The sequence below is a fragment of the Alnus glutinosa genome, chromosome 3 (assembly GCF_958979055.1).
Source record: "Alnus glutinosa chromosome 3, dhAlnGlut1.1, whole genome shotgun sequence".
NCBI classification, from domain to species: domain Eukaryota; kingdom Viridiplantae; phylum Streptophyta; class Magnoliopsida; order Fagales; family Betulaceae; genus Alnus; species Alnus glutinosa.
The window spans coordinates 31,463,115-31,601,803 of NC_084888.1; the positions used below are offsets into that span (position 1 = coordinate 31,463,115).

The following is a 138,689-nucleotide window of genomic DNA, read 5'->3' on the forward strand; positions in this document are numbered from 1 at the left end:
GGAACTTGCCCAAAAGGCTCATTCATAAAATAAGTATTCGGATCTGCCTCTCGGAATCGGTTCAAGATCCCCTCAAATTCTTTGTCCGAATTTGATACAATTCGGGCAGGTTGTTGTGAGTAAGCATTTATGAGATTCACCTGACCGGATAAGCAGTTGGGCAGCCCAACTTTTATTTGGTCAGGTGGGTCTCATAAATGCTCACTCACAACTATCTGCCCGAATTCTATCAAATTCGGACAAAAAATTTGAGGGGATCTTAATTCCTCGGAATCGGATTGGCTTTGTATGGGAAAATTGGATCATATTTAATAGCACGAGTCGGGTTTGACTCGTATAAAATATGAATATAAGGCTATATATAGGTTAATTTTAATTCGATGAATTAAATTAAATGAGTCAAACATATCTTAATTATAATTTGTTAATTTTGTATCGAGTCTGAATTGTGTCGAAATATAGGTATAAGATTATAAAAGTCAATTTTAATTCAATTTATTTAATTAAATAGGTCAGACCTTTTAACTCTAATTTACTAATGCTAATTTCGTACGGGGTTCATGAGTTGTATCAAAAAGTCTCAACCTTAATTTTCATTTGCTCGATATGTTATGATGTATAATTCTCTACGTCTAAGTTATTATTTTAAAATTAAATATTTATGATTTTGTGAAGTAAGTATGATGGAGTTGTGTCACTTTATTTAAATGTAGTGTCACACCGTTTAAAATTTTAAATAATGTAGTAACGTATATACCATGATATTTGTGAAATCTAATATAAATTATGAAATTAATCTTCTCTATTTTGCTTAAAATGAAAAGTATCCAAAACCCATATTTTGTTAATTATACTAATTTTTAATATTTATCACATTTTAGTACATTTTAAAAATGTTGCATGCTAAATATGATAAAATCTCAATCAATTTTTTTTATTTTATTTTTTATAAAACCAATAGAGTAATGTTATATACCATATTTGTATTTTACAACTATTCTATAATGATGTTGCAGTCACAATCAATTCTTAGGTTTTTTTTTTTTTTAACAATAACTGATGTAATAATTGATTGAGACTGCCACGTCAGTATTGTAAAATAGTTGCGAGATAAAAATATTGTTTATCATTACTCTAACAATTATTAAGATTTATATATATAGTAAATCATGTTAAAAAAAAAAAGAAAAAAAAAAAAGAGTACCTTGAGGTTATGTTGGAATTTCTTTCGTTATGAGCAAAAACTTATTTACCATAGCCTCATAGGTAGTGGCTTACTTGCTTAATTCACATAGTTTTTCTACGTATTTTTATATTCAGTTATTACATTCATTTTATATTAATTGACATGATATGATTTAAGCGACTATCGGCTAAAACTTCTATTTTTTTAACGACTAACATATAAAATTATTTCAAAATTACTTCAAACACACACGTCTAATATAAAATGAAAATGATAAATAGATATGAATAATAGAGAAATCAATAATATTGGGGCCAACCATCCATTTTGTCTGCAACCTCAAGATTTATTGGAGCTACGTACTGAAATCATGCCACGTGGTTGTTAAAAATACACGTGTAAATTGTGTTTTCAATTCACGTTGCACTAATTAAACAAACAAACAAACAGTTTTGATGCTAGAGGATCCTTATCCTTTTTACATGTTCTATAGTGTCCAAAAGTTGACTGTGCTATGATTTTGGTTTTTTCTTATTTAATTCTTTAATTGTATACCTAAATTTGTACATTTTTTTTCTTCCAATTAAATTTCAAGTTCAATCTTTTTAGTTAGATTACTTCACGCAGGTTGTTTTGTTCTTAAAAAGAAAGGAAACATAATTGCAACATGCCAACATGATTGACTTATAGACTGAATATGGCAATTAGACTAGAATCATTCTTTGTTCATCATAAGCATATGTTTGAAATATGAATAAATCAAGTATAATCAATTTCAACTTTTGGTCCTACCATTAATAATTATAAGCTAGTGATGTTAACATGCAGCCATCTTCTTCATGATTTGCTTTTTACTGCAAGAGCTAGGATTGGTCTATCTATTCGAGGCAAGCTTTCTCCGAAGATTACTGGCTCCCTTTCAGTATCTTATCCTCATAAAGCATGTCTTTTTCTTGATTAAGAGCAGGGTTTTTTATTTTTATTTTAAAAAAAAAAAACACTCATGTTATTCCAAATTTCAATGTGTGTTCGTTTGAGTGTTTAATTTTTGAAATTTGAATTGAATTTTTATTTGGTTTGCTAATTTCGAGGTAAATAAAAGGTGTTTGGAGGATTAGTAGAATTTAAATTCTATTTAAAATTGTGTTTGGATGAAAGTTGTATGAGATTGTTTTTCATGGATAACCATGGTAGAAAATGATTGAAGGTATGAAAAGTTGTGTATAATGATTGGTGTTATGAAAATTAGTGTGAAATAAAGATTGAAATAATAATTATTTAATATAAATAAATATGAAAAATTATTATTTAATTATTAATTTATGTAATATCATTGATAACTTGTACCAAGTTTAGAAAAAGCAACCTATTTTTTTCATGCGTCAAACGTACATGGATCTCTGCCTTGGAGTTCGGTTTGTTTTTGAAATCATAGAGGAAATTAGGTATTTTTTAGGTTGAATGCAAGTTCGTATTCAAATTCCCGAATTTGAAAGAAAGAAAGAAAAAAACACCCGGATAGAATTGTTTTTTGGTTTAGCATCCAAACAGACTAAAAGATAATTTTGAAATCCTAAATTACATAAATCATAATCTCATGCTGCCTTTAGTTTATTTGTGTATATATATTTATATACATATTTATATACATACACATAATATAAGATCATTAATATATATATATATATTTTTTTGTTTGAGGGAAAGTTGAACTTTCATTCATACAGACAATATTACAACATTCATCCAATACAACATTCATCCACCCTAAAGGTGTATATTCACTGAGTCAAAGTCTCAAACAAATACAGATAGTTGCTACAAAGAAAATCCGGCCAACATAATGATGCTTCTGCGTTGACATAAACCTTTACTTGAGCAAGGAGCCGATTACACATACTGAGCAAAAGCCAATAACTAGATTAAGATCGTTAATATATGAATTGACGATTAGATTATTTAATATTTGAGTGCATTTATCTAATTATTTAATTAATAAATAGTATGAATTTACAATATATATATATATATATATATATATATATATATATGAATAGCTTATGAACAAGTTCGAACTCCTTTAAAAAAATAAATCAACAAAATGTAAATATATTATAATTTTCAATAATAAACTTAAACTCAGCTGGGGCTAAAAATAAAAATTAAAAATTAAACAAATCAAACTTAAATATTCATATTCAATACTCAATTCAATTACAATAATATAATTGGAATCCTTGTTGTTAGGCGGCTCCAGGAGGTTGCTCGCCTTGTGTGTTATTCACATACGAACTGGATTATGCTCACAAAATATCATAAGATTCTCTTTTCCGGATAACATGGAAGATGATAAACTGGGTACGAGTCTAACCCAAAATACCGACGCTATATTTGGTGCGTCTTTGTTCACCTAACAGCCAACATCGAAATTATCTATTGAGAATTCAACACGTGGATATGGAGCCTTTTTTCAACGTGCTCACTACTACCTTATCCATTTGTATATGGAGCTATTTAAAATTGTGTATTCTTAAATTATGTAAATTTATGATATTGATGTTATTATTAAAATTGATGTGACAGTGATTTTTTTAATTATAAAATTTATTTTTATTGATCTAACAATTAAAAAATTACGTCACATCAATTTTGATTGATGCAACTTGTTGTGTGTATATTATCTCTTATTTTTGCTTGAACTCATTATTTTACTCAAAAGGCTCCCCGTGTGAACGGAAATTTTAATTTTTTTAATGTTTAAAATATTTATAATTAAAGTAACTAATAGATAACAAATCAAAATTATATTATACTAATGTTAATTAGTTAAATAATAAGTTGATAGAATGATTTATTTTAAATTAGAAAACTTAAAAGACTAATTTAAAAAATATTAGTTAATTTTATTTTTTAGAAAAAACCACTCTTAATAATAATAATAATAAAGCTTAGAAATGTTATATAAAATATCTGTATTTCATCCATCAAAATTAATATAGCGTGAATTACGTTACATCAATCATGGTGATGAGCATATACTTATCGTAGATAGCATTTCTTATTTTCGCGTGGATGGGAATTTTTTTACTTTTTTTAATTTATGATATATTTTATAAGCCAAACTAACGAATAGCTAACACATAAGAGTTATATTTATATTAATTGATTTGTTCAAGTGATGATATTTTGTTGATTCATTATATAATAAATTGATAGAATGATTTATTTAAAATTTAATTAATGAAATTGAAATCATTAGTTAAATTTGTTTTTAATTTCTAAAAAAAATTTATTCATTCATTTATAAAATAATAATAATAATAATTAATAAGGCAGGAAGAGTCAGCACCCACTTGGAATCCAAATCAATCAATATTCGAATCTCCGGAATCTTTTCCAACAACTACTTTTAATTACTTGCAGATTAAAAAACATTATATAATACTCTTGAGAAATTTCCACGAAATGGGCCTCAAGTGGAACCGCGCATCAACAAGCCGGGTCAATGAGGTCACCGTCCAATCTGAACATGACGCCAGGCATATGTACGTAATAGAATAACGTAAGATCCCGACAAGGAATATAAAGTAATTTATTCATGGCATTATATATTTTATAATCGGAAGCCGATCAAGATCTACGCAAAATTACGTACATTTTAGACACTTAATTAGTTAATTATCACTTTTATTGCAACATTTCCACCAAAACTTCAATTGAACGATTAAATTATTAATTATTGGAAAGATCCTTGCAACATGTTCAAAGGCGGAACTAAGATTTTTTTTTTTGAGTGAAGTCCGAATTTACGTAAATAAATAAATACATAAATATAAAAATAATATAGTAGAAAGTTAAATCATTTAACCATTTAAGAACATTTCGATGCATTTCCTGTCTCAGGCGGGGAGGGAGATCCTGATCAAAGCTGTGGTTCAGGCAATCCCGATGTACAGCATGAACATTTTCCAATTACCAAAGAAATTGTGCACCAATCTTAACTCCATCATGAGCCGGTTCTGGTGGGGTAGATCAGAGGGGGCAAAAGGCTTGGCCTGGATGAGCTGGAGTCGGTTGGGGGCTGCTAAGGAGAAAGGGGGGATGGGTTTTAGAGATCTGGAGATCTTTAATCGGGCTTTGCTTGCCAAGCAAGGATGGAGACTGTTCAAATTCCCCGAGATGTTGGTTGCTAGAGTGATGAAAGCTAAATACTACCCGAAGGGGGACTTTCTCTCGGCACATTTAGGGAGTCGGCCTTCCTTCGCGTGGAGAAGCATTTTCCAAGCAAAAAGGGTTGTGGAAGATGGGTTACTGTGGAGGATTGGAGATGGGGAAACTGTGAGGATTTGGCAGGATAAGTGGCTCTCGTTCCCCTTAACCTCTCAAATTCCTTCCTCTCAATATAATCTGGATGCTAATTCTAAGGTAAGCAACCTCATTGATAGGACCTCTGGTTGGTGGAATATTCAGCTTCTTCAAGCCATTTTCAGGGAGGATGACATTGCACGGATCTGTCGTATCAGCCCGAGCCCGGACCTAGCCCCTGATACTCCGATCTGGCAGGGGACTGCAAATGGCCAGTTCTCGGTTAAAAGTGCCTATCTATTGGAGCAGCTTCGGAAAAATCAATCCAGGGGAGAGAGCTCGGGTGCTGGCAAGGAGGATAAGTTCTGGCAAAACCTGTGGAGAGTGGATGCTCCGGGGGTGATCACAAATTTTATGTGGAGAGTGGGTAATAACCTCCTCCCAACAAAACTGAACCTTTTCAACAAGAAGGTAATTCCTGCTCCGAATTGCCCCATCTGTTCTCAAGAGCCGGAAGATGCTATTCACATTTTATGGAAGTGCAAATCAGCTATGGCAGTTTGGCAAGAATGTGGTAAGAAAATTCAGAAGATGACTGTTGAGCAAGAGGATGGTAAGGGGCTAATCCAATTTTTGATGGGGAAACTTGAGGGGGAGGAGCTGCTGTTGGCTATGGTGGTGCTCCGGTTGATTTGGTTGAGAAGGAACGCCTTCGTGTTTGAGAAGATGTTCTCACCCCCGGATAGGATTGTCCTTGATGCCCAAAGAATTGTGAGGGAGTTCTCCTCTGCTGTCTCCTCAGCAAACAGCTTCGGCTTAGGGGATTGGATGGCGAATTAATGGGGTGGGGAGCTGGGTGCACCCCACGTGCACCTGGAGGGGAATAGATTTGCTTGGCCTGTTGCCACATTCTGGGTTAGCTGGTGTCTGGGTGGGGGTTTGTCCTCCCCTGTTTCGGATTGTTCATTCAAAATGTTCCCATGTTCTTGATTGATGATTAATGAAGTTCTTCTTTTATCAAAAAAAAAAAAAAAAGAACATTTCCAACCGTATACCTAAACTTTGTATATTAGCTATGTTTAGCTAATATTAGCTAATATAATGAGTTTTTACTCTCCAATAGATTAGGTACAAACTAGGTAAAATGAAAAAATTTGCTACAGTAAATAATAACATATTGAGTAATGTTAAAAATAAGATTTATGTCCTCTCAAAATTAACGTGACTTTTAAAATTATTATTAGATGTGTAATATATCATTATTGGATAATATATATATATTTTTTTTTGATTCAAAGATCCCTTCCAATATAATATATAAGAGACTAAATGGTTTAATGTTCAAGATTACAAAAACTCCCTAATAAACTAAGTCAAAGGCACAGGGAGTAGAGTTTCCTCCACCTAGGCAAACTCAGACTCCAACCATAACAGATCACAGCTGCTATTAAATTACCTAGACAACAAAAGATGCATTTACATTACATAAACCTATGTTTGATTTATGAGAGGGCACACATTTGAGCTATAAAATAGCTTTTATAGACCAAATTTGATCTAAAAAAATAGGGCAGGCTACAAGGGACAACAATTGAAAAAAAGAAAGAAAGTACTATTTCTCCGGCCGACATGAGCACGTTCTCTTGGTTTGAATCCCCATGAGAGACACCATTGCCTTCCCACCTAAACCAGTGGGAGGATGTGAAACAAAATCACAAACTTCCATAGTCGTGTGCAAGATTTGCGAGATAGAAACTAACACACAAGAACTCCTTGCACGATGGTTGCACAAAGGTGAGATCTGGAATTGTCAAGCTGGCCTCGATAGTCGTGTGCAATATTTTCGGGACTGGAACTGCCTCCTCAGTCCTCTCCAAACGCCGAAAACTGTCGCACAGGAACTCCTTGCACGAAGGTGAGATCCGGGTTTGTCGGGATGCTGGCCTGAAACCATCGGACCCCATCATAGTGCCAATCTGATAGTTAAACATAAAGCCCAGCCCTCTAACATCTGTAAGTAGCGGTTGATCTGCCTACCGTCATCGCTATAAGCCACCGTGTGCAACCAAACGTAGAGGGGCCATCAGCATCATCTCTGTAGACACCAAATAGACTACCAGCAAACTTCTCCACTACCTAGCCGTAGAGGGTCCATCAGCCGCTAGCCACCTCCCAAGGGCAAGCCCTAGGATCTCACCACACTGGGACAAGACTATCTTCACCCATGACCATGAAACATTCGTCACAGATTTGGTTTCCTTCCCTGGAGAAACACCACAACAAAAACATAAAACTACATCTCCATCTCCATCCTAGAAAAGGACGAGACAAAACTACATTCTCCTAAAAGGGGACAACGTCGCCCTAAGAGAAAAAACACCCTACCAATTTCTAAAAATGCAAACACAAACACAAAACACCATGGGAGGAGGGAAGCCTCAAAAAACAATGCTTTTTTTCTTTGTTCTCTCTCTCACAAAATAACTGCTACATAACCCTTTGGCTTAACATACCTCTATTTCCTTTCATTTTTTGGGTATCATTATTGGATTTTGATTCAATGGCAATTTTAAAAGCCAAATAAATTTTAAAATGCAATAGTGAAGCCAAATAAATAATGGAAAAGGGTATTTATTCCAAAAATGCAATAGTGAAGCAACAAACTTTATGGTGCTGCTGGTGGAGATGGGGAATAAACTAAGTAAGGCCAATGTGGAATTAATGGTGGTTACTGCACGTCGTATTTGGTTTCGGAGAAATACTTTGGTCTTTGAAGGTGTGTTCATAGATCCAAATGAAGTCTATGCTGAGGCCGAGGTGTAGCTTGAGGAATTTTAGATATGTAATATGCAGGAAATGCTTCCTTCGACTGGGGGATATGACCCACGTCCGGCTAGGTAGCAGAAATGGTCCCCTCCTCCAACAGATTTGTTTAAGATTAACTAGGGCACAACTCTTAACATCAACGAGGGGTGCATTAGCATGGGAATTGTTGCAAGGAACTGTATGGGAGAAGTCCTGAGAGCTAAAAGTGTGATGAGACCAATAATGGTTGACCTGAAGATAGCGAAAGCAATGGAGGCACTGTGGGCCATTTTGTTTTGCAAGGAGGTCGGTTTCTTCAATGTCATTATAGAAGAGGATGCAGCACAGGTGGTAAATGAGATAAACTCTCCTCCTTCATATCTCTCTAATACTGGGCATTTCATTGAAAGTATTGTTAAGGAAATAAATAGGATTCGTAGTGTTAAATTTGGTCATGTTCATAGAGAACTAAATGGTGCAGCACACGTCTTAACTAAGGTGGCGATAGAGCAGAAGATGAACATGGAATGGTTATAAGAGAGTCCTGCATGTATTTGTAGTATTATTTGTCACGCCCCCGTTTTGGGATATAAGGGAAACGTGAGTTTGAGTACTAAAATCATATAAATGGAAGCGTGCATTTATAACATATAAATTTAAAACTCCTATTTTATTAAACCTTTCTATTAATAATTCTTTACAAAGTCATGACCTCCAAAAGGAACAAAACATACTATACAATACTAGGGTTTGGCCAGTTCATCACGAACTATCGCTCTCCGCAAGGTCTACGCCCTTACAAGAAAAAGACTTCGTCTTACAGTTGTCATCTGGAAATGGGTGGAGGAAAAAGGGGTGAGTTCGACAACTCAGTAAGGAAAATACAACACTAGGGGAATAAAACATGTGATAAACCTTTATGCCATAATCTTTAGTCATGCATAATGACAGATTTATTCTACTCACTAATAAGAATTATTTTCACATATGATGAATTGCATAATGTAAATTGATTTATAACCTAAACCAATAGTATGTTGATTTTAATTTATTTTAGACGAATTAAGTGTTTTTGAGTATATTATAATTTACGATAATGTTTAAAAGTATGAATATGATATGTGATTTTAGATTGTGTATAAGTTCAAGATTCAAGTTATGAATAGTTGTCTGAGATGTGATATGCTAGGCTGTTTATGTTTTATAAGAAAATACATATTAAAGCATGATTCATAAAGTGAAATGTATTGTTTTAGGACAGGTGGCATGGCATATGAACAATTAATAGAATTTGAAGAATATGAATAATGGTATAAAAATGACAGTTTATAAATGAGAATGATAGTTTATTATGATCCATTATATTCTTTTTATCAGTTTTCTCTTTAATCCTTTCTCTGTGGTTTAACCCTTTATAGACTCTAAACCGCTGTTACCCGTGAGCGGAGCACGTTGGCTTTTGTCACACAGACCTATGGACTCAGCCTGTCGTCACAGGGGAGAGCCGGTTCCGAGTTGGGGATCTTCCCTAGGTGAAGGCCAACATCGGCTGGTAGCACACACCAACACATGGTATGCTTGCCATGCTACCCTATGGGTACCAATCCTAGCTGTAATAGTGCCTCAGGGTTAAACAGTTACTGCACATGAACGATTTTCTGTAATACTGTAGGCTCTGCTTTATCTGTATACTTTATTTCAAAACTGTAAGAGCCGTTTTCATAACTATAGTCATGTGCAGAATTTAACTTTAGAATCTCTTTTCTTTCAAAACTGTATTCTTGAATAGAATCATATACTTTGGAATTCTCTGTAATCATATCTTTCAAATGCTCTCTTTTTCATCATTGTAGGTATGCATAATTCATAACTTTGAAATACCTTTGATCATATATGCATAAATCAAAACTTTAAAATGCTCTTAATCATAACTGTAATTTATGCACAAATTCTTGAATAATAACATATGAGTAATAAAAGCTTGTCATTAAAAATCACATACGTAAATGCTTTGTAAAATCCCCAACACTTTTTCAAAAGATTTATAATAAAATCTTGTTGGGGGTTTTTCGGTGTTGTATCCCCTTACCTGGACTTTCCATTAGCGTCAAGGTCGAGCTTCTACCTAAATAAAACACGAGGATAAAATTTAGCTGAGCGTTCTGAAATTCAGTTTCTAAGACTTTTAATTAGATTATCCTATATGTATATTCTATAAACGAAATCTCTATCCAATTAACATAATTCATAATTATAAATTAGCATCACTACTTAATAAACCAAATCCTTAACTCTTAGAAATTTCAACAAAAATTACAGCCTAAACCCAAAGCCAAAGAATCAACTAAAACTATTTTACCCACCAACTCACCAAATTCCTCAAACAACATCAAATCCATAATATACCCAATCCAAAACCCTCACTCCTAAATTATTTCAGAATCCTTTTAAACACTAAAAAAAAAAAAAAATAATCCTTAACTACAATAATTAATAACAAATCTCCAAAACACTCATCAACAAAGGATAGTATTTCAACTAAGATCAACAAACAGGAACCACAATACCCATACAATCAGTTTATAAATAGAATCCAGAAATCACCAAACATAACACTCACGACTTATCTTACTTCCAGAACACCCCAACAGACCATTCAAATATTCTAACTAACAAATACAATCTTTCCAACGATCAACCCTCAATCTTAACAATAATCATAATCCAGAAAATCATTAAACTCTCAGTAAATCAACAACTATGAATCAAATCATAAAAATTATTTACCTTGATAATTTCCAGTACTAATATTCAAATATAAGTTAATACCCAAAATCTTCCAAAATTTTCAACCAAAAACAAGAATACCCATCACCAAAACTTCAACCAAATCAGCTAAAATTCATCAACAACCCAACCATAATCATTACACCCACTGTCAACTACCCAAATCAAGAACCAATCAGCCAAAAATTCCAAAATACCCAATTAGCCAAAGCACACCAAATCAGTAGAAATCTAAATCTAATTCAAAGTATTTTAGGACTAAATTAGTAATAATCACAATAAACATATATTTATAAATTTCTTCCTAAAATCTCACGGTTTACTGGAAATCTTACCGAAAATTACTACCCAACTGCCGGAAAGATCAACCCACGGTCGACCCACCGGAAAACCATAGAAAACAACCGAAAAGCGCACCTCCAAAAACTGCTGGATCCCCTCTGCCTCGCCGGAAACCAGCCTTCAAGTCACCGGGTCTCAGATCAACGAGTCACTGAGTCACGGGTTCACTGGTATCGCCACCGGAACCGCCAGAAATCGCCACTGGAAGCCACCGGATCTCTCTCTCGGGTTCGATATGGGTTGCGCACACACACACACACAGGTCACGGATTCTGGGTTATGGGTCACGGCCTTGATGGGTTCGGGGTTATGGGTTAGGCCGGAAAACACCTGAGCCCACCGGAAATCGGCTTGTCTCGCCGGAAATCGCCTCCTCCAACGACCCATAGAAAACCCACCGGAAACCGCACCTTCACTTCGCCGGAAATCAGTTCTGCCTCGCCGAAAATCGCGCTCCAGACCACCCACCGGCGTCATCCGTTCTGCCTGCGTTGTCCGTCGACGGATCGGGACCCACGGCTTGGGTCACCGGTCGGTGCTTCTCCCGACTCTCACTCTCGATCTCTCTCTCTCTAATCTCTCAATCTCTCTCGGTCTCTCATCTCTGCTTCTCTCTCTCTCTACAACTCTCTCTGTCGGCATCTCTCTCTGTCTCACCGTGTCTCGGGTGGAAGGAAAGAAAGAAGAAATGAAGAAGGAAGAAGAGAGAAAGAAAAAGTAACGAAGAAGGAAGATGCAGAAAATAAAGAAGAGAGAAAAAAATTTTAATAAACAAGACAACTTGCACGACAAGTTGTGAATTTTTTTTTTTTTTTTTCTACTTATTGAATAAGTTAACTTAACTTACTCCATAAGCTTCTTTTTCTTTTTTCTTTTTTTTTTTTTTTAAAAAAAAAAAAAAAAAAAAAAAAAAACCAATTAAAAAATCTGGGGTATTACATTATTGATAGGGAAAAGTTTTGTCCCTAGATTCCACGCTAGTTGGGATCACTTGTTTTGATGTCTGTTTTTTTTATCTATAATATGATGAGAATTTTCGTTCAAAAAAAAAAAAAAAAGCCAAATAAATTTTGAGATGATTCAAAGATGAGATAGGTATTCTTTTTAGCATTACTCAAACCTCTCGATATTTATTGAAACACACTAGATGAATAAAATAATAATTTTCAACAGTCAATTTTTGGTTGTTCATTGTTTCTACATCGCTGGAGAAAACAAGAGACGGTGTTGGATCCACTCAACACCAAATAGGTATTCACAGTGGATTAAGATTCTCTATAATTAATTGTTTGAATTTAAGAGAATTCGGTTAGGTTATTGTAAGAGACCACTTTTGGAATTCACCTGACCGAATAAGTAGTTGGGCATCCTAATTTTTATTTGATGAGGTGAATTTTATAATTGGTTTATCATAATCACATGTCCGAATTATCTCAAATTCGGATAGAAGATCGTAATCCACCGTCCACTGACCACCGTTGCTAGCATATGGATCTTGTGCCAACACCATGTCGTCTTCAAGGGCATTGGCGCCAATATCTGTGTCCTCGCCGATCTCCTATACTCCACCGCCGCAGGAGATCGGTGTTGTCCCGTCGTACTGGGCCTTGGTTGGGCCCCCTGGGCAATTCCTTCACATATGAGATATTTGGAGCGAACTTCTTCGTACACATCTCGATCTCTCTGTAACTCTTTATACTCCACCATTCTCTTCCACACCTCAATCTCCGCCTAAATATGTGTCATCCTCAGCAAATTATACTTCCTCTTCTCTATTTTGGGTGCGTTTAAGATTGCGATTTCATAGATAAAAAGTGCGATTTTAAACTAAATCGCAGAAAATGAACCGTTTGAGAATTGCGTTTTTAAAAAATTGCAATTTGAAAACGTTGAAAACTGCATTTTCAAATCACAGACAATGTAGTGCTTTTTTGAAAACGCAGAATTTTAAAAAGCTAACCTGTGATTTTAAAGGCCAAACTGCGATTTTGTTAAATGCTTAACTGCGTTTTTGAAAATCACTTTTTCAAATTGCACATTTTAAAATCGCTATTTTTAAATTGCACTTTTAAAAATCGCAAACCCAAATGACCCCTTCCTTGAATTCCAATTTCACTTCTTGGCTGCTCCTTTTGAATAGACCCTTAAAGAACAATGAGGCAATTCGGGGTGGGTCTTAAATGAAGATTCTTGGGCACGATTCTAATGGCGTAACTTGGTGGATTTCGTTTATGGATGTGTAGGAATTCATGGAATTCTCAAGGTTTTTTGACGAAGGGGAAAGCTACCTTCCTGACATTTTGCAACATCCCATCATTTGAGTCACTCCTTAAATTGACGCTGCATTGAGGAAGGAGTTGAGGTTATGAAAAAAGCACTTTGATAACGGTGTTTGATAAAAGTGTTGGAAAAATATAATAAAAAAAAAACAGAAATAATATTTAAAAGGAAATAGAGAAAAAAATTAGAAAATTTGTTTAAGTGTGTATAAATAATAATAATAAAATAATTAAAGTAGAAAATTACACTTTTTGGGTAGGTATTTACATTATGATGTTGGAGAGGCTTTTATTGAAGAAGTTGAGGATGCTATTGAAAAACGCCATCAAGTTGGACAAACATGTTGTCACCAACAAAGAAACCAGCAGCACCTTGTTGCTGCTATTTTAGGTTTCTTTTCTTTTTCGTTTCTTTGTAGAGTTTAAATTTTAAGGTTAAATACGTTTTTGCTCCCTATGATAAAGGCAGGTGGTGAGGTTGGCGTTGCCAAAGATGGGCGGCAGTTGTCATTGGTGGGGGGATGGTCGGAAGCAAGAGGGGAAGGGGGAGCCATTTTGCCCAAAGGGGTTGGCTCCTTCTGATTTAATTATTTAATTATTTAATTATTTATTTTTTAATGCATAGGATATGTGTCAACACCTCTAAGATGTTGACGTGAACTTCCGTCAATTTTTAGACGGAAGTTTAAATTGAGGTATCATCTCCGTCTTTAGTAATAAACAAGTTACCATCTACAATACGAAATGAACCACAAAAAAATAAAAATAGAGGTAATGGCAACAGAGGAGAGAGAAAGACGACGTCAGGGAGAGAAACAATGGAGAGAGTCGCCAACGGCCGTGAGAGAAGATAGGGGTGGTTGTGCCACCACACCCACCAAATTATGGCAGTCACACGGCCACCCGACAAGAACCGCATACCTACACAACCAATCCCAACCAATTTGAGGTGACTGGACAGACACCTTAACCATATAAGATGGAATGCTGACTTGACAGCTTTCTATTGGATAGTGCGAACAACTGGATTTATACTTGGTTTTTATTGACTTTAAACTCTTCTATTTATTATTTTCTCTTTTTACCTCTTTAATAGAAGAAACCCATCTCACTGACACTGGCATCGACACCAACACCGCATGAGATAATGATCATTGTGACCAGCTGACTCTACAAGAATTACGAACGTAGGTTCTTAATTTGGGCCCCGTTTAATAACCCCCCTCCCCTCCCTTTATGGGAGAATTTTTTTGTTGAGTGAAACTAAAAAGTGATTGATGTGATATAAAGTAGAAAGAATTTATATGGAAAAGTAGAAAAATTTTGTATTGTAGTGAGTTTTATTATTTAAATAATAATAAAAAATTGTTGATGTGATATAAAAAATAAAAAAATGTTAAAAATGTTTTGAAATAAATGTTTTTTGGGAGAAGTAGAAATAAGGAGAGAGGGAGGGGAGACGGTTATTAAACGGGAAGAGATGATTTTAGAGGGATAGCTTGAGCAAACACGCATAGGGTGAAAAAGTGCCTGCCCCTCAATTTTCTAATCCTGACATTTCCATTACATGGGCTCCTATAACATTACAGACTGGTTCACAAAAGTCATTATCATTTTTGTTGAAATTTTTAATAAAATGTAAAATATAAAATAAGAGAAGCAAAAGCAAAAAGAGAGAGACAAAAATTTGAGGTGGTTCGATTCATCTTTAGAGGCATACCTCTACTACTAGGAAGACATCGATAAAATTACATCTTTATTGAATAACTTGAATATAATAAACGAGGTGAGTTTGAAAAGGATATTAGACACACAACTATGATAAATATATAATAAAATAAAAAAATAAATAAATAAAATGAAAAAAAAAAAAAATTGGAGGAGCCAATTTTTTTTTTTAAAAAATGAATAAAAATTAATTTAATTTAATTTTTTTAGATTTTTTTTTTTAATGGAGAACCTTTGGCTTGGGGCATGCTAAGGAGTAGCTCCGGCCTTGAGACCAATTATATATAAATATATATATACACACTAATGAATTGTTTTTTTTTTTGTTTTTTCTCAAATTGAGTTTGTTAAGAAAAATATTAGTTTATCCAAGTCCATCAAAATAACTTGGGCCCAACCGGTTCATCCGGCCCGACTACTTGACCCGGGCAACTGACCCAGGTACCTAGATACCCCTACGCCTGCATGCATCTCGGGATTACCCGAAATTTAAGGGACATGACGCACGATACAAAACTAGATCGTGCGCCCGAAACTTCACCAATGACATGTCACCCATAAAGGATCGTGCGCTCGAGATAGGCGGTCGTGGAACCCGAAATATCCGTGCCCCTGAAGCCACGTTTTCTTCAACTACTGATCCCCGCATATACAAGGAACTATCTTAATTGCTCCTCAATCTCTATAAATACCAGAGTCTCTTCAGATGTTGAGGTACACTCTTGATCTCATTAACATTACTCTCAAACAATACACTTATTTAAGCATTGGAGCAGGATTGTCGGCATCCATCGACGCAGCTTTTACTTGCAGGTTTCCAAGAAGGAGCTATCGGCGAATTATCGATCGACATGTCACCTACTGGAATACTGTATCAAAAGAGTCAACTCATTTTGAGTTGGTTCAGTGATTTGCCATCCTTTTTTTTGGGTGACTGAGTGATTAAGTGAGTTGACTCGCTAAATTCAACCAGGCAATTTGGAATTTGATTAGGCCACTAGCGAGAAGCAGGTGACAGTTGGCAGTGGCAGAAGTGTTGGCGATAGCACTATTGACGCCTTGACAGTGATAGTGGTCAGTGATGACAGCAAGTCAGCAATAGCTGCTAGTGATGGGGCCAATGGTGGACGGTAGCAACAAAGGAGAGGCGGCGATGATAGTGCCTATAGACGATGGGTGGTCGGGCCAACAAAGCGCCAATGGACTGGCCGACTGGGCCACTAATGTAGGTTAAAAAATTGCTTCTCTTGGCTGGCACAATGTAGATTAGGGCTAGCTTGTGAAACTCGTATTAGTGTTTTTATACCAAAATAAGAGCCAGATGCATCAATTTATAATAAAATGTAAATAGAAGGGGAGAAGCGGAAGCAATGAGGGAGACAAAAATTTAGGGTTATTCGGCTGTTGAAAATAAGTACGCTAGTAATTAACGAGGGTCACATCTAAAAGAGTTTTGGGCCGTTGAAAATAAAAAAGAATTTTTAAACATTTTATCAACACAGGCGCTTAATTTTTAATTCTGATTTGTACTTGCAATTTCTTGATAATAATATTAATAAATCGGCAAGTTTAATGGGTTTGTTTGGGGATGAACTTGCCATGAGACGATAACGTGCTGCAACTATTATTATTTTTTTTCACATTTTTTAATAATAATTAACATTAAAATATTTTTATTTTTTTCACTTTTTATATCATATTAATAATTTTTTATTATTATTTAAACAAAAAAATTATTATAATACAAATTTATTTTACTTTATCTCACATTATTACTTTTTATTAATTTTAAAATTTTAAAAAAAAAAAAAAAAAAAACATTCGTCAAACAAAAGTCGGATGTTTCCTTTCTTGTCTTTGTGATTACGTACGTTCCATGGAGCAGCGAAATCCCCAGAAAAATGTAACGTAACACATAGAAAGCATACACGTGTCTATTCAAAAAAAGAAAGAAAAAGAAAGCATACACGTGGACAGGAGATGCCACGCTACGTACGTGCCGGTGTTCCACGTGTTCAACACCTAACACTAGGTCTGCATGCGACCGCTGCCCCATACTCGTATTAATTTACGGAAATATTCTCGATTCCCGATCTGTAGTAAAACCTTAGTGACGGCAAAACCGGAAATAGCCGTCATCGGAGAAAGTATTCATACTCTCTCTCTCGTTGCTCACATCGAGGCCAAGAGCAAAGAGCTAGCGCACTAACTGTGGAAGATGATAAGGCAAGGCCCGACTCTAACATGCACGGCGGTTGTCGCAGCCGTAGCCTGCGCACTAACCCTCTCTGTAGCTCTCCATGACACCGACACGGACACCCCACAAAACCCAAACATATTCCAAGTCACGGACAGAACATTCTTGGACAATGATTTGCTGGGCACCGAGAGGAAGTTCAAGGTTTTCATGGAGGAGTACGAGAAGAGGTATGCTACGAGAGAGGAGTACCTGCACCGCCTTGGGATATTCGCCAGGAACATGGTGAGAGCCGCCCAGCACCAAGCGCTCGACCCCACGGCAGTCCACGGGGTCACGCCGTTCTCCGACCTCTCCGAGGAGGAGTTCGAGCGGCTGTACACCGGCGTGAGAGGTGGGCCTCGCATGGGTGTTGCGGTTAAGGAAAGTGGACCATTGCTGAAGGAGGAGGAGGTTTCTGGCTTGCCCGAGAGCTTTGACTGGCGAGAGAAAGGAGCCGTTACTGAGGTTAAGATGCAGGTGAAACTTGTTAAACCATTGATTATCTCACCAAAAAAATTAAAGCTAATTGTAGAATTTAACAATCTAATTAGTATCTTACATATATAATAAATTTAATTATTTAATAAAAATTATTATACCAATCAATTACACATTTACTAGTTATTTATTTATTTATTTTATGTTTTTAATTATGTTATACACATATATACAAATAATTTAAATATAACCGGAGTTTGATTGTATATCCCGTATATATTTCGATTAAGAACAATTAAGATTAATAAAACAAAAGAAACAAAAATTAACTATGTATTTCTAGAATTGTTTGTAGGTCTTCATTAATTTCAGTTAGTATATAGAGACTTATTGAGAGTTCAAATTATACTATGATTTTGAAATAGACATTATTTGCCAAAAAAAAGAGAGAAAGAAATAGAAATAGACATTCATGATACCACTAAAGATTAAAGGTTTAATTTGAAATTAAGGTTTTATACGTTTACCTTAAATCTTTTTTATTTCATCTTCATTTGGTTAGAAATTTTAATAATTAAAACTTTTATTTTCTTTCTTTTGCTAATTTATCCTTTCGAAACAAAAACATTAATAAAAAATCCAAACATAAAACATGAAAATGTAAAAACAATTTTTACTTTTATATCGCATCAAAATACATAAAAATAAATAAAAATAAATAAATAAAATTAATAAACATACTCAAATGCAACATCCATACTCAAATGCTTTCGAGTTCTCATAATTTCATAAACATTCTAGTCCAACATCAGCCCGTCGTTGGTGGTGTGGGGATCGATATTGGGCTGACCCAAGATTCAAATTCGGAGTGGCTTCTTATGTTTGATCCTATTAAGACCAACAAAATTAATTAAGGTGGTAGAAAGGAAGCAGGGCAGGCAATAATTTATGCTTGTTTTTGTTGATACAGGGTGTATGTGGATCATGCTGGGCTTTCAGCACTACAGGAGCTGTTGAAGGAGCCAATTTCAAAGCCACCGGGAAGCTTCTCAATCTCAGTGAACAACAGCTTGTTGATTGCGACCACGTGGTCAGCTGCTTTTCCTACAAGTTTCTTATAAACTGATCGATCACACGAATATCACTATATTAATGATCATTTTTTAATCTCTCTTTTTCTCTGTTAGTGCGATGCGACGGAGAAGACGGCGTGTGACAATGGATGCCACGGAGGCCTCATGACAAATGCATACAAATATTTGATGGAGGCAGGAGGATTAGAGGAGGAGAGTTCATACCCCTATACAGGGAAACAGGGTGAATGCATGTTTAAGTCGGAGAAAGTAGCCGTTAGAGTCGTCAATTTTACAAACATTCCTATTGATGAGAATCAAATTGCAGCATATTTAGTCAACCACGGTCCTCTTGCAGGTAATCTTCCATGTATTGGTTGATATTACTTTTTTTTTTTTTTTTTTGACCTTTTCCACGTTGTAGCACAAAATCACATAAACTATATGTTAAATTTAACTAATATGGTAAAATTATACTCTTAACAAGTGAAGTTTAACCTATTAAATATTTGACTGAAATACGAAGTAAACTATAAAGTTAGAGTTCAAACTTATGACATCTGAAATAACTCAAAACCTCTCGCGTTCTTATTTTTTTTTTTTTTTTTTTGCGTCTGCTTTTCATCTTATATTTTACATATATCTTTACACCATGGTAGTTTTGGCAATCCCAAAAAAAATTTGAATTTTTTATAAAAACATTATTTTTCATACTATGGCCCCTAATAGGGGCGGAGCCGGCCAGCATTTGGAAGTGGGGGGCCAAATTGGGAAGAAAAGAAATTTGGGGGGCAAAATTAAAAAAACAAAAAACAAAATAAAATTTGGGGGTAAAATTTAATTTATTATTATTATTTTTGGGAAACCTGGGAGCTTGGGGGGCCAGCCCCAAGCCCCTTGGTGGCTCCGCCCTTGTTCTCATCATTGACTTTTTCACCCCAAATAGGTAAATGATTTAGCTTTTTACGGTTGTACGTGTCTATAGCAAATTAGAGAACTTTTATATTAAGAAGAAAAATTATTTTCAAAGATGATTTTATAGATATGTAACTTTTGTATACCGTTATAGTTTATGTTTTAAGTTTAAGACCTGTCGGCTTGATGTTTGAAATTCAGTTGGGTTGAATGCGGTGTTCATGCAAACGTACATCGGTGGTGTGTCATGCCCGCTTATTTGTGGGAAGAGATGGGTGAATCACGGTGTGTTGCTTGTGGGGTATGGTGCGAAGGGGTTCTCCATTCTTAGGTTTGGGTTCAAGCCGTATTGGATCATCAAGAATTCATGGGGCAAGAAATGGGGCGAAAATGGCTATTACCACCTTTGCCGGGGCGGCGGCATGTGCGGAATGAACACAATGGTCTCTGCAGTAGTCACTCAAGTCTCCTAAACACAAGTTTTTTATTTATGAAGTTTAATTAAACAAATACTGTGTAATGTCGAATTATACAGTTTTTGAATTCTGCTTGTTTGGTATAAATGCTGCAAACAATTACATTTATCGAACAAATAAATTTATGTATGCCTTTTTTGTATTGAACGGGGAAACTGACCCTTTTAATGGTGCGTTTGGGATTGCGATTTCGTAAATAATAAGTGCGACTTTAAATCAAATCGCAGAATATAAATTATTTGGAAATTGCATTTTTAAAAATTACGATTTGAAAACGCAGAAAATTTACTTTTTTAAATCACAGGTAAGATGATGCTTTTTTGAAAACGTAAAATTTTAAAGGTTAATTTGCGATTTTAAAGGTTAAATTACGATTTTGCCAATTGCTTAATTGCGTTATTAGAAATTACTTTTCAAAATTGTAATTTTAAATCGCACTTTTTAAAATCACAAATTCAAACGACCATAAATAGGGATTGTCCTCAAAACATTTTATATGAATGGAGCGTCTCCTCCAACCAAACATTTTCTGCCCCTAGACCTCTTTTTATTGGGGTCAATTTTTATATCTAATGGAAGATTAAAGCAGTTTTGTTCAAAAAAAAAAAAAAAAAAAAAACTTAAATGGAATGAATTTTGTTTAGGTGTTAAAAAAAAAAAGTGCATTTTTTTTTTATTAAAAAAGAGAATAAAATTAAATTTGAACAGTTAAAAAAAAATTACACGGACATTTGAAAATTTATATGAATGGAGCGTGTCCCAATTCCATACCACTATACCAGCCCATGGTTTAGTGTAAAGGGTCATTTTAGATTTGAATTTGTCGGTCGTAGCTTCGAAGGTTGGAAAAAACAAAAGAAGAAGAAATTGAAGTTGCAAAAGACTTCCGACCTGCCGGATTCGAACCAGCGACCTAAGGATATCGACAGGACAAACCCACTACAGTCCTCCGCTCTACCAACTGAGCTAAGGTCGGTTTGTTCATTTTGGCGGATATATTATATTTATTTGTTTACACATAGACCAAACCTACCATCTTTGGCCCACTTCATTTATTTATTTATAAATTGAATTGTCAATTTGTCGTAATTAACCGTTACATCTAATTTATTTACATCTTTCTTTGTTTTCCAACAAGCACCTACTGTTATGTCTCGTAGCTCGCTCTTGAATTTGAAAAAAAAAAAAAAGGATTTAGCTTCTTATTCTTTACTAGTGATTGTTAACTTTTATGAATTAATGGTAGGAATTTACACAATTTTTGAGTCTTTTGTCAAACTATAAGTTTGAAAATAATTTATAGATCTCTTCTTTGTTCATTGAACACGTTTAAGGATGCGTTTGAGATTGCAATTTCATAGACAATAAATGCGATTTTAAACCAAATTGTAAAAAATAAATCGTTTGTGAACTGCTTTTTTAAAAATTGCGATTTGAAAACGTAGAAAATCTGTTTTTTCAAATCGCAGGTAAGATGTTGCTTTTTTGAAAACGGAGAATTTTAAAAGCTAATTTACGATTTTAAAGGTTAAATTGCGATTTTACCAAACGCTTAACTGCGTCTTTAAATATTAATTTTTTCAAATTGCACTTTTTAAAACTACAAACCCAAACAGGCCTTAAATAAAAAGGTTACAAGACTTAAACTATAACTAGTACTCCTATTCACTATTCAGCTGGGAATTACTCTGCATGACTTAAGTGTTATACTAAAACAAGGACTCGTAAGTAAAAGATTCACATTTTGCTACTACATGATAAGAAATAAAACTACTACTATTATAATACTAAATCCTAATGTAATTAGACATCTACTACCTACTACTAGTAATTATCATAACACCTACCAAGCTTGAAATTCCTGTTGTGCAAATTCTCATGGTACATGTAGATTGATATGTATGAATAATCCAAAAATTTGAAAAAGATAAGAGATTTGTGAGAGGGGCTTGCTATTTAATATTCTTTTATTTTTTATTTTTGAAAATCAGTCATTAAATCCGTAAGACTTATATATGCATATTCAATAGTTGATTTTAAAATAGGGAGAATAAGAGAAGGATGAGAATATAAAATAAGTTTTGCCTTATATTAACTAAATAGACACAATCAGGGGCGGAGTCAACATCTAAAACTTGGAGGGCTAAATTGAAGAGAAAAAAAAATTAGGGGGGGGGGAGGAAATTAAAAAAAATAATAAAAAATTAGGGGTAAATTTTTAAATTTAATTTTTTTTTTTTGGGAAAGCCAATATAAAGGTTTTAGAGCGTATGGTGAAAATGCTCCAAGAGATAGAATTGTAACGTTCATTTGCTCTAAATAGCTTAAGATGAAACTCCACCTACTTATTAGGCAGGCAACCACTATCGCTTTGGTATTCTCTTTTTATTTTTTATTTTTTCTCTCTCATTTTTTTATTGTCTTTTCTCTTTTGATGGTTTAAGAAAATAATTAAAAAAAACTGAAAAAAAAATATTTAAAAAAAAATAAAGAAATGAATAAAAACTTTGTTTAAAGTTGTATTAAAACAATAATAAATAAAGTAAAAAATTATACTTTTTAGTTAAGTTAAAATGCATGGAGATATCTTAACTCTTAAGACTGTCTGAATTTATATAAATCCAGTCCTCATTCTACATATGCCACTGACTGAAAAAGTATCACAAAAAGTAGAGATAAAATTGGCAATTAGTCGGTCCTACAAATATCACATGCGCAAACGATGAACATCCATTACAACTATAAAAGGTTTCCCATCAATGGAGAATCTATAAAATGACCAACGTACCCACTAAGATCTCTTTCGATTTACGTATATCCTCGTGGTAGGTGGAGGGTAGTCATGTCATTCAGTTCATATGGCACCTAAGGGTCTATGGCCTATTTATCCAAAAAAACACATCCACATCGAGGACAAAGTGGTTCAGAACACTTAGCAAAACATTAAGCAAAGACAAGAGAATACCGCGAACAAAACAAGAAACTTACAAAGAGAAAAGAGAAAATGTCGTTCTAAACCTTATGTTACTTGTTGCCGGTTACCACCCAAAACCATTCATCAGAAATTTGTTGTATTCTCTCTCTGTCTCTGTCTCTGCATAAATACCTGCAACATAAATTCTCCTGTAATATGTGCACGACAAGGTGTAACAAGCTCACCAGGGAGCTTGACATGTGGTTGATGTTGACTGACACGTGTTGGGGTACGTGGATGCTAGGGAAGGAAACTAGTATAGCTCATCAAAGCTTCAAGGCTATATGGAATAAACGTTGCCGTTTATAGTTGTTTGTAAACGATGTCGTTTAGTTTGAATTTCTGTTAAGTGTTCAAATAATTTCATTCACGCAGGTCTCTAGGGAATTTTTATATAAGGGACGAGAGACGTGAGGAATGGGCATTCAGGTTGATTGTAAATCGAATTTGGATCTGGAGGCTGGCTGGCTCCTCGAATTGCCAATTGTTCTTCGTGAACCCTAATTGATCAATTTCAGTTCTTCTTCATTTCTCCATTCTTTCTCTCAATTCTTTCTTCTCATTCTTTCAATTTTGTCCTAATCAGTAACAGACCTTGGACTGTTACAAGTGGTATCAGAGCCAGGTTCCATTGTCTTAATTTCGATTCTGCTTCATTGTTCTACTTCATTGGCGATGACGCAAACTTGATCAACTTTGGCGGAAGTTCGAGAACTACAGGAAGGAATGCAGACGATGCATGTGGTGATTTCAGAAATACAAGCGGATATGCGTCAGAATCAGTCGGATGTGCAATCTAGCATCCAACCTCAGGAGGAAATTCGCCGGATGCAGGAGGAAATGTTCGGAATGCTCAAAAGGCAGGAAGAATAATTTCGGCAATTCAACTCGCACTTGAAGTTCAAGGAGCAGGAGCACATGGAAGCTGCTCAAGGACAAGGAGAAACTAGTAGGAACGGCGATCCGATTGTTTAGACATCAACTACTAGAGGAGATGCGTTCCAAACAAGGCCTCTACGCCTTGAGTTTCCTCGGTTCAACGGAGAGGATCCGGAAGGTTGGTGTTACTGAACCTCACAGTTTTTTTATTATTACAGTATGCCTGATTAACAGAGATTTACAATCTCTAGCTTCAATATGGAGGGAAAAGCCTTAGTATGGTTCCAGGAATTGCGTAATAGCAATAACCTGATCACTTGGAATGAGTTCCTTAAGGCTATTCACACTAGGTTCGGTAGGAGTCTTTATGATGATCCAATGGAGTCTCTAGTGTCATTAAAGCAAATTGGCACTGTGGAAGAGTATAAATCTCAATTTGAATTGTTGGCTAATAGAGTTGTCGGATTGTTGGAGAATTTGAAATTGAGTTGCTTCATTGGAGGTTTAAGTGAGGAAATTAGACTACCGGTTATGATGTTTAACCCTAAGTCTATGACAAAGGCCGATTCCTTAGCTAAAATTCATGAGGAATTAATGTCTAATGCCAAAAAATCTTCTAGGAGTTCTTGGAGTAGCACTCAGCTTCGGAGTTCCAACTTGATTACTAACTCTTATAAAACTAGAGTGAGTCTGCCATGGCAATCTAAGATGTTCCAGAATAATCCTATATTTGGACAAGCTAAGGGAGGAGATAACAGTAGGGCATTAGTGCCGGTGCAGAAAATCTCTTCAGCACAAATGAAAGAAATGAGGAAGAAGGGATTGTGCTATTCCTGTGATGCTAAGTGGAATAGGGGACATGTATGTGAAGGTAGACCGAAGTTGTTTTTGATAGAGGAAGTAGAAACTGAGGAGTTAGAGGAGCTTGATGCAGCTACTTTAAAGGAGGTTGTAGAAGATGAACCTGAAATTTCCTTAAACGCCATTACTGGCACTCCTACACCTAAGACCATGAGAATTGTGGGATGGGTAAAAGGACAACAAGTGATTGTGTTGATAGATTCTGGTAGTACGCATAAATTTCTTGATGAGAATTTTGCTGCTGTTTTGGGAGTTAAACCGAAAGGACAAGAGGCTATTAAAGTGAAGATAGCCAATGGACAGGAAGTTCATAGTCCTGGAAAGTGTGGGGAATTAGCTTTGAAAATGCAAGGAACCGAGTTTTTGGTGGAATTGTACATCTTGCCATTGGTAGGGTGTGATGTTGTCTTGGGTATTAACTGGCTCAGAATGTTGGGCCCAATTTTATGGGACTTTGCAACCTTGTCTATGGAGTTTGAGTGTGCTAATCACAAGTGATGAGTGCCAAAAAGTGTATATTTGGATCCCTTAATTTACATTAGTTAAACCTTTAGCTTTATTACTTTCTGATGTTTTGTTTAGTTTTGGTGATTTTACGTTTTTGCAGGACATAAAGAGAAAAATGGTTATTTTCAAGTGAAAATGCATAAAAGCTGGAGATTTGGAATTGCTGTGAAGTCGATCGATCGAAATTTTCCCGATGTCGATCAATCGATTATAAAATCGATCGATCGAATTTATGCGGAGCTGGAATTTCAGAAACCCTAGCTAACTCTATAAATACCATTCTTTTCGTATTTTTAAGGAGAGAGCCGCGGAGGAGGCCGCTTAGGAGTGCCTAGGGGCCGATTTCACTGTATCTTAGGGTTTTTGGGTTGATTTTGACCTAGAACTTCAATCTTTTGTAAGTTTATTCGTTTTTAATGCATTCTTGTAGTTTATTTATGCTTTCTTTGTTCATGTCTAGCTAATACTTTCATCTAGGGTTGATGATGAAACCTCACCAGTGAATAGAAACTGAGTTTCATGCTATTTGAGTTTATGAGCTTGATTTCTCATTGTTCTATTTCGGTTTTTGAGATTATTTTTGGATATCTCTTGTGATTTCCTGATACAAGTGATGATTTGATATAGTTTCATTAAATTGATGGCTTGGGTTTTCATGTATGTTGGATATTCATTGTGTTTCATTCTATGGATACATTTGATGATTTAGTTGAAACTAGATATCTTTTGTGATTTGTGGAAGAATGGATTAATTGAATGATTTAAACTATTTTTGAAGCAAAAGTAGAACATACCTAAGATTTGCATTTGAAAACCTCAAAATATCTGTGATGCGCATGAGATTAGGTTGTTGTGATTTGGTGAGTGTGGATTCCAAAACCCTAGACCCCTTTTATTTTCATTAATTTTGTTTATGTTTTATTTTATCAAAAACCCCTAAATTTAGAATTAGGTTAAAATAGGATTAGTTTGAATATAAATTAATTTTCGCAACTCAATTCCCTGTGGGATCGACCTCGCACTTGCATAACACTATATTGCAAAACGATTCGTGCACTTGCGAGTATATTAAAATTTGCACAACAACAAGTGTGTGTTAAGGGGGTTACAGCAGGGTAAACCTTGGAGTTTGGAGGGTGCTGAGACTTTCAAAATTTCCAAACAAAATGGAAAAGGAGTTTTCCTTCAACTGCTGGGAAATGATGTTGAGCTAACTGCCAATAAACAACAAACTGGAAGACCTGAAGACTTAGCTAGCTTGGAAGAACTTTTGTGCAGCTATGCTGATGTTTTTCGGGAGCCTACTGATTTACCTCCACACAGGACACATGACCACTCAATCCATTACAACAAGGGGTGCAGCCAGTATCCGTGAGGCCCTACAGATATCCCTTTTATCAAAAGGGAGAGATTGAAAAGATTGTGAAAGAGTTGTTGGCTTCCAGGGTGATCAGACCGAGCACCAGTCCATTTTTTGCACCAATTTTGTTGGTCTGCAAGGCAGATGGGACTTGGAGAGTGTGCATGGATTACCGCTCACTCAATAAAGTCACCATAAAAGATAAGTTCCCTATTCCGGTTGTGGAAGAATTACTAGATGAGTTGTGGGGTTCTAAAATTTTTTCTAAGCTGGATTTGAGATTCGGCCATCACCAGATTAGAGTGATTGATAAGGATATCCCAAAAATAGCCTTCCAAACACATGAGGGTCATTATGAGTTTTTGGTTATGCCTTTTGGCTTAACCAATGCTCCATCAACATTTCAAATCTTAATGAATCATGTTTTCAAGCCTTATTTGAGGAAATTTATCCTTGTATTCTTTGATGATATCCTTTTTTATAGCCAGGATTTTAAGACACATTTATCACATTTGTCTCTTGCCCTAGATCTGTTTAGAGTTAACAAGCTTTTTGCTAAGTACTCTAAATGTAGATTTGCTTGTAATGAAGTTGATTACTTGGGCCACATTATATTTGAACATGGAGTTAGGGTAGACCAGGGTAAAATCCAGGCCATGATTGATTGGCCACTTCCTAAAACCATTAAGTCACTAAGGGGATTTTTAAGACTTACAGGTTATTATAGGAAGTTTATTAGACATTATGGGTCTATAGTAGCACCATTAACATCCATGCTCAGAAAAAACTCTTTTGTCTGGATAGAGGCTGCCGAAGAAGCTTATAAGGTGCTGAAGACAGCAATGACACAAGCTCCTGTCCTAGCTTTGCCGAATTTCACTCAATCTTTTGTCATTGAGTGTGATGCCAATGGTGTTGGGGTGGGTGCTGTGCTGATGCAAAATGGCAGACCTGTTGCTTTCCTTAGCAAGGCTTTGAAGGGCAGGGCTTTGCACATGTCCACATACGAAAATGAGCTCTTTGCATTGGTGACTGCAATCCAAAAATGGAGACCCTACTTACTTGGTCAATCTTTTATAGTGAAGACTGATCAGCAAAGCTTGAAATTCCTTCTTTAGCAGAAGGTTGGAACCCCCTTTCAGCAGAAATGGTTAACCAAACTGATGGGGTACAGCTTCCGAGTGGAGTATAAGAAAGGAACTGAGAATGGAGCAGTAGATGCTCTTTCTCGAAGAGAAGGCTGAGATAAAGATGGAACTGAGGATGTGGCAGTAAATGCCTTACCTCCACGAGAAGGATGGGACCAAGATGGGGATGCAAGTATCTCACTCTTGTCCATTCCTACTCCTACATGGTTGACAAAAGTAAGGGAGCATTATCAGACTGATGAAGAGATGCAGGACCTGCTGTCTAAGTGGAACAACAATCTTCTTGATAGCCAGAAATATGTCTTTAGAGATGGCTTGTTCTTTTATAAGAACCGATTGATGCTGGGAGGGAATCAGCACTTGAAGAATCAAGTATTCCATTATGTTCACTGTGATCCTATGGCCGGCCATTTTGGTTTTGAGAGGACTATGAGGCGTGCTAAGAGGGATTTTTACTGGAAATGAATGAAGGGGGATTTAAAACGATTCATTAGGGAATGCTCAGTTTGTCAACTGAACAAGAGTGATAATACTTCCTCTGTAGGCTTGCTTCAACCACTTCCTATACCTACTAGGATTTGGTCAAACATAAGTCTTGATTTTGTAGAAGGCTTACCGGCTTCTCAAGGATTTATAGTTGTCCTAGTGGTGGTGGATCGACTTTCTAAATATGGGCATTTTATTCCTCTCAAACATCCTTACACGGCAGTCACAGTAGCCAGAGCTTTTAGTGCTCATGTTTTCAAGCTGCATGATATGCCCACCTCCATAGTCTCGGATAGAGATCCCACCTTCACCAGTGCTTTCTGGAAGGAGTTGTTTCGGCTGCAGGGCACCTCATTATGCATGAGCACCAGTTATCATCCCCAATCGGATGGTCAAACTGAGATAGTGAATAAGTGCCTTGAAAGCTATCTTCGGTGCTTCACTCACGACCAGCCTAAGCAGTGGTCTTCATGGTTGCCATGGGCAGAGTATTGGTATAATACAACCTGGCATGCCTCCATCAATATGACTCCCTTTGAAGCTGTGTATGGGACTCTTCCTAGCAGGCTTTTATCCTATGTCCCTGGCACAACCACTGTAGATGCAGTAGATGTTCTGCTCAGGGACAGAACTCAACTCATCACTCTACTTCGCCACAAACATGAAACAGGCCCAACAACGCATGAAAAAATATGCGGATCTGCGAAGGAGTGAGAGGGAGTTTGAAGTTGGACAACAAGTTTATCTTAGGCTTCAACCTTATCGCCAGAATTCTGTGGTGACTAGGCGATCCCTTAAGCTGTCCCCACGGTTTTATGGCCCCTTCATTGTCCTAAGGAGGATTGGATCAGTGGCCTATGAGCTGGACTCAGGGGCGGATCTCTTTTAGGGCCAGCAGGGGCCACGACCCCTACTGGCTGCTAAAACAAAAAAAAAAAATTACTACTTATTTTTGTCTTGCAAACTTGCACTCTTGTAGTTGGCCCCACCAAAGTGCTATTTAGACTTTCGTTTACTAACTCTACTTTCCACCCAAGAGTCAAGATGAGTCTTAGATGTCAAAGCAACAATTAAAGCCCCAAGTCAGAGTCACGTTCAATTTTTTTTTTCTCCATTAGTCCATACAACCATCCGGTCCATCCCCATAGCCATACACCATACTTCTAGGCTCTAGCTTAGCATGACAGTCGACAAGACGATCGGTGGACAGCACCTAAACGGCTCAAGAAGACAAGAAATAAGAAAATAAGAAATGACATATAGACCTCATGAAAAAGAAAAAAAGAAAAGAACTTCTAAAAGAAAAAGAGACAAAGTCACATACTCACAAAGATGAAACATAAAAACTTCTAGTGTGGGTGCAGGGTGCTACTGCTTGTAGTGGAAAAGAAAGTCTCCGGCTGGGAGTGAAATTGTGGAAACTGGCATTTAGTGCATTACAGGGAAGGTTTTTTTTTTTTTTTTTTTTTTTTTGGTTTTGATGTTTGTAGGTGTTGAAGAGAAAAAAGGTTTTTCACCGTTTTTGGACACTGCTTCTCCACGGAGCTCAGTAGACAGTAGTGCTGGTTTTGTTTATGAGGTAATTTTAAATCTCTCTGTTCAAAAGCATATCATGGTTTAAAGTTGTGATGGTTCCACTCAATCAAATTTTTGTTGGTTGTGAAGATACTATATATGATATATTAGGTTAAGGTGTGGAAGACTAGAAGAAATGGTTTTTCAGATTTTTTTAGTTTTGGATTATAACATTTTTTTTTTTTTGTTGTTGCTAATTTGGCCCCCCCAAATTCTTAAGGCTGGGTCCGCCACTGGTTGGACCTTCCACCCTCATCAAGAATTCATCATGTATTTCATGTTTTCCAGTTGAAGCTTAAGCTGGGGTCTTCTCATTCGGCTGCACCAATTCTGCCGCCTGTTGATGAGCAAGGCATTATCCAACCAGAACCTGATGAGGTGCTGCTACGTCGCACCAAACCTAGGAACAACCGTGCTGTTACAGAGTTACTGATCCGCTGGGCAGGCCAATCATCGGATGAGCCACTTGGGAGGACTACTATGCCTTGAAGAATGCTTACCCCCACCTTGAGGGCAAGGTATTTTAAAGGAGGGGGTAATGTAACAAGCTCACTAGGGAGCTTGACATGTGGTTGATGCTGACTGACACGTGTTGGGGTACGTGGATGCTGGGGAAGGAGACTAGTACAGCTCATCAAAGCTTCAAGGCTATATGGAATAAACGTTGTCGTTTATAGTTGTTTGTAAACAATGTCGTTTAGTTTGAATTTCTGTTAAGTGTTCAAATAATTTCATTCATGAGGGTCTCTAGGGAACTTGTATATAAGGGGCGAGAGACGTGAGGAATGGGCATTCAAGTTGATTGTAAATCGAATTTGGATCTGGAGGCTGGCTGGCTCCTTGAATTGCCAATTGTTCTTCATGAACCCTAATTGATCAATTTCAGTTCTTCTTCATTTCTCCATTCTTTCTCTCAATTCTGTCCTAAATCCTAATGTAATTAGACATCTACTACCTACTAGTAATTATCATAACACCTACCAAGCTTGAAAATCCTGTTGTGCAAATTCTCATGGTACATGTAGATTGAGATGTATGAATAATCCAAAAATTTGAAAAAGAGAAGAGATTTTTGAGAGGGGCTTGCTATTTAATATTCTTTTATTTTTTATTTTTGAAAATCGTCATTAAATCCGTAAGACTTATATATGCATATTTAATAGTTGATTTTAAAATAGGGAGAATAAAAGACGGATGAGAATATAAAATAAATTTTGCCTTATATTAACTAAATAGACACAATCAGGGGCGGAGTCAACATCTACAACTTGGAGGGCTAAATTGAAGAAAAAAAATTTGAAGGGGGGGGGGGGGGAGCAAATTAAAAAAAATAAAAAATTAAGGGTAAATTTTTTATTAGAATTTTTTTTTTAGGAAAGCCAATATAAAGGTTTTAGAGCGTATGGTGAAAATGCTTCAAGAGATAGAATTGTAGCGTTCATTTGCTCTAAATAGCTTAAGAATGAAACTCCACCTACTTATTAGGCAGGCAACCACTATCGCTTTGGTATTTTCTTTTTATTTTTTATTTTTTCTCTCTCATTTTTTTATTGTCTTTTCTCTTTTGATGGTTTAAGAAAATAATTAAAAAAAACCTGAAAATAATATTTAAAAAAAAATAAAGAAATGAATAAAAACTTTGTTTAAAGTTGTACTAAAACAATAATAAATAAAGTAAAAAATTATACTTTTTAGTTAAGTTAAAATGCATGGAGATATCTTTAACTCTTAAGACTGTCTGAATTTATATAAATCCAATCCTAATTCTACATACGCCACTGACCGAAAACGCATCACAAAAAGTAGAGATAAAATTGGCAATTAGTCGGTCCTACAAATATCACGTGCGTAAACGATGACCATCCATTACAGCTATAAAAGGTTTCCCATCAATGGAGAATCCAGAAAATGACCAACGTACCCACTAAGATCTCTTTCGATTTACGTATATCCTCGTGGTAGGTGGAGGGTAGTCATGTGATTCAGTTCGTATGGCACCTAAGGGTCTATGGCCTATTTATCCAAAAAAACACATCCACGTCGAGGACAAAGTGGTTCAGAACACTGTGCAAAACATTAAGCAAAGAAAAGAGAACACCGCGAACAGAACAAGAAACTTACAAAGAGAAAAGAGAAAATGTCGTTCTAAACCTTCTGTTGCTTGTTGCCGGTTACCACCCAAAACCATTCATCAGAAATCTGTCGTATTCTCTCTCTGTCTCTGTCTCTGTATCAATATCTGCAACACAAATTCTCCCGTAATATGTGCACGACAAGGTATGGCCTAACTTTTTTGACAATTTCTTTTTTATTTTTGATTTGTTGCTTAACTAGTTGAAGAATTATGTGTAAATCTAACATGGGTTCGTTTCATATTTAACTATTATGGTCGAATGCATTGCGAAAGTTGGAAAGAAAAGCCATGGGTTTTGGCTCTTATTTGGAGTTTTTTTTTTTTTTTTTTTTGGAATTTTCCTTTGTTTTTGGTTGAATCTACGGTGTGTAATCGTGTATTTTTCCATTATTTTTTTTTTTTCCTTACAGAAGTTGTGGCCTTTCACTTAATTTATTTTTAGCAACGTCAATCAAATAAATATTATCTATAATTTGAGAATTTGAGATTCAAGATTACTGAATCAATTTGGTGAGCGGGTGAAGATATATGCTTGGATCTTGGAAGCTAAAAGATGAGTTCTTTGCTCATCTAATTCTTCAATTTATTTTGTAAACCGTGTTTGACATTATGAATGAGGAATTATATAGAATCTTTAGCTCAAAGATATATGGGTACTGTCTAACAGTCTCCTTTCGGGAGAGGGGGGAGGGATAATTTATTTGGTTTTCATATGATTTGGGTTTAAATTTGTTGAGTATTCAGGTCTATGTTGAACAAGAGATGATTGCCAAGCTCTTTTATTGGGCATAGATTGGGGGAGTAGTTAAAGGTTTAGCTTTGGAATAACTTGTGTATTGTGAAACAAAGAAATGAGTTCTTGCAGTTGAATGTGCTGACGGTTGATAGAAGATATAAAGCATTAAAGTTGATGCTCGCATTTTTGGAAGCTCAGATAATGGAGGAGATAGTATGCAAATTGAATCTTGAAACTGTTTGGAGTTGGCTTGTTGTAAGTTTAATAGTTTACTATTTAGGATATTCATCTGCCACAGAGTCATTTTCATAACCTATTTGGAATTAGATGAAAATCAGATTATAATTTACAGGAATACCTGATTCAATGGAAGTTATTATTGAAAGGAGAAACCAATTTCAAGTACAGTAAATGAAGAGGGAATCAGTGTGAGAGGGAAAACAAATGAAACTTTGCGAAAGAATATCTTTCAAAGAGGAGAGTGCCATCAACGCATCCCATGGCCAATGAAAGTGTAAAAAAAAAAAAGTTGTTGGCGTTGGCATTTTATTTATTCGGTTCTTTTTAAGGGTGTAGGGGGGTTGAAATTCTTGGGAGTTTGCCATTAAATTTCGCATTATGGGGAAATTCTAGATGGATGATTAATATGTGAAATTGAATCAGATATGTGTAGTATAAATGCGTTGTAAACTAATGCATATAGCTTTCATGGTAAGATGCTCCGTTTTGTTTTCTTTCATTCTTTCTTTCCTTTACAATGTCTATAGTACCGAAGAGCTAATTAATGCTGAGCAGTAGCTGTTTTGGTTACCTTGCTGTATTCCACATGACGATATCTGTTAATAGAACCTTAGGATGGCTTCTGAAAAGGAACTCTTGTTAACAACCATTGTGTCATTGCAGAAGGGAATGGTCGTTCAGTTCAGGGACAATGGAGGTCAATACTGGAAGTTTCTGTTGTAACGGGAAGCAACCTTTGGAGCATTCTTTGCCTTCTGATAAAGAAAAACAGCCCACAGAAAAAGATTTGAGCACTTCCGTTTTTGTCAATCATGGTAAGTCTCTTGATTTAGGTGATTTGTGCTGAATAATGGATTTGTAAGCACAGGGTAGTTTCGTATGTTTCTGTTTCTTTTTCTTTTCAACTCTTTTTCGTTATTGTTGTAATCCATGCTTCAAATGCTGTTCTCTGAAGAATATTTGGGCTGAATGTATTAATGCAGCTGCAATTGCTTGGCAAGAGAGCAGAAGAAAGTGGGTGGGGGATCAATCTCGGCGACCAAAAAGAAAGGGAAAGGATCCAATTATAAGGTATACACTTTTCCCAAAGCTTCTTAGATACAATGGGATCAGTTGTTCTTGGAAATCCTATAGTTTTTATACGATCTATGTGCTTGGAAACATATTACTTTTAAAGCAAATGGTCATTTAGATTATCAAGCAAATGCTGTAGTTACTAGTTAGGCATGAAAAGAAGCAGCATGGGAATCCTACTGAGACTTGACCCATGTCGGTAACTTAAGTGGCAGCACATGTGTTCTGGCTGCTGCATTTATTAGCAGATGTAGGTGCGAATGTGGTCTATGATTAGAAATTATATATTTTTGCAGCCCCATTCTAGATAGCTTGTATAATTCTGAACTAAAATCTGTGAACTTGCCAACTCAAAAGAACTTATTTGGTCTCACTTCTCAGAAGTACAGGTTTCAGCTTCATTATCAGACCTAGAGTCATAAAAAGAGGATACTGTTGTAGATTAGAAAGAGAAAAAGAAAAGATTGCTGACATACCTTCAAGAGAACATAAATGTGTACAGATATGTGTATGCGCACACACACACACGTCAATATATATTTGCAATTGGTTTGTTTCTGTATTATAATATTCTATGGCTGTCATGGGGTTTGTCCCATGTTCTTTTGTAGCTACTCACTGATGATTGAAAGATAACTACAAAATTTCTCATTGCAGCTGGTCCATTGCATATGAAGATCTGCTCTTGACTAATGAGCCTTTCTCTGAGCCAATTCCTTTACCTGTAAGCTTCTTAATACACACAATGCATGCAAGTCCTTTTGTACCAAACATTTGTTTACTTATAATAGTAGCATAGGGTGCTTACACAGGCACATGCGTTCACGTGTTTGTGTGTGTGAGAGAGAGTCTTGGATTTGAAGCTTGAGAGAGTTAGAAACTTAGAATAGTAGAACCGTTCATATAATTGTTATTCAACTTTTTCTACATAGCATCAAGATATTCGTATTTTTTGTCTTTAAAATGATTCTGTGTTGCTCCTCTCTCTCTCTCTCTGTGCGTGCGCGCCTGTCTCACACAGACACAGAAAGAGACACAAAGCTTGTATAGGATAACCAGTCCACTAGTTCACAATATCATATTATGATATTTATCACTTTTTTACTTTAGTTTGTGATGATGTCTCCATACTAGAGTATGCTTTTATTTGTTATGGAAAAAAAATGAAAGGTGCTTCTATGCGTTATGGATTTTTAATGCTACGGAAAACTGAAAAAAGTTGTTCTGCTTTCATGAAGCATCTAAACACACCCAAGCTAGTTGAATAAATTTTGGAACTAATAGATTATAGTTACAATTTGGGACAGGGTATGTCTCGAATGTTTTATAACTTCCACTTTTAATATTGTTCCTAAGATTTTGGAAGTGCTCATGTGGATCTGGTTGGTTGGTGGTTTGTGCAGGAGATGGTGGATTTCTTAGTTGATATTTGGCATGACGAAGGCCTTTTCGATTAGATAGCTAATGATAATCTTTCAGTGGTAGGATGGAGGCTGATGAGTGATGCTGGATAGTAAAGTTGAACCCTTGACAGCCTGTTACACAGTCTAATTTCTTGTAGCGGATTCTTCCATTTGTTGAATGATGAAAAGCCTTCAATGTACTCAAAATTAACAACAGTGATATAGTCAGATTATCATTATCACTCTTTTTTTCTTCTTTTTTTTTTGGATAATTAAGAGTTATAAGAGTTCACATTTTGTTGAACAGTATAGCTCTCATTTGATTTGTAGTAAGATATTGATGTATCTCATTCAGCTTTAACTTATGAATACCCTTGAAGGCAACTGTGATCGTATTTGTTGCTTCACTGGCATCTTCAGGAAAGAGTCACACTCTCCTTTTGTCTTTGTGGCCTTGTCGTCCTAATTTTGTTTAGATTCATAATTTGTTCCGAGTCATTTTCCTCTGAAAAAAGGAAAAAAAGAAAAAAGAAAAAAAGAAAGTGCTTTGGGATTCTCCTGTTATCTGTATCATAGGAACTGCTTATTTCATTGTCTTCTTATTCTTTGCTGCAATATTGTAATATTAGTATCGTCACTCCATATATAATTTCAACACTTCTTTTAAATGATGTAAAGCAGCTTCCTTTAAATTTTTCTTGGACGCCTCTTGCAAGGGAATTGAGATCTATTCGGGCCCTACCTGCTCAGGTAGTCTCCCAAACAGGTGGGGTCTGAGCTGTTTGAACAAATGGAGCCTGAGTTGCCTCTCACATGAGACTGTGCAATATGGCAATGTATTGCACTGGGATCCGTATCACTAGGAGTCTAAAGCCTTCAAGAAAGGCAACAGGCAACTACAGGCTTCTTAAAGATAGAAGTTAGCATGTTTCTATGGAGCATTTGGTACCATATATTTTAACTTCCAAAAGCATATGCGCTTGTAAAAGGTGGCTTTCCAATGCTCAACCAAATAGTACTGTGCTCCCTCTCCCTCACATCACATGCCTTTTAAGTAATGAAGTGCCATTTCTTTTCTGTGCAAAGTAATGAATGTCTTTTGACAACTCATAAAAACCATGGGAGCATATCCCCTTGATCTACTGTTTACTTTTAGAGTGACAAAATTCTGATTTAGGGTTGGACAATGCCTTGATTTAGCCTACTTATTTTAAGGAAAAGGTTAGTTTTTAAAAATTACGATTTGAAATTAGAATGCGTTTGAGATTGCGATTTCGTAAGTAATAAGTGCGATTTTAAACTAAATTGCAGAACGTAAATCATTTGGAAACTGCGTTTTTAAAAATTACGATTTGAAAAAGTATAAAATATGCCTTTTCAAATCGCAGGTAAGATGATGCTTTTTTGAAAACGCAGAATTTTAAAGGCTAATTTGCGATTTTAAAGGTTAAATTACGATTTTGCCAAACGCTTAACTGAGTTATTAAAAATCACTTTTTTTAATCGTACATTTTAAAATCGTTATTTTAAATCGCACCTTTTGAAAATCACACACCCAAACGAACCCTTAATCTTTGTATGAGGTTGAGCGTTGGAAAGAAGATCAAATTCCAAAGTATATTTCTTGATCAATATCAAAAGTTAATCTTTGTATTACAATTTTAATATCACATAAATGTTTTTTTTATTTGAATATATTGTCTAGATTGTCAAAATTTTATATCCAAAACCAATCTCAAATTATATCTAAGTGAACAAAACACAATTTTTTTGGAATGGGTTCTTTCAAAAATTAAATAAAATTGGTTGGACTATGAACTTTTAAGAAAACTTTTCATTGCAAAAACCTAATAACTATTTTTAGGAAAAAAGAGCATAAAAATCCGTGGTTGTCGTCGAGGCAACCTTCGCTTACGCAGACAAGTCAAACCGTAAACGACATCGTATTACCCAGCCCCCATGACTGAACGCTCTGTCATCTTTTCCACAAAAAAATAAAGACAGCTACTTTTCCTGGGAAACAAGCATGAAAATAATTAGATGCTTTAAGCCTAAGCAGAACATCATCTTCTGAAGTTCTTTTTCTTCTGAATTTTCTTCTTCCCCCCACACCACTCTTTTTTTTTTTTTTTTTTGTGGACTAGAAAGGCAGAGAAAATATGGACAAATTTAAGAGCATTTTGAAGCCCAAACCGAACCCACAAGAGCAATTGAGAGATTGGCAGCGACGGCTCCGCCAAGAATGTCGCAACATCGAGCGCCAAATCAGAGGCATGCTTTTTATTTTTTTTATTTTTTGTTATTGTGTTTTTGTTCTTTTGGGTGGGAGTTCATATAGGTGATGTAAATTGTGATTCTGTGTCATGGGTGCTCGAGGAACTTATAGATTTGGGATTGTCTGATCTGGCGTGTTTATTAATGAATTGTGGCTGAAACATATATATATATATTTTGTTATTTAATGGGTTTCGGGATCTGAGGTTTATATTGATGGGATCGTCTGATTTTGTATTTTGGTGATGAATTTTGTCTTAAAAATAAAATTATGGGTTTTTTAGATGTCCAGAGAGAGGAGAAGAACGTGCAAAAAGCAATTAGAGAGGCTGCCAAGAGAAATGACATGGGTTCAGCAAAGGTATTACCAATTTTCTTATTTTTGTTTCTTTTTTCTTTTTTCCTAATATGGTTAAATTATTCATGTATTGTTATTTTATTGGTTAACTTTTTCGATGTTATGGTTCCGTACCGTTTGTTTAAGATCATTCACAGAAGGAGGGATTTGTTATATTATTCATGGGTTCATATGTTTGATTTCCTTTCAAACATTAGCGATTTTGTGGCTTATTGGGTCGTTCCTTAGTTCATACAGTTCCTCGATCCATCTTCTTTAAACTATTTGTGGGTTACAACGGGTTATGCAATTGAAAAGAAATGCAGTAGGTAAGTGGCTAAGATTTTATCTTATTATTGCAAGTGTATTGTGTGGCCCAGGACACCTGTGCCTGGTTCAGAAAGCCACCAGATTTATGTCCTTTAGTTTTTATCTTCTGTAGTCATTTTTTTTGCCAACTTGATTTTGTAAATGAGTGACGTTTTGCTGTTATGGCCTTGATATATTAGTTTCAATCAGGAATTGTAGCCTCATTTCAAGATTAATGTCAAATAACATCTTCAGTGTCAATACCGATCTTATTGCAAGAGTAATTTAAAGGAGTGATAGGGCATCGAATAGGCGAAGCCCTCTTGCATGTTTGGCTAAGATTAAACCATCATATGGGCATCTGACTTGGAGTCTAGTTTTAGCCACTTTGGATACTTGGATCTGCTCATTACATTGAATGTCTACTACTGTTAGTTGTAATTAACCTGTCATCTCTTCCACATATTCTATGTTCCAATCCTTATATGAGTTAAATTTTAGGCACTTGCAAAGGAAATTGTGATGTCAAGAAAGACTGTGAATCGCCTTCATGAGAATAAGGCCCAACTGAACTCAATATCTATGCACCTTGGAGAAAGTGTTGGTATGATGCTTCACATATCTAAACATTCTTTATGATCTTCATGTAAACATGTGTATCATCTTGAGAAAAATAACATGTTAACTCGTCTTACCTATTAACTTAACAAACCTTGTTTTTGACTGTCAACTCAATGAAAATATTTCCATATTGGTCTCGTCTTTCTTTCGTTCTTTCTCTCTTCTCTTCTCTTTTCTCTTCTTTTTTGAGGACTTGGATTTAACGTAATGGTTCATGTGCTTTGCTCCAGATAATTGTAGGGCTTCAATGTTAAGTTTTCTAAACCAATAAAACTAATTCAAAATAAAATTTAAATTTCCTTTTTCACACTTTATTGACAAAGAAGATTTCAGAAAGCAAATTAGAAAGGAATATGGAAAGTAAGACTGTCGAGTTAAATGTACAAGTATAATTGTTTTGTGGTTGACAGGCCTATAAATTGGACATGGCAGGAAAGTCTGCCATTAAGTTTATTTGTATAATATCTGCAAACAAATTAGTTTTGCTACTGCTTTATGGTTAAAGTCATAATTAGCTTTTTTTTTTTTTTATATTGACTTGACTTCCAAGCTGATTTTTTTTTTTTTGATAAGACTTGACTTCCAAGCTGATAATAAGCAACTGCCTATTTCTGTGAAGGGAGATTCTCACTAATGATTTTTTCTCTAGTTATCCTATGAACTCAATTCATAAGGGAAATCAGTTATTCAACTCTTTTATCAACTTTCTATGGAAATTTGAATGGTCGTATAGATGTGATGTCAGCATTGAAAGCCTTGTCCTATGTGTACTGGTCTGTTGTGATTTTATTTACTCTGGGATTGTATAATGTTCTTATTTCACGGAGTTTTTATTTATTTTTTATTTATAAATTTTATTGCCATGAAAAATCTGAAATATTTTGTAGTGAAAGAGAATTTTTATGTTCCATTGAAATTGCAGCAATTGCCCGTACAGTTGGTCATTTGTCCAAGAGCGCAGAGGTCATGAAAATTGTCAATAATCTCATGAAAGCTCCAGAAATGGCATCCACAATGCAAGAATTCACCAAAGAGATGACCAAGGTAATATTGTTGCTTCACCTATGAGCAACTATTCTTTCATTCTCTTTATTGGTGAGAAAATGACTCGACTTTGTATCTTGTTATATTCTTTTGAAGTTCATTATTTCAGCATACCACTGTTTCTTTTTCGTTTTGTTTTCTCTGGGTGTGGTTTGGATGGCATGTTAGCATATCTTTGAATGCTCATAATCTTGTTGAGTGCTCAATGGGGCTTAACTAATATAGGGCTGTGCAAACCATTGATTTTCCGACTGCCAACCCGGTTCCGACCCGCTTGGGTTGGCTTCCGAGGGTAGGTGGAGGCGGCGTTGGAAACCCTTTCAGGTTTTAGACATTTCCATACCCGACCGGACTTTTATTTATTTTTTAAAAATATGCGTTTTGATGAAAGTCCAAAATGGAGTCGTTTTGAAGAAGCTATAAATTTGTTCGAAACCCTACCTGGCTGCGCATGCACTGTTTTGAGCCCTGTTCTCTCTCCCTCTCTGAGCTCTCTCGAATCTTCTTCTTTGACGATGACGAATCTGGACGAAGATGAAGAGACGATCTCTTTGTATTTGACAGACGAAGACGACAATGAAGAAGATGAGCAGATCTTCGTCGTCTTCGTCTATCGAAGACAGAGATCTTCTTTGTCTTCGTCGTCGTCTTTGACCCTGGCCTAACTCCTACTATTCGACCGCTTCCGACTGACTTTTCGGAGGTGGAGGCGGCTCGGAAATAAACTCCTACTATCCCACCCTTAAACTAATGTTGTTTGGAGTCACTTGTCTTGCATATATGGTTTCCTGTCATTTGGCTGAACTCATCTTCTGTTCTATCCATTAAACATATTGACCGAGAAACTTAAAATCATTTTTATTAGAAGTGCGTCAGTTATTATCCAGCAAGTTTTGATTGTTTTCATTTCTCATCGTTATCTATAAACTAGTAAGAGTGTATGAAGCATTGCTTTTCTATCACTTATTATTTGAAAAGAGGAGTCAAGACACCCCTTAAGTTGGGTCTCTGCTTTTAGAGCCATGTCTGATATTCAGTGGCAGCAAGGGACCCTTTGCATAGTAAGGTTTCAGAATATTCACTGCGTACCACTAGTTTAGGTGTTTTATAAGGAGTAATGTTATATACCACATTTTTATTCTCCAACTATTCCCTAATACTGATGTGGCAGTCCCAATCAACTATTGAATTTGATTTTATTTTTTTACAAGGAATAATTCAAGGGTTGGTTGGGACTGCTACATTAGTATTGTGAGATAGTTGTGGGATAAAAATGTGATTTCTAGCATTACTCTTTTCTAAATACTAGCTTTTGTTAAGGTTCTGTCCTTCTTGGTTCTCTTGATGTAACACTTATTTTTAATTCAGGCAGGGGTAATCGAAGAGTTCGTGAATGATGCTGTTGACACGGCATTGGATTCGGAAGATATAGAGGAAGAAACTGAAGAAGAAGTTGATAAGGTGCTGACTGAAATAGCTGGTGAGACGGCTGCACAGCTTCCGGAAGCTGTCAGGAAGGAAAGGATAAAGTTACCTGCCCAGAGAGCTAGCAGTTCACAACAAGTATGTAGAACTTTACTCCCTTAAAAACTCCTTTTTTATTATTTATTTATTTTAATTTTTTTAAAAATAAACCAAGGAGATAACCTCCGTTTTTGGAATTTTAAAGGAAGAAGCTCTTGCAGAGGGTGTAGACGATGAGGAAGAGCTGGAAGAGTTAAGAGCGCGGCTTGCTAAAGTGAGATCGTAGATTTTTACAGTGTTATTATTGCCTAATCACTCAGAATTAGAGAAAAAGTGAGTGTGTATAAAGTAGGGTTTAAGCCAATTGTTCTGTTTGAGATTGTAGGGCTTCAAACCCAGCATACCTCATTATGATTGAAGATAGTTCGTAGCAAAGTTACACATGTTCTCATGTGTAATATGTCATGCCCTCTTACTAACAACTTTTTTTCTAATATAAATCAATTAGTGAAGTCTATTGATGATTTTTCTTTATTCTATAGCTTCTTGCCATGTTAAATTCATATAAATAGCCTGCCTGTTTTGGGTCAAGCTTAAACTTGTAAGACTTGCCTTGCAAACATGTGTTTGTCGATGCTTCAAAGAAAGGCTATCAACTATATATTTTTTTTTTTGATAAGTAAAGAAAGGCTATCAACTATATAGGGTACGTTCTGCCAGTGCCTGAGTGTTGGATTGGTTTTCTCCTTTATTGTGCTTTTATCTTTCTTTTTCCGAATCCTTGCGGACAAGGGTATGTTTAGTAGGGGGGTTGTTTTGTGAGTTAAATCTTGTCTTGTGGTTGGAAAGTCCTGCTTTTTAATCCAATATTAATAATTAATTGCTATAAATAGTATAAAACACGAGTCTCGTTCATTCCCGAGCTCTCCTTGCAGCCTTGTACAATACACCATCACAAGTGTTAGGCTTGCTCCATTTCTTTCTCCTCAGCCTGGGGGAGAGGAAAGGCCTAATCTTGGCCTTTCTTTGTCCTAACCGGCCTCTTTTTCGCTCCACCATCCCTCTCTCAATGAGTGAGACCCATGCACATTCCTTGGACGACATATCTGAGCTTCTCAAACCCAGATCTGTATCTACCTCCACCTCTAACACGTTCTCCTCTCGCTATCTCTGGCCTCCCTTCAACCCATCCCACTCCTCTTTCCCAGTGCATGTGCCTCTCTACCGTTCTCCCAAATCATTGGAGTGCAAGTGCTTTGTTGTTATTTTCTGCTGTCTACAGTCTCCCCTATTACAAGTGTCTCTCATTTTGCTATGGAGACAAAATAAATCAATGTCCTATGAGCTTCATTTGTCGAACACCCCTCCTGTAGGACATTGGTAAGAAGCTCATTGTTAACGGCTCCAGATTTGTATTTTACAGTGCTTCATTTCCTTTTGCGGACTCCAAGTCCCGTTTTTGTTGCTGCAAATGTCATCTAAAGAAAGCTTTCTCGTGGTCTGCATAAGAAATTGCCTCTCAGGATGGCCTCTTTCTTGGCTTGCAGTCGAAGAAACATTGGACTGAGCCATTTTATGATCCATTTTTAGTTACTTGTTCTTTTCTTAAGCACTATATTTTATGTTTGGGGCACCCACCCCACTTGTATTTTGTTTCCTGTTTTAATAGAGTTAATCTTTGCTTAGAAAAAAAAAACACGTTGATATTGTCATCATTACCTTATATCAAACAATATTAGTCCACTTTGCTGACATGAATGCAGTTCTTCATTTAACATCTTACAAATTATTAAAGGTGCTCCATATAAATTTTTTTATTTTTTAAGTAAAAACAAAAAACGTAACCTATCGCATGTACTATAAGTCTCTTTTACAAACTGGATATAGTAATAATTCATACTGTACTTATCATGTCATCCACTAAAATAAAAATAGTAACGTGACAATTAACATAACATTTATTATGTTTATAATTTAACGTAACAGTTCATGTGACATTTATCATGTCAGTCACTAAAATATTGACTATCACGTGGCAATTCAGGTAATACTCATTTTTATAAAATATAGAACGTCACGTGAATTTATAAAAAAAAAAAATATAGTAAAAACAACAATGCCCCAATAATATTTCTAACAATTATGAGTTGATACGTGAAATTAAGAAAATATCGTGTTTTAAGAGCAATGGGTGATCAAAACCCGCATGACCCGCAAAATCCCGGTTTATTGGTTTTTCTTTTTTGCGGTTACGGGTCCGATACCCGTGAGGGGCGGGGCGCGGCCGCGCGGGTTTAGCATTCTTTATACATCGGATCCCAGCACTGCACCCTAACCGGACCGCTTCCAAAAAGGAACGCTCCTAGGACACAGCACAGCTGCATCAAGAGCAGCTGAACAAATCTGTAACACCAAAGCAGACCAGAAAACAACACATACAAGGCAAACTGCGTCAAACAACAGCAGCCATCCAGCAACAAACCAGAAATCAAAACACTACAAGCTAATTGTAACAAGCAGCAGAATTACAACCCACCGAGCCTATGGTTGTTGAGACTTTCTCTGATTACCCACCTCTTGGTCGTTTCGCCCTGCCGAAACCCTCGTATGTATTTTCGTTTCACTCTGTTTTGCTCTGTGTCTTCGTATTTATTATATGCTCTTTGAGTCTTTGTCTTCATATTTCGTGTTCGTTGGGTGGTTGCTCGAGTGGTTGAGAATGTTTAGGAAGGAAAGTGTATGGAAACTTGTATGGCATAAATCACGTGCATTCTTTTTTTGTTTTTTCCTTTTGGGGTGGGGGGTGTTTAGTGATTAATGGAGTCGAAATGGGGAAGTATGTGAATCCAATTGTCCTGCCATGGCTTCTATAATTTTGTTATACCCTCTTCTTTTCACAAAAAATGTGATCCTTGTTGAAACTAACTATAAATCACAGGATTTACTAATTTTATAGTGGAAATAATATACTTATTTTGTTCTTCTTCTGTATCATGTGTAATGTTGTTTGGTTTGGTTTGGCTGAACTGGAGTTGAATATGGATTGGATGTGTGTTGTGCTCTATGTTGTGTTAATATCCCAAGAACCGTTTGGTTGAGTTTGAGAAATTTGAACAATCTATATATTTACCAAGTCATTTTTACTATTAAATTGCATCCATAGACCTGAATAGCTGATGGTTCTCGAGCCTGCAATTTCACATTTCAATCTCATGTGAGAAAACAAAGATTGTATTGAAAAAGAAATTTGTGTAGAGTTGAATGAAGTTAAGAATAAAATATTTTAAATGTAGTAAAGAAAAATTTTAGAGAGTTTGATGTAGAGTGAATGGCTAAACTAGAAAAAAGTGATTTTTCTAGTCACATTTTAACTAACGAATAGCTAGTTCACTAGGAATGCTCTTAATTAGTGACATGCTTGTTGCTAGGCTTTTATTATGTGTGTGTGTGTGTGTGTATATATATTATGTACGTGATGAGTGCAGGTTTTCTAGTTTAACTGCATACCATCACTCATAATAGTTTAAGCTATGTTGCTTTTTATAGAAGGAAGTACTTAGGCCCTTTCACATGTTTTGTTACTCGAATTTATGTAACCAAGGAATGCTAGAAAATAGTCATTGGCTAGTTAATGACGAAAGATTTCAAAATTTAATGTATCTCTCGCTGATTGAGGAACCTATCACACGGCATCGAATATATCTTCTTTTTATAATGTTGAAATAATGTCCAAGAGGGGTGGGTAGTCAAGAGTTTAGGGACCAATTGTAGTCCTGGTACACAATATTTATAGGGCCCCCGTCGTCCAAAAGATGTGTCAAGAGACCAGCTTTAGTTGCATCCAAGCAATTGAGGATCCACTTGAGTATTTCTTTCTCATTTCCAAAATCAACATTTAACCTAAGCAAATAGCAATGCATGATGAGGAAAATTATATTCTAGGGAAAAGTCCACATACCCTTCAAACTATCACCCAATTGACAATATCCCCCCAAACTTTTAATTGGGAGAACGTTCCTCCCCAAACTACCAGAACATTATCAATGTCCCCCAAGGCCAGCAAAAAGATAAAAATGAGCTTACATTTTTTTCAATAAAACAAAAATACCCCTATAAATTCAAAAAATGAAAAAAAATAATTTTTTTTTTAAATGAAAAAATTTTGATTTCTTAAAAAAAAAAGATGAAAACTTTTAGTTTTTCATTTAATTTTTAAATTTGGCCACCCTTAGTTTTGATGTATTTCTTTTTTATTTATTTATTTGAATTTTGTATTTTTATTTTATTAAGGATATTTTTTGTTATTGGAACATTGATAATTTTTAATAATTTAAGTGAAAATATTATTCAAATTAAAAATTTAAGGAGTATATTATCAATTGAATGGTAATTTGAGGGTACGTGGACTATATTCTAATTCTCGTGATGAAAAGATGTCAGTTGTAGGGCCATGGATCCCGGTACGTTGGCTTTGCACCTGATGATCTCCACCTCCACGGCCACTGTCCCTCTACACAGCAAACAATCGACTACTAGACACGGCAAAGGTAATCTGATCGTGATGAATTTTTTACTTTTTTGAAGACAAGAATTTGTGGGTTGGCTAAGGCTCCCCTCCTGTGATTAAGTTTTTTACTCTCTGATGGTAGACAATTAGTTGCTGAAGTATCATCATAAGCATTAATCTTGCTGCTTCTTGAGAACTTTAGACGATACAGATTGTCTGACAGCTTTTAGAGCAATCTGCTAACTGTTTATAGAAGGTTCTAGATGGTTGTCATGCAAATCTTCTGTCCCTTTTTGTGTTGTAAGTGTACAGATTCTTTGTTCAATAAATATTCATTCATTTTTCCTAAAAGGAAAAAGCGGTAAAATCTAATATATTGTTCTATAAAGGAGATGAAATCTGTGTGTGCAAATGTTTAACAAGCCCAAAAAAAGAAGAAATAGGTTGAGTGTATTCTTGTAAACATAGACGGGGTTTTTGTGTGGAAAAGATGCACGTTTGCTATGCTCTATATTAGTCACTAATTCCAAGTTGGTAGCAAATTAAGATGGGTCTAATTCTTTTTTTGATAAGTAAGAAGACTTTATTAATGAAAGCGTAAGGCGCCTCTACGTATACAGGAAGTATACACAGGAACAACCAAAGCTAACCTGCAAAAACCCAACAGAACCAACAAAACCTAAACCCCCGAAAGCGAAGAAAAACCCCAAAACAAACTACAATAGAACCCAAGTAAGATACTAAACAACCCACCACCCACCAAAGCACACAAACCTACATCATGTGTGCCTTGCCTTTCCTACTCCTAGAGGGATCTTTCGCAACACCATAATTGATGGAACTATGCAAATTAAGTAGCTCCCTTTTTTCCTTTAGACTTTTGGCGCGCAATTATCTTCTCTCGCTGAAAATCTTGTTCCATGGCATCCCTAATTGCCAAGGCCTCCTCCCCAAAAGCCCCTTCCCAATGCCCAATCCAAGGGCAATCCCTCCCAATAATCATCTTCCTCCTCCCAAACTACAATTTCCCCGTTATGATCAAAACCGACAAGCCAATTCTAAAATAAACTGTTGCTTGAACCTTTTACATCAATATTCGAACTAAGATTTATGCCTTTAGGAGCTGGAGATTTGATTCTTCAGTCTATCAACATTTGTTGTGTTCAAAGTTACTGTATACTTCTATGGACAATTGGTTCATTTCCCGAAGCCCTGAAAAACACGAAAGAATAAAATGTATAACTTCAATAATGGTTCACCTTGTTTGTGTTAGAATTAGGACTGTAGATTATATCAATTTTTTGGAAGTAATTTATGGCGAAGTTGGAGTGTTGGGCAGTCAATTTGCTTGATGTACATTGCAAGGTGCCCAATATGAAGGGAACAGGACAGCAGGCTTTTTGTTCACATTGTTATAAAGTTTGAATACTTTTGAAGAACTACCAAAATCACACTTCTAATCTAGTCAAATAAATCAAACTTCACGGTTATTGATACGAGTTCCAAAGGCTCCACCAAGTTCTTTTTTTTTTTTTTACTGAATCTTTAGATCATAAATAAAATTTTTAATCCAAACTTATAATATGCTTTGGAATGGCGGTACATAATCTCTCATTTTTATGGAGGATTAATTGATGATAAAGAACTTGCATGCTGTGTTTATGAAATTATGGAGTATACTGTTGCAAAATAAAGCTGTTGATTTTATCATCTACGAGATATGTTTTTAAAATAGAAGTGGCATTGAAATATAATTAATTGAGTTGAATTTCATTGATTTCCATTTTATTCCAAACAGGTAAATTAAGCTTGCATACCTTTTAGACTGAATTCTGTCATGATTTGGTTGTAAGCAGGGTGTAAGAGAAAGTACATCATCACATTTGTGTTCCACATCAAACTTTGCAGACCTCCAAAACAATGATAAATGATCAAACATTCTCTTACTCCACGTCTCGATTATTTTTTGAATTTCTCAACTATTGGTCAATGGAATTACAGCATAAGAGAAGCTGTAAACCGTGGTTATGCCTACAAAGCCCTCACTCTCTTCCGCAAAATAAAGCAAAATGGCATCGAACCAAATAATCTGACATTCCCCCATGTAGCAAAAGCATGTGCCAAGATCTCCAATCTCAAATACTCCCAAATCATTCACACCCATGTCATGAAATCTCCATTTTGGTCTCATATCTTTGTGCAAACAGCAATAGTTGACATGTACGTCAAATGCAATCAGTTGGATGATGCACACAGGTTGTTTATGAGGATGCCCGTGAGAGACGTAGCTTCTTGGAATGCAATACTTCTTGGGTTTGCTCGGTCATGTTTTCTTGATAGAGTTTCATGTCTTTTGCATGAGATGAGGTTTGCAGGGATTCAGCCTGATTCAGTTACAGTTATGGGGCTCACTCAAGCGGTTTTGCATACTAAGAGTTTGAAATTGGTAAAATCGCTTCATTCACTTGGAATTCAAATTGGCATAGATGCTGATGTTTCTGTTGCTAACACCTGGATTGCTGCATATGCCAAATGTGGTGACTTGGGTTTGGCGGAGATGGTATTTAATGAGATCAACATAAGTGTGAGGACAGCTGTCTCATGGAATTCCATGATCGCAGGGTATGCAAATTTTAAAAATGTCTTTCATTCTGTTAATTGTTACAAATGCATGCTGCATGACGGATTTAGACCTGATTTAAGCACCATTGTTAGTATACTTTCATCATGTGTGCAATCAGAGGCACTATTTCAAGGTATGCTGATTCATTCTCATGGAATCCACTTGGGTTGTGATTTAGATATAGCTGTGGTCAATACCCTTGTGTCAATGTACTCCAAGTGTGAAGATGTGGATTCTGCAAGATTTTTGTTTGACAGCATGTCTGACAGAACTTGTGTTTCTTGGACTGCTATGATTAGTGGGTATGCTGAAAAAGGGGATATGAATGAAGCGTTGGCCTTGTTTAATGCCATGGAAGCAGCTGGTGATAAACCTGATTTGGTCACTGTGCTTTCTTTGATCTCAGGTTGTGGCCAAATAGGTGCACTCGAGCTTGGGAAATGGATTGATGACTATTCCATTTCAAATGGATTAAAAGATAATCTGATAGTTTGCAATGCATTCATTGACATGTATGCAAAATGTGGAAGTATAAATGATGCTCAAGAGCTATTTTATGCCATTCCTGAGAAAAGTGTTGTCTCTTGGACAACTATGATTGCAGGTTGTGCTTTAAATGGAGAATTTACAGAAGCTCTGTACCATTTCTCTCAGATGTTGGAGTTGGGGCAGAAGCCAAACCACATAACATTTCTTGCTGTTCTTCAAGCTTGTACTCACGGAGGTTTACTTGAGAAAGGATGGGAGTACTTTGCTATGATGACTAAAAAATATGATATAAGTCCTGGATTAGACCATTATTCCTGTATGGCAGCTCTTCTTGGACGCAGAGGAAGGCTAAAAGAAGCATTGGAGTTCGTTCAAAACATGCCTATCAAGCCTGATGCAGGCATATGGGGTGCATTGCTTAGTGCTTGCAAGGTTCACCGTAACATAGAGATTGGCGAATATGCTTCGTGCCAACTCTTTGAATTGGAGCCCCAGGTGGCAGTTTCATACGTAGAGATGGCTAACATGTATGCATCAGTAGGAAGGTGGGATGGGGTTGCAGCAATACGAACAACAATGAAGTCTTACAAAGTGAGAAAATTTCCTGGACAAAGCCTCATTCAAGTGAATGGGACAACTCATATATTTACAGTTGAGCATAGAGGTCATCCTGAAGGCAGGCTTATATATGAAATGTTGGATGCTTTAACTTTGCATTTGAAGAAAGGATACTTGCAACATGCAGATGGAGCTGAACATGATTTGTGATGAGGTCCCCATGGGAGTAGCGTTTTTCGCTTGGTTGGCCACCATAGAGAAGATCCTCACCATAGATAACCTAAGAAAGTGCAAGCGCCATGTCTTAGTCGTTGATTGGTGCTGTATGTGTAAGAGGAATGGGTAGTCTATGGATCATCTTCTACTCCATTGTGAGATTGTTATAGCCTTATAGAATGCTCTCTTCAGCCGCGTTGGTTAGCTTGGGTTATGCCAAGACAAGTGGTAGACCTTTTCACACTACATTATTCTCAAGTTGACTAGAATACTCTCTCTCTCTCTCTCTCTCTCTCTCTCTCTCCTTCCTGTATATTTCTTTCGAATATTGATTTATAAAAAAAATTATTAAAGTTTCTATAGTTCTTACCATGCTATTTCTAATTTGTTTTCCTTTGGGACTTGATTTTCTTATTCAATTTTTGTACGATTTCTCTTTCGTTTATATTGTTACTGTTAGTATTCTATCTAATTCCTGATGATCTCCCACTAAATCCTTATGGGATGTTTGGGTGTGCAATTTTTTTGAAAAATTGTGAATACCGATAGAATTTATTTTTGAAATTATGTTTGGATGGTTTGACTTCCTAAAACATTTTTTTGAAGAGTTGGATAAAATATAAGTAGAATTTGAAAAATTGCGAATACCAGTAGAATTTGTTTTTGAAAAAGTAAGCACCCAAACATCCCATTTATTCTTTTGACATTTTTCTTTTCAGTCAAGGCTTTTGAAAACATGTATTCCTCATTGTTTTCTTGCCCTTTCCCATTTACTCCTCTCATTTGTCTAACAATGAAATTTGCCCTTGTCCATTATTACGCAAATTACTTTTTTAACTCATGTCAATGAGCCTGCCTTACATCCTTATTAGTTGGTTTTTGAAATATTTACAACTAATGTTTATTAAGGTCTTTTTTAGCACTAGCACACATCCACACTTTCAACAAACTTTATGCCTATGTAGAAAATGATGTCGCAATTTACTTTTTTTTTTTTTTTGATAAGTATGATGTCGCAATTACTAAAGTCTGGTTGTGTTTTGTTGGGGAATTATCATTCCCCAGGCCCCAGTGGGCCCATGATATCGCAATTACTATAGTCTACTAGTTTTCTTTAGACCTTTTCCACTCTTTGTATTGTATAATTAAAATTGTTCTCATTAGTGTTTGTGATCACAGATTGTTGTTCCCTAAACTGGAATTGCTTTTGATCTGTTTTTCCCTCTCCTTTTTGAGTACTTGTTTATGTTTGTGGCTTGACATTTCTACGTTCTATGATGATTCCTCACTCTTCAGATATTTCGTTATTGTATTAGTGTAGAATTGTTCTAAACCGGATTATTTAGGCCTGTAATTATTTCGAAATAAATTCTGGTTATCACACATCAAATTATTATTATTATTTTAAATTTTTTGTGGTTTCTAAGCTTTCTAAATGGAATTCTGTAAGAGTGCTCTGTATTTTGATTACAAGTATTAATGTGCTTCTGTGAGTACTTTCTCCTTTGATGCAGTAAAAGTTGAGTTATGTACTACATTTGTTAGTTATTTATGGTACAATTTGAGAATTAATCTCTCTACTTGGTAATTCTTACATCTTGGCTGCAGTTATGGACTTCCAGGGATATTCGCATGCTTGAAGGTAAATCCTATTAACTGATGGAGCCTTGGGTTCTTTACTTTTGCTGATTCATTTTTTTAACATGTTCCTAGAAGTGTGAATAAAATTACTCATTTTAGTTTCTCTTTCTCTTCCCCATCAGCTTCCAGTTACAATCTCTGCTGATGTCTAAAATACACAAAGCATATTGTTGATTTTATATGGGAACTTGTACTCAGTATCACATGAAATCCATATCAGCATGTTGCTGAGAGGCAACATCAGATGGTGGGCATTTAGAATGTTTTTCCATTAACAATAGTTAAATAATCAGATGACTATAAACCATTTGACTTGAAACGACCTTTAATGAATTTATATGGCCTGCAATATGCAGAAAATATGATTATATCATTTACATATCATATAAAATATCTTCTACATGCCAAAGATGATCCTCTCTTGTCAAGTTGTAGTCTATATTTGAAACGCGGAACATCACATAGAATTAGACTACTTGGATAAGATATGCCCTTTCTATTGAATAATCCCTTTGAATTGAGTAGGTTCCAAATTTGTTGGCTTAAATCATCGTTGAGTTGACATTGTCCTTATGGCAAAGACAAAGTTACACACAGACCTGGTAGATTGGTAGGTCTTGAAAGCACAAACTCAATGTTGAAGCATGTCACAGTGTGCTTCAATTATCCAACTCATTTTTTCGTATTTTCTTAGCATGACTATTGCGTGAGGCCTCCGAATGGCGTGGCCTACTTAGCCACAATGAAGAATTCTGTAGGTTTCAACAGTGGAGCACGGCACCTGAGAAGTCTGGTAGACAAAGAAGGCATTTTTGGAGTGCATTTAGTTAAAGAGATAGCAGAGAGAGATATTTGGAAATTCTTTCTCAAGTGAACAGAGAATACAGAAGTGCAGAAAATTAGCCAGTAAACTCCATTACAAATCTTTAGATGATATTTGTTAACTTGCATGGCAAAATTAAATCACATGCATTCTTTTTTTGTTTTTTTTCCTTTTGGGGTGGGGGTGTTTAGTGATTAATGGAGTCGAAATGGGGAAGTATGTGAATCCAATTGTCCTGCCATGACTTCTATACTTTTGTTTTACCCTCTTCTTTTCACAAAAAAATGTGATCCTTGTTGAAACTAACTATAAATCACAGGATTTCCTAATTTTATAGTGGAAATAATATACTTATTTTGTTCTTCTTCTGTATCATGTGTAATGTTGTTTGGTTTGGCTAAACTGGAGTTGAATATGGATTGGATGTGTGTTGTGCTCTATGCTTTGTTAATATCCCAAGAACCGTTTGGTTGAGTTTGAGAAATTTGAACAATCTATATATTTACCAAGTCATTTTTACTATTAAATTGCATCCATAGACCTCATGATGATTCCTCACTCTCATTCTACCCTAATACAATAATGGAAAATATGAAGAGTGAAGAATCATCTTAGAACGTAGAATTGTCAAGCCACAAACATAAACAAGTACTCAAAAAGGAGAGGGAAAAACAGATAAAAAAGCAGCTCCAGTTTAGGGAACAACAATTTGTGATTACAAACACTAATGAGAACACTTTTAATTATGCAATATGAAAAATTGAATAGGTCTAATGAGAACTAATAGACTTTAGTAATTGCGATATCATGGGCCTATTTGGGCCTGGGAATGATAATTTTCCAACAAAACATCACCAGACTTTAGTAATTGCGATATTATTTTCTATATAGGCATAAAGTTTGTTGAAAGTTGGATGTGTGCTAGTGCTAAAAAAGAGCTTAATAAACATTAGTTGTAAATATTTCAAAAACCAACTAATAAGGATGTAAGGCAGTCTTAATTCATCGGAAAAAAGAAAAAAAGAAAAAAAAGAAAAAGGATGTAAGGCAGGCTCATTGACATGAGTTAAAAAAGTAATTTGCGTAATAATGGACAAGGGCAAATTTCATGGTTAAAGAAATGAGAGGAATAAATGGAAAAGGGCGAGAAAATTATGAGGAATATATATTTAATTTGTTTTTCTTTTTCCGCGACAACATTTGGGTGGTTCCGTTTGGTAACTCCTTCATCTCAAGTAGGAAGGAAATTTTTTTTTTTTTTAAGTGGTTGTGAAAAATGATTGATATTGATATGATATAAAGTAAAAAAAAAAATTGGGGAACTCTACAAGTAGAGTTATACTATTCACTTATCTATTTTTTTTTTTATTCTTCATCTCCACTTTTTTAGCTTTGCTTTTTTCCTTTTTTCTCTCCACCACTCCACGTTTTTCCTTTTTTTTCTTCCTTTATAGTGGAGATTTAAGAGAAAGTGTGTAAAGTAGTGGAGTTCTGAAGCGGGATTCACGTGGAAAAAAAATACTATAATGAAATAAATTAATTAAAAATAATAAAAAAATAATATAGAATTAAGAATAGATAATCGGATGTATAGTGCATTTAAAATTCATTAACTAAACTAGATAAAATAGATTTTAATTAGGGAAAATTATAGTTTAGCCCCCCAAATTACCATCCGTTTTGCGCTTAGCCCCACAAACTGTCAACACTCCGACTCCGGCCTACCAAACTACCAAAACCTTTGAAAAATGCCCCATTTGGCGAAATATCTCCATATTACCCCTGCCACGTGTCATTTTTCAATTAAAAAAAAATTAAAAAATTAAAAAACTAAATTTTTATTTTTATTTTTATTTTTTTAAAAAAAAAGAAAAAAAAAAAGAAAAAAAAATATGGGGTGGCTACCGAGCCACCCCAGAGGTGGCGCCGGCCACCTCTGGGGGTGGCTCGCAGGCCACCCCCGAGCCCTAGGGGTGGCTTACGGGCCACCCCGAAGTCCATTTGGGGTGGCCCGAAAGCCACCCCTAGGGCTCTAGGGGTGGCGCGCGGCCACCCCAAGGGGCCGAGATGGCCTGCGAGCCACCCCAGAGGTGGCGCCGGCCACCCCAGAGCCCTAGGGGTGACTTACGGGCCATTCCATAGTCCATTTGGGGTGGCCCGAAAGCCACCCCTAGGGCTCTAGGGGTGGCGCGCGGCCACCCCCAGAGGCGGCGCCACCTCTGGGGTGGCTCGCAGGCCACCCCCGAGCCCTAGGGGTGGCGCGTGGCCACCCCCAGCGGCCGGGGTGGTCTGCGAACCACCCTAGAGGTGGCGCCGGCCACCTCTGGGGGTGGCTCGGCAGCCACCCCATATTTTCTTTTCTTTTTTTAAATAAAAATAAAAATAAAAATTTAGTTTTTTTTGTTTTTAGTTTTTATTTTTTATTTTTTTTTTATTTTTTATTTTTTAATTGAAAAATGACACGTGGCAGGGGTAATATGGAGATATTTCGCCAAATGGGGCCTTTTTCAAAGGTTTTGGTAGTTTGGTAGGCCGGAGTCAGAGTGTTGGCAGTTTGTGAGGCTAAACGCAAAACAGGTGGTAATTTAGAGGGCTAAACTATAATTTTTCCTTTTAATTAACTATTCTAAATTGAAAAATACATAAACTATTGAGAATGCTTTTAGGGGATGTGAAACCCGATCCCTTTGAGCAACTATTCATCGGTGCCATACATTATTCTTAAACGTGGACCGCTCTGCACGTAATCCCACCCCGCTCCTTTTCAGTTCCCTAGGAATTAGGAAACCTTCTTTTCTTCTCGCCTGCAAGCCAACGCAACTCACCACGTCACCACCGTTACTAACCCCGGAAAAAAGAAAAGAAAAACGCCTCCGTCATCTCCGTTTATGTTCTGTGTAAACGCCAGCGGTCCCACAACTAACAGCCCCTGAATACTTGTGGACCGTTAGTTGCGCGACGTTTACTTTCTCTTTCTCTTTAAAATATCCTTCCCAGCCCACTTCTCTCTCTCAAAGCAACAATGGAAAGCTCGATCTCTCTCTGTGTTCTATTCGCTTTTCTCTTGCTCTGTACTCTCGCTTCCGCGAAATTAAACGACGATCTGCGACTCGCGCGCTCCAATCTGCCGTCGGTTCAGGCCGAGAAGCTGATCAGAGAGCTGAACTTGTTCCCCAAGAATGACCTCAACGTCATCGACGACCGATATTCCTCGCTCCCTCCGAAGAACAAGATCACCGAGAAGCGGCTGGTCTTTCCCAACTTCGTCGGGTCGGGGGCGTCCGTGGAGGACTTGGGCCACCACGCTGGCTACTACAACATTGAGCATTCTCACGCTGCTAGGTCAGCTCTCAAACCCTAGAAATTCCAATTCCCTCTTTTTCTTTTTGCGATCTTGGTTAAATTTGAGCGCTGGATTCTATTTTAATTGTCAATTTTTTTTCTTTTTCTTTTTCTTTCAGCGTAATAAAAACGCTGTTAGTTAATGAGATTTTTTTTTCTAATCGCAGCCCTATAATTTCTATTAATTCAAATTAGGCAGTGATTTATATGGATACTTAGCAAGTATTGCTTTGTAATTGGTTTTTTGTTCAGTGCAAGTGGATCGCCTTCTGAGTTATTAGGGAACTTGCAAATCGAGCATTCGAGCTTAGCTAACAGATTGTAGATTGGTTTGGTTTTAATTTCGGGAATAGCATGTTCATAGGGTGCTCGTTTGTTTCCAATTATAGGCATAAAATAAAATTGAAGTTTAAACTGGTAGGTGAGAATGGATGCACTGTGGATTTTTCCAAATGAATTGGCAGCAAAGTCGCACAGTAAGATGTGAAGATACTGTTTTTAAGGGGATCAATGTCTGAGTTGATCATCAACAATCAGTAGCTTTTGTATTTTATCTATTAGTAGGATCCTTGGTACCCAAACTTTGTTTGTGTGCGTGTTCGTTTCTTACTCCTTGGTTACTGTTCTTAGTACTCTACACGTTGTTTTGCAGGATGTTCTACTTTTTCTTTGAATCACGCAACAGCAAGAAAGACCCAATTGTTATCTGGTTGACGGGAGGGCCAGGGTGTAGTAGTGAATTGGCCATGTTCTACGAAAATGGTCCTTTCAAAATTGCAAATAACTTGTCCCTTGTTTGGAACGAGTATGGTTGGGACAAGGTATGTTTGTTTGTTCATTTCAACCTGTGGTTGAATTGTATCAGTTCAAGTTAATAGCAATTACTTTATATTGCATGACAATTTAGTTGGGTGTTTCTTCCTTCGTTTTTGACGTGTAGTCACTGTATATCTCCTGCGACAATCATTTATCTAATTACATGAGAACAAAACTTTTTGATGACTCTGCAGGTATCAAACCTTCTTTATGTTGACCAACCTACTGGGACTGGCTTTAGCTATACTTCTGATAGACGTGACATTCGCCACAATGAAGAGGGTGTTAGTAATGACCTTTATGACTTCTTGCAGGTGTGTCTGTCTATTCTAAATCAATATTGTTATGATAGATATTTAATTCAGTAAAGCTTTCCTCAATTGACTGATTTGTTGATTATAATTTTGTGAGGACAGGATTTATGAAATTAACTGGACTTTATGTCATTCCAAATTTTGTGGGAAAGAAAAAGATAACATGTTTCTTTTGATATGAGGGAGAAGGAAAACTGTGTTACTAAATGATTAAGACTTATAACTGTTTTGACTCAGTGGCCTCTTTCTATGATATCAGGCCTTCTTTGCAGAGCATCCTGAATTTGCAGATAATGACTTTTACATAACTGGAGAATCATACGCCGGGCATTACATCCCTGCTTTTGCAGCTCGAGTCCACCGAGGGAACAAAGCCAAAAATGGAATTCATATAAACCTAAAGGTATGCAGCTGAGCTGATATAACATAAAGTTATGGTGGTCATTTTAACTTTCTCTGAGCTGACATTAAATGGTTAACAGGGATTTGCCATTGGTAATGGACTTACTGATCCTGCAATCCAATATAAGGCGTACACTGATTATGCGCTGGACATGGGCATAATTTCAAAATCTGCACATGATCGCATTAACAAGGTGGTTCCAGTCTGTGAAACAGCAATCAAGCTTTGTGGTAAGTTTGCGTATGAGATTGGCCCCTAGTCCACTTTTCAAGGTTGCTGAATGCATTAAAGTTGTGCGTTGGGGCCATACTGTTGGTTGGTTATTGTCACTTCTGTGGCTAAACTTTTTCTTTTTTTTCCTCAGGCACCGATGGTACAATCTCTTGTGTGGCTTCATATTTTGTTTGCAATTCTATATTCAGTAGCATCATGGCCCTTGCTGGTGATACCAATGTAAGAACACATGTTCTATTCTTCAGTTAGCGCTAGTGAGGCATTGCTACTGCAATTTATCATTTCTTAATAGGACATGTTTTCTTCTTTTACTCTCTTTTGTCTTTGACAGTTGCGTTTTTAGCTCCCTTAGTGATTAGCTTTAATGATTTCCTTATACTTTTTTCTTCTCCTTCTTAGGCGTTTCTCTTGTATACTTCCTGTGTACTTGGGTTGCGCTTTACTCTTTTAATGATATCTCTTATAAAAAAAAAATGTTTTCTATACAAAAATCACGTGACAATGTCCATATATTGAAAAATAAAAAGAATGAACTTTTTTCAAACAGGAAAATTTCTAGAAGCTGTGAAAATTGATATTTAACGACGAGGACTGAAAAAATGGACAATCTGTGAAATATTCAAGTTTCCATTACTTTCTTGAATTACATAAATATGTATGAGCATTAATATTTTCACGTTGCAGTATTATGACATTAGAAAGAAGTGTGAGGGGAGCCTCTGTTATGACTTCTCAAACATGGAGAAATTCCTAAATCAGAAGCCTGTAAGGGATGCACTAGCAGTTGGGGACTTAGACTTTGTGTCGTGTAGCCCTACAGTGTATCAGGCCATGCTGGTGGACTGGATGAGGAATCTTGAAGTGGGTATTCCTACACTTCTTGAGGATGGAGTCAATTTGCTTGTGTATGCTGGAGAATATGATCTCATATGCAACTGGCTTGGTAAGCTTTTAGGCTCAATAGAAAACCAGCATTACAAATCTCTATTAGATTTACCTATGACATTTGAACCGTATGTAATTCAAACATGGGGTTATAATTTTGTTTTTGTAGGTAATTCAAGATGGGTTCATGCTATGGAATGGTCTGGTCAGCAAAAGTTTGTAGCATCCCCTGAAGTTCCTTTTGTAGTCAATGGTTCAGAAGCTGGAGTACTGAAAAGCCACGGGGCTCTCACTTTCCTCAAGGTATCCCCTCCTCTCTCTGTTTCTCTCATATTCATTCCCAACCACAGACATCTGCATTTCTACCTACCAATATGGCTAATGGTTGGTTGCCAGCCTGACATATTTGCATGATATATGTACAACAAACAGGTTCACGATGCGGGTCACATGGTTCCTATGGACCAGCCCAAGGCGTCATTAGAGATGCTGAGGAGGTGGACTCAGGGCAAACTTTCTGAAGCCCCATCCGATTCTGGACAATTGGTTGCTGAGATGTGATTGCCTCGTTCTTTCTGCCTATCTTATTATCTTAGTCTCAGTTGCAGAATTTGGCCTCAAAATCAAAGCAAACAACACTATATGGTTTCCTTTGTTTCTCACAATGCCTGTAAATATTTATGTACGCTTCCCTTTGAGAAAAAAAAAAAGAACTCTAGATATGTAATGTGGTATCTCTACGGTTTTTGAAGATTTCACACCAATAAACCAATGAAGATAACGATGCCAAATATTTTGTATAGATGATATGCTGCTCCTGTATATTCTTTCTGTTTGCAGTTTGTCTGTTGTTTGCGTCGTAATTTAACCTGCAAGAGATATCAACTCTCATTTTGGGATGTCTCAAGGGGAGTGGATATATTCATTACCAATTGCGGCTTGCTGTTCATTTATTTGCCTGTGGGAGGTACTACCAAGATGATCCCTCCCTTCCTCCCTCACTTTTTAATTCACTGGGTTGGAGGAAAATTCTTCCAACTTCATTTGAAGGAAAATCTTGTCCGTGAAATTAATAAGACAACATTTGAACCAGGTACATATATAGATGGTTAAGAAGCCCATGGATACAAGAATGAATAAAGTAATAAGAATGGTGTAGAAAGTATGGTGCTGAATTTTTAAAAACAAACTTGTACAGATTTTTGAACTTCAAATTGTGAGATTAATTTAATACTGAGAAAATTACAATGATAAGTCACAAGGATAAAAAGGAGATGAGAGAAATAGATACAAGGAAGGCTAAGTGACAAGGATACAAAAGAGATAAGAGAAATAGATACAAAGCTAGAAGGCTTTACGAAGGAAAGAAGGTAGTAAAATCCGCCTATCTAATACAAATGAAATGAGTCCTTAAATAAGCTTCAAAAGATAATAGTAAAATATTAAATTATACAATGAACGGTGCCAAATAGTGCCGACTTTTTTTATTAGTAATTTCGTGATCACTTTTGCTGCAAATCAAGCTCTTTGTATGATATTTTTTGCTTTTCTGAACAGTAATTCCGTGACTTCTTTTTTCAAAATAAGGGATAGTCTGATAGATGCTTTGTCTAATAGCGTGATACCTTTTACTTTTTAAACAGTAATTTCGTGACATTTTTTTCAAAAATAGGACTAGTAGAGTTAGTTGTTTTTTAGCCGTGAGTATATCCTTCGAAAGGATCTTTGGAATATATATATACCACTTAAAAACCATGAAGAGTTCAAGGGGTAGAATATGTAGGTTATTAGGGTGAGAGAGGTTTACTATTTAGTAATATTTAATTATATAAATTTGTTATATTTCTTCACAAAATCACAATCTTTCTTGTTAGACTTTGAGGGGATTGGAATTTGGAAGCATGCTCTATCCAAAATTATGACACACAAAGACGACAGTCGTCTACAACATATACCTGCACGACTTGTTTGTGAAGTTATCAACGACAGTCGACAGCCGTCTATCACAGGTTCGCATATACAACGGTGGTATAACTCAACTAACCTTATCAATGAAAAGTTCGTTGTAGTGCGGATGATAGAGAAGACTGCGGTCTCATGGCATTCGCGCTTGGGTTCTCTCCAAAACATTCTCTCTACTCTCGTGCGCTTTGGGTTCCTTCAGTTTCTGTAAACCCTTTTGTGACTTCACCTGTCTCAAAAGTTCCATCATCATCCTCAAACAACATCCATCAGCTGAAGCTCAAGCATCCCCAACGACCACGAGCATCTTCTTCTGAAGGTGGGCTGAACCCTTCTTAGTTTATTGCCTTTTTTTCCCTCTCAGTTTCATCGTAAGATGGCATTTTGGGTGATGGGTATGTGTTAAAGCTCTTAGTGATGTTCTATTTTACATTTCTTTGTTGTTCGCAAATTCAGTTTTAGTTGGAGATTTAATGGCTTGCTGTCGCTGTTATTTAGTGTTGCTGTTTCGAAACAATACGAGAATACTGAGAAATTTGTGGTTTTCTGTTTCTTTAATGAAAAATAAAAAAAAAAAAGCCACAGAAGTTTCTCCGAGATTAAAGAGCACTCTGTTGGAAGATAAAGAGTTTTGGTTTGGGGAGCAAAGGCTATGGTTGGATTTGTGAAATAATGTAGAAGGGCAGAGGGGAAGAAGCAGTATTTGAATGTTACTCTGCTTGTTTTTTGGGGAGCCATTTTCATTAAAGAATGGTTGTGATTTATTTACTTAAAGTTTCAATCTTATCTTATTGATGCTTCTATAACTGTTTTGTTTCTTGATAATTATCTTCATCTAACAGGAGTCCCTGGTGAGTTAATTGAAGATTCCAAATTTGTACCTTTGACTGCTGACGATCCCGTATATGGTCCACCTGTAAGTTCTGGTTAGTGGTTAGTTTCGTTCCAATTGTCAAAAGTAAATATATATATATATGTGTGTGTGTGTGTGTGTGTGTGTGTGTTTTGTACCTTTGACTGCTGATGATCCATATATATATATATGTGTGTGTGTGTGTGTGTACCTTTGACTGCTGATGATCCCGTATATGGTCCAGTTTCGTTCCAATTGTCAAAAGTTATATATATATATATATATATATATATATATATATATATATATATAGTGTGTATGTGTGTGTATGTTAAATTACCACTTATCCCAAAAGCTTAAGTGGACTTTCACATTATATCAAAGCAGAGGTCCTGAGTTTGAACCCCGTCTCTTTCATTTACCTCCCATTTCAATTAAATATTCCACGTGTTGGGCCTCACTTATTAAAATGGAGTTTGAGCCCACACGTGAGAGAGTGTTAAAGTACTGATTACTTTATAAGCCATGATGTCCCCTCCTCTCTCAAGGCGTCTTTTGAGAGTGAATTGGGCCCATGGACTTTAACAATATATATATATATATCATTCTATGTGAGATCAGAAACTGCACATGATCTTGCTATTTTCTACTTTTAGACACTTGAGATACATGTCCTTTTGCTATACTTATCAGCTCTAAGATACAAGTTTCTGAAATCAAAAGAATTCTGAAATATAGAATCTCCTTTTATATTGAGTTTTTTAGTCATAAATTTTCAGTTCTTCAAAGAAAGTTGTTATTACTTATGGATCTTGTATCCACGACCAGAACTTGTTGCTGGGAAAAATCATAAACATTGTCCTGAAAGCGAGATTAATGACTTATGTTTTGATGAAGTAGATGGGAACTTACCCAAAAAAGAAATTGATGGGATCATGTTCTAGATCGTACTAAAAGTAGATGATTCGAACTTCGGTTATTTATTTATTTATTTTTTGGTGGCAGGCTTTATTGTTATTGGGCTTTGAAGTGGAGGAGGCCGCAAAGGTAATTTTTAGTTTTTCATCTGTTAAAGTTGCTTGTCATCTCTTTTTTGCCCCCCTTTGGCCATCCAACTTGAGCTGTCATTTCTAACCCAACCAAATGCATGAGAATGCAACGCGAAGGTCATTCATTCTTCTGTTAAGGCCATTTCTGCTTGCCATATGTCAATAAGGATTGGCACATATATGATCTTCTCTTGATTCTCATTGTAGTTATAGTTGTTTCTTGAAGAGATCATTTAGCTTATGAGTCTCTGCACAAACTACAATGATTTTGGAGTCTTCTTTATGCAGATACAACAACTGTTGAAAGACTTGGGTGGTGAATTCCTGGAGGTAATATTTATATCATATCTTTGTGTTCATTTTCCTGGAAGTACTAAAACAAAGCCTGATGAAAGAACTTTGCCCGGTAGGGGTTACCCAAAATATTGTGAAATCATTTTTTTCTTTATGCTAAACTTTTCTGAGGGTATCCTGCTCTTGGCTTAACTGTGGAAGATATTGAGTACCATAACCCCATGCTAAAACATTACTTTTATAATTTTTTTTCTTTTTCTTTTTCCAATTTAGCTATTAGGGTTATTGTCATGCTTTTAGTTATTACGTTCTTTATTCTTTTGAGGGGAGGAAGTTAGCATGGATGAGCAAATTGTTTAAAGATTGGCTAATAAGAGGATCCTGATGTGCGGAGTTTTGGACAATGGATTATCTTTACTTTTTCTTTAGATATTGCTGTGTAGTGTCTCTTCAGGCCAATACTAGTGTACACCATTTCAGGTGGTAAGACTCCTATTTCTTTGTATTCCCCTCCATTAGAGTAAAACTTCTCTTTGTCATGGTAGTTTTCGCGAGTGGTAGGATATATCATATACAGATCCACTTTGTTCAAACATGCGTCTATCTCTATTATGAGTTGAATGTGCATTATTGTAGGTTATTTTTTGTACTGAAGATATGATTACTCGTCCCCTCTGGGAAGCAATGCATACAAAGCAACCTCATTTGGAAGCAGTAAAGGTTGACTTCTTCAACTTGCTAGTTACTTATTCTTTCTTGTTCAGAATCCTTTCAATTCTTCATCTATATTCTACCTATCATATCTCGCCATTGACATTTTACAGTGGAGAGATCTTTTTTATACTCTTTGATGAGCTTGTGGAAGGCAGACTATTGGATGTCTGGAATTCTATAGAAAAAGTGAACTATTCAATAATGTTTGATAGCATTTGATTCAAATATATCATGTTCTTCTAGCATCTAAATGAACCCATCTTTTCTCTTAGAACAATGACAAAGATAGTCATCTTAGGATCTTAGTAGATTATTTCTGTATTCAATTTGTTGAATATTTTGATGTATCGAGTTTGAGAATTAAATGCACTTAATAATTTTTTGATGTTTCTCATATTTTTGGTAGCCTCTAACTCCAAAACTTCCCGAATACTTGGTAATTTCATGCAAATCAACCAAATAATTGATGCAGTTTACCCATTTGACAAGAAGGCAATACTTCTCAAAAAGAGAAGGCAGTGCTATAGGGGCTAATGAGCTGAAGGATCATCTCAGATGATAAAACTTCTTAAGTTATATCTTGTATTCAAATGGTGCATGTAATTAGTGTATTCTGTTCTGCAGATAGCTAAGTCACTGCCACGGATTTGTTTCTTATCTGGTCTTAGTGGAGAGGAGATGATAATGTTTATTGATGCTTTTCCAGAAACTGGTAATGGAATTTTTCTTTATCTTAATAGAAAGTCAGTAAACTTCTCATTTGGCTTGGCTAGGGAATCGTTATGGAGAATTTTGACTCTACCTGAAGGGCTTCCTGAAATTTTGAAGTTCCTCTTTTATTTTTTATTTTTTGATGATCTGAAATTTCGAAGTTCTAGAAACTCTAGAAATTTTACTATGGAAAGAATGACAGATGTTTCATTCAATACAAAAGCATGTTGAATGTGGAACTTGTTCCCAACATTGTTGCCTGGGCATATGTGGAACAGAGATCCATCTCAACAGTTTGCACTTGCATTTAAGTCATCTGGGTGGACTTGTAGTGGTTTTCTTGTATGGGTATGCTGCCAAACTTAAGGTGGTTTTCTTTTGTGGGGTGCCCCCAAATGCCAAACTTCGGCTATGTTTGTAGTTTGTTTATGTTTTTGTTTTCTTTTCTGAAGACAAATATATTAAGTTATTAACAAACAACTCAAAACTCAAAATACTATTCAAAACAAGAAAACAATTTTCGCCTTTATGTCACATCAAAACATTTTTTCAAACAAAAAATACCCCCAATACACAATAGCAAACATACCTCAATCATTTTGCCATATACAGATGAAGATAGTTGTTTCCACACCGCCCCCTACTCTTTCTACACCTTAAGTGGACTGTTCAGTTTTCCCAATGGGTGCCCCCTTTGCTTATTTCTATCAAGGACAATTAATGATGAAGAACCTCATTGTTGCTTCTTCTTTTAATCAATTATCAAGGTCCTGTTAGAAATACTTGTTGAGTTGGCTCGAACCATCAAATTTAATCAATATGTATTATGCATCAAATATGAAACTGTCCTTTTATGCAGGACTAGAACCAGCTGTCTTTGCAGCTCTTGTTCCCAACAGTGCTGACAAACCAGTGCAGGAGTTGATAGAGGAGATTATGGGTGACCATGAAATGCTGGTAAAAGAAATCCCCTACTATCTATGTGAATTTCTATGCACTCATCTTATCATCTTACCAATGCTATACTTTTAATTTCATGCAGACGGCAAAGCAATCCAGCTCAACCTAGGCATATATGCAAGAGTATTGCTTCTCTTCATGAGATTGATTTTGTGGCAAAAAGATCATCTAGTTTCCCTTCAAAATTACATTACTTCTGTACTATTGTAAACAAATGCATATATTAGATTTGTGCATCTGAAGTATATAGATGTGAAGGGCATGGGAAATATGAATGCAAGTGGAACCACATAGGAAGACTTGGGGCATAAAATCGAACCCAAAAAGAAAAAAGATATCGCATTCAAACACACGTACATACATTGACCAAATTGATCTTAAAAAATCTTACATTAACACCACTCAAATACAACCAAAATCCTAAATTCTTATCCTCATCACCACTCTCGTCACAAAAATAACTCGCTTTCTTGGCCTTCTTCATCTTTTGCGTATCCCCACCGTTGCCTCCCCTCGTCAACAACCGTTGATCACTGTTCACCACTGACGCCCAATTTTCATTGTCGAACCCCAATCCTTTATCATCCAAACCCATCTCCTTTCTCTTGGGCCACACCGCCCTGAGACCTTTTGGGCACGGATAGTCCTGGGGCCCTAGGCTCTTGGGGCACTCGTAGGACATATGCCCTTCCTCCCCGCACTCGTAGCATCGGGACTTGTCCTTGTATACGTGCTTCTTGATGAACTTCGGGGCGTGGTCGTTGTCTGTGGCGATGGAGGCAGAGATGGTGTGCTTGTTGAGGACCTTACTATGCATCTTACGCACGGTAGAGATTGCGTCGACGACTTAGACAAACTGGATGAAGGGCATGCCCCTATTGTGGCGCGTGATGCGGTCCTTGAGGATGATGATGCACTCGACCTTGCCGAAGGTGGAGAAGGGCGTGGAGGTTGGAATTTGTGAGCACATAGTCGAGGTTCAACACTTCGAGCGTCGACTTGGAAGGCGTGAGGCCTCTCGAACCGCCTCCTTTTTTGGTTTGTTTTTGTTGGGTTTAGAGGGTTGTTGTAGCGGTGAATGTGGTGGAAGGATTTGAATAAGAGGGATTGTGGTTATAAGGTTTTGTCACTGACCGCGGGATATCAAATTTTTGTCCTTTTAAATGGAAAGGGTAATTGCCCGTTGGTCCATGTGGTATGCCATAATTATTTTTCACTCCTTATGGTTTAAAAAGTTCATGAGAGGTCCCTGTGGTTAGTAATAATTACAAATCGATCCCTACAATCAAATTTCGTTAAAAATTAACAGATTCTGACAAATGCCACGTCAGCACTACGTGTCGCCAATAAGATGGCGACACGTGTCCATCTTAATAAAAAAAAAAAATTATTAAAAAATAAATAAATAAAACTTATTTTAAAAAAAATAAAAAATGGCAGCCAAGGGGTGGGGGTGGCCGCGCGCCACCCCTTGGCTTCCCTTTTTTCTTTTTCATTTTTTTTCTTTTTTAAAAAATAAGTATATTTATTTATTTTTTAATAAATTTATATTTTTTTTATTAAGATGGACAAGTGTTGCCATCTTATTGGTGACACGCGATGCTGACGTTGCATTTGACGAAATCTGTTAAAATTTTTTACAGAATTTGACTGTAGAGATCGATTTGTAATTATTGCTAATCACAATGACCTCCCATGAAACCATAGGGAGTGAAAAATAATTATGGCATACTACAGGGACCAACGGTGTAATTATCCTTAAATGAAATAATATGGACACTTGTTTTTAACTAAAAAAAGAAAAAGAAGTATATTTTATTTAGAAATCTTAATTTGTTAAAAGTAATAAAAAAAAGGGGAGGGGGAGGGGGAGGGGGCGGGGGGAAAAGAAAGAAAGAAGTAAAAACTCAGGTAGATAACACACTTATGAGTGTGAAAATATGATCTATTCCCTATTCTATTTAAATGCACAAAAACGATAGTGAAAATAATTGTAATATTATGGTAATCAAATCAATATTAATTGAAGAGAGAGAGAAATGATTTCAATGTTTTTTTTTTTTTTTTTAACAAGTAGCATGTGCTACCATATATTATTTCAAAGGCCCGAAGGCTTACATCACGAGAAAATGTACAAGACCTTTAAACTCTAAGCCAGAAGGATCTGACTTAAAAACAGCTGCCGAAGCAGTACATAAATCTTATAGAAATTACATTTGAGCCTCTCTTTACATTGAACGCTCATTCTCAAAATAAAAAAGGGCCGATCTAGCATTTAGTCAACACAAATTCCAGTAAAATTTAAGCAATACAAAGACAGACTGTACGGGAGAAACATTAGAAATACACAAACATAGGTAGAAAAACCCAAAACAAGTCACCGGCAGTGAAGCAGAGAGGCTGAGTTCAATGTTGAAAAAAAAAATCATCTACAATTTTTTTTTTTTTTTTTTTGCATGTATTGATATTGTATCAACTGCAAAAGTATTTAAATGACACCCATCAAATCTAAGCAAAGCATAAGCATTAAAACCAAAAAATAATAATAATAATTTTCTAAAATTGACTTAACAAAATGAAACAATTTGTAATGATTGATGCTTTATACCACATTTTTATTTTATAGTTATTTCATAATGTTGAGGTGACATTCTCAGTCAAATTTTGAATTTTTATTTTTTATTTTTTAATAAAGACTAATTTAAAAATTAGTTGAGATTACCACCTCAATATAATTATAAAATAAAAATGTGAATTCTAATATTATTATTTGCAATAATTGAAAGGCAGCAGAATGCTTCAATTCTCCTACTGAAAAAGACGTTTTATTAACTCGATAATATTAGGTTAAGAGAGCTAATCCATTTTAAAACTTATAAAGTATAAGGACTAAATAGAAATTATATCCAAAGGTAGAGGTCTAGAGATATTAATCTGATAATTATTTTTACTTTAACTTTTATTTTTATTTATTTAATTTAATCTACTGAAAGAACAACAGCCACAACAAAACCACCCAAAGTGAACAGAAGCGAAACTTGAAATTGTCTTTTTATGGTGTTGGTTGAGCTGAGGTAACTTGTGAAAAAGACACAAATAGAAAGAGAACTGGACATAGACGAGATAGAACAAAGAAGCTTCAACAAATTGCAAGCATGAACCTGCCTGCTTGACCTTCAGGAAAGCTTCAGAAAGCGCCCTACATTATCAAAAACTCGACGATTCTTCCGCAGTAACACTTGGCCTTCTTAGGGTTTCCTGTAAGTCATTATTAACCCATCTTTCCCATTGCCTTTTTTTTTTTTATTTGATTTGCTCTATTTAAATGAATTAAAAAAAAAAACTGAATTTGAGAACTGGGTTTGTAGGATTCTGTAAAATTTGCAGGTGGGTATTGATTAAAATGCGTAATCGTAACGGTTAGGTTCTTCTTTTCAATGGGAAATATTTCAAAGCAAAACTTTTTGTTGTGTTGATATTAAATTTCGTTAAAGATAATATATTTTCCTTGAATCCTAAGGCAAAATATGCGTTGAGATGAGTGGAGTCTTTGTGGTGGGAAAGAGCTGAACTCAAGGTGTTTGATGTGGGAAGTGTAAGAAGATTGGCATGATAGATGATCACATGGGGTCGAAATTATTGACACTTCATTGATATTTCGAATTTATGGTCTTTATTTATTTATTTTTATGGTTGGGTAGAACACAAATACAAACTATTAATTCAAACGAAAGAAAGAAAAAAACTATAAATACAAACCAAATATATACTTATTAAGGTGAGACTTTCGGGTAAATGAGATTAGTATATTAGTATTTTATTATTCTTTCAGGAAAAATGAAAATCATGGAGGACAAATAAATCCTTTTAGGACTCAGAAGTAGACCTACAACTCTGGGATCTAAATTGTCTGTGGGAGAGGAAAATTGTTCTGTTGGAAAACAAAGGGCTTTCCATAATTTATGTAAATAATCTAAAATTTTTAAGAGGAGATCTCTTCATAATTCTAACACTTACTAATTACAGTTATCTCCTAAACAAACGCCTATTATGAGATCTCTTTTTGGATATTTTCCCTTGTACTGATAAAAGAAAACCTCTATGAAAATATATGCTTATAGTTGCACTCAACTTTGAAGAAATCATAATTTTGCCAAATTTATGTTTCCAGCCTTGAATCTCTCAATGGTGTCAAACCTGACTAAAATGGCTAAAACATATCACTTTCTAATAGTAAGGGCTAGCATCGGTAATAATTCTAAAATAGGACATTTGACCACTGAATCTTAGTCTAGGAAGTGATCATGTATAAGTCTTTGTAGGTATTGGAATTTTGATCGGAAAGTGATAAGATCATTTATTACAGGAGATGGTATTGTATATTTATAGGATGATCTCATAATACTTGGCGAATGAGCTGTGCGCATGAAATAAGGCTACTTAAAACTTAGAGACAGGAGTGTGGTGAGTCCCATTCAAGATGGAGTCAGTCATATTGTAATGCTACTTCCAACTTTTTCCAGATACATGATTACTCCCCCATATGATACCAGCTGATACTTCACATGCAGAACTGTTTCTCTAAAGTAACATTCAAATGTTCAAGTGACTTTTTTTCTTTTTTTTATTATTCATAAAAAAATAAGTCAAATTATGGATGAAGTCATTGTATCCTGCATTTGTATGTCGCCTGAAAGGGGGCACTTCCTGTATATTGGATATGAATACAAGTTTCTTATATGTTAATTTCATATAATACATGGGCTAATATAATTTCTCTGATAATTAGTAAAGATGGATTAAACTACTAAATTCATATCTGTTCTTATTATTAATTTCTTATAAAAAAAGATTTCATTTCGCTCTCCTGTTTCTCCTTCCTTGAAATGCATTTGCTTCTGTAACTTTTTTGACAAAACCAGTGATGAACTGCCATTTGCTTTGGAAAAGATGCATGGGTTCTCCACTGTTGATGGCTTTGTGGAGATAACTGAATGCTTGGCAGAGATGATTAAATACGTTGCAAATGAACCCTCAGTAGGGCTTTTCTATATTCAGCAGCATACTCAAAATGCGGTGCCCAACGTCATTACTCTCAAGAATAATGTTGTGGAGAAATCTCGAGAGATGACTTTGCACGCAGAAGATTCAGAGGATTCCATCTCCATGGTGAGCTCAATGAAAGAATGTGGATTCCCCATCGCTGATGAGATGATTAGAGACATCAAAAAATCTCTAGTGATCATGTCCACAAAACAACCAAGAAGAGGGTTAATCCATAACCCAGCTTCAGGTTTTCAGATGGGAAGAACTAGTTCTTGGGGACCAGCTGCTTGGGGTCGGAGTGCAGTTTATGCCCAAGAGGATAACGAAAGAAGAGGTAGTTATTTTTCATCTGTCTTCAAGTCAGCAAGACAAAAGGCCAGCAATTTCAAGTGGCCCCAACATGATCCACGAGAATCAATACAGGCCGAGGGTGAGAAGCTACTGCCATATCCTACTCCAACACTCTCAGTGACTTCTGCTAGTACTAGCTCATCTGTGCCGGATGTGGAAGTAGATGAGCTGCCCTTGTCAAGTCGGATTGAAGATGAGCCACTTAATGAAGAAGAAGAAGAAGAAGAAGAAGAAGAAGAGAGTGATGTCAGCTTACCAAGTCATAATTTATCGTCAGTTTCAGAATACTTTGATGACTTCAAGGCTGATAAAGAAGCCAAACTGAAGGAGTGGTTGGAAGGGACTGACAACCCGGATAATCATAGAGACGCTAGTGACGCGAAAGGGCTTTAGGTTGACAACACTCGGCCACTTCAAAATTATATCTGGATACAGATTATGTACAAAAGGTATATGGTGCTATGAGATATTCATTTTGGGTTGTTTAAAGGGTAAAAGTAAAAATTTCTTCTCATATTTTTCTTGGTTCTATAGACCTTGAACACCTCATTGTAGAATGGTGATTTCCACTAGTGTACTATTGAAAGCTATGTCGATTTTCAATAACATGGATCTGCATTCTCTGAATGGAAAATATGATCGGGCATCTGCTTTCTTATCACAGAGTTGTTCCGTTACAATGCCTAAGCCCAAAGACATGAACCATCAGAGATGACACTTTTAGATAGATGTTTAGCTTTGACATGCATTTAGTTCTTTTGATGTCAAATGTTTTGAAGTTTTAATTAGCAATCGTTATTGAATAACTCTATTTAGTATATTAATGTACAATTGCCATAAAAATTGAGATAACGTGGTGGTGGAAATAAATCATTGGTTTTTTTTTTTTTTAAGAGTATTGATTCAAAGATAATTTACACTGTCATGTCATCCAGCTATATGACAATTGTATAGGAGTCTACTAAATAGCATTACTCATCGTTATTATATCTAGCACACCCTTTTCCATAGACCGAGAAAGGAAAGACAGCACGCCGATAAAGCTGCTAACAAGGGCAGATATTGAAAGAAAGTAATTCTTCGTAGACCGATTGATCGACTAGTTACAGGGCCGAAGACAGGGCAAGAAGAGATAGATCTCATTTCAAAGAAAATCGATTCACCAAAGCGATTGATCTAGAAGAGCGTCTGGAAGATCTATTTCAAGAGAGATTCGCGCTTAGACCAGACCAGCTAACAACTAGCGGAGAGTGAAATTGACTCATGGTGAGCCCGGAGTAAGAAACCTAACCCAAAGTATAAAGGATAAGTACCAAAGCTAAGGGGTGATATGTCGAAAATGTTAAACCACCAATTATTCAAAAAACTTAAGTTAATAGGAAAATGTAAATTTAATTATTTAATCAATACTTTAACACTTCTTGCGTGTGGGCTCAAACTCCCTTTTAAATTTTTAATAGGTGAGGTTCTACCCGTAGAATATTTAACTGAAATGGGAGGTAAATGAAGAAATCAAAATTCGAACTCAAGAGCTTAAGCCGATAGAAAGAGATAAATTTAATTATTTAATTAATATTTTAACGAGAGATATATTATGTTAGTTACGTTGCTTTGTTTACGTTGTTATCTGTTGCTAGCGATTTTCTTGAATAAGCTGGTCGTGAGGTTGGATAGGGCTGTTAGCCTCATTTATCTAGTGGTTGATTATCTGCAGAAGTGTTATCTCTCTGAAGGGAAGTCATTAGGCCTGGAGAGTTCATGGAGGAATTCTATCAAACTTTCATAACCCACAACTACAAGAATCCATCATACTCACTGCTAAGATCGCAACTTTAACTTCTTATTTCTTTCACACGAAAATTTTTATCTTCGAATTTGCTTTAGAGGATCTACATTGAACCTCTCGCATACATTTTTCTGGTCAGCATTCCCCGTATTGAGCTCTACGTTAACCATTTGACATGTAGATTTTCTTATGGTTTTAAACTGTTTAAGCCAATAATCGTAGCGAGCAGGAACAGTTTGATTGTTGAATCGAAATTCACGTACCTTCTCCCAAGCCCTTAACAATAAGGAAAAAAAAAATTATCTTGGACTTTTTATTGAATAACTCTCGAAGGTTGAAAATGCACCAAATCACTCTTTAAGGTATGCACCATTATTAAATCAATCCTTCCATTAGATAATAACACGTAGGCTGGTAGCCACATCATATCTAAACAAATTCTAACACGTGTACATGTGTTTGAGTCAACATCACCATGTCATTTAAAAAAAAAAATGTCATATCAAGAAAAAAAGGAAGCAAAGAAAGAGAGAGAGAAAGGTAGTTAGAGTCGCCAAACAACTCCTAAAGGTCATTGGGGGTGGCCACCCCCAATAGCTTTTGAGGATCATTCACCACCTTTTGGTTTGGCTAACCAGCCTTTTGGGAGTGGCCAAACCACCCTAGTGGTCATTGGAGGTAGTTTGATTATCTCATATCAAGCCTTTAAGGGTGGTTAAACCGCTCTCAATCTCCAAAAGGGATGGCCGAACCACTCTCAAATGCCATTGTGAATGGTCCAACCACCCTAAAAGTCAGGTTTAGAGTGGCCGAATTATCTCCAACACCCTTTAATGGTGGTTCGACCACCACCCCCAATAGCCATTGGGGTTGTTCAATCACCCCCACCACCTTCTCTCTCTTTCTTTTCTTTTTTTTTTTTTTTTTATCTCTAATGTGGCATTTTTTTTTTTACTTAATAAGATAGTGCGAACTCAAACACATGTTGTGATAGTGCTAATTCAAACATACGTACACATGTTAACATTTGATAACATGTGTTGGTGCTAATTAATTCAAACATATGTACACATGTTAACATTTGATTGGATGACTTGACTATCAACTTACATGTCATTACTCACCCTTAAAAAAAATATAATAGAGGAAGCGATTGGATTAATAATTGATTTGTTATGCTTTTTAAACCATAAGGAGTGGCTTCATAAAAGAGCAACCCCTACTTTATTTTTCCCTAACAATAAGAGCTTATAAAAATTTAGTCAAACGATAAAATATAATTCATTAAAAAAAAAAGGTAAAGACTATTATATGGAGTATGCTATATATTATATTCTTAGGGAATAACTCCAATTAGGAAGTGGCAAAAACTAACTCCAATAAGAAATTGACACGTCATCATTAAATAAGAAAAGTAAATATTAACAAAACTTAGCAAAACACGGGATCAAAAACCCTCAATTTCACTATTTTAGTCTTAAAACAAAAAATTATCCCAGCCATTGGCCGCCGCCGCCACAGGCCCACGCCGAAATTGGGGGTGGCTGCCACCGGGCCGCGCGGCCACCCCCGGGGTCTGGGGAGTAGCCGCGCGGATGTTTCCAGCGTGGAACAGTGCTGGCGGTGTCTGGGTGGGCGGGAGTTGGGAGTTTTTTTTTTTTTTTTTCAAACTAAAAAAAGTTAAAAAATGATTAGATTCAATGTTATACAAACAATAGTTTTTCTTGTTATAGACTGATGTGTCAATCCCTTATTGGTGGCAAAAAAACACTGATTTTCTACCCTGACCGGATAGAAGGGGCACTCATATTCTTATACCACAAATATCACACAATGTGACAGTCAGAACCAACCCTTGATTCTTTTTTTTTAACAATAATTGATCAAAAAGTTATTGAAATTGTCACATTAATATTGTTAGATACTTGTAGAATAAAAATATACTATCTAGTTTATTATATATATGTTTCAATTGTTCTCTCGAAATCGATATAGACCTGTCTTGTTTTTTCTTTCTTGTCACTGAAATATGTAAATAAGATTTGGTTTGCGATTTACACAAAACACGGCAATTAAAACTAATAGCATTAAAAATTTACCATAACATAATAATTAAAAGAAATAATAAGACCATAGTTTTATATTTGAAACAAACATATTTCATCCCACTATAATCTTAAAGATCATTTTTTTTTTATCTTCCTGTAAGCTGAGAATATTGACAAATGGAAATAAGATTTGATTTGCCATTCACACAAAACATGACAATTAGCCACAAGACCATAGTTTTTATATTTGATACTTCTCAACAACTAGAGTGGAGGCAGTTGCACCAACATAAATCCGACCTGTCAAAAGTAACTCCGAGTCTCATAGTAAAGGCTCGGCCATCAGCCGGACTCATCCATCCATCCATCCTACAATATCAGCTAGGCAGCCACTTCTCATCCAGATGGCATTTCTGGGGCAACATAGCTCTCAAGAGATTCACCAGCGGCCTGTCCAAACACCGAGGTCTTGCTCACAAGCTCCAATCAATTCAGAGGCATCTCGAGGAGATGCCTTGAAGACTCTGGGCAACATGAAGCCAAACAACAGAGAAGCCAGACTCTTGCTCAATGTTCACTTTGACATTGCATTTATCACCTTACCGGCAGAGAAGCCAAACAACAGCGCAGTGGTCCTCCTGCAAGTGGCATAGTCATCTTCAACAAGCTGACAAAGGCGGTAGTGATCCGGCCAAAGATCATGAGTAAGTAAAGCTGTTATGAGGCTGGGAACAAACTTGGTCACAGATTGCAAATTGGCCCTTGTTGATAGATTCAGAGGTGAAGAGCAGATCCTTCAATAAATTTTTGATGGAGCATTCACAGGAAAAAAAAAAGAAGGTTAGTTCTGAATAAGTCAAGGACAGAGCTTAAATCTAACCAAGCAAGTAATGTCCTCGCAGCGGCTGCGCTTTTGGGTTTTTTTTTTTGGGGGGGGGGGGGGGGGGGGGGGGGGGGGGGTGGGGGCTGATGCCCAGAAAGAAAGAAATTTCAACAAATTAAATTTTTATTATTTAACTTCAGTGATTTTTATGTCTTCATATTCTCTGCTAGTCTACTAGAATTCCGAGTATACAATGAACAAATTCCTTTTCCATGGAAAACCCAACCACACCATTAAATTGATTCTTGAAAAGAACCTGCTGAAGTCACTGGTATATAGCCATCATTCAGATCCTGGTCCCAAGCATGAGATAATAAAAAAATTTCACTAATTAAATATCTTTATCTAAATTTCACTAATTAAATATCTTTATCTAAATAAGAGACCTAATTAACATACTAGCCACTAATCACATTTGAAAAACATAAAATTTGTATGGAATAATACATACTTCTCAGTCAGATCCTCTAACGGAAGGCAATGCCTCATCAGGTTACATTAAAATGGAAATTGATATTTGCAAAATTGCATATTCGACTACTTGGGCCCAGCAAAGCTAAACAACATTGAGATAAGAAAAGCAGGTGAGGGGCACAACATTCTCCACCAAAAAGGTTAAAAGGGAAAACAGTTCTACGCATAAAGACCAATGCTCATGAAGAGCCAGTTACAAGTTATGACATCTCACCTCTCAAGTCTGTCTACTCATTGTTTCAACATGTCACCTTGATTTTGCCCTATAACAAAATATGAAACTTGATATTAGATTCTCTTATTTGAAACACTAAATATTAATTCAAGAACCACTGTTCTTAAACAGGCACATTCAATTATTTCAAGAAAAACATCATTTTTTTATAAGTATTTCCAGAAAAACATCATTCTGTTTAGTTTTCCATGGTTTTTTTGCATGGGCTAGTGTCTCCTCTGAAATAGAAGGATAATAAAGCCACTGCTATAGCAGATAACATAAACTTGTAACCACAATGCATTATGATATAGTAAAATTCTTTTTTGATAGGTATATAGTAAAATTCTTCTAACGTTGTTTTCTATGGCTTTTGGCTGCCACCAGTATTTCAAGGGAGGGAAGTGAAGCCACTGCCACAGTGAAAAATATAAAAGCTTGGAGGGAGGGAGGGAGGGAGAGTAAATGCCTTAGAAAAAGGAAAAGAAAGAGTAAAGACTTGGTTCAACCAGCATCCCCCTCTAAAATTAAATGAAAATAACGCCACTACCACAGTGGATAATTTGAGCTTGTAACCACATTATATTAGGAAATAGTAGATTACACACACACAAACACACACAAGAACAGAAGGGACGGAGGGAGGGTAAATGCCTTAGAGAAAGGAAAAGAAAGAGTAAAGACTTGGTTCAACCAGCATCCCCCTCTAAAATTAAATGAAAATAACGCCACTAACACAGTGGATAATTTGAGCTTGTAACCACATTATATTAGGAAATAGTAGATTACACACACACAAACACAGAGAAGAACAGAGAAATAGCTAAATACTTTAGAAAAGGGGGGAAAGAAAAACGTCAAGAGTTGTTTCACATGTTGTTGTAGAAACACAACGGAAAAAAAAAATCCCATTCCACTTGACATCACAATGAGGCAAGATGCATGAGCAATGGAAATATATTTAAATTAGAATTTTCTAAAAAGAAAAAGAAAAAAGATACCCTCTATATATTACCTGAACCAAGTGTGTCAAGAAGCATTTGATCTGTAGGCTTGATTTCCTCTGACATCCTAGTTTCCTCTGACACTTTACTAGTTACTACATTTGAATTAGTAGGCGCTGCTGACCCATTGCTGCTGCGCACTATTTTAGCCTTTCTGGGAAAATCACCAAGGATAAAATGTTACTTATACATCAATTATAGTACAACAGATATATGAGATATCCAAGCAATTAAAACTTTTCAAGATCTTCAGCTCATACCTCACCATTTTTCGCTTCAAAATGCCTGTGTTCAGCTTTGATGCTCCTTTTCCAAAACCATGAAATACGTACTTTAAGTTCTACAACAACTAAATATAGTAATCATGGATTACAAAAAGTAAAGCTCCAACCAAGCACCTGATTTGAGCGCCAAAGTAGTTGAAGCAGGTTTGCGGTTGCCCCTCTCAGCCTTGATGGAAGCAATCACAGAATCAGCAGTAGACCCCAGACCTTTTCTTCCCACCAGCTTCACCCCCAACTTTTCACAGAGGTAATTCAACCTCATTTCATCACCTCCTCTCACCTCTCTCAGCTCCAGTGCATGTTGTCTTGATAACAAAGTGTAAACATGAAGCTGTTGCTGATGATTAAAATGTGACTGAAGCTGCTGGAAAAGTAACTTATTTGAATGCTGTTGATCTGGTTTTGAACCTTCATGACTCTTCTTTCGAGGCTCACTAAATGCCACCCGCAAAATTGCTGCTGACCTGGGATCAGCATTCTTCTGAGCAAAAATAACAGAAAAGCTCCCAAATTCTAGATCAGGCTCCCTAAATAAATCTGCAAGAAGGGAAGCACAAGAATGGGCATTCTTCGATGGGCTCCTGTCAACCTTTTTTCTCAAGGTCCGAGCATTAGCATAGTGAGCCATGTTTGAAGATTCTCTTAACCCACTAACAAAAGCTCCGTGCATAGTTGCAGGGTATCGCCTAGTGGTGGCCTCCCCTGCAAAGAAAAGCCTTCCATCTCCCACACTTTCTGCCAAAATATCATAATCATCTCCTGATGCGCCAACTGCAACATTAGAGTAAGAACCTAGACTGAAGGGATCACCACCCCATCTGGTACAAACTGTTTGGATAGGCTCCGGAACATTGATTCCTTGCGGTTCAAAGATACCTGCATGCATTTATGCCCAGTTTTGAAAAAAAAAAAAAATATCCCCACCAGAAATATTCAGATACTTAGCTGAAAACTTTCACGATTAGGATAGGAAGAAACTCTTCATCCAAGAAAGTATTCTTGTTGTAATACACTTTTTAGTAGTACAGGAAATAGAACATTGTTTAGCATCTAGTTCTTCTGAATGACTATGGAAAAGTACATATCATCACCAAGAAATGGTTCAGAAAAATATAACAATTTAATGAAGTTTGCAACTAACTCTGATCTACTTGAGTATTGGGCATATAGGATACAAATAATAACTGAAAAATGCATGACAAAATAGTCACTTTCTTTTTTGGTTTTAGGTTGTAATTTAATATTTCAGAACATAGGATAATTTGAGAGATAAAAACCATAACTAAGAATAAGATACTTTAAACGGACAAAAAGAAAAAGAAAAAGAGGAATAGATTACCCTTGAGAATTTGAAGAACACGGGTCACTGCATCTGTGGGGGGCATGCTCTCAAACTTGTGAGCTGCTTCTCCCGCTACCAGAGCAATCAAGAGAGGACCGCCGGCAACTGTTGCATAGCTATAAAAGAGAAAGAACTCCCCTCGGCGGCTCGGATCATCAGAAAGATGCCCAAAGGTATCAAGATCCGTGCCCCAAAATACATGAGGAAATAGCATTGCAACCTTATTCAACAACCCAAACCCCAGCCTCTTTATCCCATCCAGCTTTCTCTGAGGCAACTCTGGAATAAACTTTATGGATCCACTCTTTAAAACCCCAAGCGGAACTGTGCAGAGGGCCATGTCACCCTCAAAGACCTGACTCCCTGCAATGACCTGCACACCATCACTACCATACCTGATGGAATGCACAGTTTTCTCATATAAAATTGGCACATTCTCAGCCAAAGCCTGAACCAGCCTTCCATTACCTCCAGGCAAGAAGCAATGGTCCCCTCCCATATCATATGGATCATCTTGGTCCCAAAATGCAAGGGAAAGCTTTGAAAGCAAACCGGCATTCGCATATTCCAAATTTGCAAGATGCCAATTAAACAAGTTCATCTCCTCGGCATTCACGGCATCCCCATAAACCTGCCGGAACGTTTCCAATGCTGCACCAAGAGATACATCCACAGAGACTTCCCCCATTAACTGCCTAAGTCTACTTGCCTTGTCCAAAAGACGGTTAAAAGCAGTTTCCACTTTCATATCCATATCAGGGTCAACTGGCTTTCCATCCAAACTATATAGTGGGCACTTATCTCTCACCTTATGAAGCGGATACCCCAACTGTCGAGCAACAATCCCAAGTGGATTCCCTAAAGTACCAGTCAAAACACTACCCCCTAAATCTGCCGCGGCACACACCCTATTCCCTCCCTCCATTTTCTTCGTATAAACTCGTCCACCTGCTCGCTTCCTACCCTCTAAAACAGTCACCTTGAACCCAAATCTCATCAATTGCCGTGCAGCAGCCAGCCCCGCTAGCCCGGCACCAATCACAATCACATTTGGCTTACTAAGTTCAACCGGAACCTTCTCCTTGATCGCTGGTGCAACCCCAAAATTGATATACCCATGTGAAACTAAATAATTATAAGTAGAGTCCAAAAGAGTATGGCAATGTTTCGGTATAGCATCAAGAAACATCTCTTTAGTGACCCAATTTGACACATTCTCACGCCATTTTGCGATAATGTGGTTCCTGATAAGAATGTAATTGACTTGCTCGATCCCTCCTATTACAGGGACAACCCCGGCATCGATTTCCTCCTCAGTGAGGGAATCGGCGGGAAACCCAGCTGAGAGCGCAATCAAGGCCTCGGATGTGGATTCTTTATTTATCACGATGATCTCATCAGAGGTATCGGGTACAGTTCGAGTTGACGAATTAGGGTTTTCCACATTGGGTCTGAACAAAGGAGCTGAGACTGAATTAGAAGTAGAAGAAGACGAAGACGAAGGGAAAAGACCGTCATTACCGTTGAGAGTGACGTTGGGGATGAGAGGAAGGTGAAACGACGTCGCTTTTCGTTGAGGCCGACCTCGCCTTCGCTTCTTGGGAACAGTGAATGAGAGAAGATGGCTTGTTGAGGTAGAATTAGGGTCTTGGATTGGGATTTGGGTTGGATTATAAGGACTCGAATTAGCATTCGGATTAGGATTAGGATTAGGGTTAGGGTTTAGTGGAGGTGGATATGGAATGAACTGGAGAGGAGGGAATGAAGAGAACTGGTCCGGGGTTTGATCTAACGGATTCATCTTTGGGCCTTTGGAGAGAGAGAGAGAGGTGATTTGGTGATGGAGAAGAAGGAAAGTGGCTGTTTGGTTCCTGAGAAAATTTGAAAGGCAACCGTTTAAGTACTCGGCAACGTCGGAGTTCAGAACCAGTGCGGTACTTTGCCGACGACTCTGATAACGCCACGTCAGTACTGCAGATTAAGACCAGCTGGGTCCAGGCACTAGATCGACCGTAGAATTCCGCACAGTTACATGGCTCGCCCGACCAAACACACTGATGCCACCTGTCCCATTTAGCTCAGGATCCACGACAATTTCAAAGAGATTGCCGGATCCCAATTTTGATAATCTAAACCGTTCGTTATATTTAACGCCCTCAAACATGACACGTGTTCAAAATTTTGAACCCAATTCCCTTTGTTTCGGGCAAAATTTTCCTTGCATCACTGTATCATTCTCCCGTTCTCTCTTCATTTTCTCCATTGCAAACAATCCACGCTACAATTAAGGATCTATGGAGCAATTATTTAGAAATACATTTTGTGCAAAAGCTCTTCTTATATGATAGAAAAGGATCCCATATCATGCACCAATCTTACTTGGGATTGCCAACTCCTATAGGTCAAATTTGTTTTCTTATAACTTACTTTACGTTTCTATTCGAAAATCTATTTCACTCTATAAAATATTCACCTACAAATATCCAGATGCAAATGTGAACGGCGATTAGGGTTTGAAGAAAGTGTAAAATGAATGGTGTGTAGGTAATATAAAAGACATTAATTAAATGAGGGAGTATAGAAAAAGAAACAAATTCTGTTATTTCGAACAGGTTGTAAGTACACCGCAAGTGTTGTTGCTTGACGAACAAGAATTAAACCCCCTCAACCTCATATAATAGGTTTACCTTTGATTGCTTAACCAATGTATCGATTGGGTCTCAAGTAGAAGAAAGAAATAAATTAATTAAGATGAAAATTGAAGAGGGTGGGGGAGATAGTTGTTGTTGGGTATAAATTTGAATAAATAAAGCAACTATGTGCTATTGTAAGCAGCATTTTATAACATTTTAATGGAAACAAATCTTCAAACACCAGATTCTTCAACGATAAATGTTCAGTCCAAAATAAATTGTAATAACAAGTAACCCTCATGAGAAATTCCTAACATTTCATTAACCAACACTATTAGTTTCGTTATCGATCTTTTGATATAGAGTGAAAAATTGAAACTAATACACGATCCACTTGCAAACGAAGGATAAGGGTTGTGTGCGGAAGGAAGAGAAAGTATAATACAACTGAAGAACCTCTATTTTATTTTTTACAGGAGAAAGTAACATTTTATTATACAAATATAATGAGAAACATGAGTAATTCTAAGTATCGCCCTATTGCCCATCTTGTGTCTCCGAAAAATTAATGTGGCTTTTTAAATCACCGATATTATTTCCCCGATGTGAATGATAATCTGCTCCTTTTTTTAAAAAAAAAAAATAAAAAAAAAATAAATTCAAAGATTTAGGCATTGATATTTTTTCAAATTCTGCTAAATTCTGACAACACCAAAATCCTTGCAATTTTTGCTTTTTTTTTTTCCTCGAAAAAAAGGGTTTACGGTTTTAGGCATTTAAGGTTTAGGGTTTAGGTTAAATGCTGATTTAAAAAGCCACATCAATTTTTGGAGAACACATGGTGAACATGGGGCTGACATTTATATCATTATTCATAGATATAATTCAAAATGTTTTACACTTAAAAGAAAACAATTTCGTCATAATCTTCTGAAGTGATAGATAAAAAAAAAAAATGACGGAATACGATGGACGTGGTCTGTGGGAGGAGTGCATTAGAAAGTCGAATATAAGCACACACAAATTTAAGAAATAAATTCATTGAGGATTATTTTGTAAAGAAGTTTGTCTAAACATGTAAAGCCATTACGTTTAAGGAAGCAAAATCTACATTTTTCTAAAATAAATACACAATTGTTTTTTTTTTTGATCTATGTATCTTATTTTATTTTCTAGATGTGATATTCCAATGTTTCTTCAGTATGCGACATAAAATGTATTAATTTGAAAAACCAAACAAGCTAAGAATATTATTTCGAACAATATTTTTTTATAAAAGTCATAACTTTCTTGAAGGAAAAAACTGCGTGCATACTTTGTTTATGGTCAATATTCTGTTGTTTTTTTTTTCTTTTTCTGTAACGTATTTTTCCTTAATTTATAAATAGGATTTTTTTATAATTCCATTAACGTATTTCTTTATTCTATTTTATGAACTTCTTCACCAACTCCTGTAAGTCAAATTTCTTTCATTCTTTATAACTTATTTTACCTTTTTTGTCAGATTTCTTCGATTCCATAACCTATTCAGAAATCTATTTCACTCTCTGAAATCATTCTCTTTAAAATATCTAAATCCAAATGCGAACGACAATTAGGGTTTGGAGAAAGTGTAAAATGAATGGTGTGTGGGCAGGATAAAATGCATTAATTAAATGGGAAGTAAAGAAAATGAAACAAACTATGTTATTTGGAAAAGGTAACTTTAAAAAAAAAAAAAAAAAAAAAAAAAACTTACTTGCTTTTAAAAGAAAATAATTGAGATTGTCTGCTATAAATAATTTTCTCTCGATTTATTTGTATTTGTTTTTATCTTCTTTTACCTATCTAGGCATGACTTTTTTTTTTCTTCCTTTAACAGGCAACACCAAAGGCCTTAAATTATTGAAAAAGACAATAAAACATTATTTTGACAAGTAGTTTTTATTGGATCCGGCTTATGTGCTGTTAAAATAAGTACCGCATGGGTGCTGTTAAAAAATTGAATGGACCAGATTAAAGAGCAGCAACGGACGTCGTAGATGTAAGGAATGACAAGTAGCACTTGACACTGTTTGTTTTGAAGAGAAAAAAGTTTTGGTTTTGCACCTGCAACATCTCTGGCTCTCTGCATACCAACTTCAAGGGAAAGGAAAAACTTCATTTTTTGGTGGATCAGCTTCTGCGCGCTCTTTAATTTTGCATCCGCTGAGCTACCACATGCAGTGAGTTGGAACAGGACCAAGTTCTGACTCTGTGCTAACTTGTTCGCAACTGGGTATCTTCAAATTCTTCAGATTCTTCAAATTCTTCCCCTTCCTACTTAACGAAAAAATTAAAATTAAAAAATTCTTCCCCTTCCTCGTATTATTCGTCTTCTGGTTCTCGGCGTGGACTTGGAGCTAGTGGTTTACACTTTTAGAGATAATTTGGTTCTTCAATTTGTTGGATTTCTTGCATGTTCGTCATTTGAAGCTATTGGAATCTCTCAGCAAAGCTCCCCACCATGTTTATTTGCAACTTTCACCTATGTTTGACATCTGGCCGCCGGTTGGACCTAAAAGAGATAGAAATTGGTTCCTATTCATCCACATTACGTCAACCCACCTTCCCAGCATCTTCCCTGCACCTTCCCTTGAAAACATCCAATTCCCAGCTGTTTCATGCCCCGAGCTGCCACCAACATTGCCTTCCTTACAAGAATCTAGTCCACTAAAAAACGTAGTTTTTCCCTTCCCTTGAAGCTGGTACGCAATTACTAAAAAAAAAACAACAAGGAGTATGCAGAGGATGAATATACAAAACCAAACTTTTTTTCTCTTCAAAACAAACGGCGTCAAGTGCTACTTGTTATTCCTTACATCCACAACGTCCGTTGCTACTCTTTAATCTGGTCCATTCATTTTTTTTAACAGCACCCATGCGGTACTTATTTTAACAACACCGAAGCCGGATCCGTTTTTATTAGCTCCAAATTTTATATATATATATATATATATATATATATATATATATATATATTTTATCTAAGATCAATATTCTCCTATGTTCTTGCCATTACCCTAGCTCGCTTAATTTATCATTCAATACACTGTCTTTCAGTTTTGGAGTGATATGCATCCATACTCTATTATTTGTTTTCCTTTTATTTATTTATCCACACATTCAAGTGTATCACCTTTTTCCGTTTTTGAATATATTTTTTCCTTTCTTAATATGCGTTTTATTTTGCATCAAACTTTTTCAAATTGTTATTTATTTTCTAATATCTTTCACAAAAAATTACGATGTTTGCTAAAAATATATTAAGCTTGCTCTTTGCTATAAATGTGAGAGAAATCTCTATATTTTTCTATTTCTTTGAGAATAAGCTGAATTGTTGTTGTGCACATTTTTCGTCTCAACATGAAATATTCTACAACTTTCTCCCTTCTTTTCGTGACCCTCCTAGTTTTCTCATTCGGTACTTCGTCCCCTCCATATCAATGCTTCTTTATTTTTCTTTTTGTTACATGTGTATACATTAGAATATTAAATCTCTTCGAATATAGAAGTCACTATTTAGTGCTGAAATAGAAGAAAATAGTAAATGATAGTCATTTTTTTTTTTTTTTTATTATTATTATGTGCCATAGAGAATATAGTTCTTAACATTCAAACTTCTATCTGTTGAATTTCTTTATATCGTTGTGTAAAATCTTTTACCACCCTTGTTTAATGATCAGAAAATAAAAGATTGAATTGAGAGTTAGGTTTTGATGTTCAAGAGAAAAGAAAAGAAAAAAATTCCATTTTTTTTTTAATTTTTAATTTTTAATTTTTTATTACTCATATGATGCATACAATTCCGATGTTCATCCTAAATTTCTTTTACTAATTCTTATTATTGATTTTTTCGTTACCATCATAATACGATATAAACTCTGTTTTGTTGTTCCTAAGGATGGGCCTTTTCATGTAAATTTAGTACAAATACGTTGCTTAAGCTTTGGTTACACTATCATTTTGTCAATCTATATGCGTAATATATCTTGTAATTAGTTTAAGAATGTAACTCGGATACAAAGTGTATTCCTTTCTATTCTTTTTTTTATTTTTTTCATTTCTTTTTTCTTTTTAAGGCCAACTTATAAGGTCTGGGTGAAAATATGAAATAAGGTGAAAGTCGAGGCGTATGCATAGAAGGGTTATGATATGTTCTTGATGGTTTCAGTTTAAACCTGTGGGTTGATAACTAGAGAGTTCAGTGGCTTTGTATTGCTAGAAGACATACACAAATGATTGAACTGATTAATTTAATTATTTTTATTGCATTTGTTTTCTTCACCGTGTAATGATAGGATCTAAGTATTTTAGCACTATAATGAAATGATTTCGTATGTCTCATTACTTTAATATTTTTTTTTGTTGAATAGCGGCAACTGGTTTAGGCATGGGTGATAAGTGCAGCCCGCTTAAAGACTGTACTAGCAATGCTTGCAAGGGCTTTTGCGGTTATAATGGCGAGGGGACTCGGTATCATTGTTTGGAGCCAAACACTTGCTGTTGCATTTACACCGCAAGTGTTGTTGGTTGAGGAACAAGAATTAAACCCCCTCAACCTCATGGAACAGGTTTACCTTCGATTGCTTAACCAATGTATCGATTGGGTCTCAAGTAGATGAAAGAAATAAATTAAATAAGATGAAAATTGAAGAGGGTGGGGGAGATAGTTGTTGTTGGGTATAAATTTGAATGAATAAAGCAACTATATATGTCGTATTGTTAGCAACATTTTATAGCATTTAACAGAAAACATATTTTCAAACACCAGATTCTTCAACTGATAAATGTTTAGTCCAAAATAAATTGTAATAACAAATAACCCTCATGAAAAATTCCTAACATTGCATTAACCAGCACTATCAGTTTCGTTATCGATCTTTTGATATAGAGTGAAAAATCGAAACTAATCCAAGATCCACTAGCAAACGAAGGACAAAGGTTGTGTACGGGAGGAATAGAAAATATAACACAACTAAATAACCTCTATTTTATTATTTTTGGAAGAAAGAGTAACATTTTAATATATGAATATAATGGGAAACATGAGTAATTCTAAGTGTCTCCCAATAACTTATGTGGCTTTTTTAATCACCGATATTATTCCCCTGGTGAGAACGATTGTCTGCTTTTTTTAAAAGAGAAAAAAATAATAAAAAAAAAATTCAAAGATTCAAGCTTGTGTATTTTTACAAATTTTGCTAAATTTTGAACAATACCTAGATCCTTGCAATTTTGGCTTGTTCTCTTCTTCTTCATTTTTTTTTTTTTTTTTTTGTTCTAAAAAAAAAGGGTTTAGGGTTTTTGGCATTTAAGGTTTAGGGTTTTGGTCAAATGCTGATTTAAAAAGCCACATCAATTTTGGGAGAACACATGACGAACATGGGGCTGCCAATTATAGCATTACTCGTAGATATAATTCTAACGGTTTTACACTTAAAAAGAGAAAAAAGTATAGTTAGACTACAATGTCGTCATAATCTTATGAAGTGATAGAAAAAAAAAATGACGGAATATCACAATCCGCATCCAAACGATGGACGTGGTCTGCAAGAGGAGTGAATTAGAAAGTCGAATATAAGCACGCACAAATTTAAGAAATAAATTCAGTGAGGATTATTGTGTAAAGAAGTTTGTCCAAAAAATTAAAGTCGTTACGTTCAAGGAAGCAAAATTTACATTTTTCTAGAAAAAATTAACTCTTTTATTGTTATTATTATTATTATTATTTATCTATGTATCTTATTTTATCTTCTAGACGTAATATTCCAATGTTTCTTTAGTATGCAACATACAATGTATTAATTTGAAAAACCAAACAATTAAACTATTATTTCAAACATATTTTTTTTTTTATAAGTCATTATATTCTTGAAGAAAAAAATTGCATATTTTGGTTATGATCAATATTCGTTTGTTTTCTTTCTTTTGTATAACTTATTTTTCCTTAATTTATAGATAGGATTTTTCAATATTCCACTAACATATTTCTTTATTATATTCTACGATTTCATTTTACGAAATTCTTCACTAACTCCTGTAGGTCAAATTTGTTTCCTTCTTTATAACTTATTTTACGATTCTAGTCAGATTTCTTGGATTCCATTACCTATTCGAATATCTATTTCACTCTATAAATTCATTCACCTACAAATATCCAGATGCAAATATGAACGACGATTAGGGTTTGGAGAAAGTGTAAAATGAATGGTGTGTGGGCAATATAAAAGGCATTAATTAAATAGTGGAGTACAGAAAAGGAAACAAATTGTGTTATTTCAAAAAGGTTGTAAGTACACCGCAAGTGTTGTTGCAAGAAGAAAAAGAATTAAACCCCCCTCAACCTCCTGGAATAGGTTTACCTTCGATTGCTTAACCAATGTATCGATTGGGTCTCAAGTAGAAGAAAGAAATAAATTAAATAAGATGAAAATTGATGAGGGTGGGGGAGATAGTTGTTGTTGAGTATAAATTTGAATGAATAAAGCAACTATGTGCTATTGTCAGCAGCATTTTATAACATTTTAATGAAAAACAAATCTTCAAACTCCGGATTCTTCAACGATAAATGTTCAGTCCAAAATAAATTGTAATAACAAGCAACTCTCATGAGAAATTCCTAACATTGCATTAGCCAGCACTATTAGTTTCGTTATCGATCTTTTGATAAGGGGTAAAAAATCGAAACTAATCCACGATCTACTTGCAAACAAAGGATAAGGGTTGTGTACGGAAGGAAGAGAAAGTATAACACAACTGAAGAACCTCTGTTTTATTTTTTATGGTAGAAAGAGTAACATTTTATTATACGAATATAATGAGAAACATGAGTAATTCTAAGTGTCACCCTATTGTCCATCTTTTGTCTCTGAAAAACTGATGTGGCTTTTTAAATCATCGATATTATTTCCCCGATGTGAATGATAATATGCTCTTTTTTTAAAAATAAATAAATAAATCCAAAGTTTCAGGCATGGACATTTTTTCAAATTCTGCTAAATTCTGACCAACAACAAAATCCTTGCAATTTTAGCTTTTTTTTTTTTTTTTTTTTTTTCTCGTAGAAAAGGGTTTATGGATTTAGGCATTTAAGGTTTAGGGTCTAGGTCAAATGCTGATTTAAGAAGCCACATCAATTTTTGGAGAACACATGGTGAACATGGGGCTAACATTTATAACAATATTCGTAGATATAATTCACAATGTTTTACACTTAAAGAGAAAACAATTTCGTCATAATCTTCTGAAGTGATAGAAAAAAAAAATGACGGAATATCACGATCCACTTCCAAACAATGGACGTGTTTTGTGGGAGGAGTGAATTAGAAAGTAGAATATAAGCACACACAAATTTAAGAATTAAATTGAGTGAGGATTATTTTGTAAAGAAGTTTGTCCAAACAAGTAAACCCATTACGTTTAAGGAAGCAAAATCTACATTTTTCTAAAATAAATACACTTGTTTTTTTTTTTTTTTGTTGATCTATGTATCTTATTTTATCTTCAAAACGTGATATTCCAATGTTTCTTCGGTATGTGACATAAAAGGTATTAATTTGAAAAACCAAACAAGAAGACTATTATTTCGAACAATATTTTTTAATATAAGTCATAACTTTCTTGAAGGAAAAAATTGCATAGTTTGTTTATGATCAATATTCTGTTCTTTTCTTTCTTTTTCTGTAACGTATTTTTCCTTAATTTATAGATAGGATTTTTCATTATTCCATTAACGTATTTCTTTATTCTATTTTACGATTTCATTTTAAGAACTTCTTCACCAACTCCTGTAAGTCAAATTTGTTTCCTTCTTTATAACTTATTTTACCTTTCTTGTCATATTTCTTCGATTCCATAACCTATTCGGAAATCTATTTCACTCTCTAAAATCATTCTCTTTCAAATATCTAGATCCAAATGAGAACGACAATTAGGGTTTGGAGAAAGTGTAAAATGAATGGTGTGTGAGCTGCATAAAAGGCATTAATTAAATGGGATGTAAAGAAAAGGAAACAAACTATGTTATTTGGAAAAGGTAACTTGAAAAAGAAAAAAAAAAAAAAAAAACGTACTTGCTTTTAAAGGAAAATAATCGAGATTGTCTGCTATAAATAATTTTCTCTCAATTTATTTGTATTTGTTTTTATCTTCTTTTACCTATCTAGGCAAGATTTTTTTTTTCTTCCTTTAACATGCAACACCAAAGGCCTTAAATTATTGAAAAAGACAATAGAACATTATTTTAACAAGTAGTTTTAATTAGCTCCAAATTTTTTATATTTATTTATTTATCTAAGATCAATATTCTCCTATTTTCTTGCCATTACCCTCGCTTAATTTTTCATTCAATACACTGTCTTTCATTCAAGTGTATCACTTTCTTCTGTTTTTGAATATATTTTTTCCTTTAACCTTTTCTTTTTCCTTTCTTGATATGCGTTTTATTTTGCATCGAACTTTTTGAAATTTTCATTTATTTTCTAATATCTTTCACAAAAAATTACGGTGTTTGCTAAAAATATATTAAGCTTGCTCTTTGCTATAAATGTGAGAGAAATCTCTATATTTTTCTATTCCTTTGAGGTTAAGCTGAATTGTTGTCGTGCACATTTTTCGTCTCAACATGAAATATTCTACAACTTTCTCCCTTCTTTTCGTGACCCTCCTAGTTTTCTCATTCGGTACTTCGTCCCCTCCTTCATATTAATGCTTCTTTATTTTTCTTTTTGTTACATGTGTATACATTAGAATATTAATTCTCTTCGAATATAGAAGTCACTATTTAGTACTGAAATAGAAGAAAATAGTAAATGATAGTCATTTTTATTTTTATTATTATTATTATTATGTGCCATAGAGAATATAGTTCTTAACATTCAAACTTCTATCTGTTGAATTTCTTTATATCGTTGTGTAAAATCTTTTACCACCCTTGTTTAATGATCAGAAAATAAAAGATTGAATTGAGAGTTAGGTTTTGATGTTCAAGAGAAAAGAAAAGAAAAAAATTCTATTTTTTTTTAATTTTTAATTTTTAATTTTTTATTACTCGTATGATGCGTACAATTCCGATGTTCATTCTAAATTTCTTTTACTAATTCTTATTATTGATTTTTTCGTTACCATCACAATACGATACAAACTCTGTTTTGTTGTTCCTAAGGATGGGCCTTTTCATGTAAATTTAGTACAAATACGTTGCTTAAGCTTTGGTTACACTATCATTTTGTCAATCTATATGCGTAATATATCTTGTAATTAGTTTAAGAATGTAACTCGGATACAAAGTGTATTCCTTTCTATTCTTTTTTTTTTTTTTCATTTCTTTTTTCTTTTTAAGGCCAACTTATAAGGTCTGGGTGAAAATATGAAATAAGGTGAAAGTCGAGGCGTATGCATAGAAGGGTTATGATATGTTCTTGATGGTTTCAGTTTAAACCTGTGGGTTGATAACTAGAGAGTTCAGTGGCATTGTATTGCTAGAAGACATAAACAAATGATTGAACTGATTAATTTAATTATTTTTATTGTATTTGTTTTCTTCACCGTGTAAAGATAGGATCTAAGTATTTTAGCACTATAATGAAATGATTTCGTATGTCTCCTTACTTTAATATTTTTTTTTGTTGAATAGCGGCAACTGGTTTAGGCATGGGTGATAAGTGCAGCCCGCTTAAAGACTGTACTAGCAATGCTTGCAAGGGCTTTTGCGGTTATGGCGAGGGGACTCGGTATCATTGTTTGGAGCCAAACACTTGCTGTTGCATTTACACCGCAAGTGTTGTTGGTTGAGGAACAAGAATTAAACCCCCTCAACCTCATGGAACAGGTTTACCTTCGATTGCTTAACCAATGTATCGATTGGGTCTCAAGTAGATGAAAGAAATAAATTAAATAAGATGAAAATTGAAGAGGGTGGGGGAGATAGTTGTTGTTGGGTACAAATTTGAATGAATAAAGCAACTATATATGTCGTATTGTTAGCAACATTTTATAGCATTTAACAGAAAACATATTTTCAAACACCAGATTCTTCAACTGATAAATGTTTAGTCCAAAATAAATTGTAATAACAAATAACCCTCATGAAAAATTCCTAACATTGCATTAACCAGAACTATCAGTTTTGTTATCGATCTATTGATATAGCGTGAAAAATCGAAACTAATCCAAGATCCACTAGCAAACGAAGGACAAAGGTTGTGTACGAGAGGAATAGAAAATATAACACAACTAAATAACCTCTATTTTATTATTTTTGGAAGAAAGAGTAACATTTTAATATATGAATATAATGAGAAACATGAGTAATTTTAAGTGTCTCCCAATAACTTATGTGGCTTTTTTAATCACCAATATTATTCCCCTGGTGAGAACGATTGTCTGCTTTTTTTAAAATAGAAAAAAATAATAAAAAAAAAAATTCAAAGATTCAAGCTTGTGCATTTTTACAAATTCTGCTAAATTTTGACCAATACCTAGATCCTTGCAATTTTGGCTTGTTCTCTTCTTCTTCATTTTTTTTTTTTTTTTGTTCTAAAAAAAAAAGGGTTTAGGGTTTTAGGCATTTAAGGTTTAGGGTTTTGGTCAAATGCTGATTTAAAAAGCCACATCAATTTTGGGAGAACACATGACGAACATGGGGCTGCCAATTATATCATTACTCGTAGATATAATTCTAACAGTTTTACACTAAAAAAGAGAAAAAAGTATAGTTAGCCTACAATGTCGTCATAACCTTATGAAGTGATAGAAAAAAAAAATGACGGAATATCACAATCCGCTTCCAAACGATGGACGTGGTCTGCAAGAGGAGTGAATTAGAAAGTCGAATATAAGCACGCACAAATTTAAGAAATAAATTCAGTGAGGATTATTGTGTAAAGAAGTTTGTCCAAAAAATTAAAGTCGTTACGTTCAATGAAGCAGAATTTACATTTTTCTAGAAAAAATAAACTCTTTTATTGTTATTATTATTATTATTTTTTATCTATGTATCTTATTTTATCTTCTAGACGTGATATTCCAATGTTTCTTTAGTATGCGACATACAATGTATTAATTTGAAAAACCAAACAATTAAACTATTATTTCAAACATTTTTTTTTTTTTTTTATAAGTCATTACTTTCTTGAAGAAAAAAATTGCATATTTTGGTTATGATCAATATTTGTTTGTTTTCTTTCTTTTGTATAACTTATTTTTCCTTAATTTATAGATAGGATTTTTCAATATTCCACTAACGTATTTCTTTATTATATTCTACGATTTCATTTTACGAAATTCTTCACCAACTCCTGTAGGTCAAATTTGTTTCCTTCTTTATAACTTATTTTACGATTCTAGTCAGATTTCTTCGATTCCATTACCTATTCGAATATCTATTTCACTCTATAAATTCATCAACCTACAAATATCCAGATGCAAATATGAACGGCGATTAGGGTTTGGAGAAAGTGTAAAATGAATGGTGTGTGGGCAATATAAAAGGCATTAATTAAATAGTGGAGTACGGAAAAGGAAACAAACTGCGTTATTTCAAAAAGGTTGTAAGTACTCCGCAAGTGTTGTTGCATGAAGAAAAAGAATTAAACCCCCCCTCAACCTCCTGGATTAGGTTTACCTTCGATTGCTTAACCAATGTATTGATTGGGTCTCAAGTAGAAGAAAGAAATAAATTAAATAAGGCGAAAATTGATGAGGGTGGGGGAGATAGTTGTTGTTGAGTATAAATTTGAATGAATAAAGCAACTATGTGCTATTGTCAGCAGCATTTTATAACATTTTAATGAAAAACAAATCTTCAAACTCCGTATTCTTCAACGATAAATGTTCAATCCAAAATAAATTGTAATAACAAGCAACTCTCATGAGAAATTCCTAACATTGCATTAGCCAGCACTATTAGTTTCGTTATCGATCTTTTGATAAGGAGTAAAAAATCGAAACTAATCCACGATCTACTTGCAAACGAAGGATAAGGGTTGTGCGCGGAAGGAAGAGAAAGTATAACACAATTGAAGAACCTCTGTTTTATTTTTTATGGTAGAAAGAGTAACATTTTATTATACGAATATAATGAGAAACATGAGTAATTCTAAGTGTCACCCTATTGTCCATCTTTTGTCTCTGAAAAACTGATGTGGCTTTTTAAATCATCGATATTATTTCCCCGGTGTGAATGATAATATGCTCTTTTTTTTAAAAAAAATAAATAAATCCAAAGATTCAGGTATGGACATTTTTTCAAATTCTGCTAAATTCTGACCAACACCAAAATCCTTGCAATTTTAGCTTCTTTTTTTTTTTTTTTTTTTTTTTTTTTTTTTTTCCGTAGAAAAGGGTTTATGGATTTAGGCATTTAAGGTTTAGGGTTTAAGTCAAATGCTGATTTAAGAAGCCACATCAATTTTTGGAGAACACATGGTGAACATGGGGCTAACATTTATAGCAATATTCGTAGATATAATTCACAATGTTTTACACTTAAAGATAAAACAATTTCGTCATAATCTTCTGAAGTGATAGAAAAAAAAAATGACGGAATATCACGATCCACTTCCAAACAATGGATGTGGTTTGTGGGAGGAGTGAATTAGAAAGTCGAATATAAGCACACGCAAATTTAAGAAATAAATTGAGTGAGGATTATTTTGTAAAGAAGTTTGTCTAAACAGGTAAAACCATTACGTTTAAGGGAGCAAAAATCTACATTTTTCTAAAATAAATACACTTGTTTTTTTTTTTTTTTTTTTTTTTGTTGATCTATGTATCTTATTTTATCTTCAAAACGTGATATTCCAATGTTTCTTCAGTATGCGACATAAAAGGTATTAATTTGAAAAACCAAACAAGAAGACGATTATTTCGAACAATATTTTTTAATATAAGTCATAACTTTCTTGAAGGAAAAAATTGCATAGTTTGTTTATGATCAATATTCTGTTCTTTTCTTTCTTTTTCTGTAACGTATTTTTCCTTAATTTATAGATAGGATTTTTCATTATTCCATTAACGTATTTCTTTATTCTATTTTACGATTTCATTTTAAGAACTTCTTCACCAACTCCTGTAAGTCAAATTTGTTTCCTTCTTTATAACTTATTTTACCTTTCTTGTCAGATTTCTTCGATTCCATAACCTATTCGGAAATCTATTTCACTCTCTAAAATCATTCTCTTTCAAATATCTAGATCCAAATGAGAACGACAATTAGGGTTTGGAGAAAGTGTAAAATGAATGGTGTGTGAGCTACATAAAAGGCATTAATTAAATGGGATGTAAAGAAAAGGAAACAAACTATGTTATTTGGAAAAGGTAACTTGAAAAAGAAAAAAAAAAAAAAAAACGTACTTGCTTTTAAAGGAAAATAATCGAGATTGTCTGCTATAAATAATTTTCTCTCAATTTATTTGTATTTGTTTTTATCTTCTTTTACCTATCTAGGCATGATTTTTTTTTTCTTCCTTTAACATGCAACACCAAAGGCCTTAAATTATTGAAAAAGACAATAGAACATTATTTTAACAAGTAGTTTTAATTAGCTCCAAATTTTTTATATTTATTTATTTATCTAAGATCAATATTCTCCTATTTTCTTGCCATTACCCTCGCTTAATTTTTCATTCAATACACTGTCTTTCATTCAAGTGTATCACTTTCTTCTGTTTTTGAATATATTTTTTCCTTTAACCTTTTCTTTTTTCCTTTCTTGATATGCGTTTTATTTTGCATCGAACTTTTTGAAATTTTCATTTATTTTCTAATATCTTTCACAAAAAATTACGGTGTTTGCTAAAAATATATTAAGCTTGCTCTTTGCTATAAATGTGAGAGAAATCTCTATATTTTTCTATTCCTTTGAGGTTAAGCTGAATTGTTGTTGTGCACATTTTTCGTCTCAACATGAAATATTCTACAACTTTCTCCCTTCTTTTCGTGACCCTCCTAGTTTTCTCATTCGGTACTTCGTCCCCTCCTTCATATTAATGCTTCTTTATTTTTCTTTTTGTTACATGTGTATACATTAGAATATTAAATCTCTTCGAATATAGAAGTCACTATTTAGTGCTGAAATAGAAGAAAATAGTAAATGATAGTCATTTTTATTTTTATTATTATTATTATTATGTGCCATAGAGAATATAGTTCTTAACATTCAAACTTCTATCTGTTGAATTTCTTTATATCGTTGTGTAAAATCTTTTACCACCCTTGTTTAATGATCAGAAAATAAAAGATTGAATTGAGAGTTAGGTTTTGATGTTCAAGAGAAAAGAAAAGAAAAAAATTCTATTTTTTTTTTAATTTTTAATTTTTAATTTTTTATTACTCGTATGATGCGTACAATTCCGATGTTCATTCTAAATTTCTTTTACTAATTCTTATTATTGATTTTTTCGTTACCATCACAATACGATACAAACTCTGTTTTGTTGTTCCTAAGGATGGGCCTTTTCATGTAAATTTAGTACAAATACGTTGCTTAAGCTTTGGTTACACTATCATTTTGTCAATCTATATGCGTAATATATCTTGTAATTAGTTTAAGAATGTAACTCGGATACAAAGTGTATTCCTTTCTATTCTTTTTTTTTTTTTCATTTCTTTTTTCTTTTTAAGGCCAACTTATAAGGTCTGGGTGAAAATATGAAATAAGGTGAAAGTCGAGTCGTATGCATAGAAGGGTTATGATATGTTCTTGATGGTTTCAGTTTAAACCTGTGGGTTGATAACTAGAGAGTTCAGTGGCATTGTATTGCTAGAAGACATACACAAATGATTGAACTGATTAATTTAATTATTTTTATTGTATTTGTTTTCTTCACCGTGTAAAGATAGGATCTAAGTATTTTAGCACTATGATGAAATGATTTCGTATGTCTCCTTACTTTAATATTTTTTTTTTGTTGAATAGCGGCAACTGGTTTAGGCATGGGTGATAAGTGCAGCCCGCTTAAAGACTGTACTAGCAATGCTTGCAAGGGCTTTTGCGGTTATGGCGAGGGGACTCGGTATCATTGTTTGGAGCCAAACACTTGCTGTTGCATTTACACCGCAAGTGTTGTTGGTTGAGGAACAAGAATTAAACCCCCTCAACCTCATGGAACAGGTTTACCTTCGATTGCTTAACCAATGTATCGATTGGGTCTCAAGTAGATGAAAGAAATAAATTAAATAAGATGAAAATTGAAGAGGGTGGGGGAGATAGTTGTTGTTGGGTACAAATTTGAATGAATAAAGCAACTATATATGTCGTATTGTTAGCAACATTTTATAGCATTTAACAGAAAACATATTTTCAAACACCAGATTCTTCAACTGATAAATGTTTAGTCCAAAATAAATTGTAATAACAAATAACCCTCATGAAAAATTCCTAACATTGCATTAACCAGCATTATCAGTTTCGTTATCGATCTTTTGATATAGAGTGAAAAATCAAAACTAATCCAAGATCCACTAGCAAACGAAGGAAAAAGGTTGTGTACGGGAGGAATTGAAAATATAACACAACTAAATAACCTTTATTTTATTATTTTTGGAAGAAAGAGTAACATTTTAATATATGAATATAATGAGAAACATGAGTAATTCTAAGTGTCTCCCAATAACTTATGTGGCTTTTTTAATCACCGATATTATTCCCCTGGTGAGAACGATTGTCTGCTTTTTTTAAAATAGAAAAAAATAATAAAAAAAAAATTCAAAGATTCAAGTTTGTGTATTTTTACAAATTTTGCTAAATTTTGACCAAATCCTAGATCCTTGCAATTTTGGCTTGTTCTCTTCTTCTTTATTTTTTTATTTTATTTTTTTGTTCTAAAAAAAAAGGGTTTAGGGTTTTTGGCATTTAAGGTTTAGGGTTTTGGTCAAATGCTGATTTAAAAAGTCACATCAATTTTGGGAGAACACATGACGAACATGGGGCTGCCAATTATAGCATTACTCATAGATATAATTCTAACGGTTTTACACTTAAAAAGAGAAAAAAGTATAGTTAGACTACAATGTCGTCATAATCTTATGAAGTGATAGAAAAAAAAAATGACGGAATATCACACTCTGCTTCCAAACGATGGACGTGGTCTACAAGAGGAGTGAATTAGAAAGTCGAATATAAGCACGCACAAATTTAAGAAATAAATTCAGTGAGGATTATTGTGTAAAGAAGTTTGTCCAAAAAATTAAAGCCGTTACATTCAAGGAAGCAAAATTTACATTTTTCTAGAAAAAATAAACTCTTTTATTGTTATTATTATTATTATTTTTTATCTATGTATCTTATTTTATCTTCTAGACGTGATATTCCAATGTTTCTTTAGTATGCGACATACAATGTATTAATTTGAAAAACCAAACAATTAAACTATTATTTCAAACATTTTTTTTTTTTTTTATAAGTCATTACTTTCTTGAAGAAAAAAATTGCATATTTTGGTTATGATCAATATTCGTTTGTTTTCTTTCTTTTGTATAACTTATTTTTCCTTAATTTATAGATAGGATTTTTCACTATTCCACTAACGTATTTCTTTATTATATTCTACGATTTCATTTTACAAAATTCTTCACCAACTCCTGTAGGTCAAATTTGTTTCCTTCTTTATAACTTATTTTACGATTCTAGTCAGATTTCTTAGATTCCATTACCTATTCGAATATCTATTTCACTCTATAAATTCATTCACCTACAAATATCCAGATACAAATATGAATGACGATTAGGGTTTGGAGAAAGTGTAAAATGAATGGTATGTGAGCAGCATAAAAGGCATTAATTAAATGGGATGTAAAGAAAAGGAAACAAACTATGTTATTTGGAAAAGGTTACTTGAAAAAGAAAAAAAAAAAAGTACTTGCTTTTAAAGGAAAATAATCGAGATTGTCTGCTATAAATAATTTTCTCTCAATTTATTTATATTTGTTTTTATCTTCTTTTACCTATCTAGGCATGGATTTTTTTTTCTTCCTTTAACATGCAACACCAAAGGCCTTAAATTATTGAAAAAGACAATAGAACATTATTTTAACAAGTAGTTTTAATTAGCTGCAAATTTTTTATATTTATTTATTTATCTAAGATCAATATTCTCCTATTTTCTTGCCATTACCCTCGCTTAATTTTTCATTCAATACACTGTCTTTCATTCAAGTGTATCACTTTCTTCTGTTTTTGAATATATTTTTTCCTTTAACCTTTTCTTTTTCCTTTCTTGATATGCGTTTTATTTTGCATCGAACTTTTTGAAATTGTCATTTATTTTCTAATATCTTTCACAAAAAATTACGGTGTTTGCTAAAAATATATTAAGCTTGCTCTTTGCTATAAATGTGAGAGAAATCTCTATATTTTTCTATTCCTTTGAGGTTAAGCTGAATTGTTGTTGTGCACATTTTTCGTCTCAACATGAAATATTCTACAACTTTCTCCCTTCTTTTCGTGACCCTCCTAGTTTTCTCATTCGGTACTTCGTCCCCTCCTTCATATCAATGCTTCTTTATTTTTCTTTTGGTTACATGTTTATACATTAGAATATTAAATCTATTCGAATATAGAAGTCACTATTTAGTGCTGAAATATAAGAGAATAGTAAATGATAGTCATTTTTTTATTATTATTGTTATGTGCCATAGAGAATATAGTTCTTAACATTCAAACTTCTATCTGTTGAATTTCTTTATATCATTGTGTAAAATCTTTTACCACCCTTGTTTAATGATCAGAAAATAAAAGATTGAATTGAGAGTTAGATTTTGATGTTCAAGAGAAAAGAAAAGAAAAAAATTCCATTTTTTTTTTAATTTTTAATTTTTTATTACTCGTATGATGCATACAATTCCGATGTTCATCCTAAAATTCTTTTACTAGTTCTTATTATTGATTTTTTCGTTACCATCACAATACGATACAAACTCTGTTTTGTTGTTCCTAAGGATGGGCCTTTTCATGTAAATTTAGTACAAATACGTTGCTTAAGCTTTGGTTACACTATCATTTTGTCAATCTATATGCGTAATATATCTTGTAATTAGTTTAAGAATGTAACTCGGATACAAAGTGTATTCCTTTCTATTCTTTTTTTATTTTTTTCATTTCTTTTTTTCTTTTTAAGGCCAACTTATAAGGTCTGGGTGAAAATATGAAATAAGGTGAAAGTCGAGGCGTATGCATAGAAGGGTTATGATATGTTCTTGATGGTTTCAGTTTAAACCTGTGGGTTGATAACTAGAGAGTTCAGTGGCTTTGTATTGCCAGAAGATATACACAAATGATCGAACTGATTAATTTAATTATTTTTATTGTATTTATTTTCTTCACCGTGTAATGATAGGATCTAAGTATTTTAGTACTATAATGAAATAATTTCGTATGTCTCCTTACTTTAATATTTTTTTTTTTGTTGAATAGCGGCAACTGGTTTAGGCATGGGCGATAAGTGCAGCCCGCTTAAAGACTGTACTAGCAATGCTTGCAAGGGCTTTTGCGGTTATGGCGAGGGGACTCGGTATCATTGTCTGGAGCCAAACACTTGCTGTTGCATTTACACCGCAAGTGTTGTTGGTTGAGGAACAAGAATTAAAACCCCTCAACCTCATGGAATAGGTTTACCTTCGATTACTTAACCAATGTATCGATTAGGTCTCAAGTAGATGAAAGAAATAAATTAAATAAGATGAAAATTGAAGAGGGTGGGGGAGAGAGTTGTTGTTGGGTATAAATTTGAATGAATAAAGCAACTATATATGTCGTATTGTTAGCAACATTTTATAGCATTTAATAGAAAACAGATTTTCAAACACCAGATTCTTCAATTGATAAATGTTTAGTCCAAAATAAATTGTAATAACAAATAACCCTCATGAAAAATTTCTAACATTGCATTAACCAACACTATCAGTTTTGTTATCGATCTTTTGATATAGAGTGAAAAATCGAAACTAATCCAAGATCCACTAGCAAACGAAGGACAAAGGTTGTGTACGGGAGGAATAGAAAATATAACACAACTAAATAACCTCTATTTTATTATTTTTGGAAGAAAGAGTAACATTTTAATATATGAATATAATGAGAAACATGAGTAATTCTAAGTGTCTCCCAATAAATTATGTGGCTTTTTAAATCACCGATATTATTCCCCTGGTGAGAACGATTGTCTGCTTTTTTTAAAAGAGTAAAAAATAATAAAAAAAAATTCAAAGATTCAAGCTTGTGTATTTTTACAAATTCTGCTAAATTTTAACCAATACCTAGATCCTTGGAATTTCGGCTTGTTCTCTTCTTCTTCATTTTTTATTTTTTATTTTTTTTGGTTCTAAAGAAAAAGGGTTTAGGGTTTTAGGCATGGTTTAGGGTTTTGGTCAAATGCTGATTTAAAAAGCCACATCAATTTTGGGAGAACACATGACGAACATGGGGCTACCAATTATAGCATTACTCGTAGATATAATTCTAACGGTTTTACACTTAAAAAGAGAAAAAAGTATAGTTAGACTATATTGTCGTCATAATCTTATGAAGTGATAGAAAAAAAAATGACGGAATATCACAATCCGCTTCCAAACGATGGACGTGGTTTGCGGGAGGAGTGAATTAGAAAGTCGAATATAAGCACGCACAAATTTAAGAAATAAATTCAGTGAGGATAATTCTGTAAAGAAGTTTGTCCCAAAAATTAATGCTGTTACGTTCAAGGAAGCAAAATCTACATTTTTCTAGAAAAAAATACACTCTCTTTTTTTATTTATTTTAAATATATGTATCTTATTTTATCTTCTAGACGTGATATTCCAATGCTTCTTTAGTATGCGACATAAAATGTATTAATTTGAAAAACCAAACAATAAAATTATTATTTCAAACAATATATATATATATATATATATATATATATATATATATATATATATATATATATATATATATATATATATATATATATATTGAAGGAAAAAATTGCATATTTTTTTTTTATGATCAATATTCTGCTGTTTTCTTTCTTCTTGTATAACTTATTTTTCCTTAATTTATAGATAGGATTTTTCATTATTCCACTAACGTATTTCTTTATTCTATTCTACGATTTCATTTTATGAAATTCTTCACCGACTCTTGTAGGTCAAATTTGTTTCTTTCTTTATAACTTATTTTACTTTTCTAGTCAGATTTCTTTGGTTCCATTACCTATTCGAATATCTATTTCACTCTATAAAATCATTCACCTGCAAATATCCAGATGCAAATGTGAACGACGATTAAGGTTTGGAGAAAGTGTAAAATGAATGGTGTGTGGGCAATATAAAAGGCATTAATTAAATGGGGGAGTATAGAAAAGGAAACAAACTGTGTTATTTCGAAAAGCTTATAAGTACCGCAAGTGTTGTTGCTTGACGAACAAGAATTAAACCCCCTCAATCTCATGGAATAGGTTTACTTTCGATTGCTTACCCAATGTATCGATTGGGTCTCAAGTAGAAGAAATAAATAAATTAAAGGGTTAAATATATTTTAGCCCCCCAAACTACCACCCTTTTTTCGGATGGCCCCCCAAACTACCAATGCTTAGATTTTGACCCCCCAAACTACCACTTTCTGATTTTTTGGCCCCATCCGTCTATTTATGCTGTCAATTCTAACAGAAATTGACAAAAAATCCGAAAATACCCCTCCCTTAACCGTGAGAATTTCAAAGTGTAGGAGGGGTATTTTCGAATTTCTGTTTAGAATTAACGGCATAAATGGACGGATGGGGCCAAAAAATCAGAAAGTGGTAGTTTGAGGGGCCAGAATCTAAGCATTGGTAGTTTGGGGGGCCATCCGGAGAAATGGTGGTAGTTTGGGGGGCTAAAATGTATTTAACCCTAAATTAAATATGATGAACATTGATAAGGGTGGGGGAGGTAGTTGTTGTTGGGTATAAATTTGAATGAGTAAAGCAACTATGTGCTATTGTCAGCAACATTTTATAACATTTTGATGAAAAACAAATATTCAAACGCCAGATTCTTCAACGATAAATGTTCAGTCCAAAATAAATTGTAATAACAAGTAACCCTCATGAGAAATTCCTAACATTGCATTAACCAGCACTATTAGTTTCGTTATCGATCTTTTGATATAAAGTGAAAAATCAAAACTAATCCATGATCTACTTGCAAACAAATGATAAGGGTTGTGTGCGGAAGGAAGAGAAAGTATAACAAAACTGAAGAACCTATATTTTATTTTTTATGGGAGAAAGAGTAACATTTTGTTATACGATTATAATGAGAAACATGAGTAATTCTAAGTGTCAACCTATTGCCATCTTTTGTCTCCGAAACACTTATGTGGCTTTTTAAATCACCAATATTATTCCTCCGGTGTGAACGATAATCTTCTCTTTTTTTAAAAAAATAAATTAAATAAAATTCAAAGATTCATGCATGGATATTTTTTCAAATTTTGCTAAATTCTAACTAACACCAAAATCCTTGCAATTTTTGCTTCTTTTTTTTTTTTTTTTTTTTTTTTTTTTTTTTTTTCTCGAAAAAAAAGTGTTTATGCTTTTAGGCATTTAAGGTATAGGGTTTTGGTCAAATGCTGAATTAAAATGCCACATTGATTTTTGGAGAACACATGGTGAACATGGGGGTGACATTTATAGCATTTTTTGTATATATAATTCAAAAGGTTTTACACTTAAAGAGAAAACAATTTTGTCATAATCTTCTGAAGTGATAGAAAAAGAACTATCACGATCCACTTCCAAACGATGGGCGTGGTCTGTGGGATGACTGAATTAGAAAGTCAAATATAAGCACACATAAATTCAAGAAATAAATTCTGTGAGGATTTTTTTGTAAAGAAATTTTGTCTAAACAAGTAGAGCCATTACGATTAAAGAAGCAGAATCTACATTTTTCTAAAATAAATACCCACTTGTTTTTTTTATTTTTTATCTATTTGTCTTATTTTATCTTTTGTGTAAGATATCTTGTAATTTGTTTAAGAATGTAACTCGGATACAAAGTGTTGGGGATAAAATTAACCCCGAAGACACGTGGATTCTGATTTTGAAGCATCTCGGTGTTACGTCTCGGAGATTTGTTAAGAATAGTAGAAAAGGTTGTTTAGTTATAATGACGCCTCGGTCTTATAGAACCCAGTTACGGCAAGGAATATACCGAGACCTCCAAGTATAATCAGAGCGAACATGTCTCGGATATTTATGCCTCGGAGATTTGACAGAAACTACAAGACCATACAGGAAGTTTGAGTTACAACCCGATATAGAAGATCACCTCGGTGTGATAACACCTCGGATAATATCATCTCGGTATAATAACATCTCGGATCTTCCACAACCCTGTTATGGTGCAGCAATATCCCGAGATCTTCTAGTCTTGTCGGAGCGAACATGTCTCGGATATTATCACCTCGAGGGTTGCTCGAAGTGCGCCGCAGATGTCTTAGAATGTGATAAGGCCAGTATCCCGGAAGATCAGGGATAGGCCTCTATTCCATAATTAATGGGATAAGGTAGATAATGACAAGGAATTAAGATTAAAAAGGTACGAATGCAATTTAATTTGAACTCTGCAGCCTCATTCGAATTCCCTGGAGATAAGGTCAGGGTTCAACCAGACTAGGACTCAAACTCCTAATCCAACTGGGCTTCAAGGATTCTAATAAGACTACAACTACCGGCCTATAAATAAGACCACCACACCAAGTATGAAAACACATGCATTCTCTGTACTTTTGATATTACAGATATTCTTCAGAAAATCGATTTAGATCTGACTTAGACATCGGAGTGAGCGTAGTCGGCACCCCCGACGAGTTGTTTGTTATTTTGTAGGAATCAAGGTTGTATTTCAGAACCAGACAGCGAATCACCAGGCGACACGTCACCATACCGGAAACTGTATCAACACAAAGTGTATTCCTTTCTATTCTTTTTTTATTTTTTTTCATTTTTTTTTTCTTTTTAAGGCCAACTTATAAGGTTTGGGTGAAAATATGAAATAAGGTGAAAGTCGAGGGGTATGCACAGAATTGTTATGATATGTTCTTGATGTATTCACTTTAAACCTAAAGGTTGATAACTAGAGAGTTCAGTGGCTTTTGTATTGCTAGAAGACGTACACAAATGATTGAACCAATTAATTCAATAATTAATTTTATTAATTTTATTGTATTTGTTTTCTTCACTGTGTAATGATAAGATCCAAGTATTTTCGCACTATAATGAAATAATTTTGTACTCCTTACTTTAATCTTTTTTTTTTTTTTTTTTTTTTTTGTTGAATAGCGGCAACTGGTTTAGGCATGGGCAGTGAGTGCAGCCCGCTTAAAGACTGTACTACCAATGCTTGCAAGGACTTATGCGGTTATGGTGAGGGGACTCGGTATCAGTGTCTGGAGCCAAACGTTTCCTGTTGCATTTACACCGCAAGTGTTGTTGGTTGAGGAACAAGAATTAAACCCTCTCAACCTCATGGAACAAGTTTACCTTCGATTGCTTAACCAATGTATCGATTGGGTCTCAAGTAGATGAAAGAAATAAATTATATAAGATGAAAATTGAAGAGGGTGGGCTGGGAGATAGTTGTTGTTGGGTATAAATTTGAGAAATTCCTAGCATTATCAATTTCGTTATCGATCTTTTGATATAGAGTGAAAAATCGAAACTAATCCACGATCCACTTGCAAATGAATGTTAAGGGTTGTGTGCAAAAGGAAGAGAAAGTATAACACAATTGAATAACCTCTATTTTATTTTTTTCAGAAGAAAGAGTAACATTTTATTATACGAATATAACGAGAAACATGAGTAGTTCTAAGTGTCACCCTATTGCCCACCTTGTGTCCCCCAAATTTGATGTGGCTATTTTAAATCACCGATGTTGTTCCCCTGGTGTGAACGATCATTTAAAAAAAAAAAATCCGTTAAATTATGACCAAGACCTAAATCCTTGAAATATTTTGTTTTTGTTTTTGTTTTTGTTTTTGTTTTTTTTTTCTCCTGAAAAAAATGGTTTAGGGTTTAGGCTTTTGGGCTTTTAAGGTTTAGGGTTTAGGTCAAATGCTAATTTAAAAGGCCACTTCAATTTTGGGGAACACATGGTGAATATGGGGTTGACATTTATAGCATTACTCGTAGGTATAACTCAAATGGTTTTACACTTAAAAAGAGAAAAAGTATAGTTAGCCTACATTGTCCTCATAATCTTATGAAGTGAGAGAAAAAAAAAATGTAATATCACGATTCGCTTCCAAAAGATGGGCGTGGTTTGTGGGCGGAGTGAAGTAGAAAGTCCAATATAACCACACACAAATTTAAGAAATAAATTCAGTGAGGATTATTTTGTAAAGAATTTGTCTAAAAAATTAAAGCCGTTATGTTTTAAGGAAGCAAAATCTACATTTTTCTTGAGTAAATACACACTTTTTTTTTTTTTTTTTTTTTTCGATCTATGTATGTTATTTTAGGGCATGTTTGGCTAACAATTATTTTTTTATTTTTTAAAAACATGTTTGGGTTGTTTTTAGAATTCAAATTCTACTCAAATTTTATCCAACTTTTCATAATTTTGTCTCAGGTTTTCTAAACTATCAAAACATAATTTCAAAAAATAAGTTATCTCAGTATTCACAATTTCAAATATAATACAAAATAATAAAATATAATACAAAACAATCGCACACCTAAGCGAGCATCTACCTTCTAGACATGATATTCCATTATTTCTTTAGTATGCGACAGAAAAGGTTTCTTTTTTTTTTTTTTTTTTTTTTTTTTTTTCAGGCAGGGTAGGAAGTTCTTATCAAAGCAAAGCAGTGGTACATGCCAATTGTAAAGCAAACAAAAATATGACATGTAGAGAATAATGCAATGCAATCAAACCTGATGCTCTAGGATTAGGAATCAAATCCTAGGCATGTGTATCCTCACCAACTAGGTAAGTCCATTCCCCCTCAAGAGGTGAATGTCTGCCTCCTTCCTGACCCATGCTTGCCTTCCTTTTAGTGGTTGTTGACAGGACTTCATCTGATGATCCATCCACTGTATCATGCTCTGCATCCAAATAGGCAGCTCCATATAGAATTGATCATCCCTCATCTTTTGCGGCTTCTTCATGAAGTGCCTTGATTTGTTAGTCTTGGGTTTGCCATTCTGATTGGCAGGAACAAATTTTTGCTGAGGCCGCCGATGCTGAGGAGCCTGGAGCTGTGGGGCCTGATGCCTTGGAACTTGATGCCATGGAGCTTGATACTAGGGGGCTTGATGCCGTGAAGCCTTATGCTGGGCCAGAGGTCTTATGCTGAAATTTGTTTGTCTGGACACCTCTTTCTTGACCTTTGATCTATGAGCCTTGAGGAGAGAGCATTGGGGTCAAACATGCCCGCTTAGTCCGCAGTGATGGCATATTGGAGGTCGTTTAATGGTGGGAGGCTTTTGAGTGATTGGAATATCTTCACCAATTACGTCCTTTCCTTTGTCCACGATTGTGAGTGGAGGCTCGAGGACTGTGGGCTTGACAAAAACAATCCTAGAAGTAGAGGGAATGTCAGAAAGATGAGCTACATACCCGAGTCCGGTCTTATCTGTCTGGCTCTTCTGAATTGACAGCATATAGGCCAGCTTCTCATCGGTGACCCTCTCCAATTGTAGTTGTGTCTCCAGTAGCTTCTCCTCTAGATCCTGTATTATGAACAGCAACAAACTCTTCTTAGTCTGTAGGCTATTCAGCTCATGAATGTGCTGCTTACGAGTCTCCCTCAGCTTCTCAAACTCTACATAGAGGATTTTCTATGCCTCTTTGAGTTCTTCCTCGTCTTCATCACTGTGCTCAGAGTAGTAAGAATCCTCCTCTTCATGTGGAGCCACAAAGGCTAGAAACTGATCTTGAGCAAGAGATTCTTCTTCTTTAGACTCATCACTGAGAGTCGCATTGTATGCCTTTCCTTTTCCTTGTTTGAGATTTCCACAATTAGCCCGTATATGCCCAAAGTTTGAGCATCCAAAACATCTGGTCAGAGACTCTTGGGTCTTTCTTCTCAGCTTCCTCAGGTTTCAAATTCTCTGGGGGCCTTCTTCAGTTTTTTGAAGAATTTCTTCTTGAATCGATCATTCGTCATTAATCTTCCAAAATTCTTGTCTAGCATTGCCACAACATCTTCTTTCTCAAAGTCTTCTTCAGATGAGACTTTGGCTTTCTTTTTTAGATGCCTTGAGGGCAATTGTCTTCACCTTCTTGACTGTGGGCAGGGACAGCTCATAGGTTTGAAAAGATCCCACCAACTCTTTAATTTTCATCTCTTCTAAGTCTTTGCTTTCTTCAATGGTAGTCACCTTGATTCTGAAACGCTTTGTCAAAGATCTTAGAATGTTACCGCTGAGTTTTACATCCGAGACGGTCTTCCCAAGACTCACCATCGAGTTTCTTAGGTCACTCATCTTGGAGTAAAACTCTCCGAATGTCTCATCATCCAACATCTTAATCTCTTCAAATCTAGAAATCAACATTTGAAGTTTGACAGATTTAACAAGTTTTGTGCCTTCATATGTTGTTTCTAAGATTTGCCATGCTTCTTGAACAGTTCCACAGTTTGAAATTTTAGTAAATTCAGACAGTGAAAAAGCTTGACATAGAGCATGTAGAGCTTTATCAATTGAAAGTCGTGCATTTCTTTCATTTGCAAGCTCAATATTCGTATCCACTAGCTCAGTCCAACCAGTTTCAATAGTTTTCTAATAATCAATGGATTTTAAAAAGAAACGCATACGAGCTTTCCAATATACATAGTTCGTGCCATCAAAGGCTGGAATAGTTGTAAGATTTTGAGACATATTAAAATAAAATAGAAGTCAACAAGAATGATAACTTTCAAGAATTAAATCTAAATAGAGTGTACCAAGCATTGATACCAATTGAAAAATAAATTGACTTCTAATTTAACGTGCGTATGTGTAACTTGAAACAAAATATTGTAAAAGCAGAATTTAAAAGACACAAATATTTTCTTAACGAAGTGAAAACTCAATTAAAAGAAAAATCACTCCGGGGCAGCCAAACTCTGGATATCCACTATTCAGAAGACAAAGCTAGTTACAAAGCAATAGCACTCACATATCCTTATGCAGTGGTTGTAACTTGAACTCTGACGTGTAACCAAGTTGCCTACTTGAAGGGGTCTTCAATGGAATCCTTTACCTTAGGGCTCCTCCCTAAGATAGACTTCACACGAACACAGCAATAGCACTTCGGCAACGGCTTGAGAGCAAACTGATCAGCATAATAACTCTTGAATTATACTCTCTTAGCACTATGAAATTCAATACATAATTCTTACAAATTACATGCTTAGAGGCCTCTATTTATAGGTTACAGAAGACCTAAATCGAGTCTAAATCGATTTTCTCTAGGCGGCGTCCGAACGGACAACTATGCAACTGGCTTTCCAAATTTGCTGAAATTCTTTCCTGAATAGAGCCGCGTCTGGACGGTGTTGCCCTAGCATCCGGACTGTTGCACTTCTGTTGCACGCAATTTTCATAATAAGGATTGAGTGTCCGGACAGTGTAGACTGACGTCTAGACGGTTGCAACTCTTTTGCATGTTTTGCCTTATCAATGATAGCGTCCGGACGGAATAACTACGATGTCCGGACGGTTGCAGCTGTCTTCCCATATCTGTGTTTGAAAAAGAAATTTTTTTACTTGTCGAACACTGAAAGACGTCCAGACGTGTTACTGAGACATCCTAACGGATGCAACCTAGAACAGTTCGAAGCTTCTGGACACAAATGAAAGTCCAGACGGAAAGTTCTCGTTGTCCAGACGGATGTTGCTTGACTGACAAGCGTCCAGACGGAATACCACGTCGTTCGGACAGATGCAAGGCATCTAAACTACACTGTCTTGAATTCTGCACATAGTCTTCTTGAAGCACATAACCGAAGTGTAGACTCTGAATATAACAGTATCCCTGATTAAAAAGTAACATTGCATAGAAGTGATTTTGTCCAACAGAATGCAGTCAATCACAAACTAACATTTCCCTCTTTTCTTTCTTTCTCTATATACTTCAACATAAACCCCAAAAAGGAAACCCCAATCTTACATGAAATTCATCCAAAGATTTCATTACCAAGGGTCCAGGACCTCTAATATGAAAAACCCACTTGCAGAAACTCAATATTGATCAAAACCACTCTCAAATTTATATTATTATTACATTAATCATAAAAGCTCGAGGTAGCTCTGAAATGCTCAAAGAGAGTAAGTAGAGCTCAAAGCCTCACTCCCTTCAACAATGGCGGAAATCACTAAATCACCTCTAGAACCTTCAGGAGAGACGGACCAGAAATCTGAAACCACTCGCAAAGGTCAAGAACTCGAATCGGATTTCGATCCCAAAACCATGCGAAAATCCAAATCGGGACTCAAGAGCCTCAGTCTCACCCCCTCAGTCCTCTTCTCCTAGGTCCACTCCCTCTGGGGGTAGTTCGCAGGACACCCCCTCCCCAAACCCCTTCCTTTTTATTTTATTTTATTTTATTTTAAAAAAAAATGTTTAATTTTTTAATTTAATAATATAATAAAAAATAATATTTTAAATGATGTAGCGAAAAGGGTGACGTGGCACTAACGGAGGTTGCGAAAATGCATGGACAGAAAACTCACGGAGGGACTGATTTCAAACGCACGGAGGGATCCAATGTTTAAAAAAAAAAGGTGAGGGATTTTTCAATATACGCGCGCCAACTTAGTGATTTATTTTATATTTACCATTTTCATAATTATCTTACAGCAAATGTCTTTGGATCTAAAAGAACTAAAATATTCAAAGACTAATATAGAGAAATTAACTACAAAACTTAAAAAAATAGTCTCTAGATTCTGCCGTAAGCAGCTCTTCACAGCACCCAATCAACATCAACACAACTACAGCTCCATAGCCACTGACGAGTGCCAACTATTGCATATGTGGACTCTTTAATTTGCATGTGTTAAACTTTTAATTTTGTTATTTTCTAATATTTTTTGTTAGTTTTGGTGTTATAGTGTTTTGCCGATCATTAAGAGAAAATGAAGGTATTTACGTGGAATAGCAAAGAAGCATGTCTTGTGGTACCACAGAGAAAATAATTTTGAGAGAATAATCTTTCCAGTTTGTTTGGCGCCATTTGAGGAGCAGATTTGTTTCCATGCAGATTTTAATTGACCTGGCAGTACGTGCAAGGGGACATGTGGAGGCGCCACATTGAGTGTTTTAGTTTTAGACCTAAAAACGTGCATGAGAAATAACATAAAATAACAAGCAGGTCGTGTGGCAAAATCTACAAGAATCGTGTGAGGGGCGCACTAAGGAGTTAAATATTTACATGGGCTCTATCCAAACCTGTGCATTGGCCAATAGACCGAACTCATGCGACCCATGCACAAGGCAACACCGACTTGCACCAAACCTGGCGCTCAGAAGGATCTCACACCACGTTTCTTTCCTGATTGGGCACCCATGCACGTGTCTTTCCTTGACAAGAGCAGCTAGGCGTGGGTTAAATGGACACATCTGATTCCTTCCACAGTAGAGCACTGATTCTTTCCAAGAAGCTGCAGTCAGAATACTCGTAATCACACCAGGTTTGGTAGCATCCGAAAACATGTTTGTTTCCATAAGAAGCCAAAGCCGAATCAAGACATGATTTTCTCCAAGCTCTTAACACGTACAGGGTGGAGGTATGAAGCAACACTTCAGAATTTCTTTCCTTAAGAGTAATAGCAGGACACGTACGTCTCCCTTCATGCACGTTTTTCTCTTATAAACATCTTGCACGTGAAGGGCAATAAAACCGAGTAGCATGGATCTCTTTCCATACTTGGACACATGCACGTCTTATTACGATTATACCCTTCACCACGTAAGCTTGACAGATGGATTAATTGTATAAAAGAAAAGCCTCGTGTACTCATGGATTGGAGACGCCATCATCCAGAAGATGCTAGAAGATGCTCTTTGCTAGAATTCTGTAGAAGCTTCTTTTTGTTGGAGTTTGTTAGCTGATTTGTATAGATTCTTTTTTTCTGTTATCACCCATTTCTATTCTCTACGGTTGTATTCATTTCTTTTTCCTGTACAGCATTCTTTCTATATATTTGTACTCAGATCAATGAAATATACAAGAATCATTTTCACTCAATATTTTCGCATGGTATCAGAGCATTTCTGATTTTCCCTGCTTCCTCATGGCTTCAGACGCTACTTCTTCTTCTTCCTTCAATGAGGATCCTTCAAGTCCCTACTATCTCCATAATGGTGATAACCCAGGCACTATCCTCGTTTCTCAACCTTTGGATGGTGAGAACTATCAAACATGGAGTAGATCCATGATTATGGCTATTACGGCTAAGAACAAGCTGGGCTTTCTGGATGGCTCACTCGGGAAACCTTTGGATGACTCCAGTCCAGAATCTCGTGCCTGGATTCGCTGCAACACAATGGTCCTTTCATGGATCTTCAATTCTGTCTCCAAGGAAATAGCCTCCAGCGTCATCTACATCGACACTGCTGCTGATGTTTGGATCGACTTGAAAGAACGATTTTCCCAGAAAAATGGTCCACGCATTTATCAGCTTCAAAAATCCCTTTCTTCTCTTTCTCAAGAGAATCTCTCTGTGGGAACTTACTTCACCAGAATCAAGTCTCTATGGGACAAGCTAAGTAATTATCGCCCAATACCTGTTTGTTCTTGTGGCTCAATGAAAACCATTCATGATTACTTCCATCATGAATACGTTTTTCAATTTCTTATGGGATTAAATGATACTTTCTCTCATATAAGGGGTCAGATTCTACTCATTGATCCCCTTCCTCCCATCAACAAAGTGTTTTCCCTTGTTCTTCAAGAAGAACGCCAGCGTGAAGCTTCTGCTTCCGTTGGTTATTTTAATCACACCTCTGCTGCTCTGTTGAGTAAGGTTCCTACTACTGCTTCTCCTTTTCAAGCTCGTTCTGCAAAATCTCCAGCCATGCGCAAGGAAAAGCTTCTCTGTAGTCATTGTGGACTTCTTGGCCACACTGTGGAGAAGTGCTACAGACTTCATGGGTTCCCCCCTGGTTTTAAGTTTACCAAAAACAAAGGTGGTGGTACTCACTCGGCCAATCAAGTTCAGGATTCCGAGACATCTCCATCACCTCTTTCCATCAGACCTGAACAATGTCAACAGCTCTTGGCCTTGCTCAAACCGGTCTCCTCTGAGTCTTCCGCCAACCAAGTAGGTACCTCTCTCCACCAGGATCATCTTTTTTCAAAGATGCAAGGTAACTTTCTTCCTTCTCTTCGTCATTATCTGAATAATAAACACTCTGTTTTTTATTCATCTCACTCTTTTAAGATTGCTTCCACAAATGCTCATAGAAATTCCTGGATCATAGACACTGGTGCTACAGACCATATGGATGGATCCATTCATTTTTTAACTACAGTCACAGCCACTGTTTCTTCCCATGTGAATTTACCTAATGGTCAAAAGGCATTGGTTACACACATCGGCACTGTTCAAATTTCTGCCACTTTGGTTTTAACAAACGTGCTTTGTGTACCATCATTTACATTCAATCTTCTTTCTGTTAGTAAATTACTTGCTTCCCATTCTTGTTGTCTTATCTTCCTTCATTGATTAGTGCCAAAAAGTGCATATTTGGACCCCTTAATTTACATTAGTTAAACCTTTAGCTTTGTTATTTTCTGATGCTTTGGTTAGTTTTAGTGTTTTTTATGTTTTGTAGGACAATAAGAGAGAAAGGATATAATTCAAGCAAAATACAAGGAAATTCGGATGCAACATACTACTAGATTTAGACTTATCATGTGAGGACCAAATGCTATCCGTTTTGAGAGTTTCTTAGGTCTAAATTGAAGTTCAAGATGTCAGCTTTCCAACCCAACAAGTTTCAGTCCGTTTGGAAATACATACAAAAAGATATGGCTGTTTTAATTTTAGTCGTTGGAACATCTCGAAAATCCAGAAGTTGGTCCATCTCTCTAATTTTATTTTTTTTTTGCCCCATTAATATTCCTTGTCTCCCCAAAGCTGGGCAGCACATTTGTTTTCACCTGGACAGCACTTGCAATTGCTGGACAGCTTCTCCAAGCTTGGCAGCACATCTCCAACTACTTAGACAGCTCCTGCAAACAACAAACCACACGGCACCTTCTCTCTATGCAGCAGTCCACGCCTAGCAGCACATACATGTGACCTACAGCTCCTGCAGCAACCTGCAACTTCTGGACAGCATTCTGCAGCACTTGGACAGCACTCTGCAGCACTTGACAGCTTGGATAGCAGCACCTGCAGCTCATCTCCACGCCACCTGGCACCAAACCTGCTGGACAGCAGCACTTTCACCCCAACTTGTAGCAACTGGACAGCAACATCACGTGGGAACATGCATGTTTGCTTCCCTTCCCCAACCGGCAGAATGAGAAATAAAAGGGGAGAAAAAAAGAGAAAAAAAAAGGGTAGGAAGGGGTGTGTGGAATGGGGCACAGCCCTCACGCACCAAGTCTCTCTTCTAGTTGTTCTTCCATTTTTTATTTGTAATTGTTTAATTTTTATGCTTTTAATTTAATGTTTTAGGTTGTAGTTATTTTATCATGGGTAGCTAATATTTTCGTTTAGGGTTGAGGATGAAATCTCATCATTGAAGAGAAACTGAGTTTCATGCTTGTTTATGCTATTTGAGTTTATGGGTTTTGATTTCTCATTGTTCTACTTTTATTTTTTGAGATGATGTTTTGATATCTCTTGTGGTTTCCGGATACAAGTGATGATGTGGAATAAGTTTCATTAAATTGATGGCTTGGTTTTTTTATCTATCAAAACATTGGATATTCATTGTGTTTCGTTCGACTAATACATTTGATGATTTGGTTTAATCCTAATATCTTTTGTGATTTGTGCAATGAACGGATTCATTTAATGATTTAAATGATTTTTGAAGCAATGTAGAGCATACCTAAGATTTGTATGTGAGAACCTCAAAATATGTGTGATGAGCATGAGATTAGGTTGTTGTGATTTGGTAAGTGTGGATTCCAAAACCCTAGACCCCTTTATTTTCATTATTTTTGTTTATGTTTTCTTTTATCAAAAACCCCTAAATTTGGAACTAGATTAAAATATGATTAGTTTAAATAGAAATTAATTTTTGCAACGCAATTCCCTGTGGATACGATCTCGCACTTGCACATACACTATATTGCAAACGATTCGTGCGCTTGCGAGTATTAAAATTTGCACAACATTCATCAACATTGTTTTATCCAGAATCTGGTCAGCTGGGGGACGATTGGAGTGGGTGAAGAACGAGATGGTCTATTTTATTTGCTGCAGAATGATCCTTCAGTCCATGTTCCTTCTATTTTTTCTGCACTTTCAATTAACAATGTATCTGATGATATTTGGCGCTATCGTTTAGGCCATTTATCTTCATCTAGACTTGCTCTTTTACATAAATATGTTCCTGCTATTTCTGTTAATCCAGACCACATATGTACTGTTTGTCCTCTTTCTAAACAGAAACGTCTTCCATTCTCTGATAGTCATTCTGTTAGCCATTTTATTTTTGAGTTAATTCACTGTGACATATGGGGTCCTTTCTCTGTTAAATCCACAAATGGTTCTCAATATTTTCTCACAATTGTTGATGATCACAGTCGATATACTTGGGTGTTTCTTATGCATCATAAATCACAAACCCGGTTTATCCTTCAATCATTTTTTACTTTTGTTGAAACACAATTTAAGACTCACATCAAATGTTTACGAACTGACAATGGAATTGAATTCCTTATGCCTGATTTTTATGCTTCTAAAGGGGTTATTCACCAACGTTCTTGTGTGGAAACCCCACAACAAAATGCTGTGGTCGAACGTAAACACCAACACTTACTTAATGTCGCTCGGTCTCTAAGATTCCAAGCCAACCTTCCATTATTTTTTTGGGGTGATTGTGTACTCACTGCCACTCATCTCATCAACCGCATTCCTACCCCTCTTCTCTCTAACAAGTCCCCTTTTGAGGTCTTATTCCATAAACTTCCTACTTATAATCATTTGCGTGTTTTTAGTTGTTTATGCTATGCTTCTACTCTTCTTCAATCTAGAACCAAATTTGATTCTAGAGCCACCCCTTGCATTATGATCGGCTACCCCTCTAGTGTTAAAGGTTATACACTTTTTAACCTTCACACTAAATCTGTCTTTATTTCACGCAATGTTATTTTTCATGAGCATGTTTTTCCTTTTGCTTCTAATCTTTTGAATCCTACAGCTGATGGTTGTTTTGTTATTCCTAATTCCATTCCTGATGTTAATTTGCCTAATTTTGTTCCTGCTTCTATTCCTAATCTTGTTTCCATTCCTCAACCTTCCACTAATCTTCGAAGATCTTCTAGACTTCGGAACCCTCCTTCTTATTTGCAGGATTTTCACTGTCAGCTGGCTAACTCTTCTCCCCACTTTCATTCTCCCTCTTCTGCCGATTCTGCTGTCTCCTCAGGTACACCATATCCTATCTCTTCCTACCTTTCTTATAATAAACTCTCAAAAGCTCACAATTTTTTTAGCTTGTTTGTTTCTTCTGTTTTTGAGCCTCAATTCTTTCATCAAGCCGTCAAATATCCCCATTGGCGAGAGGTTATGCAGTCTGAAATCTCTGCTCTCGAGGAAAATCAAACTTGGACCTTGGTTGATCTTCCTCCCAATAAGACCCCCATCGGTTGCAAATGGGTTTACAAGGTCAAATTCAACTCCAATGGGCAGATCGAAAGGTATAAGGCTCGCTTGGTGGCTAAGGGATACTCCCAGAGTGAAGGTATTGACTACCTTGAAACATTTTCTCCCGTGGCCAAGCTCATTACTGTCAGATTATTGTTAGCTCTTGCTGCTGCAAAAGGCTGGCATCTACACCAACTTGACGTCAACAATGCCTTTCTCCATGGCACATTGAATGAGGGGGTTTATATGAAATTACCACCCGGTTTTTCATTTCAGGGGGAGTCCAAAGTTTGTAAACTTTCCAAATCTTTGTATGGTTTAAAACAGGCATCCCGCCAATGGTTTTCTCGGTTTTCTTCTACCTTGATCACTCATGGATTTGCTCAGTCCAAGGCTTACTATTCTCTCTTCACCAGACTTCAAGGCAGTTCTTTTGTTGCTCTCCTTGTCTATGTCGATGACATTGTCATCGCCAGTAATGATATGGATGCTATCTCTTCTCTCACTGCCTTCCTCAACTCTCAGTTTCGTCTCAAAGACTTAGGGGCGGTCAAATATTTTCTTGGATTGGAGCTTGCTCGTACTGCTAAGGGCATTTCTGTCAGCCAACGCAAATATTGTCTTGACATCATTCAAGACTGTGGTCTTCTTGCTGCTAAGCCCGCTGCTTTTCCTATGGAATCTCATTTGAAACTCTCTCAGAATGATGGTGCTCTTCTCCCTGATCCTACCTCATACCGCAGATTGATAGGCAGGTTAATCTACTTAACCCTCACTCGACCTGATATTTCCTTCTCTGTTCAAATTCTCAGTCAGTTCATGCATAGTCCTCGACAACCACACATGGATGCTGCTTCTCGCCTTCTTCGATACCTTAAGGGCTCTCTAGGTCAAGGACTTTTTTATCCTACTTCTTCAGATCTTAAACTTAAAGCCTTCTGTGATAGTGATTGGGCTGCTTGCTCGGATTCTCAACGCTCTATTACTGGTTTTTGTGTTTTTCTTGGTGATGCTCTTATTTCCTGGAAATCCAAGAAACAACACACTGTTTCTCGCTCTTCTGCTGAAGCCGAATATCGATCTATGGCTACTTGTTCTTGCGAGCTTACTTGGTTATTTTCTCTCCTTCGTGATTTACACATTCCTCATTCTCAGCCAGCTTTATTATTCTGTGACAGTAAAGCTGCCCTTCATATCGCAGCTAATCCTGTTTTTCACGAGAGGACTAAGCATATTGATATCGATTGTCACCTCGTTCGTGATAAAATACAAGAAGGTTTACTTCGTACTATGCATATTACCACTCAGCATCAGATTGCATATATCTTTACTAAGGCTCTTGGCAGAATTCCTTTTGAACATTTGCTTTCCAAGATGAATATACTAAACATATATTCCTCTTGAGGGGGAGTATTACGATTATACCCTTCACCACGTAAGCTTGACAGATGGATTAATTGTATAAAAGAAAAGCCTCGTGGACTCATGGATTGGAGACGCCATCATCCAGAAGATGCTAGAAGATGCTCTTTGCTAGAATTCTGTAGAAGCTTCTTTTTGTTGGAGTTTGTTAGCTGATTTGTATAGATTCTTTTTTTCTGTTATCACCCATTTCTATTCTCTACGGTTGTATTCATTTCTTTTTCCTGTACAGCATTCTTTCTATATATTTGTACTCAGATCAATGAAATATACAAGAATCATTTTCACTCAATATTTTCACACGTCTCTCCAAGTCTCCCCAAGACCTGCGTGATTCAGCAGAGAAAACATGGAAAGAGAAGCACCGAATATTGGAGACAACCGATTCTTTCCAAACTCACCATGCAGCACCGACTCATGTATTGACTTGGAGAGATTAGCTGTGTGTGGCAGTGTGAGCTTACTTGACGTGATTCTATCATGAACAAAGCAGCCCTTTACAAATAGATTCTTTCCAAAAAGAAGAATTTCAGCAGCTCAAAATGTGACCTGGCGGCACCAAAAAAAATAAAGAGACATGCTATTTTCTTTCCAAAGCAAAGACCGAAAGCCCCACTCCAGGCAGGACACGGACACACTTCGTTCTAGTTTTTTTTTTTTTTTTACACCAACAGTTAGCATTATAAATAGGTCCTTATTCTCTTGTAAAAAAGGTATGGAGCAAGAGAGCAAATTTTAGTGTAGTTCGTGTGTCTCCGTTTTTCTTGCAACGTTTTTTTCTTGTAAGTTTTTATTTTGATGTTTTTAATTAAAGTTAACATGTTATTTTTAGCCATGAGAGGCTAAGCCCTCAACTAAGGTTGAGGATGAAGCCTCATGTTGTGCAAATTTTAAAGTACTCGCAAGTGCACAAATCGTTTGCAATATATTGTTTTGCAAGTACGAGGTCGATCCTATAGAAAAATGGTCAAAAATTAGGGTTTTGTTTAACTAACATCATTTTAACCTAATTCGAAAGTGTTGAGGTACGGTTTAAACATGTAAAATAACAACTAAGTTAAAGATGATGATAAACTATAAAAAGAACTGAGGTTCAAGAATCCACCAAACCAAATTCAACAACACACACTCTTGTTTTCTATTTAAACATTCAAAGAACACTTAAGCTTTGTATTGTCATTCAAGTACTTAAGCACATATGTTAGAACTATTTAATGAATCCAACTTATATCACAAAGAGTACCCATTTGAAATCAAATCATTCATTGTACCCATTCAAGGAACAAATCACAATGGATACCGTCTTTCAAATCGACAACTCTATGTACCTATTGATTGCAACACATTAAAAGCCCTTCCACTTCAATAAACACAATTCATTCCAAAAGATAAAACATTAAAGTGAATAGAACTTGAATAACATATTAATAGAATATCAAATGTACAAATAGCATAACAAGAATATGAGTGTTATCAATGGTGAGGCTTCATCATCAACCTTAGTTGAGGGTTTTAGCTTACTATGACTAAAAACACCACAAAAACTTGAAGAAATAACATGAACTTAAATAAGACTTAAAGAAAAGAGCTACAAAATGTAAAGAGTTTCTAAAACTAAGCTATTACAAAAGAGAAAATGGCCAAAACCTACTGTCCAATTCGTTGGTTTTTAAGGAGGGGATAGCTATGGTTTTATAGAGGAGCTTTAGGGTTTGAGGGTCAAGCAAAATGACTCCCCTACCCCTCTCTAGGGTAGCTTCTCTTGCAAGAGACAAGCCAGAGCACAAGAGCTGCGTGAACCACTGCAAATCCAGAGGGAGAAGTGCTTTTGTCATAAGGAAATCACTGATTGGAGTTCTGGTACGATTTCGCATTTTTGCCAATTCTGCAGTGTGCGCTCGAGCTTACTCGGGCTTGGATGACTGCTCTGCGGCGCTCCTGGTGCGCTGACGGCTGCGGAGAGGCGAGTGCACTCGAGTTCAGCAGGGCTGCACTCGAGCTCACTCAGGTGAAAGATGCATCGTTGTGAGCTGATGGCATGCTGTGGACGTGTGCGCTCGAGCCCAACAGAGCTGTGCTCGAGCCCATTGCCTTAGAATCTGAATTTTTAGCCTTTTGCCTCAAAACCTCCATCTTTCACTAAATGACCTACAAAATGCTAAAGCACCAAAACTAATAAAATATATCAAAAAATAACAAAACTAAAGGCCTAACTCATGCAAACTAAGGGGTTACTCATCACCTCACTTATGATTAGCAACAATATCCTCATGTGATATAATATTTTCTAATTTTAATAAGTTTGATTTTTAATTGTTTTAATTCAATTCAATTTTGTAAAATGATTCTTGGATACATTTAATGATTTAGGATAGTTCCATAAAATTGATTATGCTTGGTTTTCTTTGTTTAAAAAAAAAATTGGATATTCCTTGTGATTTATTCTATGGATACAACTGATATTTTGATTTAAATTGGATATCTTGTTTTGATTTACGGATACACTTGATGATTTAATTTAAATTGGATTTCTTTTGTGATTTGTGTAAAGAATGAATACATGGGATGCTTTTGATTAATTATTTGAAGCAAAAGTAAAACATACTTAAGATTTTATTGTGAGAACTTTGGGAAATATTATTGATCATAAGAATATGTTGCTACGAGTTTGTGAGTGCGGATTTCGATACCTTAGTGCCTTTTTTTTATTTGATTACATTTACTCTAGTTAATTTTGTTTATGCTTTTGATTTTTATTCACAAAAACAATCTCTTAATTTTTGGAACTAAGTTAGGATTTGATTAAATTAGTCATAAATTTGTTTTAAAAAACACAATTCCCTGTGGGATCGACTTCGCACTTGCAATCCATTAACTGCAAACAATTCGTGCACTTGCGAGTGCATTTAAAATTCACATCAGCCATTGATGAGTGCCAAATATTGTATATGTGGACCCTTTAATTTGCATTTACTAAACCCTTAGCTTTGTTATTTTTTAATATTTTTGGTTAGTTTTGGTATTTTAATATTTTGCAGGTTATTGAGAGAAAACAATAGCTTTAAGGTGAAAAATGCAAATTTTGAAAGAAAGCACTTTGAGAAGACCTAGATGATATGGTTATCAATGAAATGACTAAATTGAAATTTCTCTAATTGGAGTCCATTAACTGCAAACAATTCGTGCACTTGCGAGTGCATTTAAAATTCACATCAGCCATTGATGAGTGCCAAATATTGTATATGTGGACCCTTTAATTTGCATTTACTAAACCCTTAGCTTTGTTATTTTTTAATATTTTTGGTTAGTTTTGGTATTTTAATATTTTGCAGGTTATTGAGAGAAAACAATAACTTTAAGGTGAAAAATGCAAAATTTGGAAGAAAGCACACTTTGAGAAGATCTAGATGATATGGTTATCAATGAAATGACTAAATTGAAATTTCTCTAATTGGAGTCAAAATCGGATTGGATTAGGATTCAGATTCTGCACATGTCATAGTATTTTGATCATAACTTTCACCTCAAGTATCAAATTAAGGTGAATCAAATAGCGTTGGAAAGATAACTCAAAATACTACAAATAAGTGTGAAATAGGATTTTCGTAATTTGGACGTCTGCTATGCCAAAATTGTCTCGCAATAAAAGACCGCAAATTTGGACGAATTTGAAATCATTTTCCTTCTTGGATTGAGTTTTGAGTATCCTACTCAAACTAGAAAACTAACCTCCGATTTTTCTAGAACATCTAGGGCTTCTATGGTTTGTTTTCTCCATATAAATAGACTGCCAAGCCTCAAAAAAAAAAAAAAAAAAAAAAAAGATGGGAAGCTAGAGACCAAATATACTTTTCTTCTTTTTAATTTAGTTTTTCTTTAGGTTATGTTTTATTTTTTATATCATGTGTAGCTAATTCTTCAACTAAGGTTGAGGATAAAGTCTCATCAATAAAGAACAACAACACTTTCATGTAAGTTTTTATTATCCGATTTTATTGGGTTTAATATTTTAATTGTTTACTTCTTTTCAATGTGTGAAATGATTCTTGGATATCTTTTATGAGTAAATGATACATTTGATAATTTGAGATAATTTCATATAATTGATTGCTTGGTTTTTCTTTACAAAACAATTGGATATCCCTTGTGATTTATTTTACGGATACATTTGATGATTTGGTTTAAACCGGATATATTTTTGTGATTTGTGTAAAGAATGGATACATGAGATGTTTTGATTAAATATTTAAAGCATAGTAAAACATACCTAGGATTTTAATTGTGAGAACTTCGGATTTATATTGATGAACATGGAGTATGTTGTTATGATTCGGTAAGTGTGGATTCCAAAACCTTAGTATTTTTCTTTTTACTTTAGTTAGTTTATGTTTTTTCTTTTATTTATAAAAAACAATCTCTTAATTTTCGGAACTAGGTTAAAATTTAATTAGTTTATAAATAAAATTGTTTTTCAAGACCACAATTCCCTGTGGGATTGATATCGCACTTACAAAATACTTTATTACAAACGATTCGTATACTTACGAGTACAATTAAAATTCACATCAAATTTTTGACCTCAAAAGAACTTTAGTAAAATCACCAACAAGCTAAACAATCAAATAAACCACACCCCAAGAAGCTTGTAGAACACAACAATATTCTGCATAGCCTTGAACTACAACCAATTAAACCAGAACATTTAATGGGATATTCCAACTACCACAAATGGCCATATTTTCTTTGAAATTGCTCTTCGACATAATTCTAGTTCTAATCTCCCCACAAATTTTCTGTAGCTTCTTTCCTCCGAGACAAACACACATATTTACATACATACACATATAAACAGAGACATACAATACGTTAGACTGAAAACAAATTACAATATAGCATTAAATTAGAAAGGTTCAAATTACACTACAAAATTGGATCAAATGATCAAATTACAATCATTTTCAATCCTTCGTACCACTGCTTTGATTTTAATCTTCCATACATATCCCTTCAAAGCTTTTTCTCATGCATCACGAACAGCCACAACAATGGGACTCCTCACTTGAAACGTTCCATCATCCCACACTAAAGAAGCAGAGACTATGAATTTTTGTATTGTTCCTTTAATCGTGAGAGTAAAGGGTAGCTTTTGTCCCAGAGATGTGAATGATAGAAGAACAGGTTTCACTTTGATTCTAATTCCATCTGGAGTGGTCACAACAGCTTTATATGTAGAGTTTGGTGATCCAACATTGGTGACGGTCCGATGAAAAACCTGCCTGATATATTCTGAGCGTGACGTAGACAAAGAAAAAGAAGGATAGTTAAGATTGAAGACTTTTTCATCAGTGGCTTCACAACATGCAGTGGAATTGTCCTGAGTAACAACTCGTAATAACTCCGTACTATATCCTTGGCTACATAGATATTGTATGTAGTCAAATGACTCAATATCATATATTAAACCAGGATACGGAGCCTTAAGAGGATTTATATTTCCCGCACCGTATGCAAATTCAGCATCGGGGTTCTTTTCAGCACTCATCGGGACAGCTACAAGTAATTTACCAAATGAGAATTAGTTAGTCATGGTTATGGTCTGCCTACGTATATGCATACATTTTATTATCAAAGCTGGGAGTGGGGACTTTATATATTACCTGTAGTCATAAGAGCTGACTTGATAGCAGCAGGTGACCATGTGGGGTGAAAGGATTTAACGTAGGCAGCCGCTCCTGTAACATGTGGGGTAGCCATTGATGTCCCAGACATTATATTGTATGGCGACAATCTGTTATCACCAATCGTAATTGGGGTAATTTGAGGCCAGGCTGCTAGGATGTTCATGCCAGGAGCAGCTAAATCAGGCTACAAAAACATTAAAAAATAATAATAATAAATAAATAAAAGAAAAAAAAATGGGAGCTTTGGATGAGATAAGTAATGTACAAGAGCGCAAATGTAATTATAAGAGTATTACTAGATTACCTTGAGAATGTCGAAAGTAACTGTACTTGGACCCCTTGATGATATTGAGGCTATGTACGGGGCAAATGTATCGTTAACCTCCTCACTCCTAAGAATAGTTGCAGTTGGGCTTCTGTAAATTGTGTGTTCATTAGGATTAGTATGTTTTGTAATTGTGAACTTGTTCATTTTAAAGATACTTTCGATTAATACCTTGTCGTTTTAATGTACGTGTACATGTTGCTACCATCCTGCCAGCCAAGGTAAGCTGCAGGCAAGGGAAAAGGACTTGAAGCAGTTATCCCCTCTGAGCATGGGACCACAGTACCCACTGCACCGGCTAATAATGACCCTAAAATGCCCTTTGCCATTTTACCCTTCTCAAAGAATGGATCTTCACAAAGTATAATTTTACCCTTCACCAAATTTGGGTCCATGGTATCTGGCTTGCAAGCTCTGCATTGTAGCAATAGTTTCACTTCAACTATCATCTTATAATGTGACCACAATAATTGGTATTGCTATTCTGAAACACAAGGAATATTTCACCTGCTAGTTTCATAGATTTATGCAAACAAAAGCAAATGGTTAAACTTAATCCCTTTGTCTATATGTACATCAAAAGTTTAATTATTGGATACATTTCATTTTGTAGTTATTAGAACATAACTATTAGATGATAGTAGCCGTTTTTCAACTTTTTGATGTTCAAGATCAAACCTCAATATCCGTGATCTACCGTTGAGTTTGCGAAAGCTTATCGGAACATATTTGTTAGAAAATAAGAAGACTACACAAAATGGAGCAAGAGTTGTGAATAGTTAATTATGATCATAAGAAGATAAGAAGTCTTGTAACATGTTATGTACACAATGGAGCAAGAGTTAAATATCAATCAATTGTAATGTTTTGTAAATCATTATAAATATTAGACAAATCCTCCTAATGCATTTACGGGAGTTAATTAGCATAACAAGACTTTTGTGTTCTTATAGTAGTAATTACTTGGAATCGGAGCTCTGAAAACCTTCTCGAGTGTTTGGTGCATCTCCACCGTAAATTATTGGATACATTTCATTCTTGAGGTCAAAAGCATTAATTGAAGTTCCCTACAGATGAAGTAAAGAAATTCTTGAAATTAGTCTCTAATGCACGTGATCTTTTCTTGGATAGCAGAGGACATAACATGGGGCATCAGTTTTTAATTACCTCATAGATCTTGTTGTTACCTAATTGGACCTTCGTGGAGAAGGCTCGATCTATAGTGCTTGCAGCCACAGAGAGACACCATGGCGAAAAATGTATGATGGTTGCTAGATCTGGACCGTTGTTAGCAGCAGCAGCTGATGTCAATATTCCATTGCTCATAGCATGAAAGGCACCGATGGCAATTGCATCGTCAAAATAGTGCCGAAGAGGTTGGCCACCAACGGAAAGAGAAATTAGGTCGACGCCATCAGCAATGGCATCATCAAATGCTTTGAGAATGTCAACATCAGAACAGTGGACATTAATCCAACATACTTTGTACACAGCAATACGTGCTGATGGAACCCCACCTCGTGCTGTTCCCAAGCCATAGCCCAGCAGGCTTGCCCCGCTAACTAGGTTTCCAGCTGCTATCGATGCAACATGTGTCCCGTGGCCATCTGAATCTCTAGGAGACCTAATATCATCTTTGTCAAATGCTTCACTTTGCAGGTAATATTTTGCTCCAATGATTTTACTGCACAAGTGTACGTAGCCACATTTCTTAGTTATTTAGTTATGCTTTTTGACTCTACGTGGGTGTGTGTGGTCGTAAAGATATACATACTTGTTGCAACTGAAATTGGTCGAGGCTTGGCAGGTGCCCCTCCATTTGCTAGGTGGTGGACCAAATCCTTCATCACTAAAGCTATCTGACTCCGGATAAATTCCACTGTCAATCACTCCTATAATGATATCGCTTTCAACAGGTCTCCTAGGAACTTGCTGCGGAAAGCCAATGAAGTCCCATGACCTTGTTGTCTGAAGCTTTCTTTGTTCGCTAGGGAACACAGATACTACGCCATCCATTCCTACGTATTCATTGTCACAACATTAATTTGTAATAGGCATAGAAAACATGAGTTAATTAATTCACCATTTTTTGGCACTGACCAGCCATTTTTTGAGCTTCTTGCTCGGTTAGCTTCACTGCAAATCCGCTGAAACTTTTGTTGTAGCTATAGAGCAGAGATTCCGGTCCAATATTGCTGATGTAATTTCCAAAGGAATGTGAGTATATATGCATGTGACTACGTACAACGTTATCATGAACAATTCCGAAAAAATAAATAAATAAACAAAAAAAAAAACAAAAAACAAAAAACAAAAACGTTAGAACAAGAAATTCAAGCATCAGATAGCAAGTTTCTAATAACTCATCAGGTTCCATTGTGCTACTTTTATAACCTTTCTTGTAGCATGCTTGTGTGAAGGGATGAAGTGGAAAACTCGTCCAAGTGCCTGTTGCCCATATACACAATATAAGCCTGCATGCACAATATCATAGGTAGAAAGTGAAGTCTGTTAAATCATCCCGCATGAGAAACTGAATAAAGTGGCCGGGTAATTAATTACCATTAAAAAATAAAATAAAAAAATAAGACTAGCTATAGAGATATCTACCTTTCGGTCATTCTCAGAAACTGAATGAGCAACAAGGAGAGTGGAGGCGAGACTGATCAGGAGCAGCAGCCATGAAAGACTAAAGGTTTTGCTTTCCATTGGAGCTAGGGTCGACAGCTATGAAAGACTAAAAATTCTTTGTTTGCCTTTCAATTTTGTAGCCCGACCTATCAGAATTGTACGAAAATGAAAACAAAGAGAAGAGAGAAGAGAAAAATGATGAGAAAGAATGAAATGTGTATTCGTTGTATTTCTTCATACAGAGCACGTTCCTTCTATTTATAAAAGCATAATAGTAACAAAAAATATAACTCATATGCTTATGTTTGTTTGAAATTGCGATTTTGTATATTAAAAGTGTGATTTTTTAAAATCAAATTATAAAAAATAAATCATTAAGGAATTTTATTTTTTAAAAATTACGATTTAAAAGAGTAGAAAATTGTCTTTTCAAATCTTAAGCAAGGAGTATCTTTTTGAAAACACAAAATTTTAAAGACTAACATACGATTTTAAAGGTCAAACATTTAACTATATTTTTAAAAATTATTTATTTAAATCACCTATTCTAAATTTTTTACTTTTAAATCGCACTTTTTAAAATCATATATTCAAACGCGCCTAAATCAACTAACTTAACTAAAACCAACTTATCTAATCCGCTGATAAGATATGTTATTTCGGTAGATAGAGATTAAGTGGTCAAAGAAATATTCAATGTTGATCTATTTTTCTAAAATAAAATGTCAGAGCCTCTTCCTTATACCGCCTCATCTTCGCATCATCTGGGACCCCCCCCTCTTCAACTGAATACTTTACAAATTAACAAAGCATCAAGCCATCCTTCAGAGAATCTTCCAGACCTGTTCCAAAGCTATCTTCTTTTATTTACTTTGACCGCCCAGGCAATCGATCTAACTAAGGCCGTGTCAGGGTCACAACGGATGGGATACTATGATATTTCTTTCTTGGTTCCCCTAACATAATAGCCTTTCTAGCAATCAACATCTCGGCTTTCCGGGGCCGATGCTTCTATTCTAACGCCCATCGATCTCCCACATCGGAGGAAAGGTCCCTATTATTCTTTTTTTTCTCAGGCATATATATTCCTCTCAAGCAAACACAGAAACAGGCTAGCTAGAGAGTGATGAGAGAGCATACCGGAGGTGGCAAGCAGTGGTGGTCGGTGGCGCGGGTTCAGGGCCGGAGAACGACTGATCGACGGAGCTGAGAGAGAGAGATCAGAGAGAGAGGGAGTGTGAGTGAGAGAGAGATCGAGCTAGAGAGATAGCGACAGCGAGAGTGTGAGTGTGAGTGTGAGTGTGAGTGAGAGTGAGAGAGAGAAAGGACGTGCCGGTGGCGTGCAGTAGTGGCCGGTGATCGGAGGACGACTTATCCACGGAGCTGAGAGAGAGAGATCAGAGAGAGAGGGAGAGTGTGAGTGAGAGAGAGATCAGAGAGAAAGAGGGAGAGTGTGAGTGAGAGAGAGCTAGAGAGAGGACGTACCGGTGATACGAGGAGCGGCGGCCGGCTGTGTCTGTGTGAGAGGGAGAGAGAGAGAGTGAGGGAGAAAGTACTGTGCGATAGGAGAGAGAGTACTGTATATATATATATATATATATATATATATATATATATATATATATATATATATATACGTTAACTATTTTTTTGGGTTTTAATTTGATGAGATGGGGTGTAGCGCGGGTGCCTTGAGGCAAGGCGACAAGCGAGTGGAATAGGGGTTTTGCTGATGGAATATCAAGAGCTAAGGTTATTGAGACAAGTGTTACCAGTCCAGAAGCTGTAAGCATTATTTTGTAGTGTACGTAAAAGCACTCAACCTACCTAGGATTAAAGAGGTCCATGTGGTCCACAATTTCCTTTCCTCAAATAGAAATATAGGCCCACGTTCACGTGCATGAGATTCCAACATACCTGAGCTGCCAGCCTGTCCCTCGATATGGTTGATTATTATTTAGCATTATTATGTAGATAGATGGATTTCCTACAAGCAGGGGTTTGCTTATCATTAATTAACGCATACAATATTCTTAATACGTCTTTCGCATCTAGTTTTACTTCAAATATATATTAATGGGGTTGACTTAATTTTTTACCATTACTGCATGATCTAGAGTTGATATATTCATTAGGGAATTTTTTATTTTTTTTATTTTTATTAGACTTTAGCTTGTCCAAGACAGATCTGGCTTGTGTGATGTAGTTATACATGCTGTAAAAAAAATTGAATGGCTCTGATTTAACTAAATAATTAATAAAGAGTTCAGATTTGTTCTAGAATTTTTTCTCAACCCCTCTTCCATCTATCACTTCTTCTCCTTCCTTTTCTCCTATGTAAAACCTCTCTCTCCCGTTCATCACTTTCCTCACCAGCAAAGCCCAAAGAAAATTAAGCAAAAAACATTGGATTTTGCAGAAGAACCACCATATGGGTATGGAATTTTGTAGAATAAAGTTCAAAATTTTGTGACTCCCATGGTCTTGGACCATGTTCTTGCCTTCATCAACCAACTTCTATGCTTCTCTCTCTCTCTCTCTCCTGAGGCCACTCTTTTAACTTGCTCGGAAAGAGTCACCGTCGTCGCTGACATCACTTCCAATGCCGGAGCGGCGATGACCTCTTTTCTCCAAATTGATGTTGTAGGAGATTTCTACTGTTTGACATGAGCATCCAATGGCTCAAAAAAATTTCAGCTTTGAGGTCTCCAACTGTTTGTTTGAGTTTATGAGAGAAAAATCGGAGAAATTTAAAGAAGTGGGTATTGGATTAGGTGACCCATGTTCAACTCCATTAATGTTTGTCACCAAATAAATTATGGCGCACCGTGCACCCAATTGAAATTTTTTTATATGAGTCACAAAATTTCAGACTAAGACTGAAAAATGCATAGCAGAAGTGAAAGAACAGAGGAGGATTAGACAGTTTTAAGGAGGTAAAGAGTTGTGTCTATGAGCGAGAGACTCTTCAAGTTTTTGATGAAGTCTTGGATTGAGGCGCGGCAGGGTGGGAACAAACACGTGCAGTGGGTGAACTGAGAACACAAAAGAGATTTCACTGATAAAGATGGACGGAAGAGAGAGGTTTTACGGAGGAGAAAATGAAGGAGAAGCAGTGATAGAGGGAAGAGAGGTTGAAAAAAATCTTTCAACAGATCTAAACCTTTCAATTATTTAGTTAAATCTGAGCCATTCAATTTTTTTACAGCATGTGTGCTGTAGTTTAAATTACAGCACACAAACCGGATCCGTCTAGGACAACGTATTAAGATGGAAAATCACTCCAACAATAATTGAGGTCAAGACTTATAATCAGTTTGTAATTTGGATTACATTTAATGTGGGGATAGCCATAAGCTCATGAGCTCATTATTACTGCAAAATTCATTATTTCATTTGTTGTTTTTTCCTTTTTAGCAAGCTATATATTCCACTTTCTCAACATTATTGTTCATTATTTCATTTGTTGTTTTTTCCTTTATAGCAAGCTATATATTCCACTTTCTCAACATTATTGCCACGTATAAAGGCCATGACTACTGCTGGCATTAAATGCACATGAAGCTGTACCAGCTGCCATGGTACTAACATTTAAACAATCAAAAAATTAAAAATAAAAAAAGTACTAACATTTAAGATATGGAAGGAAATGGAGAAAAGGGTAATGTATATACGCACTCTACTTCCTCACAACCATTTATTTATACTTTTACGTGATTGTTAAAATTATCATTAGTTTAAAATCTAACAAATATTCATATCAAAATTAATGGTTATTTTAAAAGTTATTTAAGAACATTCTTAATGAGCTCTTCAAATTTTCTTCAAATTTTAGCTAAACAATCTACTTTTGTTATACAAGCGGGTTCACGAACATTAATTAAGTCAAGCCGAGTTTATACGAGCTTGTATCATTTAACAATCGAGCCTAATTTCGTATTCACGAGTAGCTCATTTAATAATCGATTCGAGTATTTTATTTGAGCCGATATCAAGTAAGCTCACGAGTAACTCAGCTCATTTACTGTTTTACACCACTAAATTCAAGAGCAAGGTCATCAAGGCTCTTTGCCAACCAAGAAGAATGGCAAAAAGTCTTAAGTATAGAAGCTGCCAGAATCTGAGACAAATGGCATAATCTAAACCTTTCATTATTTTTACAGCTGCACATGATAAGCCGGATCCGAAGGGTATAATGAACAAATACTCATAAACGATAATGAATTGGGCAAAGATATTTTATTAGAGCATCTGTATCAAACTCTCAAATTTTCTCTAAATTTTAGCTAAATAATCTACTTTTGTTATTTTATTTATCACTTTTAAAAAGTTTCATACATCAAACTCTTTAAATATTTATCTATTTTAACTAGATATTGTTTTTTTATTAGTTTGAGAGCAACCAGTTTAACTAACTGTCATGAATATCAAAATTGCACCAAAACAACATACTCAGTAAAAGAAAAAATCAACAAAAACAGAACAATATAAACTCTCTTAATCGACCACCATCCATTCGGCCATTCAAGAGGAAGAAAACGGAAAGAAGCGAAAAGAGAAAAAGAAATGATAAAAAATAAATAATGTAAAAGATTTTGGAGTTAAATTTAGAAAGATTTTTTGACATAATTTATTTTGAGAAAAGTTTGAAGAGCTTGATGCATCGAGAAAATCTTGATTTTTCTCTAACGTTCAACACCTGTTCATTGAAAAACCACATATAAATTCCTATTACGGACTAGAAATAAAACCCACTCATCCACCGCACGGATCAAATTCAAATAAAATCAGAACTTCGGATGTATCCATTTTTAACGATACTAGTATACTACTAAAAATAAAATAGAAAAACTACAACAACCTCGTTAGGCGTTAGCCAAGAGTTCCGGGTACGGCTTTCTCTTCTTTGCCGAGATTTTCATCTTCTTCTCCACTCGGCAATCAAAGAGATCCACTCCCGCGAGCTCAACCGTACCTCAGCTACGAGCTGAAAATGTAAAACCTAATTAATTAATCCCGTTCGGTTTTATTTTCCCCAAAATTTCCCTTTGTTATTTCGGTGATTTCTGAATTAGTCTTATGCTAATGCCATTAATCGTATCAGATTGTTTGAAGTTCTAGGCGTCGAGATTGTGCGGAATTGGTCGATTTTCGGTTCTCTCCGTGCTGGATCTGGAGGTTTTTTTCTCGAATTTTACCCTCAGTTCGGTTACGTTTGAGAAAAGAAAGGACGAGAAAATTTGTTATTCTCTCTGTAGTGTTTATCTTACGTAGAAAATTCAACTCCAATTTCCTAAACAACCGCGTGGAGCTCAATTGACCGGACTTTTCAATTTCAAACATACACACACAGACACGAACATTCGTTTTTCATTTTATTTGCTAGCAAAATCAGCTTTGTCGAACATTTTGTCTCACAAAATACTAATTTATCTTGTGGTCAGATTATGTTCAATTTGCTTTATTTAAGGTTTTTATCACTAACATAAGTTGTACTTTCTTTAGAATTTGATTGCTCCATTGAATTTGTTTTTACTTAATAGAAAAAAAAAAAAGAAAAAAGAAAAGGCAGACGACTCAATGTCATAGAAAATTGAATACATCAGAATCAACACCGTCTTTTTCGTTTGCAAAAAATTGGACTCAAAAGAATCGTGCTTTGGTATAGGACCTGATTTGACCCACGAATCTCATGGGAGAAGATGGAAGAAAAAGAATTGCGTACTGAGGCTGGAAATAGTTCTCTCTTGAGGAAAGTTTAATTAGAGGTTTATATCAGGCAGAAAAGGAATTCTTCTCCCCTCTACTGTGTGGGTGCTAAGACTAGTCGAAGAATTAAACGAATCGGTTTGCTTGGCCCACCCGAGCCTGCGGGCCTCTAGTTCTGATTTTGCTAGCATCCTTCCATGACAGGCTGACTGAAGGAAGATGCACCAGGATAATTACTTTCTGCTCCTTTTTTTTCCTTGCCAATTAAACACTGATGTTAAGAACGCTGATGAGAGTGCAAAATGTTTCGCAGTATACAATGCCCATGATTCTGGTGCATAGTAGTTATGTTTTATGAGCTGTAGGCTGTAGCAACTGGCATGGTAGTCCTCTTTCGAGATCCGGTTTTCAACATGCCAGCACCATCTGACCAATTGCTATATTTTGACCTTATTATATATGCTACTATGCTCATATGGTTTTGTATTTTTCTTCTTCTCATTGTCCCTGTTTGCTCTTATGGTAAATGCAGTATCTAAGGGAAGAGCTTTCTAGAATAGATGGGAGTTGGGCCGCCGCACGGTTCGATTCATTACCCCATGTCGTACACATTTTGACATCTAAAGATCGTGAAGGTGAAGTTCAGTTTTTGAAGGAGCAAAGTGACATTATTGAGGGGGTTGTGGATGAAGTAGTGCATGCCTATCACAGTGGCTTCAACAAAGCAATTCAAATGCATGCTTATCACAGTGGCTTCAACAAAGCAATTCAAAATTATTCCCAGGTTTCTAACCAGTTTTCTCCTTGACTTTGTACTTTCTTTTCTGGATGGTCTTCTTCATTTTGCGTGCATGCATGTGTGTGTTTTGTGGTGCGGTTACTGATCATGATGGGATTCATGTGATGAACAAATAGATCATTCAGGAGCATTATGATATTTTACTTAGGCTGAGAGCAGTCTCTTAATCCTGTATTTAACTTATTTTGATAAGCATGATAATATATTTTCTCCCGTAGTAGATATTTTTAAGTATTTTTGTGATGCAGCCTTTCAAATATTGATTTTTCTTTTCCCCCACTCCCCTAAGCACCCCCAGGGAATGAGAAAAGTTAGAGTTTCAGGTCCATTCTGTGTTGTGGCTCTTAAAATCACCATTGAATTTTTAATATATCACTATTGAATTTTGATCCAATGGTGATTTTAAGAGCCACATCAATTTTGGGAGAACAAGAGGATGATGTGTAGCATTACTCTTTCATTTTTCTTTTTTGGTTCAGATCTTGCGCTTGTTCAGCAAATCTACTGAAAGTATAGGTGTCTTAAAGGTTGATTTGGCTGAGACAAAGACACGTACGTGGTATCAGTCAGTAATGTTGCGTCACATAATTTCCCTGTCAGATCGAGGGCATAGATAAGGTTTGTATATACCTATTTCCAGCTTTCAGATATATCAGATTCAATAGTATTTCAATAATCTTTGTGAATTAATGTTAAATTTCAATCTCCTAATTCCATAAAAATTCTACACCTATGCCACTGTGCTTGAATGTTTTTTGTACTTGAGTTACAGTTGCTATCTTATCCTTATATAGAGGCAGGCATGCATGCATAAGTACATAAATTAATATGCACACTTTTATGCATGCTATGCATGGTACGTCCTGACTAACTAGTTATAACATTTGCTGAAAAGATGAAAGGAACTCTGCTTGGTTTCTTACCAAAGGCAGAGGTTTTGTTCTTATTTATAATGATCATCAGTTACACTGTTAAGCTCAATGAGCTGAATACATACAAAAGTCTTGAACTAAGTGTCTAGAATAAATAAAATCAGACCATGATCCTATGCAGATTACATAACAGAAAACTATGCTGATTACATGTAAGAGGCAGAGAAATCAATGCAGAAAACAAGGATCCTTGAATCCTGGAAATGCAGGTGGCAGTAACCTATAGTAGTAGCTGTTGTTTGACTTGGAAAATGGTTGTGATTTGGCATGTCACAAGGTCACGAGGTTGTCTCAGAACTAGTCGTAGGGGACCACACAATGAGTAAAGCCGTTACTCAAATTTTCTCTCTTGCAGTAACCTTCCTCCCCTGTATTGCAGTAATCTTCTTCCTCTGCATGACCTTCCTTAACATTTGCTTCTTCTCTTTTTTTCAAAAAATTAAAAAGGAACTTGTGTGCTGACCTTGCCACTTGTAGACTAGCACTACAGTTATGATGTTCTGAATTAATATAGACTAGCACTACAGTTATGCTGTTCTGAATTATATATATCTGCATGCCACACTTCTGGTGATTCTGCAAAACTTTCATCTTGTCTATTTGAAATTTGGCTCAGGTTCCAGCTCGTATCGAGAAGCTCATTGCTGACAAGCAGTTCTATGCTACTGTTGATCAGTTGCATGTTCAATCAACACTGATGCTTGAGCCAACATGTTCGTCTTTATGGCACCTTTAATATTAAATGTCTACTGAATATAGGATTAACTTCATTTTCTGATTGTTTAATTTCTTGGTTTCCTAATTGTCCTGGATAGATTGAAAACTAGTACTGGGTACCTTGCTGAAGCATGGTGGGATGATGTCAATGAAGACTGTCTATCTAGCCGTCTGACTGATTTTGTGTCCGGTGATGCCATAACACTTTTGGGCTGAGGCGAATGGATATGAATGTGAATTTGTATAGTGATTAAATTGCTTAACAATCTTTGTCTTGTTGAAACTGCATCTTGTTTCACGAACTGATTACGTACTACACTTAGATTTTCATATGTATATTTTGTAAAAGTCTATGGGTCTTACTCATTCTTAAAAGACGTCTTGAGAAAAGAGGAGACACCATAGCTTATAAAGTGTCAAGGTGAAGGAAATCTTAGCGATGTGGGACACTTTAACACGCCCCCTCACGTGTGGCAACTAATGGCCAAACACGTGGACAACAACGGGAGGGAAAGACCCATCATCGCAAGAAACCTGTGGCTCTGATACCATGTAAAAGTCTATGGACCTTACTCACTCTCAAAAGACGCCTTGAAAAAGGAGGGGACACCATGCCTTATAAAGTGCCAAGGTAAAGAAAGTCTTAGCAATGTATGATACTTTAACATCTTTTTCCAAATAGCCAACTCCATCTAGTTTGTGATAATGACTAAATTCTGTTGAATATGTGTATCTTCTCTTTGAACTTATGGCATTTTCATTATCATTTTTCTTCTGTCAAACATGCACTTTATGATGACATATAAACATTATAGATTTTGTTTTGTAACAGCCAAAGATTGCGACTGGCAAGACATGAGATTATCACATCTAAGATTAAAGCTCATGCAGAACTTGTTAATTCTTCAAGGTCTGGCATTGGTCAGGGTGACCAAACTGCAACTATAGGTCTTCCTTCTATGAAAGGACAGTTAGGAAAGCTTCCAGTTGCCAAAACAGAAGGGCCAGAATGGGATTTCTCTGACTGGGACTCTTTTGGCAGTAAGCCCTGTCTCGCCTGTGATGTCTCTCCCACAGGAAAAGCACAGGCTTCCGCAAGAGAGTTTTGGACTCATTCTTGGATACTGTTATTCGGATATTTGGTGAGATACCTACTTTCTGGTCTTTTACTTTGTTTGTTAATGTTGAAACTAATTTCTCATTTTTAATTGTGCAGAGAATCATGTTGTTGTTGGAGAGATTCTGGAGTCAAAATCCACTCATCAAACTGAAGTGAACACACCAAGGTCAATTTCAACAGATTGGAACCTCGATTCTGAAGCATCTCGAGTTACTGGGGGCTACAGCATTGGGTTTTTTAGACAGTTTTGCAGGTAACCCTATCTGCTTTAAGTTGTTGACAATCTGGATGCCTGATATTAAATTTGAAAATCAATAAAAATAAATAAATAGCATTAATGAACTGGCGTGATCATTTCCCACCTTGTTGTCTTAACTTGTATTTCTTTAATTTGCCAGAGTGAATGCCAACAACTCATTTGTGAGATTCTGCGAGCAACTCCTGAAGCTGCGTCTGCAGATGCTGCCGGTCAAACAGCTAGACTTACAAGCAAGCCCCCTTCCAAGGAAAAGAGGCAAGTGCCTTTAAATTCTTATTCAAATCTCTACCATGTGGTATTCCTTGGATCACCGCTTCAACTTCTGTCAAATTCAGGTTATTTTTTGAGTTACTGCTTTTCCCTCATATTTCCTTTCTTCCTTAAATCTTTGCTAATTATGATAGGTTAGGACTAAAAGTACACCTAGAGAGGCTGAATCCCAATGTTCAAGTTGCGTCTGATATGCGTCTAGCAGCATTTTGGTAACGGCATTGGGGTGGTGGTCAAATAATGACAGATGGTGGATTCGTTTGCAGTTGTGGCAAGGAGTTGCTGCCTGATATGGTCGTTCTATCCACCCTTTTTCTTAAATACATATCATTAGTATTTACAAATAACAGTGCAACTCTTGAGGGCTCATGTTTAAGTACACATGATGTACAAGAAAAACTCCTAAACAGTTACCATTTAAATTCAAAAGATCAATAAATACTAAAATAGAAGAGGAATGGATACTGCCTAAGGTATTCATCAAACGATAATAAGACTTAAAGAAACATGGACTACATTGAAATCAAATCAAACTGAGTCTCGTTAAACATCTGTTTATTTCTTTCATTCTAGAATATTATCTACAAGGCACGATGGAATAGCTTTCTAAATTTTGCTACCAACTTCACCCTTGAGTCCCTCCTGTAACGTTCCGCTTTTTTGTAAAAAGCGTAAGCGAAAATTTTGAATTTTTACGTAATATTACGATATCATCAAATTTAAGATTTGCTAGCGGAATATATTTTCAAAACTTAAAGACTTGAGAATTTGTAACATAACATGTTGAGATGACTGAAATACTTATAGACATTTATTATGAGTTATTTAATTTCTTAATGCAACTACATCGAAATATGTATCATAAAGACACAAAAGCATATACAGTAAAATCTATTAAATACAAGCAATTTTCTAAACATGTTACATACAAAGGAATGTAAACACAAATTATTACAATTAATTATAACTAGCTACACAAATGTTAGCTTTAAATCTTTACTGCTAGCAAATAATCTATTCCATCGTCTTCTGAACCTGCACCAGCAAATATGTGATTGCAGATACTTCCACAATTCCATATTGTATTTGTGTGAGTTAGCTGACTCAATAATGTGATGTTCACAAATTTATTTAGAAAAGAAAAGCATAATGCAAAATAACTTTATGTCTATATGTATGTGCAATTTATGACCTGTGGTAGCTAATCATAGTCATAGATTAATTGAATATATATATATATATATATATATATATATATATATATATAAAGCAATGCTATAGTGACAGTTTTAAATGCACAATCTTAGTTATTTTTTTCTTTCACTCCTCTCGTTATGGAGCCTACGGTCCAGATTAACGTGTTGTGGGAGCTTCTAAGGTCCCCTCACTTTAAAGATTATTAATCTATTGCTGGAAGCCTAAGGCCCCAGCTGACCAAAAGCCTAAGGTTTCAGTCGCTTATTTATTATCTATCACGGGGAGCCTAAGGTCCCACTGGCAACCATTTCACCCCATGTTGCATACCAGCTTTGTTAATAACCAATTTAGTTAAAACAATAAAATATGCAAATTAAATTTCACATGCGCAAACAATTAAATAAATCTATAAACATGACTTCACTATATTCAGCATCACTCTCAGTAAGTATTTTAGAAATACTTACAGTCATTTGGTGCAGTTCTCGGTTCATCATCTGCAATAAATATAGATACAATAGTCAATAAATGGCATATTTATCAGTTTCTTTTCTAAACTTAATACATTAATCTCATAAACATGAGTTCCATGGTTTTAACCAATTGATTAAAACCAGGTGATAATTCTTTCTAAGACTAGACCTATGAAAACATAAATCAAAGCCAGTCAAACATTAACAGACATCATAGGAATAATTTCCAAAACATAAGATATAGCCAAATCAGTGAAATGACATGAAAATCAGTTTAAACCTTATGGGGTTAAAATACGGTTAAAACTCATTGATTTCAAAATAGAGTTTTGCAACCCAAAATAATTAAATCATAGAATATATAATATTAGAGCAAGTCATAGTTCACAGTTATTTTAACTAGAACAATAAGATACCAAATTAGATTTAAGCCAACATATGGTTTTTTTTTTTTATTAACAAACAACAATCATATTATCATACAACTCAATTACAAATAAGGTTTGTAACACTTTTAAAAATATGCGGGCAGCATTTCGTCATATAAATAATTATAATCAATCCATTTTCCTATTCTTTTATAAAATCAGGCAGAATTGTAGCATTAGTGTAACTAATGCTTCGTAACGCTCTGCTTTTTACAAAAAAAAATATAAGTGAAAATTTTGAATTTTCACGTGACATTACGACATCATCAGAGTTGAGATTGGGTAGCAGAATATATTTTTTTCTTAACAATAACACATCAGAGCTGACTGAATTACGTTAATATATAAAAATACTAACCATTTGTTCTGATATAATAAATACATTCAAAATAATAACATATGTGCCACGTGCGGCACTAAATAATATTTAAACATTGTTTTCAACTAATACAAATTAACATATAAAAAT

General features: G+C 35.4%; 10 protein-coding genes, 1 long non-coding RNA gene, 1 other non-coding gene and 1 pseudogene across 23 annotated transcripts; 9 read left to right on the plus strand and 4 right to left on the minus strand.

Annotated features, from left to right (window-relative positions):
* The first annotated feature begins 8,473 nt into the window (after positions 1-8,473).
* On the plus strand, positions 8,474-8,833 carry LOC133863350 (uncharacterized). The gene has a single exon (XM_062299292.1). The coding sequence runs from the start codon at positions 8,474-8,476 to the stop codon at positions 8,831-8,833; it is 360 nt and encodes a 119-aa protein (XP_062155276.1).
* Positions 8,834-17,545: 8,712 nt separating this feature from the next.
* On the plus strand, positions 17,546-20,681 carry LOC133864871 (probable cysteine protease RD19D). The gene is made up of 4 exons (XM_062301300.1): positions 17,546-18,148; positions 19,080-19,199; positions 19,297-19,540; positions 20,299-20,681. Exons 1-4 carry the CDS (start codon positions 17,651-17,653, stop codon positions 20,568-20,570), a joined length of 1,134 nt encoding a protein of 377 aa, XP_062157284.1. The 5' UTR covers positions 17,546-17,650; the 3' UTR covers positions 20,571-20,681.
* A 777-nt stretch (positions 20,682-21,458) lies between these two features.
* TRNAY-GUA (transfer RNA tyrosine (anticodon GUA)) lies at positions 21,459-21,549 on the minus strand. Its single transcript is given in 2 exon segments — positions 21,459-21,494; positions 21,513-21,549. It is a non-coding gene; the product is annotated as a tRNA-Tyr (tRNA).
* A 10,840-nt stretch (positions 21,550-32,389) lies between these two features.
* LOC133864437 (uncharacterized) lies at positions 32,390-36,395 on the plus strand. Its single transcript, XM_062300771.1, has 5 exons — positions 32,390-32,640; positions 34,137-34,288; positions 34,457-34,544; positions 35,205-35,271; positions 35,951-36,395. The coding sequence occupies exons 1-5, from the start codon at positions 32,627-32,629 to the stop codon at positions 36,002-36,004; spliced, it is 375 nt and encodes a 124-aa protein (XP_062156755.1). The 5' UTR covers positions 32,390-32,626; the 3' UTR covers positions 36,005-36,395.
* Positions 36,396-37,959: 1,564 nt separating this feature from the next.
* LOC133862465 (vacuolar protein sorting-associated protein 24 homolog 1) lies at positions 37,960-42,516 on the plus strand. The gene is made up of 6 exons (XM_062298298.1): positions 37,960-38,221; positions 38,509-38,585; positions 39,372-39,474; positions 40,414-40,535; positions 41,904-42,098; positions 42,205-42,516. Exons 1-6 carry the CDS (start codon positions 38,110-38,112, stop codon positions 42,283-42,285), a joined length of 690 nt encoding a protein of 229 aa, XP_062154282.1. The 5' UTR covers positions 37,960-38,109; the 3' UTR covers positions 42,286-42,516.
* A 1,694-nt stretch (positions 42,517-44,210) lies between these two features.
* On the plus strand, positions 44,211-50,750 carry LOC133863926 (pentatricopeptide repeat-containing protein At4g19191, mitochondrial). 6 transcript variants are annotated; one of them, XM_062300078.1, is made up of 3 exons: positions 44,211-44,604; positions 46,433-46,546; positions 48,305-50,750. In XM_062300078.1, the coding sequence occupies exon 3, from the start codon at positions 48,434-48,436 to the stop codon at positions 50,384-50,386; it is 1,953 nt and encodes a 650-aa protein (XP_062156062.1). In that variant the 5' UTR covers positions 44,211-44,604; positions 46,433-46,546; positions 48,305-48,433; the 3' UTR covers positions 50,387-50,750. The 6 variants fall into 6 exon arrangements, with proteins under 6 accessions (XP_062156062.1, XP_062156065.1, XP_062156066.1 ...); XM_062300081.1 differs by having other exon boundaries at positions 46,440-46,546; XM_062300076.1 differs by having other exon boundaries at positions 44,212-44,604; positions 48,363-50,750.
* A 5,094-nt stretch (positions 50,751-55,844) lies between these two features.
* On the plus strand, positions 55,845-59,652 carry LOC133863514 (serine carboxypeptidase-like). The gene is made up of 9 exons (XM_062299482.1): positions 55,845-56,198; positions 56,851-57,019; positions 57,209-57,328; positions 57,588-57,731; positions 57,811-57,961; positions 58,096-58,184; positions 58,650-58,908; positions 59,020-59,153; positions 59,283-59,652. Exons 1-9 carry the CDS (start codon positions 55,879-55,881, stop codon positions 59,409-59,411), a joined length of 1,515 nt encoding a protein of 504 aa, XP_062155466.1. The 5' UTR covers positions 55,845-55,878; the 3' UTR covers positions 59,412-59,652.
* A 1,164-nt stretch (positions 59,653-60,816) lies between these two features.
* On the plus strand, positions 60,817-65,655 carry LOC133862215 (uncharacterized). Its single transcript, XM_062297985.1, has 8 exons — positions 60,817-61,131; positions 61,655-61,728; positions 62,671-62,712; positions 63,003-63,044; positions 63,645-63,728; positions 64,347-64,434; positions 65,293-65,390; positions 65,476-65,655. Exons 1-8 carry the CDS (start codon positions 60,948-60,950, stop codon positions 65,500-65,502), a joined length of 639 nt encoding a protein of 212 aa, XP_062153969.1. The 5' UTR covers positions 60,817-60,947; the 3' UTR covers positions 65,503-65,655.
* Positions 65,656-65,706: 51 nt separating this feature from the next.
* LOC133862216 (U11/U12 small nuclear ribonucleoprotein 31 kDa protein) lies at positions 65,707-66,487 on the minus strand. Its single transcript, XM_062297986.1, has one exon. The coding sequence runs from the start codon at positions 66,208-66,210 to the stop codon at positions 65,737-65,739; it is 474 nt and encodes a 157-aa protein (XP_062153970.1). The 5' UTR covers positions 66,211-66,487; the 3' UTR covers positions 65,707-65,736.
* A 1,936-nt stretch (positions 66,488-68,423) lies between these two features.
* Positions 68,424-71,448, plus strand: LOC133865002 (uncharacterized). Of its 2 annotated transcripts, none has more exons than XM_062301459.1 (2): positions 68,424-68,653; positions 70,316-71,448. In XM_062301459.1, exon 2 carries the CDS (start codon positions 70,344-70,346, stop codon positions 71,181-71,183), a length of 840 nt encoding a protein of 279 aa, XP_062157443.1. In that variant the 5' UTR covers positions 68,424-68,653; positions 70,316-70,343; the 3' UTR covers positions 71,184-71,448. The 2 variants fall into 2 exon arrangements, with proteins under 2 accessions (XP_062157443.1, XP_062157445.1); XM_062301461.1 differs by having other exon boundaries at positions 70,344-71,448.
* Positions 71,449-74,734: 3,286 nt separating this feature from the next.
* Positions 74,735-80,773, minus strand: LOC133863592 (protein FLOWERING LOCUS D). 5 transcript variants are annotated; one of them, XR_009899412.1, is made up of 8 exons: positions 78,823-80,773; positions 77,598-78,359; positions 77,460-77,505; positions 77,211-77,353; positions 76,196-76,244; positions 75,959-76,063; positions 75,362-75,418; positions 74,735-75,262 (listed from the first exon to the last, which is right to left on the minus strand). XR_009899412.1 is itself a non-coding variant. In XM_062299610.1 (6 exons), exons 1-5 carry the CDS (start codon positions 80,624-80,626, stop codon positions 76,213-76,215), a joined length of 2,787 nt encoding a protein of 928 aa, XP_062155594.1. In that variant the 5' UTR covers positions 80,627-80,773; the 3' UTR covers positions 74,735-75,262; positions 76,196-76,212. The 5 variants fall into 5 exon arrangements, 2 of the variants coding, with proteins under 2 accessions (XP_062155594.1, XP_062155593.1); XR_009899410.1 differs by having other exon boundaries at positions 74,735-75,418; XR_009899411.1 differs by lacking the exon at positions 75,959-76,063 and having other exon boundaries at positions 78,823-80,772.
* Positions 80,774-122,699: 41,926 nt separating this feature from the next.
* LOC133863351 (cucumisin-like) lies at positions 122,700-126,394 on the minus strand (annotated as a pseudogene).
* A 4,798-nt stretch (positions 126,395-131,192) lies between these two features.
* On the plus strand, positions 131,193-136,108 carry LOC133864733 (uncharacterized). 2 transcript variants are annotated; one of them, XR_009899563.1, is made up of 9 exons: positions 131,193-131,311; positions 131,421-131,494; positions 132,558-132,809; positions 133,304-133,442; positions 134,373-134,469; positions 134,572-135,104; positions 135,306-135,615; positions 135,690-135,846; positions 135,992-136,108. It is a non-coding gene; the product is annotated as an uncharacterized LOC133864733 (long non-coding RNA). The 2 variants fall into 2 exon arrangements; XR_009899562.1 differs by having other exon boundaries at positions 131,221-132,809.
* Positions 136,109-138,689: the final 2,581 nt, after the last annotated feature.

Excerpts from the sequence above, each read along its gene's own strand:
- LOC133862465 (XM_062298298.1), top strand. The coding sequence starts at position 38,110 with ATGGACAAATTTAAGAGCATTTTGAAGCCCAAACCGAACCCACAAGAG. Across the intron at positions 38,222-38,508 it reads CATCGAGCGCCAAATCAGAG|ATGTCCAGAGAGAGGAGAAG; the intron begins GCATGCTTTTTA and ends TGGGTTTTTTAG. Across the intron at positions 38,586-39,371 it reads ATGACATGGGTTCAGCAAAG|GCACTTGCAAAGGAAATTGT; the intron begins GTATTACCAATT and ends GTTAAATTTTAG.
- LOC133865002 (XM_062301459.1), top strand. The coding sequence starts at position 70,344 with ATGCATGGGTTCTCCACTGTTGATGGCTTTGTGGAGATAACTGAATGC.
- LOC133863592 (XM_062299610.1), bottom strand. The coding sequence starts at position 80,626 with ATGAATCCGTTAGATCAAACCCCGGACCAGTTCTCTTCATTCCCTCCT. Across the intron at positions 78,360-78,822 it reads TGTTCTTCAAATTCTCAAGG|GTATCTTTGAACCGCAAGGA; the intron begins GTAATCTATTCC and ends AAATGCATGCAG. Across the intron at positions 76,245-77,210 it reads TCTTGACACACTTGGTTCAG|GGCAAAATCAAGGTGACATG; the intron begins GTAATATATAGA and ends ATTTTGTTATAG.
- LOC133862216 (XM_062297986.1), bottom strand. The coding sequence starts at position 66,210 with ATGCATAGTAAGGTCCTCAACAAGCACACCATCTCTGCCTCCATCGCC.
- LOC133863514 (XM_062299482.1), top strand. The coding sequence starts at position 55,879 with ATGGAAAGCTCGATCTCTCTCTGTGTTCTATTCGCTTTTCTCTTGCTC. Across the intron at positions 57,732-57,810 it reads GAATTCATATAAACCTAAAG|GGATTTGCCATTGGTAATGG; the intron begins GTATGCAGCTGA and ends AATGGTTAACAG. Across the intron at positions 58,909-59,019 it reads TCTCATATGCAACTGGCTTG|GTAATTCAAGATGGGTTCAT; the intron begins GTAAGCTTTTAG and ends TTGTTTTTGTAG.
- LOC133864437 (XM_062300771.1), top strand. Across the intron at positions 34,545-35,204 it reads GGAAAGGATCCAATTATAAG|CTGGTCCATTGCATATGAAG; the intron begins GTATACACTTTT and ends TTCTCATTGCAG. Across the intron at positions 35,272-35,950 it reads CTGAGCCAATTCCTTTACCT|GAGATGGTGGATTTCTTAGT; the intron begins GTAAGCTTCTTA and ends TGGTTTGTGCAG.
- LOC133863350 (XM_062299292.1), top strand. The coding sequence starts at position 8,474 with ATGGGAATTGTTGCAAGGAACTGTATGGGAGAAGTCCTGAGAGCTAAA.
- LOC133864871 (XM_062301300.1), top strand. The coding sequence starts at position 17,651 with ATGATAAGGCAAGGCCCGACTCTAACATGCACGGCGGTTGTCGCAGCC. Across the intron at positions 19,200-19,296 it reads TTGTTGATTGCGACCACGTG|TGCGATGCGACGGAGAAGAC; the intron begins GTCAGCTGCTTT and ends TTTCTCTGTTAG. Across the intron at positions 19,541-20,298 it reads CAACCACGGTCCTCTTGCAG|TTGGGTTGAATGCGGTGTTC; the intron begins GTAATCTTCCAT and ends TTTGAAATTCAG.
- LOC133863926 (XM_062300078.1), top strand. The coding sequence starts at position 48,434 with ATGATCAAACATTCTCTTACTCCACGTCTCGATTATTTTTTGAATTTC.
- LOC133862215 (XM_062297985.1), top strand. The coding sequence starts at position 60,948 with ATGGCATTCGCGCTTGGGTTCTCTCCAAAACATTCTCTCTACTCTCGT. Across the intron at positions 61,132-61,654 it reads ACGAGCATCTTCTTCTGAAG|GAGTCCCTGGTGAGTTAATT; the intron begins GTGGGCTGAACC and ends TTCATCTAACAG. Across the intron at positions 63,045-63,644 it reads TGGGTGGTGAATTCCTGGAG|GTTATTTTTTGTACTGAAGA; the intron begins GTAATATTTATA and ends GCATTATTGTAG.